The sequence below is a fragment of the Scomber scombrus genome, chromosome 16 (genome assembly GCF_963691925.1).
Source record: "Scomber scombrus chromosome 16, fScoSco1.1, whole genome shotgun sequence".
Taxonomy (NCBI): Eukaryota; Metazoa; Chordata; class Actinopteri; order Scombriformes; family Scombridae; genus Scomber; species Scomber scombrus.
Genome location: NC_084985.1, coordinates 5,048,581 through 5,174,766, shown reverse-complemented (window position 1 = coordinate 5,174,766; position 126,186 = coordinate 5,048,581). Strand labels below are relative to the sequence as shown.

The 126,186-nt window shown below is 37.2% G+C and overlaps 8 protein-coding genes and 1 pseudogene across 8 annotated transcripts in view; 2 read left to right on the top strand and 7 right to left on the bottom strand.

The window, feature by feature from the left end:
* Window positions 1-8,729: 8,729 nt before the first annotated feature.
* Window positions 8,730-10,684, bottom strand: tmem238a (transmembrane protein 238a). Its single transcript, XM_062436416.1, has 3 exons — window positions 10,588-10,684; window positions 9,004-9,161; window positions 8,730-8,893 (listed from the first exon to the last, which is right to left on the bottom strand). Exons 2-3 carry the CDS (start codon window positions 9,152-9,154, stop codon window positions 8,730-8,732), a joined length of 315 nt encoding a protein of 104 aa, XP_062292400.1. The 5' UTR covers window positions 9,155-9,161; window positions 10,588-10,684.
* A 460-nt stretch (window positions 10,685-11,144) lies between these two features.
* LOC133996898 (coiled-coil domain-containing protein 106-like) lies at window positions 11,145-19,639 on the top strand. Its single transcript, XM_062436414.1, has 7 exons — window positions 11,145-11,184; window positions 12,462-12,593; window positions 16,236-16,450; window positions 17,088-17,196; window positions 17,355-17,555; window positions 18,373-18,533; window positions 19,484-19,639. Exons 1-7 carry the CDS (start codon window positions 11,145-11,147, stop codon window positions 19,637-19,639), a joined length of 1,014 nt encoding a protein of 337 aa, XP_062292398.1.
* A 1,039-nt stretch (window positions 19,640-20,678) lies between these two features.
* Window positions 20,679-91,537, bottom strand: LOC133996487 (major histocompatibility complex class I-related gene protein-like). The gene is made up of 8 exons (XM_062436073.1): window positions 91,471-91,537; window positions 47,343-47,603; window positions 29,352-29,630; window positions 27,798-28,109; window positions 26,450-26,545; window positions 26,175-26,192; window positions 23,326-23,397; window positions 20,679-21,536 (listed from the first exon to the last, which is right to left on the bottom strand). The coding sequence occupies exons 1-8, from the start codon at window positions 91,520-91,522 to the stop codon at window positions 21,472-21,474; spliced, it is 1,155 nt and encodes a 384-aa protein (XP_062292057.1). The 5' UTR covers window positions 91,523-91,537; the 3' UTR covers window positions 20,679-21,471.
* On the top strand, window positions 59,038-64,386 carry LOC133996506 (major histocompatibility complex class I-related gene protein-like). Its single transcript, XM_062436095.1, has 3 exons — window positions 59,038-59,118; window positions 63,199-63,465; window positions 64,029-64,386. Exons 1-3 carry the CDS (start codon window positions 59,067-59,069, stop codon window positions 64,358-64,360), a joined length of 651 nt encoding a protein of 216 aa, XP_062292079.1. The 5' UTR covers window positions 59,038-59,066; the 3' UTR covers window positions 64,361-64,386.
* On the bottom strand, window positions 73,407-75,914 carry LOC133996499 (major histocompatibility complex class I-related gene protein-like; annotated as a pseudogene).
* On the bottom strand, window positions 81,899-84,045 carry LOC133996510 (class I histocompatibility antigen, F10 alpha chain-like). Its single transcript, XM_062436099.1, has 3 exons — window positions 83,994-84,045; window positions 82,269-82,535; window positions 81,899-82,191 (listed from the first exon to the last, which is right to left on the bottom strand). Exons 1-3 carry the CDS (start codon window positions 84,043-84,045, stop codon window positions 81,899-81,901), a joined length of 612 nt encoding a protein of 203 aa, XP_062292083.1.
* A 3,568-nt stretch (window positions 91,538-95,105) lies between the features above and the next one.
* On the bottom strand, window positions 95,106-99,165 carry LOC133996897 (major histocompatibility complex class I-related gene protein-like). Its single transcript, XM_062436413.1, has 7 exons — window positions 99,114-99,165; window positions 97,049-97,315; window positions 96,692-96,970; window positions 96,108-96,419; window positions 95,583-95,678; window positions 95,232-95,249; window positions 95,106-95,122 (listed from the first exon to the last, which is right to left on the bottom strand). Exons 1-7 carry the CDS (start codon window positions 99,163-99,165, stop codon window positions 95,106-95,108), a joined length of 1,041 nt encoding a protein of 346 aa, XP_062292397.1.
* Window positions 99,166-104,403: 5,238 nt separating this feature from the next.
* On the bottom strand, window positions 104,404-109,228 carry LOC133996896 (major histocompatibility complex class I-related gene protein-like). The gene is made up of 7 exons (XM_062436412.1): window positions 109,180-109,228; window positions 107,018-107,284; window positions 106,654-106,932; window positions 105,700-106,029; window positions 104,951-105,055; window positions 104,692-104,709; window positions 104,404-104,465 (listed from the first exon to the last, which is right to left on the bottom strand). The coding sequence occupies exons 1-7, from the start codon at window positions 109,226-109,228 to the stop codon at window positions 104,404-104,406; spliced, it is 1,110 nt and encodes a 369-aa protein (XP_062292396.1).
* Window positions 109,229-122,200: 12,972 nt separating this feature from the next.
* The window catches only part of LOC133996895 (major histocompatibility complex class I-related gene protein-like), a 4,236-nt gene continuing 250 nt past the window's right edge, over window positions 122,201-126,186 (bottom strand). Inside the window, exons 2-7 of the mRNA XM_062436411.1 lie at window positions 124,688-124,954; window positions 124,324-124,602; window positions 123,184-123,486; window positions 122,572-122,670; window positions 122,358-122,375; window positions 122,201-122,253 (exon numbers count right to left, since the gene is read on the bottom strand). Of these exons, the coding sequence (XP_062292395.1) occupies window positions 122,201-122,253; window positions 122,358-122,375; window positions 122,572-122,670; window positions 123,184-123,486; window positions 124,324-124,602; window positions 124,688-124,954 (1,019 nt within the window). The remainder of the gene's footprint in view (window positions 122,254-122,357; window positions 122,376-122,571; window positions 122,671-123,183; window positions 123,487-124,323; window positions 124,603-124,687; window positions 124,955-126,186) is intronic.

The following is a 126,186-nucleotide window of genomic DNA, read 5'->3' as shown; positions in this document are numbered from 1 at the left end:
AAAAGGAAAAAGTAATTTTACAGCTGCATGGTACAATGATTTATCAATAAGAGAAAGAAAAAATGTGCCATTAATTGATGTTACTTGACAGTTTGAAAAATGCATAACATCAAACATGTAAAGACTTTTGTGACCACTGATTTCCATTGCATTGTGTCAGTCAGTTGGCACTCAAAATGCTGGTTTTCCAGACTAATTCATTTCTTTCTATAATGTGTTTTTCCTCTTTTTAACATTGAAAGTAATGCAATTAAAAATGAAAACTGAATGAGCCAGGAGGGTCTATATTTTTGAGGGCCAACCAAGACTTTTTCTTTGCCATCACAGTGAGCCTGATAACCCTGATATCAAAGTACCAACCAGTTGGCGCTTTGATTCTCTCCACAAATCTTTAAAACACAATAAACTCAAATCACATTTGGTTTGTCCATGAAGCTTTAATGGCAGGGGAAATAGTGAATGGGAGCCACATTCAGACCTTTAACCTTGACGGTTATGCGAGGTGGCCCAAATGCTGAAGAGGACTCACCTCAATTATAAGGTTATAAGATCTGATTACTACTATAATGTAGCTTAAGTGTCTACCAGTATTCACATATCTCAGGGTGTATTTCAAATCAGCCCCTTGCTTAGTAAAGTATCCCAGGTCCAAAATCTCTTCACTGCATTGGAAGTTAAGCTCCCCAAACAATTCCCACAATTGTAAAATTTTGCCTTTGACTTGTTCAATGTATTAGTAACCTAACCAATGCCCAAAACCAAATTCACTGCATACATACTAAATGATGGACTGAGACATGACCTCAGTATCACTTAAGAGCATTCATCAATGACAACCAGGGAAGAATAATCAAATCTACAGATGAGAAAGTAAAGCACTACAATGACTATAAATAGAAAGCAAGCTGATTAAAATCTGTCTTAACTGTAAATAAGTATTGATGAAATCCATCATGACAGATTTACTTATGTGGAACAGTAGACAACAGGTGAGTTAGATTATCCAGTCTGTTTGGTCTTTTCTTCAGCATGGCATCATGTGAGAACAGTTCATAAAAAGTTCCACATAGTGCAAATCTGTAGATTGAAGGTGACTGTCACATAACAACAAAACAATCTAATATAAAAAATATTACATTTCATCCCTTAAAACAATTTCTTTGCACTTCTACCTACATAAAATACACGACTGCCAAGTAAGCGATTCCCAATTTAAATCAAAAAGTACCAATGTCACCAATAGTCCAGCAGCAACAGTACACCAAAATGTCTTTCCATTTTTTAATACATGTAAGTCTCAAACCTTTAAGATCATGATATTTAATGCTGTCACTGTCTCACAGTTCTATGTATGTTTCCTACCTGTGTGGGCAGTATGTTTCCTACCTGTGTGAGCAGCTGCCGAGTCCAGAACAAAGAGTGTGTCAGCAGAGGAAAACTGTGTCCAATTTAAGGAGATCACCCAGAGGCGGAGCCACAGCCTGTGACACCACCATGAGTTTCCTGGTCTGATGGTGCTACTGCTTCCTATTCTTGTTGTTGTTCTTCCTCTTCACCTTTGTTTTACTTGTGAAGTTGGTCAAGTCACATTTACTGAGTTTTTTTTTTCACAACCATGATTGAGGGAAGTGGTTTTCAGAGCACAAAGTAAAAGGTAACGATAAGAGGTACATCACAACTTCAGCTCAGGAGAAACGAATTAAACAAAAATCAATATCATTTTGTTGTTTTTGTTCTGGTCATGTGGAGGTTGGAGATTGCGTGTGTGTGTGTGTGTGTGTGTGTGTGTGTGTGTGTGTGTGTGTGTGTGTGTGTGTGTGTGTGTGTGTGTGTGTGTGTGTGTGTGTGTGTGTGTGTGTGTGTGTGTGTGTGTGTGTCTATCAAAAAAAGTATGAAATTGCACACCTTTAATCTGATGCAAAATTGAATAACTTTCTTTAAGATTTGGTGCCTTTATATTATCTTGGAGTCATTTCTATTTGTTTGGTATTATTTTCATCTTAAATGGTAGTGAAAAAAATAATCCAAATTTAACTTTGATAGTTGAGGAGGCCCAGTGGCTGAAGAGACTCCCTCATAATTACAAGATCATAGGGCTCTCTTTGATGAAAAAGGCTCTAACTGCTCTTCATATATTAGAAGTGATATCACTTTGTACAAAGCAGGCCAGACACCTTCATTTTAGTTTAGGTTTAAACTTATTAAAATAAAATACATGTGTTCTAGTTTAATAATACACAATATTTTCAAATACAACAGTCCTGGAATATATCACACTGTCACAGAGGTGATGATTCAGCTCCTTGGTTGGCTGTAGTTTGTGATGTAGTTGTATTGGACCATATTATTGTATTATTAGGTGTTTTAGGATATATTTTTTCTACTCTGCCATTTACACATCTACATGAAGTGGATAAAATGTTACAGACACTGCTTAATATAATGCAGTCGACTACTACTTTAAATGTGATCAGAGTTAAAATTGTTGCAAAGGTAATATTTCTTATGGTTTTTGATTACATTGTCAGAGCTCTTATTTTTCTGATTGAATTATTTAACCAAAGACTGACTTTAGCCAGTTTGTGAAAAATTCACTGGAGACTTTTAGTGTCCCATGATGATTTAAGTGCTGTTTCTTTGAACTTTTTAATCTTTACGTGAATGAACTGGAGGAAAACAATATGATTATCTGTTTATTCCAATTGCTGAATTGATAGATTGAAAGATATTTGCAAAAATATTGTCAGGTTTCAGCTTGAAGGACGGGTTTGCATTTTTTAAAGTTTAGCTACCAAATGAACATTGATAAATTTTTTTCTGTAGTCATTCCTCCTCATAATGCACTTTTAATGTAAGTAATGGAGGACAAAATCTACAGCCATGCAAAAAAAAGTCTGTAAAAGTTTATTTGAAGTTAATATGAGGGTTCAACTGTCCAAATTAGTCAAATCAGGTCAATTTTTTGGTATTTTGAGTGTCAACGTCTCTTTTTGTTATGATCATTCCACTGTAGCTGAAAAGAAAAAAACACTGTCAAGAAACAAAGCCTGAAGCTTCATATTATCAGATTCATTTTCATTTGTATTTTCCTCTTAAAGCGCTCATCAAACCCAATGATTATTTCCATTATTATGAAATAGTATACAATAGAGTGGCAGGGGTGAAAAGTTCAGACTAAACTCTGTGGACAACAAGGATGTCCTGCAGCTTGTCTTCCACTCAGCATTCAATTGAGCTTGATGCCCATTATGGACTGAGCTGGGTCAATCTGGGACAGAAACACAGCCTAATTATGAGCACGCTGAAGGTTTTATCTGCTTTAAAAATACACCTGATCAAGTTAAGGCACAAAGCATCGCGAGAGGTTTCCAAAACTATCTTGGCCCTTCCAGCAGGCAGAGTTTAGCACTTTAAATCCAACGCGTAGTGGTGAGTGGCCCTGGAGCATTTAGGGGGGGGAGTTCAATGCGCTTAATTAAGTGTTGAACGCTGATCAACACCATCTGCTCCACTGTAAACATGTCAACACAAAAAAACACAGTAAAGAAACCACCTTCTTCCACAGTACACAATACACATCAATTCATGGGTAAATCTCCAGTTTGAAGTATTTTCTGTACTGCTCTGGGCTCAGAGATCATGGCCTCGGTGTCAAAGAGGAGTAACCCTAATCCTAACCCTAACCCTACCCCTAACTACTCTGACCCACATCTGCCCTCCCTTACCTCCACCCCAGCTTACTGTAGTGTATTTAATGTTCTTAAAAGCTAGTTTACAGCTACCCAACAGTGAAAAAAATCTCAGTTTTCTCCATCAGGCCTTTTTAGGCGTTGACGGGTATGTTTTTTATTGGGTCACTGTTTTGCCTTTTGTATAAATCACCTGATCAGAGTTGTGGATTTACAGTGTATAACCGTGTCTCTATGGTGCATGTGAAAAGTAAGATAGTAAAATTGCTTTTATCCATAAAGGACTTGCACAATCCTTTTTTTTGTTCTCAAACATAAATGACAAAATAAGATGCTCGTCAGCGCCTTCCAAAATTGTTACATAGACAGTTACAAACATCTTCATATGACTGTTTTCTGATCAGCTTATGTTAAAGTTTGGTTAAAGCAGCTAGAATCAATGTTTTTACAACAACAATGTATTAATTGACATGGTGTAATGTGTTGGTCGTGGCTGGTAGTGATGAACCTACAGAGAATTATAAATAACTCTGCAGCTCCCCTCGACTGTATGGGGCTTTACAACGAATTTCTTGAGATTTATTTTGCTTTATTTAGAAAGTACTATGGCATAGAGGCTGTCAGGAAGCAGGGAGAGAGAAAGAGAGAGAGAGGAATGACATGCAGCAAAGCGATCCCTTGCCGGAGTTGAACCATGGACGCTGAGATTATGTGGCCTGTGTGGCGACCACTCAGCCACCAAAGCACTCCACAAGTTTCAGCTCATTGTTTAGCTGCCCGGCTGCAACTTTACTGTTGTGGTTCGCTCTCAGCTCTCTCATAGCGCCTTTTGGGGTTTTAACTGGCAGCTGTAGACTAGCTGCTGAACATAGTGGAGCATTTAGCCCCTAAAGAGCCAAATATCTCAGGAGCTAAAAGAGAGTGAATATTGGACTTATATTCAGCAAGTGGACCGAAACTCGACTCCTAATGAATGATAATGTTGGAAATAAGTAACTGTTTGCTGATAAGTTCAACTTATCAACTTAAAAGCTGATGATGTGTCAGTGTTGTGTTCAAAACAGATTTTTGCTGAAAACAAGTGGCCAAAAATCAGTTTGGATAATTACAGTTACTTGTTAAAGCCAGCTAAATATGACTGCTGATAAGACCTCCCACTCATTATCAAACTCTCATGTTCCAGTTATTGTAATATTTTCCACAGTGTGTTAAAAAACAGCACAGTAACAACAACAGCCTCTGAGCATGTCCACTGTCTGGGATTTCCTTCTGATTAGAATGACATAACTATCTGCAGACATCCTCCCGACCCACTGCCTTCATTTCAAACATCGCTGAGCATAGAGCAGCACGTAAACTCTGATGGCAACCTGCTAATTGTTCAGTTCATGTAACTTCTATATTTAATAAAACAGCTTAATTCCTCCACTGATTGGCTGATGTCTAGCTTTAGCACCTGAACTCTGTGCCAGCCGTCTTGGCACCGTCAGCCAAAGCTTTTCAGGTGATTTAGATTTTGCCATCTGGCTGCAGACAGACTTAGGGGAGCCATGCCAGAAGAACAGGATGGTATCTCTTTTTTTAGTCTATAGCCTTTTTAAAAAAGTCTTTTTTTTGTCTTTCATGCAGCCAGCTTCTATTTGGTTATTTGGGGGTGCAGGATACTATGCACTGCTCCTCCAGCAGACTTTCTGGATAAAGGCTTCAATAATTTGTCATAGAAAAACATCGGTGTTATTTGAAAGGATTTGGGTAAAAGTTCTCTTTATCTCTTTTGTTCTATTTGTTCTTTGTTCTTGTTTTAAATGAGACGTATCATGCATATTTAGATATATTTATTCCATCTAACTTTAATTTTGATCATGGTTTTGGAGCTGAAGCTGCTTCAAAAATGTAAGAAGCACCCTGTGTGATCTCTCTCTCTCTCTCTCTCTCTCTCTCTCTCTCTCTCTCTCTCTCTCTCTCTCTCTCTCTCTCTCTCTAAAACGAGAGAGAGAGAGAGAGCTTGAGGAGCCGTTGAAGTGATGCTCAACTTCAACGTCATCCTCTGTCTGCCATCCAGGTCTGTCTTATTTTAGAAGGGGATTTTCCCTCCAGGCTGGAGACTGGATTTATTGGATTAGCAGTTTTCTTCCCTGCACTCTGGAGACAAATGTTTCTCTCTTACAATCCCACCTTCGACCTAAAACCTGGTTTAATGTAAGTTCCTGGAAAGGGAATCCTTTGATTGAACGGAGGGGGGGGGGTTAATATGGAGAAACAGAAGGAGAGAGAGAGAGAGAGAGAGAGAGAGAGAGAGAGAGAGAGAGAAGCAGGGAAGACGGTGGTGGTAGGCAGTGTAAATAGGATTTGGCAATACAGGGAATGGAAAATCAGTGGCTACCAGAAAGTGGCTGCTAAGTACTATCAAATCTCTTTGATCTGAGCTTGAGGAGCCTGTTCCCAGAAATGGAAAGTTTAATCTAGGCACACTAATGATATCATGTTAGTATAGATACTTGTGGAGGGAGTAGAGGGAGATCAGATCAGCAGTGGTTCACAGGGAAAATTCATGTTTTGAAGCAACATCACCTGTTGTTTGCATTGGAGTGAGTTCGAAAGCTACTAAACTCCTCACTTAAAATCTTATGATGGAGAAATAATTTTTAAAAATGACCACCAGCACACTTATTAGAGGGCCTAAATTTAGCAATTGAGACCATGATGACTCATTAGAAATAAAGATTGACTTAGTATTTCTGGAGAGAAGTTGATGCCTTTTGAATTGGAGTCTGTCCAGCAGCCATCGGTGGCGCTTTAAGGTGTTTCTACTTTGGTTTCAGACTTGAACTGTCGTAGTTGCTGCTTGGTAATTACTATGGCCGGGAATAGCAGGTCAATACTGTCTGATCAGTCGGGCTTTTCTTCATATTGAAAATGTGTGCTTTAAGATTTCATGATGACGTGTAGATGAGGTGAAACAAAAGGCTGACACCTTCAGTCATTTGTCCAAACTAGCAAATATATTTTAGGGCTGACTTCATCAACAAGACGACACAACAGGCCACTTGCCTTCTGTCACATACACTTAGAAATACCTATAATACTGTTTAACAACAACAACAACAACAACAAGAGCAGGGGAAAATAATTGTACTCATAATCTGATTACTGGTTGTGCAGACACAGTCTTCACGTTAAGTTAAGATGAGTTCACTGAGTGGCTGGGAGGGGAGGGGGTTATAACCTGAACGCAACCCCTGAGTACAGACCACACATACAGGTAGTGGCACTTAACTGTTTGCTTTAAGCCAGGTCTAATCCATTTTTTAATCCTTTGTTTTCCCACATGGCAGGGGCTTAACATATCAGGGTATCTCAGGTACAGTACACTCTGGTGAACTGTCAGACCCAAAAAAACTAATCTACTTTCAAACATCCTCCTGTGATGAACCTTTAAGGTGTTATGTCATTTTTGTGCCTATTTTAACTGCAGTCGCAATTAATGGCACCGAATCAAGAGGAAGATATCCACTCACTCAAGTGTGTGCAACAAGTCATTCCTGATGTCAGCTCTCACTCAGTCGTCAGTCTCACATAAATGCTGAATAAATTTAGATTAGATAGATTATAGCTACCATGAGGCATATTAAATTAATGATGAAATACCATTAGAAATATTTGTAATAAATCTCATACAAAAAGTAAGATTAACAAACTGTCCCAGCGTCCGAACAAACAACAGTTTAAAAAGATTTTTTCTTAATCACCATTTTTCTGACTGTTGTTTTACAGTTCCTATACTTGATCTAATGATTTGTTTGGGGATTAAGTGGTTAATTACTGTAATTACTGTAACAATGAGTTATCGTTACTGTGTAACCTCCAGACATGGGCGTCTTCAGCATCAAAGTGAGAAGTGAGTCAGTGTAGACGAGTCGTGTGAGAGAAGGGAAGGTGAGGTGGAAATTTCCTCCTGGTGGAAGGAAAGATTTCCGCTGCTATGTCAGTTTTTCTTTTAACGTTCTGCTTTTTTACTGATGTCTTCATCATCATGAGTTCAAGAGGAGTTCAGATGTCATTGAGCATTTTTGTTGCAACATACATAAAACAGTATACTGCAAGGTTAGCCTGTATATACACTCTTTACTTTATATTTAATGTCTGCTCTATCTTTGTTTAAAAGGACAGAGATGCATGGATGGTCTAAAGATGTTGTCGTAATGCCTGCTGGACACCAGCAGAGGTCAGTACAGGTTTAACATTACATTATGCCTCTTCATGAAGATAAAATAGGATCAAGACTTAATTAAAGAATATATGTTTATAAAATGTGTGTCTAATCTAGAATCTACATGAATGGTTTCATAAACATTTCAAATTAAAATGTAAATGCACCGGAATTAGCTAGAATAGCTAGTTTTCATCCGTTGTCCCTTGGCAGGTCAACAAATTATAGGATAAAATAATACTGTAGCAGTCTATATTTCTAGTAGTAAGGTAATACGTACTTTATTAGTCTTGAAGGGAAATTTACATGTGATTACAATAACAAAGGCCATGTACGGTGATATGTTCTATGTGTTTTTATCTCTATAATGTTATCCTGTTACTTTGAACATGTGCATTAACATCTATTGTATCACTGGTGATTATTGAATTAATACCAGCAAATAAAACTGTCACTCATTTACTGTTGTTTGACCAATTGAGTGAAACTGTTTTTAACATTTAGTAAGTATGAAGGTGAATTTTTAGACAAGGACATTACGCCTGGTTGTGATTATAGAGCTTAAGTTTTATATAAGATATGATATAAAATTAGATAAATATAAAAATGCTTTTATTGAACTCTAACATGAGACCACAGCTTCACTGAATGATACAGACATCGAAAACACAATAAAACAAATGATGATAAGAACAGCATTATGACAGGATGTAACAGAGCAGCAGGTTTAAATCTACAATCAAATGTTTCTGAGTTGCTTGTAACACTGAGTGTTTTATGTCTAACATTAATACTGACAAACACACATCACCAGACTACTTTTAGGATTCTTAGTGGTGGCCTCGGTAGGTGCGGATCTTGCGGCTGAGGTTGAGAGCCAGCCGGTCGACGGCGCTGCTGATGTGTCCCAGCTCCTTCCTGGACTTCAGGCCATCGATGTTTCCGCTGTACCACAGCACCCATCCGCCCAGCGACATCAGCACGAACAGGGCCCCTGCACAGAGATCACATCAGTCATTTATTATTAAACATTCATATCATCCCCATGTCTAGTTATGATCACACGCTGAGGTAGTGAGAGTTTCTTTGGCTCGACGAACATACCTGTATAGACCAGCAAGTCTCCAAAGTCTTGACCTTTCATCTCCATAGGGGCGAAGACTCCCACCAGCAGGGCGGTTCCACCCACTAAATCCATAAACACAGCAAAGGCCAGAGCCAGTTTACAGTGGGACAGTCTACTACACAGGCCCATGATGAAACTGGTAGGTAGGGAAGAGAAGAAAGAAGGTCATTATCTGTTCATCAAGGAACACATGGCAAGGCAAGGCAAGGCAAGGCAGTTTTATTTATATAGCGCATTTCATACACAGTGGCAACTCAATGTGCTTTGAAACCTGCAGCTGCTTAATAGTCTGATTTATAAAAGGATTTACATTATGATTCCATCAACTACTTCTATAAAATGCATTATCTTGTTTTATAGAGCCCCTAATACATGCTTTAATGTCCATCATATTTAAGTATAAAACTACAAGGGACACCTACAGTTTTGAGCCTTTCTGGTGAATATTTTAGTGTAAAATGCTTTAGTAGGACAACTTGTGAAATACTGTTAAGAATATTTTTATAACTAGGCCTACTTGTATATTACATTTATTTTACACATACTGTAAAAACTTGAGTATAAATATGCAGTACACTATTTGTATGTGTATATCCTTGTGCCTGTATAGTTTGTCGTTTTTAATATTTTGAAATATTATTGATATCTTTGGGAAAAACATTGTCTATGTGTGGAGTATGGTGGAGGCTACAACTGACAATTAAAACAATCCTTGAAAAACTGATCATGTTATATGGGTTAAATAGATCAGACGGATAGTTGTAATAAATGAAAAAATATCCAAATGTACCCAAATATCAGCTGCAAAAATCATATAATGTTAATAAAAGGTTTTTATTTATATAGCACTCATCAAAAAGAAGGAAAAGCAAGAAAAAAAGGCAATAACAAATGACATGCATATGCCAGATTAAAAATATAATTATAGGAAGTCAGTTTTCAACAGCAACTATAAAGAAAATACTGATTTTTGCAAGCTGATTACTTCCATTAATATTCCAATAATCAGTGCAGCAAATGGCAGCTTCAACCTAAAATCTGCTCATCTTTCAGTTGAACTATTCCTTTGAAAACAAATCAATTTAGTAAGCACATATTAAGGAATGAAGACAGGATTTGTGGATAAAAAAACACTTGGCAACTGGACGAAATAGAGGATGGATTGGTATGACTCTTACATACTTATTTATAACCAATAATTATGCATGATTCTGTGAAAAAGTACAGTTTACTTATTGTATTTAATGTATGTAGTAATTGCAGAACATTTGTGAGTACATCTGCCCATGCACAAAGTACTTTGTACTTAGATTTTTGGGTAAATATGGTTAAATATGGACTCTATAATCATACATTTCAATGCAGATTTAGATTTAGTTTGGATTTCATTGATCAGTGTCTCAACAAAGCCTGGATGTAAAAGTTAGATCTTGTTTAGCTTCATGCAGACAAAAGCAGACTTCAGATCCAGACAAAGTAAAGACTGATTTCGACAAAACATCTGCAACAAACTTCAAAATAAAACTTAACTTCACATCAATAAAACATCTACGTTCACTTACTTGTTATTGTGATTCAGTTCTGCGGCATGAAAATCTTTATTTCACGTGATTTTCAAAGTTAAAAGTTGATCCTCTCCTTCCGCGTTCACCTTCTAGGTATCGTGCCGCCACCTACCTTTACCTGTGCGCCGCCCACAGGTGACACACATCCGGTTGCAGGTTGGGACGCATTCCAACACTTTCTCCTCACCAGCTTTCACATGTCAAATGAGTAGAAACGCTCATATCCCTGCAGGGAATCACATAAGAATCGCTGCAGAGTTAGAAAAACAAGCTATTTGAGGTGTTGAAGCATGCGAATGGATCCTATAAGTATTTTGGGACAGGTGAGGTGCGCAGAGCTCTTGTGCGCATGTGTGAACTGACCCCACCTGTTGAAGCTACTTATAATCAGGTAATTGCTGGCGGGCAGTGAGCTCGGTGGCTGCTGCAGATGCTTTCAGGTCGTATTACAGAAGTATAACTGAACACAGAGAGACTGCAGACAAATAATAACGAGTTTCTGACCACATATTTAATTATTATTCATCAGTTTATGTGACAAGAGAGTTTCAGCCATGAATCCTCCAACAAGCAGAGATGAAACAAACCCGCCAGGTAACAGCAAATGGCGTATCCACTGTGCAACTAACGTGTAATGTTTTCTTGCTTTTATTCTCTTATGAAGCATTTTGTAGCCCACGTTGTGAAAAGCACGTTGTGCTATGTAAATAAAACATTACTTACTTACTTATAAAATAATTAAATACTTTTTTTTTTTTTAAATAAATAAGCAGCTGGAGGGTTTAATTGAAGTTTTAGTCACCAAAAAGCTTTTGGACTTGTAATTTAATTAGTTTTAATAATTAAAATAAGTTAACTAGTTTCTTTCTTGCTTTTAATCTTTTATTCTCTTATGAAGCACGTTGTTACTAAGGTTGTAAAATATGCTATATTAATACAATTTGACTTACTTACTTACCAAATAATTAAATGAATAATTAATTTAAAAACAAGTAAGCAGCTGCAAGCATTGATTGAAGTTTTAGTCACCAATAAAATAGCTCTTGGACTGGATAATAATGTTTTTTTGTTTTAAAAATGGCTGCAAATAATTAGAAACAGACATTTCTGGAAGTGTCCTCTTTTAAATAACTTTTTAAACAGATGTTTCTACTTGAACTGACACCTAAATATGTCTCATTTGGTTTTATACTGTGTTTAATGATAGCTTTTCTGAAAGTGTTATTCTTGTAACTTAATCATTGTTTCTTTCTTGCTTTTAATCTTTTATTCTCTTTTGAAGCACTTTGTAACCTAGGTTGTGAAATGTGCTATATAAATACAATTTAACTTACTTACCACTTTCTTTTATTAAATAAGCAGCTGTAGGGTGAGTATCCTCTTTTAAATAGCTTTTTTTAAACAGATGTTTCTAATTGAACTGACCCCTAAATATGTCTCATTTGGTTTAATACTGTGTTCAATGATAGATTTTCTGTTATAAGTGTTATTCTTGTAACTTAGTTATTGACTGTTTTTAAATGTGTTGCATGAATATTAAAGCTGCTTATCAATTATTCAATTAACGGAAAATTAATGGGCAATGATTTTGATAATTATTTAAGCCAAAGAGGCTCAACAGTAGCTCAAATGTGAGGATTTGCGTTTTTTTCTGTTTCATTTAGTTCCAAATTGAGTATATCTGGGTTTTAGACTGTTGGTTGAACACATTTACAACTTGATGTCACTTCATAAGCTCTTGTAAAGAGCATTTAAAAAAATATTTTAAAACATGTTACAGGCTAAAAGAATCATTGATTTATTGAGAACAGAACTAAAATAAGACTTGTTTTGCATAATATTATGTTTCTATTGTCTTCTTTATGTGTTAGAGCACTACATGCCCCACTCTGCAGCAGGAGGAGGAGGGGTAGGGTATCTGGATGCCTATGAGGTCTCTTTTGCCCCAGAAGAGAGTATTGACAGACCGCCTGCCTATCACATGAACCAGCAGATGATGGATGGTATGCCACATCTACTACTCATGTTCACTTTTATAATGTAGCAGTAACACACTCTGCTGTGGTGGTTTCAGTGTGATTTGTTTTGCTTGCTGTCATTATTCCTCCAGTTCACTCTGGACATTAAAAGATCCCATTCAAATGTGCCTTTAATGTCACTTAAAAGTAGATGTGAAGCTTCCATTGAGTTTCATCAGTCTGAGTCATATCAAGTGATATCTGACACAAACGTCTTTTTAGTATGAAATTCCCTCTTTGTGTTTCCCTGAAGAGCTGTGGTGGAAGTATAGTAACAAAAAGAGGGACTTTGATACTAAAAACACTGTAAAGTTGAAAGTTATCTACTTGATTTGACTCATTTGGACGGCTGAAGCTTCATACAGTATTAGCTTCAAATCAACTTTTAAATACATTTTTACACAGAATGAGGACTGTGGATTTTGTCCTCCATCAGTTACATTGTTAGTGCATTATGAAGGGATCTTCTAATAGTCGGTATGAACAGGATGAATGATTACAGCAAGAAAAACATCTTTCACTGTTCATATGGACAATTGTGAAGCTGTTTTTAACACTTTATTCACGACTGAGATCCAAAGTGTTATCGGCAGCTTCAAGTCACTTTTACTGTTGTTTTTCTCAGTAATTGTAATGATCATGACGGTGTTTGATAATATCGGATCAAATCTAACATTTACGAGTTTTTAATGAGTAGAAAAACTCACTTCCAGTTTTAAGTGGAGGAAAATGTGCTCTGGCTCATTTTTTCTTACAGATGTGCACACTTATCTCAAATTTAAAAAATCATATTTATTCCTTTTTATTTCCATTTCTCATGTGTTGTTTGTGCCATTTTCACGGTTTCATTTATTATACACCCAATTATTATTATTTTTATTTTTTTATATATATATATATATATATACATATATATACAATCACAATTTAGTGGTTAAATTATATAATTTAACCTCTAAATTTTGATTGTAAAGTTATATTTTTTCTTGCTCAGAATGGAAAGGATATACATATTTACGGATAAAATAAATATATTAATACACAGTAAACGGACTCAGCGGCCCTGCAGGTAAACGAGGGTCTTTGTCTCCATCGTGTGGACAAACTGAGAACTATAACAAAAGCCATCATGGCAGCCACAAGACTTATTATTATTATTAGTAGTAGTAGTAGTAGTAGTAGTAGTATGTAAATATATATAGTAGTATCATAATAAACATTATTATTATTATTTTAATATTTAGTAATCATTAAAATGAGGAGTATATAAATATTTATAAATATATTAATAAACAGTAAACGGACTCAGCGCCCCTGCAGGTAAACGCTGTCTTTGGCGCAATCGCGTGGACAAACTGAGAACTACAATGAAAGCCATCAAAGCAGCCACAAGACTTATTATTATTAGTAGTAGTAGTAGTACTAGTAGTAGTAGTAGTATCATAATAAACATTATTATTATTTTAATATTTAGTAATAATTAAAATGAGGAGTATATAAATATTTATAAATATATTAATATACAGTAAACGGACTCAGCGCCCCTGCAGGTAAACGCTGTCTTTGGCGCCATCGCGTGGACAAACTGAGAACTACAACAAAAGCCATCATGGCAGCCACAAGACTTATTAGTAGTAGTAGTAGTAGTACTACTACTAGTAGTAGCAGTAGTAGTATCATAATAAACATTATTATTATTATTTTAATATTTAGTAATAATTAAAATGAGGAGTATATAAATATTTATAAATATATTAATATACAGTACACGGACTCAGCGCCCCTGCAGGTAAACACTGTCTTTGGCGCAATCGCGTGGACAAACTGAGAACTACAATGAAAGCCATCAAAGCAGCCACAAGACTTATTATTATTAGTAGTAGTAGTAGTACTAGTAGTAGTAGTAGTATCATAATAAACATTATTATTATTTTAATATTTAGTAATAATTAAAATGAGGAGTATATAAATATTTATAAATATATTAATATACAGTAAACGGACTCAGCGCCCCTGCAGGTAAACGCTGTCTTTGGCGCCATCGCGTGGACAAACTGAGAACTACAACAAAAGCCATCATGGCAGCCACAAGACTTATTAGTAGTAGTAGTAGTAGTACTACTACTAGTAGTAGCAGTAGTAGTATCATAATAAACATTATTATTATTATTTTAATATTTAGTAATAATTAAAATGAGGAGTATATAAATATTTATAAATATATTAATATACAGTACACGGACTCAGCGCCCCTGCAGGTAAACACTGTCTTTGGCGCCATCGCGTGGACAAACTGAGAATTACAACAAAAATAAAAACTGATGGCGGCCACCAGACTTATCATTATTAAAATAAAAATAGTAATTAACTCATATTACGAAATAATAATAATACAAATAATTAAAATATATATATATATATATATATATATATATATATATATATATATATATATATATATATATATATATATATATATATATATATATATATATATATATATATATTTAAAATGTACATATATGTATACATATATATTTACATACATAGTTTCAGCCTATTTCTTTTTATTCTTGTTTTAAGTAGATTTATTATTAAGGATCATTATTTTTATTATTACCAATATTATTAATAATAATAATAATAATGATAATTTTGTAATGATAACATGTTTTCATTTGTTATACACAATAAACAGCTTTCTGTATTCTTTTTAAATTAATTACACTTTTATAATAATTATTATCCATCAGCCATTAGTTTTTATTTTTGTTATAGTTCTCAGTTTGTCCACACGATGGCGCCAAAGACCTGTGTTTACCTGCAGGGCCGCTGAGTCCGTTTTTTTATTTATTATTAAAAAAAAAAGTATTATATTTATAAATATTTATATACTGCTCATTTTATTCATTACTAAATAATAATTTGTATTATTATGATGCTACTACTACCACTAATAATAATAATAATAATAATGATAATAATATGATAAGTCTTGTGGCTGCCATGACGTTTGTTCTCAGTTTGTCCACACGATGGCGCCAAAGACCAGTGTTTACCTGCATTGTCGCTGAGTGTGTTTACTGTATATTAATATATTTATTATACTAATAAATACTGACTTTACAAAAATATATATATAAATATAAATATATATATTCTGGCAGATTTAGTTTAATTCTGGTTTATATTTATTATTATTAGTAGTAGTAGTAGTAGTAGCAGCAGTAGTAGAATAATAAATGTGAATAAAAATAAGATATAAAGTCCACAATACACCTGAACTCAGTTGGTAACTAATTAAAAGATTATAAGATGTATATTGTATTGTTATGTAAAAGCCTACATAGCCTACATACCCCAAACTATTTTTTAAATATCATTAGGAGGAATGATTAAAGCAAGAAAAATAGGTTGAAGTGTTCATTTAGGATCCTGATACACACATGTCATTTAAATATAATTAACTTTGAGTGTATTTACAGGCTATATTGAAGCTCAAGATGGAAGTGTTTTCTATTAAGTCTACTGTATTATCTTTCACAAATTGATATTCTTGATAAGTTTCCTTCACCTTTCTTTTCTCCTCCATGTTTATTAACTTCCCTCTCTTCTCCTCCCCTGCAGTGCCCGTGGTGCAGGAGTCTCCTCACTCTCAGTACAGTCCTTTCATCCTGGTCTCTAACCTGCGAGCTCACCTGTACGTCGCTCTGGAGAAGAACACCTGGCTGCAGAAGCACATTGAGGAGCTGGAGGAGGAGCGCAACTTCCTGCGCTGTCAGTTGGATCGCCTCATCATGGGCGTGAGGACTCAGGAGGGTGAGACATCAGGAAACACATCTGCCTTCCATTTTATGTTACACCCTTAAAGGACTTTGCTGGTTTTCTATGAGCCACACTGTTGCACTGAGTGACATGTTCCTTTACCATGAAGATTACAGTCTTTGTATTACACTCTAAATTTCTCAAAGAACCTCAGTACAAAGTCAAGAAGTTGTGATATTTACAATTTCGTATTTGTTTACAATAAGAAAAAAGATAAATAAATTAGTAGCTATAGACAAAAATCCAAATTAAGAGACAGAAATGAAAAATGTTTTTCTTTTTTTTTATCCGATTTGTCTCTTTGCTACTCATCTAGTATTTAGAGTTTATCATTTTTACTTTCTTATCTTGTCTTACTTTGTTATGGAGTCCTGGGGGGCCCAGAAAAAAATGTGTCCTCTTAATAATTTGTGTGCATGGATTACCCAATTATTGTTCTTGATTTATTTTGCCCGTGCAATTCTTGTAGAGGACACCAAACACATTCAGTCAGCCAGAAGCTTGAAGAAAGCAATGTAGAAGGAATTTACCCTGAAACATTAGTTACCTTTATTTAAATGCTTGATTTACAAATAAATTTCATTATTATTATTATTGTTATGATGTACAGTGACGGAGTGGTGTGGAGACCCCCAGCATGGTGTGAATGTCCAGCCGGTCATCACTCCCTCCCCTCCCTCACCTATGACCACCAGGTCAGGAATGACCCTCAAACGCCTGCAGGGACCAGGACCTCGGACCCGCCGCAGCACCGCCATCCCTGGTGAGGAAGCTCCTGACACACAAATTACCATCTTTAATATGTCACATTTATTTAAATAATTCTGTCGCTGCAGGTTTCAAATAGTGTAAAATAAAATGGAGACACATGAAACATGACAGATTTAGGGTTTACTTGTACTCAACTTTTCACATCTGCAGTCAAGCAGGAGTATCACCTCGAGGAGGATAAGTACTACACCGAGGACGAGTATGTGGAGGAAGAGGAGGAGGAAGACGAAGAGGAGGACTCGGCAGTGGAGGCAGGGTCAAAGAAGAAGGGGCGAGGACGAGCCAAAGGAGAGCCGAGGATGAAGATGAGGAGGATCTTCAGGATCACCCATGGGAGGGAGAGGCAGAGAGGTGAGAGTCATGTGACACACCTCCTCCTATATACAGCGTTTGTTTCTCCTTTACAGACAACATATATGCACACAGAGTTAACGGAAAGATGTGAATCTTTGCAAACTAAAAGTGGTTAAATTCAGACTAATTTAGTAGAGCTGCAACATACGATTATTTTCAATATCTATTAATCAGACAATCTGTTTCTCATTTAGTCATTTTGTCTTTAAAACGGCAGAAAATGGTAAAAAAAAAAAAAAATTCACAAATCTTAAAATGCAACTTAAAATATCTTCACAATTCAAAGATATTCAGTTTACTGTCATAGTAGACTTAAGAAACCAGAAACCAGAGACTGCAGATGGAAATATACTAATGGTTAAATCTGACTTAGATCATCATTTTCTCATTGTGAGATTAATGTCTTTGAGCATGGTCCTTGTTTAATAAAGACTAAAGACTAAAATATTCACATTTAAGAAGCTGGAACCAGACAATAATAGCTCTTAATAAATAGCTGGCGATGACTTTTCTGTAGATCAGTTAATTGATACGTCGACTAATTGTTGCAGCTCTAAAATAAACTGTTCAATCTGAATAAATATTTATGTTACACTCAAGAAAAAATGAAGCTGTCCTTTGAAGGAAAAAAAGGTTGAGAGGCTTTTTTAATTACATAAGATACCTGTTTAATTATTTGACTTACATCTGAAAAATCTAGAAAACAACTGATTATTTAGCAACAACCACAACTGTGTTAATTTGTCTGTAAGCCTCTCTCTCTCTGTCTCATCTCCCATATCTTTCTCCTGTTTTGTCATCTCTCCCTTCTCAGTCAAAGACCCAGACGGTGTTCTGATTCGTTACAAGAAGATCCTGACTACCTACCAGCGAGTGAGGAGCATGTCCCGAGCCTTCCAGATCCACGGAGTCGACCGAAACACGATGGCCTCCACGTCCCCGATCGCTGAGCTGCTTCTGGTGGCGCCAGAGAAGGTCTGAAATCAAGTCTGTTCATGATAGTTCATGTGTATCTGGTAGCAGTGATGTGCGGTACATGAAAATAAAATTTAAGATGAATGTTTTTAGACATTATAGATCAGCAGCCAATAACACTTAAAGGAAATGCACTGTTTGTACATTCCCATGTGTGTTAGATCTGCTGATAAAAGGCAGCTCTATTGTTATTTAATTTTAACTCCATGGCTATAACTAATGCTCATGATTTTTTAGTATCAGTTGATCCGCTGATTATTTTCTCGATTAATTATGTAGTCATTGAAATGTTAAAGAAATAGTGAAAAAATGGTGTTCATATTTCCCTGGAAGTCTTTAGTTTGCTTGTTTTGTCTGATTAATAGTTCAAAACCTGAAGATATAAAATTAACTGTCAAATATGACAAAGAAATACAGGAAATCATCACACATGAGAAGCCAGAAACAGGAAATGTTTGGTATTTTTTCTTTAAAAATGACTTAAACAGTTACTACAATAGTTTTCTGTTAATCAACAAATCGATTAACCAATTAATCGTTGCATTTAGAGAAGACTTGAAATGTGTTAATTATTCTCTGGTGGATACTAAATGAAAAGAGGATTGCATCAAATGTAGCCAGAAGCTAATTTCCATGTGTAAGAATTGTAAAGCATTATTCACTTTAAACTGATTCAGAGTGACTCATGGTTGATGCAGCAGATAAATAAGGGTTGCAGTTTGTTGAGGCTCTGGAGAAAGTGAAGTTTGCTGTTTTCAAACAGTTTTAACAGTTAACAGTATATAACAGTTTTAAAATGCAGCAATAATGGTCTTCAGATAAAAATCAAAAAGGTCAAGTCCAGAAGAAAACTATTGAAAATTACATACTTTTTAAATCACTTCTTAAGGTTTCTCTCTTCTGCTTTTCCCCAAATTATTTTCCACATTGATGCCCTGATGTTTCTGCAGGTGGCGGAGGTCGGGGAGTTCGAGGCGTCTAAGGAGAAGCTCTTAGATTACGCCAGGCGCTGCTACAAGACGATGGACGAGCCGACGCACGGTAAAGTCCAGACCATGAAGAAGACTCACAAGCTGCTGCCGATCTCCTACAGATTCAGGAACTGAAGAGGAGAATAAAGGTTATGTTTGTTGGGTGGTTCTCACACCTAACATATCGTGTTGAGGCTTTGGTTGTTATCCAAAGATGATATTTTTTCATTGTTTGGATATAAGAAGAAAATATTAGAAAACCAAAGATTATATAGTTTGAATATATTTGTTATTGTTTTTTCGGCTCTAGTAAAGTTCAGACAGCGTTTTTTATACTGTAGGTTGAAGTTACTTGTGGTCACTTCCTGCTTTACCTCAGGAAGAAAACTGATTTATTTTCTGTGCTTGAAACAAAAGTTTATCAGGTATTCAAATAGTGAATGAAGGACAGTCTTTCATTTATAGAGGTATACTTTTGGTTTTAGTTTGTGACAGATCCCAGGTGATTGTTTAGTGAAACAAGTGGCCTTGATTAGTTTCACCTTTTGTTTTCTATGTGATAACAGAAAAATATTTATTTTCTTTATTTATTTTGACAGTATTTTACAGTTGTTTACACAGTATTAACATTTGATTTGTATTATTGAAACAGCATGTGTGTGTGTGTTTAAATATCTAATACCTAAGCTACATATTTTATTCATGTTGGTCACATGAATGTATTTATTTTGAATGATATGATAACAGAAAGTTTGAAATGTCACTAAATGCAAGAAAGTAAATAACTTCAAATGAAAAATCATTTTTTGGAGTTTTTTGTACAGTAAGAAAACTATTGATGAGAACTGGAGAAATATCCTGAGAGATGAAGTGTCATCAGTTGCCAGGCAGAACTCAGTGCAACATATTTGTCTTTAAGGGGAAAACTGAAACACCACCCTGGACCAGATGTGTGCAGTGTGAAAAATTGATCTGAGATCTGCCTTAAGTCTTATAATATTGATCAAATACAAACTATACACACATTTTTACAACAGATGAACATTTTTTTACTAAGCCTATACACCTGCAAGAATATACAGGTTTGTGATAATACTGAATAATCAGGTAATATTCATTTTACTGTAACTAGTAACATATGAGAAAGAGACAGACTTTTGGAATTTTAGAGACTTTATTAAAAACCACACAGAAAATACAAAAGGACTCAAACAGTAGTGCAACAGAAAATTATATTAGCTTTTTTTCTGATTACTTAGGCACTATCTTTGAAACTATAGGCTGTTTTTGCAAAACTCTATACTCTATCAAGACCAAACCTTACACCAAACCAGCAAAACATTATACATCTCTTGCAAAAACAAATTATTATTCTATACTTATTTGTTTGAGAGAGAAAAAAGTGTTTTCACATGTGTCGATGTGGAAAGGCAACTGGCAAGTTTGGCACGTGGTAAATGCACTGGCTACAAGATAGTGCCTCAAGAATTGGTTAATGTTTAAGCATTCCGGGAAAAAATGTAATTTATGTATTCCAGCATAGGAATTGATTTAGAGCATTGCTACTGAATGTCTACATGTTTACAGAAAGTTAACAAACTTAATTTAAAACATTACAATATTTAAAATATATATATATTTTATAATGTAAGCAACACTAGTTTTTATCAAGTTTATCATAAGTTAGTGTTGTGGAAACTATATCTATACCATGTCCTGCCCATGCCAAAGATTTCAATTCACAGGCTTTATTTATATAGCGCATTCTTTACATAAAACAAACATTTAACAGTAACAATTAGACACAAAAAACATACAATTAAAAAAAATATATATAAAAACAAAGTACAGAAAAATAGAAAGAGAAAATACTAGAATAGAGCATTAAATATTGATTTTCTTTAAAATCATTAAAAGGGACATACAGTGCAAATAAAAAAATTAAATTTAAAGTGCTTTGAAAGAGCTCACTCATAAGCACAGGAGAAGAGAAATGTTTTTAACCTGGGTTTAAAAATGTTCACAGTTGGGGCTGAAAAGGAAGAGGAAATGAAAGGAAACGGAGTTCTGTGCAGAAAAAGAGAGACTGACCAGCACACACCCAGGTGAACATTATATACAAAGATAAGCAGAGCTACAGAAGTCAAAACACACACCCGTGTCTCCTGTTATTTTCCACAACCCCAGCTTGCTCGTCACCTCATTCTCCGCTCCCAAACTGTCCCTGTTCTCCTGCATTCTTACACCACATACCCTGCTTTTTAGCTGAATCTCTGCACTCTGCCTCCAACTCTTTCCCAGAAAAAGATCTTTGCAATATATATAATACCATAAAAGGAAAATATCTAAGTGTATGTGAGTAAATGAGTTGGGCAATAAGATAAAAAACAAAACAAAAAAAACCCCTGCAAATTCAGTTGATTAACAATTAAAGGGACACCCAACAAGCCCTTATGGGTTTAACTCAACACAACTCCTGTTGTGTGTGTGTGCATTATTTTACCAGGTAAAACCCACCACCAGAAGTATTCAACTATGGATATTGTGGATTTGTTTCACATAAACCTCGAAATGTTGTTTGTAACTTTTGTAACTTCTCTCCAGACTGGTGCAGAGCTGTGTATGTTAAGCACACCTGATTGTCTCTGTGCCCAACCACACTATGATTTCTGTCTATGCTACTGTCTCCACATAAGAAAATATAAATATGTCGAATGTCAAATGCACCAGTTTTTAAATTGGTTTTCAGTAATCCAATAATAATAATCACCTCCTAGTAGATTTACCAGATTTAAACTCTCCTACTGTTATTCTGAATTTATGACATTAATTATTAATAATTGTTTTATTCACAGTTCTCAGATGGACAGGAGAGTGTGGCATCTGTCTTCAGTGCTGCTTATTACTACTGGAGCGGAGGTCATCATCTTGTTCCACTTTTCACTTGTTTCAGTCTGGACAAATAAATAATCATTCAAATAAAGAGACAGAGCAAAACGTGTATTAAAAAAAGGGGAAATTAATCATTAATTCAGTCTACAGACAGCAATGTGCTACCTCAATGACACATGATGCTGCTTGTTTGAATCTGACATCATGTCATGGAGATAATGCAGTTCAAGCTGAGGCACAGTTATCAGAAAGTCTCTGTTGTGATGTGAGAGAGAGTTTTACCTAAACTTCCTGTAACAGTTTTGGGCTGTGAGTCCACAGTCAGAACTGCCCCAAACTGGCCCCAAAATATTTTTCCTCCCAAAAACATTCACTTCATAGGAAACAAACACTCTGAACTTTTTCATCACAGTTTGAGTGCATATACATTTGTGATTCCCTTCTTTGTTGCGGGCTCTGAGCCAGTTCGTTACAACAGATTAATCAATAATGAAAATAATCGTTAGTTGCATCCAGGCTCAAATGACCTCTACATGTTCCTATGTCAGTATCTTTCACAATTTCACTAAACTGAATCTTCAAATTTAATTATTTGTCTCACTTCAGAATTTACTGACAGTAGTTGCTGTAAACTTTGGTTCACTGAGAATCTGTGGTTGTGACTTTAAATGCAGGTGAATTAGGAATTAAAGCTAGTTCAACTTTTGCTCTCAATGTAAAACACTCTGGATAAGAGCTACAGTTTAAACATGTAAATACAATAAAAACATGTCCAAATTACCATGTGGAGGAAATTTAGTTGAAATTTTAAAAAAGCATTCATAGATAAACACTGCAAAAAAAAACAATGAAAAAACACTTGTAATTTCTAATAATGTGCATAAATCAGGTTTGATTTAAAGACTCACACTGACAGAGACATCAGTTACCTGTGATGAATGGAGTGTCACTGTTAGCACTTCCTGAAGAATTACCAGAACCAATTGATGTACTGTCCAAATCTAAAGAGAGAAAAATATAAATAATTATAACAACAATCCAATAAAGGACAAAATGGATATGACAGACAGATTGTTATAAATTGATCCCGGATCATCTAGCTATGCCTCCCCCATAGAGGACATGTTGGCCAGGTTTAGGAGTTCCTCAAAGTGTTCCTTCCACCGCCTGATAATATTCTCATATTCTTAGTTCTTCAACTCAGCAGAACACAGCATGGGAAAAAACCCTGCTTCCCCCTCCTGAGATGCCTGACGGTTTGCCATAACTTCTTCGAGGCCGTCCGATAGTCCTTCTCCATGATCTCACTGGTACCTATCTGGTAGCTATATGCTGCTTCTGGAGAACCCCGGGCCAGCCAGGACCTAAAGGCCACCAATGGGTTCTCCAGTTGCCACCCGACAGGCACCAATGACCTTCTGGCCACAACTCTGAGCAGCTGCCTCCACAACTGAGGTCTTGAACATGGTCCACTCGGACTTCATGTCCTCACCCTCCTCGGGAATTCAGGAGAAGTTCCTCCGGAGGTGGGAGTTGTAGACCTCACGGACGGGGGCCTCCGCCAGATGTTCCCAGTTCACCCTCACTACTCGTTTAGGCTTCCCAGGTCTGTTCGTCAGCCTTCCCTCTCCACCTGATCCAACTCACCACCAGGCAGTGATCAGTTGACAGCTCCGCTCCGCTCTTCACCAGAGTGTCCAAAACATAGCCTTCTTCGGGCTGTGTCTGACCGGGGCCGGCCACCAGGCGCTCACTGTCGAGCTCCCCTCCCAGGCCTGGCTCCAGGAGGGTGCCCCGGTTTCCCTTTTCCGGGCAAGGTTCCTGTAGCCCTGTGTTGCTGCTTCATCTGAGGTTATTTAAATCGTTCTTAGTCTGGCCCCTCACCTGGGACCAATTTGCCTTGGGCTAATGCCCCCAACAACACAGCTCCCAGGGTCACTGGGACACCTCCACCACGATAAGGTGACGAATCACGTCTCATTATGTTGGTATGGTGGTTGCTAAGGACTCAACGTGGTATCGTTATGGCCGATAACATTCAAGTCCTGTTTTGGCTGTAATATCTGGAATAAAGCAACATCTTTACTTTTTCTTAACACAGATCATCTAGATGCAATGCAATTATTAATTCAGCTGTAGTAGATATTTGATATATTCAACAAATATATCAGTTTACGACCCTATTTTACAACACAACTTCGCAACTGGGAAGAACTACCGTCCCCAAAACACTGTTTCTAGAATACTACGTAAGATAGCAGAAATAAAGAAACATTTTAGTTACTAGTTCAGCTGTACCAGATATTTGATATATTCAGTAGAAATATCATTTAATAACCATATTTTACAACCCTACTTTAAGCTTTCTATAAGCACCAAGTTTAAGGTTTAAATGTCAAAATAGAGCATGAGCCATGTAGAGTCTTCATACTGACATATGTTTCTCTCCAGGCTGAGACCTTTCCAATGGTGTATTTGTTTTAGCTCTATGACAAAGTTTTAATTTTCACATTTCATGGACCCAAACCATCCCAGGCTTAGTTTCCAAGAGCACTTTGAAGGAACAATTGATAAAATGAAGCTTTTTGTTTATTTGTTTGTTTGTTTTTTTATTTTTGAGTGGAACTAGGGACCAAAATGAGTCACCTTAGGAAATTATATTACTGATGACAATCTAGGGCAGTACTATAGGCTTTGAAGGAGGCCTGAAGTGCTCGATTTAGGGTTAGGGTTAGACCCATTCTCATTCATACATAAGCTATTTATACAACCCTGGATATATTTTGTATTGTTATGATAATGCAACAGTAGGAGTTGAATGTAATGTCAAATGTAAAGTCCAGTTTGATTTAATATATGAAAGTGACGATTTAGAGGTTTAACACACACACCCTGGAGTGCGTGGCTCAATATTATTGAGGAAGACTTAAAGAAAGATGATTTCATATTAAATATCACCAGCCACATCGTCTTTGAAATATAAAATTAAATTAGCGACTTCACACAGAGATAGATGTGTTTGGAGTCAGGTTCCGACTAAAGGTGGTCATTTGAAATGTAATGAAGCCGACTAAACACTAGTCGAACACGCCCCTAACACTGCTCTTCCTTCGACTTCCGCCATCAAAACCTGACAAAAACCTTTATAAATTAATAGAATTAATAGTAATACTATAATTAATAGTAACATTAACCAATCATATTTTTGTTCTATCAAGGACATGTTCATGTTTCTATGTTGTTAAATGTTAAATATATCATTCAAAGAAAACCTCACACAGAAGAAATTTGAAAAAAATATCATATAGTTTGAATATTTGTTTCAGAAAGGATAAAAATGAAAAAAATAAAGTCAGCATTTTTCTGATGCCCCAAATCACTGAATCTGCCCCTGATTACAAGTTCATGTCTGAACTGTGTTTTCATCTTTAAAATACAACAATTTGAGAGATTGTTAGTGGTATCATATATATTTAGTTCAGTGAGCTAAGTTGACGTAATAAAGTACTTTTGATCAGGAGCTGGAACTTGAGGTGATAATGAAAGAATCTGAATGTCTGAAAGAAAAACTTATTTGATGAAGAGTTTTTTCATGTGAGACAAAACTGGACATGAGTAATGAATTACTAACAACTGACTTTCTGTCAAATTGTTCATATTGATATTTTAATATCTATGTATCTATTAAATATCTTAATTTAATGTTGTCTAGTAACATCCAAATATTACAAGACAAAGCAGATAAAACTATCAAATATTTAATATTTAAAATACTTACTGTTAGCAGATTGAAACCCTGAAATACAGTAAAACATCACAAAATTATTATTTTTATTCAGAATTTCTGAAAAAAACACAAAGAGAAAAAAGCACTATCTGTGTCATTATTAAAGGATATATCAACTAAATGTGTGTAATATTTACACTTTATGGACTTTGTATCACCAGAAGTAAAATATATGATGTTATAACAACATTAACACCAAAACAATAGCACACACATTATTAAATACATCTGTGAAGTTAAAAAAAAAAACATAATTTGTCTCTCACCATTATTTTTCTTCTTCCAGTGGAAGTATCCAATGATGCCGACTACCAGGAGCAGCAGTACAACAACAACTCCGATAACAACAGCAAGAGGGAAACCTGAAGAACCAAAACAGAACATTTAACTTAGTTTATCTCACTTTTCATCACTTAATGGATCAGATTTTATAAATTAACACAATTTTACTCATTTAAGTTTTAAAAAGGAAGTCACAAGAAGAAGACAAACATGTTGATGCTGAGTGTGTTTTAGTGAACAATCAGTGTTGGGAGTTAAAACCACAAAGTTTTACAGTAATCTCATTAGTTTGAACAGAAACACAGACATGTAAAACATTACTGTTTGTATTTTAGTATTTATATTACAATACTGACCTGATGAAAACTGTGTTACAGTGTTGATCATAATTATGCTTTGACAGGCTAAATTTAAATTAATTAAAATTAAAATTAAGAAACTGTGCAATATACATATAATATGCATATATTTTCTTCATTTTATCTGTGCAATAACAAAATCATCCCTGGTATATTACCACTCAGTACCAATATTACTGTTGTGCTGTAAATAATGTAAATAATGTCACAATTATTTTTTCATTTTTTATTATATATTTCTGCTATTATTGTTATTGTTTTTCGTAATATTATTGTTCTTTATTCTTTCGTATTGATGCTCTTCTATTTTTACTGTCCACTTGCTGCTGTAATACTGCAAATGTCCCCACTGAGGGACTATTAAATAAATATCTTATCTTATCTTAGATGTTAGAGGAGGCTTGATGCTCTGACATGTGGAAATATCCTTCATGTCACACACACCACGTAAAGATGAGAATAAAAGCAGAACATCTAAGTTGAGTCCAGGTCAGAATCACCTGTCGGTGGCAGAAAACTCAACGAGCTAAATGTCAAAGTACTTGATCAGAAAAAACGCTCACATCAACCTCATCTCATTACAGATAATAGTGAAAAGATCAGCTGAGGATCAAGAATGAAGAGTGGAGCAAATGCTGCTCATGTCTGTAAATTATGGACAAGTAAATAAGAAAGTAATGTGATTAGTAATAAATCCTGCAGTTCTGGTTTCTTTACTGTTCCTGATATTTTCATAGAGATAAAAACTGTCTGGTTGCATTAATGTCTGAACCAGTTAGAGTCTGACCAAATTAACAACTAGAGAAGAAATAAACTGAATAGGTAAAAAATACATATTTCAAATAAAGTTTAACTTGATCTGATCATTTGGAAAAAATAAAACAGATTAAAAACTTCTCATGAATTCTTTTGGCGTCTAAAGAGACAAATGAAATCTAGATGGAGATGAAAGTAAACTAAATGTGTTTCTCACCAGTCTTGCCCCAGTTCGTCTGAATCGCTGTTTTATCCAGTTTGGTGATGATGTCGTCCTTCACACCAGAGAGCTGAAACACACATTCGTACCTACTCCAGTCTTCAGGTGTGACTAATGAAAGGTTCAGGTCAACACTCATCTGGAAGGATCCATCATGGTTGGGGAGGATCTCTCCAAGTTCCACGTCCTCATGAAGCTCCTCTCCATCTTTCCTCCAGAACATCATGACTCTGTCAGGGTAGAAACCTGTAGCGTGGCATCTGACTGGAGAGGAGGGAGTCTTCTGGAGGAGAGACACTGAGGGAAGGTCTGGAGAGTAAAGACAAAGACAGTTTATAGTTTCTTTATTGTTATTTACAGTATGATATTATCATTATTATTCCTGTCTGATGTTATTTAAATGCATTAGTAACACTTATATATACAGTATATACAGTATCAGTCAAAAGTTCGGACACAACTTCCCAGTCCATTGAATGAGAAAGTGTGTCAAAACTTTTGACTGGTACTGTATATATATACAGTCAAGCCCGAAATTATTCATACCCCTGGAAAATTTTGACTTAAAGTTACTTTTATTCAACCAGCAAGTTGTTTTTTGACCGGAAATGACACAGGCGCCTCCCAGAAGATAATAAGACAATGTACAAGAGGCATCATTGTGGAAAAAATTATTTCTCAGCTTTTATTTACATTTGAACAAAACGTGGCATGTCCAAAAGGAGGGATGGATAAAGTACAAGAAAGACAGATGAGAAGTTGGAAGTGAAGTGAAGCCTCAGTAGACTGGTTTGGTTCATAAAAAATATTCTGGTCAGATAATCTTTAGGAGGAGGGTATGTTTATTTCCACAAGGTTGGACATACAGCTGTTGCAGCAGTATATCTGTGTATGGTCTGAAATAAAGCCATAACGTATATTAAAATAAATCCAAATGTAACAGATGTGGATTATTTATATTTACTAACGTTACACTGTGTATTGACAAATGATCATAACAGGAAATAATAGATGTTTCAATTATACACTGGTAAACAGCACTGATAAAGCAAAACAAATTACTATTTACACACTATTTTTTGTGCCCTCTGGTTAACAGTAATACACAGTTAACAGCATGACTACATCCTCCTACACAACGTACATCAACATGAACTATATGATAACACGGCAACTCCATTTACACAGTAATAAAACTGTCCATCAATTAAGCTAAACGATCTGTTGGAAAATATGCTAAATGAACAATATAAAAGAATGAGGTAGTATAGATGAATAAGATCAATTCAGAAAGCAATATTAACAACTTAAGTATTAAAATGACATGTATGTCCTTCACACACACATAAAAGGCTAATGACCCAATTATTGATCCTCAGTAGTTTGCTGCAAAAGGGAAACTCCACTCCGCTCATTAAGTGTGTAAACTGAGACTCAGCAGGTCTCTGTGTGTTGGTTCATATTTATTGTAATGTTACTGTAAGTTAGAAACAGGGGAGGCATATTAACATTGTTGTGTTCATGAAACTACATCAGGTCATGTGATTCTACCTGTTCTCATCAGAGAGCTCCTCCCATAGTTCACATACTTCTTCAGCCACTCAACGCAAGTCTGGGTGAGGTAGTTCTTTGTCTGTGCAATAGAAGCTATGTTATGGTCCCACTTGATTTTGGTGATGAAAGCCTGTTGTTTTGGAGCGATCCATGTCTCTGTCTTCAGGTCAAATGCTATGAAGTCTTCTCCATCATAACCATACTGATTATAACCATTAACCTCTCCAGTCTCATCGTCCCATTCACAGCCGTACATCCACTGGAGAACATGGACACCTGAGAGAGAGACAGAGACACAGACTGCAGTAAACCAGAGTGAGATCTCAGCACAGTCAGCTGTCATCAGCTGATATCACATCTTCACCACAGAGACACACTGATACACACACACCAAAACACAACATCTACACCTTCTGCTGTTATTGGCTGGATGGAAACCAGCCAACCAGTGTGTGTGTGTGTGTGTGTGTGTGTGTGTGTGTGTGTGTGTGTGTGTGTGTGTGTGTGTGTGTGTGTGTGTGTGTGTGTGTGTGTGTGTATGTGTGTGTGTGTGTGTCAGTTCACATTTGTTTACAACTATACAAATACAGGATGAAAGCACAAACAACATTTCATCAGTAATCAGTGAAACATTAACAAACCTCCAGTTTGGTTGAAACGATGCTTTGCAATTTCAATGTTGGCTTTGAAGTTCTGCTGGTTACCCCTAAGAATCTCAGTGTTCCTCTCCCAGTACTTTGGATCAACCTTGTTCATCCAGTCCTGTTTGGGTTCTACTCTCCTGGTGTTGCTGTCATAGTGATCAATCTGAACATCATCAACCATCCCAAAAGCCACAAACTCTGGGAAGTTTGGGACTTGAGAGGACCCAGTGTAGAAAAACTTCAGAGAGTGAATCACTGTAAGAAAAAAATCATGTCATGATTTCAGTTTTCTGAATTACAGTTTTATACATTAATAAAATTATGCAGAAATGTTGCTCCATAAATTAAATTAAAAAAATAAAAATTATTTTATTCTGAAATAAAATATTAAAGCAGTCACTTATTGACACATCAGATCAGTCACAGGTCTGACTTTCATTGATAGATGTATTTTTGCTATTTTTCTCCTGCTGGATTTATTTTCAGTGTGAATTAAACTCCAGTTTAGTTTCCAGTTAGTGGAGACGTTTATTCTTCAGGATGCATCATTAGTAGCGTCTGCTGCTCATTATTGTTTTAGTTTGAAATGTGATACCACAAACCTGTGACTAACTATACATCAGTCCCTCCGTTATTTCACTCAGTTAGTTTGTCATTATTTTGCAGTAGCTGTGAAACAATTGGTGATGTTTTATTTGTTCTTTTTTAGGTAAAATCCCACACTGTTATCAATCACCAGGTTCTTTCAGTAAAAAGGGGAATTTGGGTAAAATTGCATGTAAAGGAAAATAATGAAGATTCGTATTTAATCACTTCCTGTGAACTGCGAATATGACATGCAACAATTGGTCCAAATAACATTAGTTGATTTCATGGATGTATGATAATTATCTCTTAATCTTCTCATATTGGTTTTGGCCATTTCATGCAGAAAAAGCTGTTTCTGAAAGCTGTTAAGCTCTTGCAAATAAAGCAGCTTTTCTTGAATTTGTTTTAATTATTATGATCACAAAACCACATTTTCCTGCAGGGACTGATATACGGTGCAGTTTAGAAGTGAGTTGTGGAGGTTTTGTAGATTGTTTAATGTTTGAATTAGAGTATTAAAAAAACTAAAAGGTATTCAGTCAACTGCTATAGAATTGTAAGTAAAACAATACATTTTTACATTTGTAATTCAAAAAATCACTTTAACAACTATTTGGTCACCAAATTACAGATTAAGACATAATACTGTAACATCACAAAACTTACAAAACATATAAATAAAAAAATATTGTGCCATCAGAGCAGGACGTTGTTTGTCTTCAGCATCAATATCTATGGAAACAGCGCCATCTGCTGACTCATGTTGGTTAATAATAAAAACCTTCAGCAGTCTGTAGATGTTAATTATACACACTTCAGATGAAATGTAGTGACGTCTTTCAGACTGAAGTGTTTGTTAACACATTTACATCATTTCTACAATAATAAGTAATGACTAATATCACTAATTAATAGTTACACTGACTGAGGATGTGACTTTTATCATTGTTTAGATTATGACTTTGATCTGCCATTTTGTCAGAACGCGCTCGGACCGAGTCGATCTCAAAGGTCCTGATAAAATATTATGAAATGAAAAGAATGGCCTTGATTAAAGACAGTGAGAGATGAATACACGTTCTTCTCTTTTCAGAAACACAGCAGAAAATAGACCTCAATCATCGCATTGCACAGACTGGATTTAAAGTGAACTTTAACATAATGAGTTTATGACTTTTTAAATATTTCTATAATCTGCAAGGAAATCAGGGAACTTCACATCTAATACTATGAAACAAACCTTACATTTGTATCAAGATGTCTACAGATATAAAACCTTTTATTAAACCATCAACCGACTTAAGAACACTATATTCACTCACCTGCCGTTGCACTGTGTAGACCCAGGAGGACCAGAAAAAAAATCTTCATTGCAACCTGCAGTATCTACATCTTGACTTTCCAGAAATGTATTTTTTAATCCGGAGACAGATGGACTGCGCTTCTCTTTCGACGGTAACACAAGCAGGAATGTTCATTTCCGCCTCCAGAGACCCACTTAATGACCAAATGAGGCTATTAACGGAAGTGGAAATAACATTTGTTTGTGTCTAAGGTGGATAGTGGGTCAGATAGTGGAGCCCAGAGTTCAAACTAAACATGGTGAAGCAGCTTTTACACAACTGGAACAAACTACCAGCAGAACTGAAATCAGCCCCAACTGTGAACATTTTAAAATCCAGGTTAAAAACACTTCTTCCTCTCTTCTTCTGTGCTTACGATTAAGCTCTTTTAAAGCACTTTAAATTGTAATCTTTCATTTGCACTGTAGGCCTATGTCCTTTTAATGATTGTTATGCAAATCATTACTTTATGCTGCACTCTCATATTTTATGCTCTACTTTAGTCTAGCTTTTTATTTTCTTTCTTTCTTTCTTTCTATTTTTATGTACTTTGTTTTAATTGGGTTATTTTTTATTGTATGTTTTAATGTTTCCAATTTTTACTATAATGAATGGTTTTATTCATTTATCTTTTTAATTTATATGTTTTATATGTTTCCATTTGTTTGCTGTCAAATGTTTGTTTTTATGTAAAGCACATTGAGTTGCCCCTGGGTATGAAATGCACTAGACTATATAAATAAAGCTGCCTTGCCTATCTAGATGATCTGTGTTAAGAAAATGTATAGTAGTTGCTTTATTTCTGCTTTTTACACTAATATCCTAGAAATGGCGTTTTTAGGACTGTAGTTGGGTCGTAAATTGGGGTTGTAAAATAAAAACAATGATGCTTTATTTCTGCTTTCCTATCAGTGGCGTGCACAGATAGACCCTAGGTGGTGCTATAGCACCTGCCCGTTGCCCTCTGGACCAAGCACGTGCCCTTTTGAAAGTTTGTTGTTTTTTTAACAGTGTACTGTATGTGGCCCATGTTGACATGATAATCTATAAATGCTCGACGATTAAAAGCGTGTGATAATAATAATTTTCAGTCAGCATTGTGTATACCCACTTCTAAATCCCCCCTGATGCGCACCATTCAGTAGTATCTGCGAGCCAAATTGCCCATTTTCTTCCTAGGATGGCGAAGCCATGACCCACGCTACTCTGCCTCTAATTGGCTAGTACACGCTGTCAATCTAATCAGTAAACTGATAAGCCAATCGGAGGCAGGGAAGGGCGGGCCATGCCGAGGTTAATATTGCTAACCGACGAATTTACTTTTGCAAGTTAACTTTAAATGATTTGCCTTTAGGTTATGCAATGAACCGGTAAGTTTAGGTAGATTGCTAGTTTGGGTAACGACTGAAACATTGGACACAGAGAACAGTGCAACACAAATAATACAACATGTTGCCAGTGAGATGCAGAGCAAAATCATCAGTAGCATTAGTGCATTATCCTTAAATTAGCTGTCCTTATTGACAAGGCATCTTCTTTAAGTCACAAAGCTGTCATGACAGTTTCTATTAAAGCATTAATTCAAGAAGAAAGCACTTTTGAGTTTATCTGATTGATTTTGATGTGTGGAAGAGAATGATATGTGTTTTTAATCTAAGGTGAAATATGAACAAGGATGCATTGTCAAATTCAGATCTGAAGTATTTTATTTAAATAAATATTCAAAAAATAACTGAAACACCATGTTTGCCTCATTTATATTTTACATTCATGCAGGCTGCCTGTGTGACCATTAATACCTACAAACTGCTCCTGATCCAGTCATGTTAGTTTTATAATAGTGGCACATCTGGCCCACATTATCTGTTGCTAATCAGCTGTTCAAAGAAACAGTTTACAAAGGAAACTACTGACTTGCCAAGTGAGAGAATAGGTGTCATTCCTTATTCCTTAGTCCATCCACAGTGTAGATGGACTAATAGTTCACTCAAAATGCATAGTTGTCTCTCACTAGTCTGTGGGCCAGTATTGGTTTAGTAATTTCATAATCCTTCCTCCCTGAGACTAAGCAGCAGAAATTATGTGACAATGAGCAAACACTACTGACAGATTTTTGGGTAAACTAAATAGAGTAGTCTTACATGTCACTGTTTCTAAAACAGTGCGTTTTTCTGGTCTGCGTTAAAAAAGGGCAAAATTGAGAGTATACCCACTTCTCCAGGGACCACTACACCACTGATTGTAGCTGCCTAACTTGCTAAAAACCTCATGTGCATATATTCCAGAGAAATAAGACAACAGTGATTGACTGATCGGTGCTATAGTCCAATTGAAAGGTCAAGTAATTTTATGAACATATTGACATAAATAAATATGCAATTACATTCAACATGTAACTGTAATGTTTTTTTGTTTAAAAAAAAAAAAATCTCACACTGCTATAATAAGGCAGCCGGCAGTTCCACCTGCCGCACAAACTGCCCTTATTTTTCACTGAGCACCTGCCCCCCAGAATGTCTGTGCACGCCACTGTTTCTTATATTGTAGAAATGGCGTTTTGGGGACGGTAGTTCTTCTCAGTTGCAAAGTTGAGTTGTAAAATAGGGTCGTAAAATGATATATTTGTTGTATATATCAAATATCTACTACAGCCGAATTAAGCATTGCATCTAGATGATCTGTTAAGAAGAAGTAAAGATGCTGCTTTTTTCATTATTTGGACATTAGAAACCTGAGGGCAAGAATATTAGATTGAATATAGTGAAGCACTTCTTCTGACAACATGCTGCTTGTTTTTTATTGAATTGGTTGAGCAGCTGTTAAAAATATTAGAAACAGTGATACCATTTGACTATGAATATACCCTATTTCATGTAGCTGCAGCTGCAACTCCCTCCAGTGAAAGAAAGGAATTTTATTGATATACATATATACCAAAATATTGAAATAACAAAGACAATATCAAGGGCATATGGCATATATTAAACAGCATTATAAGAAATGGTTCAACACTCATGAAATCAACATATTATAGATGTATAAAACAACATCATGCACATCTCCCAATATATTTGGTGTCTTTGAGTAATCCTTGTCTGAAAGTTTCTTCACATTTAAAACATATTTTCTACCACTTGGGGGTGCTCGAGCTCTATCATTGATATCTTTTGCCAAGAATTAAAAACAGGAAATCACAATGCCCCATAGAAGCAATTGTTGCTCTCATTTAATACTCTTCATCACAACTACTGTATGATCTCTTATATAAATTGTAGAATTGTATCAATAATTATTATACTTTATAGTTTAAAATATTATGTTTTTTTTTTTTTTTTTTTTTTTTTTTTACAATACTTTACTGTTATTTGTCTTCCACACATTTAATATGACATATCATAATGGTCATGATGTCTTCTGGTAGTGTTCAGTACTCAGCATCAGTGGAGCTGCAGGAGAATCAACTTACAGCTCTGTCATGATACTCATTGTTTTATTTAAGTGTATTAATTAACTAATTAATTAACTACAAGTATAACATGTTTACAGACTCCATGCAGTAAGTGATATGACATTAAAATTTAAAAATGTCATTCAATTAAAAACAATTTTATGGCAACCTAATTTAAGAAATACATGAGAACATTTGACTTTGTTGAGTAAATAAAACAAGAAACTAATACTTATCGTCATTATTACTTAATGGAGTCAAATAACTGGAGAAATATCCTGAGACCTGTAGTGTCATCAGTTGCCGGGCAGAACTCATTGCAACAGGTTTGTCTTTAAGGGGAAAACACCAACGCGAACCCGGAAGTGTGAAGAACTGATCTGATCTGCAAAAGTCTAATAAAATACAAACTACACACAACATTTTTACAACAGATGAAAAATCATATTTTTTTTACTAAGCCTATACCCCTGTAACAATATGTAAGTTAAAGCCATGTTCATTTAATTTGTGATAATACTGAGTAATCAGGAAACATTCATGTTACTGTAATAAGTCACATATGAGAAAGAGACAGACTTTTGGAATTTTGGGAACTTTATTTAATATTTGAATTAAAAATGAAACACAAAATACACAAGAAATCAAACAGTAGTGCAACATAAATGTATATTATCTGATGTATTCCAACACAGGAAGTTATTTTAAGCATTGCTACTGAATGTCTACATGTTTACAAAAAGAAGACCCATGACCCTGAATATATGTAGATATTCCAACACCAACATTTTCAAGAACATTTTATTATGATTTTTATAATGAAAAACGTTATAAAAATAAATGTTCCACACTTAACCAAAATAATAATTAAAGCATCAAATAATTCAAAAGACAGAGTAAGATAATGATACAACTTGATTAATTAAGAAAAACTACATTTTATCAGTTTTAAAGATAAAAGGAGGCAACAAATATTTACACAACTGGAAAATACATCTTGTTCTATGTGTATGGGACTAAATGGGTTGGGCAATATGATGAAAAACACTTCTATCACTGCAAATTCAGTTAATTAACAATTAAAAATATAGGATGGCCACCCAACAAGCCCTTATGGGTTTTACTGGCTCCTCCTGCACATTTCTCTGTTCTTATTGTTTTCTTTTCTGAATCTCAAAACATTTCAGCATGTATTACTTTACTTGTACTATGTATTTTTTCTTTATGCGCACTTAATGTACTTATTCAAACTAGTGTATATATGTGTGTGTGTGTGTGTGTGTGTGTGTGTGTGTGTGTGTGTGTGTGTGTGTGTGTGTGCGTACGTTTTTCTAACCTGGTGGGGACCGATTTTTCTCCCGTGGAAAAAATGTTTGGGAAAAAAAAAGGTACCCATATTAGCTTTGTATTGGCATATTAGCTTAGCAACTAGCCCCCTTGCAGTGCTAATGGTTAGGATTAGGGTTAGGGTTTCAATGATGAATGAATTGTGCTGTGGCTAACAGTGATGGCAATTGTATGCTAATAGACGTTAGCATTACGGGTCCCGAAGAAGGGAGCAAAATTCAGGTTTTAAATGTATGTGTGAAAAAAAATTATGATGAATTTAGCAGTTAAAATTCTCTCTAGACCCTTTAGAAAGGGTGGAACCCACAGGGCTTCACCCAGTCAGGGGTCCCCACAGGGTAATAAAAACGGGTATGTGCGTGTGTGTGTGTGTGTGTCCATCCTGTTCTACAGTGTTGACTACAACAGGTCAGAATAAAGAAGACAGAAGCAGGATCAGTATGGAGACTGGGGGGGGGTTATCTTTTGAATACTTCTTTTGATTCATCAATTAAACATTTAATTTACAAAATATCAGAAAATAAAGAAAAGTGTCTAAAGTGATTGTTTTGTCTGACCACTCACGATCATTTTGTGTCCAAGTGTGTGCATGTGAGAGGGGGGCATTGGCCTCAGCATCTGTGCATTGTTACATGAAAACTGAATGGAACAAACAAAACAGCAGTTAAATGTTCCTTAAAACATCTCTTATAACTTTTTCAAGTGGGAAAAGCTATTCCACAAATAAGTTCCCCTTGGTAATTGACCTGTGCTTGACCTCTGATTTGGTTGTTTGTAACTTCTCTCTGCCTACATGGCTATCTCCAGATAAGAAAATAACAATAATAATAATAATAATAATAATAATAATAATAATGTATTTTATGTACAGGCGCAAAAGTAATAGCAAAAATGTCAATATGTAAAATTTCAATTCAAATGCCCCAGTTTTTTTATTGTTTTTTTTAGTAATCCAATTTATAATAATCACCTCCTACTAGATTTACCAGATTTAAACTCTCCAGCTGTAATTCTGAATTTTGACATGAATTATTAATAATTGTATTATTCACAGTTCTCAGATGGACAGGAGAGTGTGTCTTCAGTGCTGCTTCTTCCTGCTGGAGCGGAGTGAATCATCTTCTTTTATTTTTTCACTTGTTTCAGTCTGGAAAAATCAATGATCATTCATAAAGAAACAGAGCAAACAGGGTATTAAGAAAAAGGAAACACATCATTAATTCAGTCTACAGACAGCCATGTGCTACCTCAATGACACATGATGCTGCTTGTTTGAATCTGACCTCATATCATGGAGATAATGCAGTTCAAGCTGATTTCCTGAACTTCCTGCATCAGTTTTAGGCTGTGAGGTAATTTTAGCCCAAAACTGGCCCCAAAATACTTTTCCTCCCAAACTCATTCACTCTCATAGGAAACAAACACTCTGAACTTTTTCATCACAGTTTGAGTGCATATACATTTGTGATTCCCTTCTTTGTTGCGGGCTCTGAGCCAGTTCGTTACAACAGATGAATCAATAATGAAAATAATTGTTAGTTGCATCCAGGCTCAAATGACCTCTACATGTTCATATGTCAGCATCTTTCACAATTTCACTAAACCGAATCTTCAAATTTAATTATTTGTCTCACTTCAGAATTTACTGACAGTAGTTGCTGTAAACTTTGGTTCACTGAGAATCTGTGGTTGTGACTTTAAATGCAGGTGAATTAGGAATTAAAGCTAGTTCAACTTTTGCTCTCAATGTAAAACACTCTGGATAAGAGCTACAGTTTAAACATGTAAATACAATAAAAACATTTCCAAATTACCATGTAGAGGAAATTTAGTTGAAATTTAAAAAAGCATTCATAGATAAACACTTCAAAAAAAAACCAATGAAAAAACACTACAATTTCTAAAAATTTGCATAATAAGGTTTGATTTAAAGACTAATAAAACACAAAAATGGCTACATGCAGTGCATACAGATGATGTGTCACACTGACAGAGACATTAGTTACCTGTCATCAATGGAGCGCCACTGTTAGCACTTTCTGAAGAATTACCAGAACTAATTGGTATAATCACCGCATCTAAAGAGAGCAAAACATAAATAATTATAACGACAATCCAATAAAGGACAACATGGATATAATAGACAGATTAGTGTACAGACAGATTGTTATAAATTGATGTTCTCCTCAAAATTCCTGTAAGAAAAGTCTGCTGTTAAGAAAATATTTCTTCTTCACTAAATATCAGTTAAAAAGAACATTTTCATAATTATGAGGGTTTTAGTCAATGTCATGAGCCCCGTTAAACAGCTAGTGTGGTAAGAAAAAATATTGATTAGTGTATATATACAGGGCTGTGACTACAAAACTACTGAAAGGTGCGGACAATGATAATGAAATGATAACAATAGTAAATACCAACTTTGTAGGTAAAATGACACATCTGAACCAGGGTGCCTCTATAATTCATTCAATTATGCTGTAAATCATGTTAACATATTAAAAAGGAGGTACAGCATAAGACATAAATGTTACTCTACAATCTAAAAAACAATCTGGGGTTCATATAAGCATAAACCCAGAATACTTTCACTGGTACTTAATATTGTAAGTAGCATCAGTTTTCTAGTTTTTTTATCTGAACTCATATTCAAAAGAACAAATAAAGGATTTAAAATCAATATTGAGATCTAGATGTGCAAAAAATCTGCAGCTGAGAAATGTAGGAGCAACATTTAATTTTGTAACTGTTAATTTGACGTGTGTGTCGTTTTAAGTGTGAACCAGGATTATAGTTTAGTGTAATTTTCTAGTTCTAATCTAAGATGCTCATGGTATCACACACATACACATTGTTACTGTGCACAACCTTTGCTTCTAAAACATGTGCTGCATCTGCTGTTTTGAAATGTTAGTGTTACGTGTGTGTGTTTTGTTTTGTTAGTTTTCTTCCTTTCTCTGCCACGCTATGTATTGCCCCTCCCCCCATACTCCTTTTGAGATAGTGCTGTTTAGTACTGAACATTCTCGGGGTCGTAACAGTTTGACACAGAAAACACTGTCACTGCAAATTCACTGTCAATCTTTAAATCCTAAACACTATGTGTTGACTTTCTGGGAGGTCAGAGGTCACTGTCAGCTACAGATCAGCCCTCTGGAGCTTGTGGGGCTGCAGTAATGTGTTAATATCTTTGGGTTTGTGGACTGTTGGTCAGGACAAAACAAGACATTTTAGTTTTCATTTGAACTTTGAGAAATAATCTGACTTTTTATATGGTAATGAAAATAATTGCAGCCAGACTCAAAAGACCGCTATTAGTTTCTATTTGAACATCATTCACAATTTCACTAAACTGAATCTTCAAATTAAATTATTTGACTCGTCTCACTTCGGAATTTACTGATAGTAGTTGTTGTAAACTTTTTTTTTAAATAATCATGAACTGCGCAAAAAAATTGGAAAAATGTAAATTCGTAAAATCACTCCGATGAAAAAGTAAACATAGTTAAATAAAAATTTGCATAATAAGGTTTGATTTAAAGACTCATAAAACACAAATGGCTACATGCAGTGCATACAGATGATGTGTCACACTGACAGAGACATTAGTTACCTGGGATCACTGGAGCGCCACTGTTAGCACTTTCTGAAGAATTACCAGAACCAATTGGTATAATCACCGCATCTAAAGAGAGAAAAATATAAATAATTATAACGACAATCCAATAAAGGACAACATGGATATAATAGACAGATTAGTGTACAGACAGATTGTTATAAATTGATGTTCTCCTCAAAATTCCTGTAGGAAAAGTGTTTCTTATTCACCAGATATCAGTTAAAGAGAACATTTTCATAATTATGAGGATTTTGGTCAATGACCAAAGCTGAGGCACAGCTATCAGAAAGTCTCTGTGGTGATGTGAGAGAGTTTTACCTAAACTTCCTGTATCAGTTTTAGGCTGTGAGGCAATTTTAGCCCAAAACTGGCCCTAAAATACTTTTCCTCCCAAACACATTCGCTTCATAGTGAACACAATTTGAGTGCATATAAATGTGTGATTCCCTTCTTTGTTGCGGGCTCTGAGCCAGTTCGTTACAACAGATTAATCAATAATGAAAATAATCGTTAGTTGCATCCAGGCTCAAATGACCTCTACATGTTCCTATGTCAGTATCTTTCACAATTTCACTAAACTGAATCTTCAAATTAAATTATTTGACTCGTCTCACTTCAGAATTTACTGATAGTAGTTGTTGTAAACTTTTTTTTTAAATAATCATGAACTGTGCAAAAAAATTGGAAAAATGTAAATTTGTAAAACCACTCCGATGAAAAAGTAAACATAGTTAAATAAAAATGTGCATAATTAAGGTTTGATTTAAAGACTCATAAAACACAAAAATGGCTACATGCAGTGCATACAGATGATGTGTCACACTGACAGAGACATTAGTTACCTGGGATCAATGGAGCGTCACTGTTAGCACTTTCTGAAGAATTACCAGAACCAATTGATTTAATCACTGAATCTAAAGAGAGCAAAACATAAATAATTATAACGACAATCCAATAAAGGACAACATGGATATAATAGACAGATTAGTGTACAGACACAGATTGTTATAAACTTGATGTTCTCCTCAAAATTCCTGTAGGAAAAGTGTTTCTTATTCACCAGATATCAGTTAAAAAGAACATTTTCATAATTATGAGGATTTTGGTCAATGTCATGAGCCCCAATACAGCTAGTGTGGTAAGAAAAATAAGTATTAATAATACTACTTATAATGATAGTAAATGCCAACATTTTAGGTAAATGACATATGAACCACTGCAGGGCTAAAATGAAAACTTCTTTGTTCAGAAACAACATGTTTAAGCTAATTGTCTTTAAAGAATAAGCTTTTTCACTACTCAGGGTTTCTGAAAGCAAATTGTTTTATTGGTATATAAAACTGCCCCCCCCCCTCTCTGATTTCATGAGTTGGGGGACACTGATATAGTTCAGTTTGAATATGAGCTGCTGTAACAAATTAAATTATTCTGTAAATGATGTTTTAAAATCTTGTTCCTGTCTTCTTTTTAAGAACATGTCATAACTTGAACATAAGAAAGTAGAGATAAGTAATCAACTAGTGTAAAATGACATGAAGCTGGTTTGGTTTTATTCAGTCTGGTCCAGAGATACTGAAGCATCAGTGTTAGAGCAGCATGTTACTGTTGTAGCTGCTGGAGGTGGAGCTAGTTTACACTACTTTATATACAGTTAGCTAGTTTAGTCCAGTGGTTCCCAACCTAGGGGTGGGGCCCCTCCAAAGGGTCAGCAGATAAATGTGAGGGGCCATGTGATGATTAATGGGAGAGGAAAGAAGAAAAAACAAAGTTCTGATATACAAATGTGTTTTCAGTTTTGTTTTGTTTTTAGGTTTTTGGAGACAAAACACAATCGTTGAAGTAAAAACAGAGTGAATGTGGAAACCCCAATTCTCTATTCAAATGTCATTTATAAAACATAGCCATAGCAAGAAAACATATAAATGCAGAATAAACTTTGTGAAGTATTGTAAGGTGGAGGAAAGTATGTAAAGCACATTTCATGCACTGAGGTAACACAATGTATTTAAATGATGCATTCAAATCTTAAAAATAAGGTACAACATAAAACATAATACTGTATAAAGCCTTATGAAAGAGCACCATGTGCCCTGTTTGCCCTCAGCGTCAACATAAAAGCTCCCAGTAGAGCTAGACCTCTGGCTGATGGGTCATCCGGCAGTGTTGTGGCTGTTGTTGTGTCTTAACACTCCTCTTAAGATAGTGCTGTTTAACAATAGTCTAAATTGTTAATAAATTATTGGTTTTGTATTTTTACTTCAGTTGTCCTCTTCTTCCCCAGTTTGTCCCAGTTGTTGCTCCCTTCCTCCCCTAAACATTCTCGGGGTCATAACACGATAACACAGAAACCTCCGTCACTGTAAATACACTCTCTATATTTAAATCCTATACACACTACCCTTATTTACCCAATGGGATTTTAAAGTATTGATGATAGCTTATGTGATGTGTCTTAATAAGACCTTGATGTGGGATTTTTTGTAGGCTAATGTAATATAAAGTGTAGAGATGTGTTGACTTGGGAGGTCAGAGGTCACTGTCAGCTACAGATCAGCACTCTGGAGCTTGTGGGGCTGCAGTAATGTGTTATTATTCTTCTGTTGTTCTGTGTTGATGTCTAAATAAAGTTTCATTAATGTCACAGTAAATAAATGTGGTGATATATTCACACCTCCAGTTTATCTACACCTGGGATGCAGCAGTACAGATTCTCAGTATGTATTTTTATAGACTTTTAGACTTTATACAGGATTATTTGTATTTTTGGCACATAATAAGTAAAATATCAGGACAAATAAATATAATAAACAATATTTTACTTTGTTCAAACTTTTACTGAAATGAAACCAAAACAGAAGTAGAGTCAGAAAACTTCTTAAACCCAAACATCAGATCAGCTGAGCTCCGTCATGCACGCTGAATGCTGCTGAGTCTGAACTGATGTGGAGCTTCATACGCTGAAAACTGCTTGACTGAGAGAAATGTAAAACCACACAGCTGCTGTTTGGACACCTGAGGCTCAAATTATATCAGAAAACCTGACAAACCAAAAAAGAAAGTCTAAACACAGCAGCATTAGCAACAGCATTTTCAAAACCACACAGCAAGATAAATGGTGAGCCAAATAATTAACATTACAATGTTTAATGATCCAGTCCACTAATAATCTGGCAACAATATAAATTTTTTTATGTTGCCCTCATGAAACAGAGTTGTTGTCCTGCAGATGTTAAAACTGTGAAATGGTTTGCTTTCTGATCAATTAGTGCATGTGTTCATGTAGCTGTGTTTTAAAAATGCTCAAACTCTGAGCTCTGAGTGATTCATCTTAGACTATAAAACTGTTTATAAATGAGAAACTGAAAATACTTCATAAAAAATGAATATAGCACTAGTTTGATTTGTATTTTGTGTTTTTAGAAGTATTTGTTCCTGTTGACTTACTCAGATATTGTGACGTATCACAGATGATTTATTATTAAGTAAAATATATGATGTTATAAAAACATTAACACTAAAACAATAGCACAGACATGTATATTAAATACATCTGTGTAGTAAAACAAGATGAGTAAAAACATCTTTTGTCTCTCACCTTCCTTTCCCTTCTTGTTCTTCTTCCAGAGGAAGAATCCAACGATACCGACTACCAGGAGCAGCAGTACAACAACAACTCCGATAACAGCACCAAGAGGGAACCCTGAAGAACCAAAACAGAACATTTAGCTTAGTTTATCTCACTCTTTCATCACTTAATGGATCACATTTTATTTATTAACACAACTTTATGTTGGGAGTTAAAACCACAAAGTTTTACAGTAATCTCATTAGTTTGAACAGAAACACAGACGTGGAAAACATTACTGTTTGAATTTTAGTATTTATATTACAATACTGACCTGATGAAAACTGTGTTACAGTGTTAAACATAAGGCAAAGGCTATTTTCACCCCTGGTGCAAATATCAATGAATGCTATTTGTACCCCAGTACAATTAGGAGTACATGCTGCAGGACTGAGTGTCGGAGGGGAGCGTCTGGAGATACGGAAGACTCCCGTATCCCACTGGGACAGCGGGATAAATATACGTCGCTGTTCTCTTCTGTATATCATATAATAATTTCTGTCCGGTGAGATCTATCACTTCTCGGCGTGAGAAATGTCAGGTGTGGCGTGTGAGCGTGAGAGCAGCTTGAAATGCGTGTCTCACGGCCTGAGACTTCAGAGGTCTGAAATGTATTTGGTATCCACGGCAACCATAGACTTATCTGTCAAGATTTGATTTCCATCATATAACAACCTGAAGGTTGTAAATTCAGATATTTTCGGGTTTTTCCGCTGAAAACATTATTAATAAAGATTGACGGACACGTTGCCCATTACGCCACCGTTTCGGTTCTACGTAGTGACGTGACAGCCCAATATGATATGATATATATTGGCGACAAATAATTTCTGACTGATAAACTGACGCTTGTATGCATTCACTGAGGAAAGATTATGAAAATATAATACAACTTTCCCGCCAGAAATGTCTTTAGAACAAACATTAGAGATGAATCCTTTCTAAATTCACCCTTTTCTGTTGGCGTGGAAAATGAATGTCCGCCATGTTTTCACGTTGTAATACGTCTAGGGTGCGAATAGTTCCGCTGTGTGGCCGAGGCTATTTGTACCAGGGGTGCAAATAGACACTCCGTAAACATAATTATGCTTTGATACACAACATTTAAACTTGTGTAAATATCTAATAAATAATGATGCCTTCAACTGTTGTAAGAGCACTTGTGTGAGGGGAAAACAGAAATAAAGAAGTAGATGTTAGAGGAGGCAGAAAATCTAAGTTGAGTCCAGGTCAGAGTCACCTGTCAGTGGCAGAAAACTCAACAAGCTAAATGTCAAAGTACTTGATCAGAAAACACGCTCACATCAACCTCATCTCATTACAGATAATAGTGAAAAGATCAGCTGAGGATCAAGAATGAAGAGTGGAGGAAACGCTGCTGATGTCTGTAAATTATGGACAAGTAAATAAGAAAGTAATGTGATTACTTTACTTATTGAGTAATACATTCCTATTATACTTTAGGAGAATATTTAGCAATAAGCAGTGAAACTGTTTTTGTGATTAACTTCCAGAACATTCTGGTTTCTTTACTGTTCCTGATATTTTTATAGATTATTAAATTAACGACCAGAGAAGAAAAATACATTTTGTGATCAGGTAACATTTTACAGCATGTAGAAATTGTACTGCTCTGATCAGTTGGGAAAATAAAACCGATTAAAAACTAAATAAAATCAAGATGACTGAAATCATTAAAATTAGACAAAAATTTAAATCTGATGAAACTAAACTAAATGTGTTTCTCACCTCCATCTCTTCCATCACCAGTCTTGCCCCAGTTTGTCTGAATCACAGTTTTGTCCAGTTTGATGATGTCGTCCTTCACACCAGAGAGCTGAAACACACATTCGTACCTCCTCCAGTCTTCAGGTGTGACTGATGAAAGGTTCAGGTCAACACTCATCTGGAAGGATCCATCATGGTTGGGGAGGATCTCTCCAAGTTCCACATTCTGATGAAGCTCCTCTCCATCTTTCCTCCAGAATATCTCGGCTCTGTCAGGGTAGAAACCTGTAGCGAAGCAGCTGACTGGAGAGGAGGGAGTCTTCTGGAGGAGATACACTGAGGGAAGCTCTGGAGAGTAAAGACAAAGACTGTTTATAGTTTCTTTATTATTTACTGTCTATTATTATTATCATTCCTGTTTGATGTTATGTATTTAAATGTATTAGAAACACATTTATATACAGTATGACATCACCTCATTGAAGCATGGTTGAGAAAAGGAGGGAGGGAAAGAAAAGAAGAAAGACAGGTAAAGAGTGAGAGACTAGATGAGAAAAGATAGGAGGATAGTGAGAGAGATAAAGTGTAAGATAGAAATGTGAGAAAAAAACAGAAATTGGAGAAAAACAGAGGTGATAAATGTGAGAGTGAAAGAGAAAAGAGGGATAAAGGAGGAGAGAGACAGAGAGGTGAAGAGAGGTGAAGAGAGAAAATGAAAGAGAAATGTGTGTAAACTGAGACTCAGCAGGTCTCTGTGTGTTGGTTCATATTTATTGTAATGTTACTGTAAGTTAGAAACAGAGGAGGCATATTAACATTGTTGTGTTCATGAAACTACATCAGGTCATGTGATTCTACCTGTTCTCATCAGAGAGCTCCTCCCGTACTTCAGATACATCTTCAGGTCGTCAATGCAAGTCTGGGTGAGGTAGTTCTTTGTCTGTGCGTTAAAAGCTTTGTCATCGTCCCACTTCTGTTTGGTGAAGAAAGCTTGTTGTTTTGGAGCGATCCATGTCATTGTCTTCAGGTCAAATGATATGTAGTCTTCTCCATCATATCCATCCTGAAAAAATCCATTAACCTCTCCAGTCTCATTGTCCCATTCACAGCCGTACATCTCCTGGAGAATATGGACACCTGATAGAGAGACAGAGACACAGACTGCAGTAAACCAGAGTGAGATCTCAGCTCAGCTGTCATCAGTGTTGCAGTCATTACTCAAAAACTGTAATGTATTACACATTACTCATTATTTAAAAAAATACTTGACTTAATTACTCGCAGTCGAAAGTAATCAATTATATAATTAGTTACATTACTTTTAAGTTACTCCTTAGCAACATCTGAGATATTGTGTAAAAATAATTGGCCATCATAACATCATGATGTACAAATAATAACTGCCTCAAAATAATATATAAATAAGAGACTGGCCTTCCTAACACCATTAGATTGTATATGAACTGAATTTTCTTATCACTGAAGCAGACTTTTAGTGTGTGTGTGTGTGTGTGTGTGTGTGTGTGTGTGTGTGTGTGTGTTTGTGTGTGTGTGTGTATGTGTGTGTTAATATTTGTTTACAACTATACAAAAAACAGGATGAAAGCATGAACATTTTATCAGTAAACAGTGAAACATGAACAAACCTCCAGTTTGGTTGAAGCGCTGCTTTGCAATTTCAATGTTGTCTTTGAAGACCTGCTGGACACCCCTGATGTTCTCAGTGTCCCAGTAGTGTGGATCATCTTCTGTGACTCTGTTCATCCAGTCCTGTTTGGGTTCTAGTCTCCTGGTGTTGCTGTCATAATGCTCAATCTGAACATCATCAACCATCCCGACCATCACAAACTCTGGGAAGTTTGGGACTTGAGAGGACACAGTGTAGAATGTCTTCAGAGAGTGAGTCACTGTAAGAAAAAGTTCATGTCATGATTTCAGTTTTCTGAATCACAGTTTTATAAATAACTTTTACTTAGTTCTTTTATCAGAAAAATTGCAGAAATTGGGAAAACATTAAAAGTAAAGTAAAGTGATTTTTATAAAAGCAGAATTTTTAAAACAACATTTTTAAATGTTTTTTTGTCGAAACAAAAGTAAAACCAAAACAGTTTTTGTTGTAGAACTGTAAGTCAAACAATACATTTTAAAGTGTTTGTTTAAACAAAATCACTTTAACAACTATGTGATCACCAAATTACAGATTAAGAAATAATATTGTAACATCACAAAACTTCATTTAGTTTACAAACATTAGTGAATGATATTAAATATTGTGCCATCAGAGCAGGAAGTTGTTTGTCTTCAGCATCAATATCTATGAAAACAGCGCCATCTGCTGACTCATGTTGGTTACTAATAAAAACCTTCAGCAGTCTGTAGATGTTAATTATACACACTTCAGATGAAATGTAGTGACGTCTTTAAGACTGAAAAGTGTTTGTTAACACATTTACATCATTTCTACAATAATAAGTAATGACTAATATCACTAATTAATAGTTACACTGACTGAAGATGTGATTTTCATCATTGTTGTTTGTTTGGAACAAATATGAATATTTAATAGAAAAATGACGTCATGAACAATAAAATAAAGTACAACTATGGTCAAGTGTAGTTTAACATGTTTTTGTTGTATTTGAGTTATATTTTAACTGTTTTCTTTATTTATCTGAGTGTGTGTTGGACTATTTTGTGCTGCCATTTTGTCCAGAACGCGCTCGGACCGAGTCGATCTACAACGTCCTCTTGATGAAATAGTATGACGCCAACGTCAATCACGAGGATGTGATTTTAATTATTGTTGTTTGTTTGGAACAAATGTGAAAATTTATTAGAAAACATGACGTCATGGACAGTGTAACTGTTAATAAAAGAAAGTAGTTAAACCTATGTTAAAGTGAAATGTGTTTTGTTGTATTTTAGTAATATTTACACTCTTTCCTTTATTTATCTGAGTGTGTGTTGGATTATTTTGCGCTGCCATTTTGTCAGAATGCGCTCGGACCGAGTCGATCTACAAGTTCCTCATAAAATATAAATGTAGTGAAATCAAATAATAATTAAAGACAGTGAAAGAAAATGAAATAGTTTTAATAGTCATTTAAGTTATAAATCCATCTTGTCAAAAGTTAATAAAACTAAGTAGGGATTAATTGACCTAAGGAAATCCGGGAACTACACATCTAATACTGTGAAACAAAGCTTAAATTCTTATGCAGACTCACCTGCTGCTGCGCTGTGTAGACCCAGGAGGGCCAGAAAAACCGATATCTTCATCCTGAACTTCACAGTCAACTGAGATGTTTCTTAATCCAGAGACACACGGACTGCTGCTATCGAGAGTCACACTGTTTAACTGAGGGTTGGACAGGTAAATACGCTCACCTGAGCCAATGAGAATTTAGTATTAGACCAACGTCACTTAAATCTGGGTTAAACTGATCTGAACAGGTTATGAACAAAAGTGAAAATAACATTTGCTTGTTTTTACCCAAATTATAGAGAGTAGAGAGGCATGCCAGGGTTTATTTTGTGTTTCTTCGCTTATAACACATCTAATAATACCTGTAATATAAAATGTATAATGTTTTGTAGGCTACAGATCAGCACTCTGGAGCTTGTGGGCAGCAGTAATGTGTTCTTCTTTTGTTCTGTGTGGATGTTACAAGACATTAAAAAAAAATTACTAATAATAATTAATGTCTGATGTGTTTTTTCCACTTCATGTGTCAAACTCTGCACATTCATCCAGTGTCACAACATAAATATCAACCCTTGACATTAACCCCTTTTAATATATCCATTATCATGTCTGCACAGATACCTGATTCACTAAATAATCTCACACATCTGTGGTGATTAGAAGTGTTTCTCAACATTCAGTAATTACTGTGTGAAGCTTTCACTGTGAGGTTTTAAAGAGCTTTATATTTCTGTCACAAGCTTCATTCTGGAAATAAGACAAAGGTGGTGAGTCAGACTGTTTTAGTTCACTATGCTGTGAGTGTCCATCATATCAAAAAGACTTTCTCATAAATTCCTGTGCTGTGAAGTTTTGTATTTACAGCACAACATAATATATTACATCAAGCAGCGCTGCAGACTGCCAGTACTGGGAGAGACTCCTGTCCAAAGAATGCAGTTCTGTTTGTACTTCATGTGTGTTGTTCTGTTTCTATTTCTATTTCTCTGTGAAATAGAGAAATAGAAAAAGCATTTGTCTTTCTGTTTGTTATTCTGGATGTTGGTTTAACCTTCTTTCCCTCTTTCTGTTCGTCTATCCAAACCGTCCTTCAGTTTTCTAGCTTCCTGTACATGTCTGTCTGCCCTTCTGTCACTGCTGTCTATTTTCCTTTATGTCCATCTGCTTGTCTGAACACTTAAAAAAGGCTGCAGGATATGATGCAAATATTTGTCTCTCTTTATGTCAGTGTAGCAGTTTGCCTGCATAAACTACAGAAGTTTTACTTGTAATGGAGTATTTTTACATAGTTTTTAATTCAGGCTGAAAGCTGCAGCACCGGTTATGTGCTATCAAACCGAAAAAGAACCATGTGTACTTTTACTGTAATACTTTAACTACATCAGGATCATCATACTTATGTACTTTTACTAAAGTAGGATTTTTCATACACTTGTAAATTAGTACATCACTGAATTTCTACTTTCAATTAAGGATCAGAATATTTCTTCCACCATTGGCGCTCATATAATAAAGTGGTGTTCTGTTTCTTTCTCTTATTTTTAATTCAGGCTGAAAGCTGCAGAACCGGTTATGTTTCCCTCAAACCGCAAAACATCCAAGTGATTATTCCTGCAGTCATTTGCCTATTATTTAAATCTGCTTAATTTACACTGTAGCTTCTTTGTGTGAATTATAACATTGTGTCTCCTGCTTGTAGAGTGTAAGGAATTATTGTGTGTTTGCACGCTTTGTCTGCAAATTAAATGTTTCTCACAATAGAATAAATAATTAAAACTTATGAACTCTGATTGTTTTGTCTTCAAAATTCATAAAAAATCAGAGTCGATTCTTTTGCACAGAAACATACAGCACAGCTCTGAGACACAGTTGTAACAACCAGAAGTAGATTTCCTTTTTTTAAATTAGATAGCCTCTCTAAAACACGAGAGAGGACTCACATACAATTTGGACCAGCGTCTCAGAAGTCTAAATTCGCTCAGGAGAAATGGGTATCGAAAAGCAACTGGACACCAAACACAAACTGTTATGATTAAAATTAGTAATTACACAATTTATTTAATTTCATTAATCAGTTCTTTTTTATCTTTCTCTTTTCTCAAAATAACATTTACCACATGTATAAAAATAAATAAATACAAAAATAAATAGACTTTTCACTCTTTTCTTTACATACAACCTCGAATCCACCTGTCGGGTGAGTATCTAATTATTGTTAATTATTAATTTAATTTGGTATTAAGTGCTAAATTTAAATGATTAAAATGTCTTTGTTTAGTCTTTTTACTAATTAAGCTATAATTAAACTATTTATTTCTATTTTGGTCTCTACCCAACAGGTGGTTCGTTCAACCCTATGTTTCCCTCTCTAATTCAACAAAATAAAATGCTAACAAAATAATGACAACAATAACAATATCAAAAAAACTTAAGTATCAATAAAAGAAACAAAACAAAACAAACGTTCTACTGGTTCAGGGTTGGCTCGCCACTTCAGCCCTACTGTAAAGTCCCTTCTGGAACCAGCCAAGCTGAAGAATTTGTAGTGCAGATGATGATCACGAAGAGGCAGGGGATGACAAGGATGATGAGGAGGGTGATGAGGAGGATGAGGATGAGGATGAGGATGAGGACCTGGCCTTGTACCCAAAAAGCCAAAAAATTATAATAATCACTACACAGCTCAAATACTTTTTTTTCTTTTCTTTTTTTTTCCAAAATCACTCTTGTTCTATATTTACAAATTATCATTTGATTGAAATTTTAATAAACTAAACAAAATAAAACTTGCTTTCTTCCTTATCTTATCATGTTTTCTCTTTTCTCTTTTCTTTTCAATCATTAAGACATTAAAAATCGATAACAGAATTACAAACAGGTTATATCAATTTAGCTTAAGATATATACAATGATGATTACAGTACAACTAATAAAACTTTAACATTGACTTATATACAAATTGATTTCAATAGACACACAACTCAAAATAGCTACTAATCGGTTATTAATTACCAATTCCTAACGTTAGCGTTGTTAGCACCAACGGCTATAAACGGCTACAAATGCTAGCAGTTGCTAACTTCCACTAACGCTAGGACCGCTAGCTATCAACAGCCACCAACTGTTATCAACATCAGTGGTGGCTAACTGCTGCTAACCGTTGCTAATGCTAGCGCGGCTAGCGCTAACGTTTTTTCCTTTTTGTTTCTTTTTCTTTTTAGTGAATATTGATATAATTACAACGAATGGGTTTTATATTCAAACTCACAGTTGGAGGTCACGGTCTGATGAAGCCAACAGGACCACATCATCTGCAAAAAGCAGTGACCCAATCCTGAGGTCACCAAACCGGACCCCCTCAACGCCCTGGCTGCGCCTAGAAATCCTCACCATAAAAATTATGAACAGGATCGGTGACAAAGGGCAGCCCTGGCGGAGTCCAACCCCCACCGGAAACGAGTCCGACTTACTACCAGCTATGCGGACCAAGCTCTGCCAACGGTCGTACAGGGAACGGACGGCCCGTATCAGGGGGTCCGATACCCCGTACTCCCGGAGAACCCCCCACAGGACCCCCCGAGGGACACGGTCGAATGCCTTTTCCAAGTTCACAAAGCACATGTGGACTGGTTGGGCAAACTCCCATGCACCCTCAAGGATCCCGCAGAGGGTGTAGAGCTGGTCCACAGTTCCACGACCCGGACGAAAACCACATTGCTCCTCCTGAATCCGAGGTTCGACTATCCGACGGACCCTCCTCTCCAATACCCCCGAATAGACCTTACCAGGGAGGCTGAGGAGTGTGATCCCCCTATAGTTGGAACACACCCTCCGGTCCCCCTTCTTAAAAAGAGGGACCACCACCCCAGTCTGCCAATCCAGAGGCACTGCCACCGATGTCCACGCGATGTTGCAGAGTCGTGTCAACCATGACAGCCCCACAACATCCAGGGCCTTGAGGAACTCCGGGCGGATCTCGTCCACCCCCGGGGCCCTGCCACCAAGGAGCTTTTTGACTACCTCGGCGACCTCGGCCCCAGAGATAGGAGAGCTCTCGCCCGGGTCCCCAGGCCCTGCCTCTTTACCGGAAGGCGTGTCGGTGGGATTGATGAGGTCTTCGAAGTATTCCCTCCACCGATCCACAACGTCCCGAGTCGAGGTCAGCAGCACACCGTCTCCACCATACACAGTGTTGACGGTGCACTGCTTCCCCCTCCTGAGACGCCGGATGGTGGTCCAGAACCTCTTCGAAGCCGTCCGGAAGTCGTTCTCCATGGCCTCACCGAACTCCTCCCATGTCCGGGTTTTTGCCTCAATGACCGCCGCAGCCGCCCCCCGCTTGGCCTGCCGGTACCTGCCTGCTGCCTCCGGAGTCCCACAGGCCAAAAAGGCCCAATAGGACTCCTTCTTCAGCTTGACGGCATCCCTCACCGCCGGTGTCCACCAGCGGGTTCGGATATTGCCGCCACGACAGGCACCGATCACCTTGCGGCCACAAGACTGGTCGGCCGCCTTGACAATGGAGGCACGGAACATGGCCCACTTGGACTCAATGTCCCCTGCCTCCCCCGGCACATGATCAAAGTTCTCCCGGAGGTGGGAGTTGAAGCTCTCTCTGACAGGAGACTCTGCCAGACGTTCCCAGCAGACCCTCACAATGCGTTTGGGCCTGCCAGGTCTGACCGGCATCCTCCCCCACCATCGGAGCCAACTCACCACCAGGTGGTGATCAGTTGACAGCTCCGCCCCTCTCTTCGCCCGAGTGTCCAAGACATGCGACCGCAAGTCCGACGACACGACTACAAAATCAATCATCGAACTGCGGCCTAGGGTGTCCTGGTGCCAAGTGCACATATGGACACCCTTATGTTTGAACATGGTGTTCGTTATGGACAATCCATGACGAGCACAGAAGTCCAATAACAGAACACCGCTCGGGTTCAGGTCGGGGGGGCCGTTCCTCCCAATCACACCCTTCCAGGTCTCACTGTCGCTGCCGACGTGGGCGTTGAAGTCCCCCAGCAGAATGATGGAATCCCCAGAGGGAGCACCCTCCAGCACCCCCTCCAAGGAGTCCAGAAAGGGTGGATACTCTGAACTGCCGTTTGGGCCATAGGCACAAACAACAGTCAGGATCCGTCCCCCCACCCGAAGGCGGAGGGAGGCTACCCTTTCATCCACTGGGGTAAACTCCAACATACAGGCGCCAAACCGAGGGGCAATAAGTATCGCCACCCCTGCCCGGCGCCTTTCACCAGCGGCAACTCCAGAGTGGACGAGAGTCCAACCCCTCTCGAGAAGACTGGTTCCAGAGCCCTTGCTATGCGTCGAGGTGAGGCCGACTATATCTAGCCGGAACTTCTCCACCTCGCGCACCAGCTCAGGCTCCTTCCCCACCAGAGAGGTGACATTCCACGTCCCTAGAGCTAGCTTCTGCAGCCGCGGATCGGACCGCCAAGGTCCCCGCCTTCGGCCGCTGCCCAGCTCACTTTGCACCCGACCCCTTTGGCCCCTCCTGCGGGTGGTGGGTTCACTTGAAGGGGGTCCCATGCTTTCTCTTCGGGCTGTGCCCGGCCGGGCCCCATGGGTGCAGGCCCGGCCACCAGGCGCTCGCCCTCGAGCCCCACCCCCAGGCCTGGCTCCAGGGGGGAAAACAGAGGACCATATATTTTACTCGTCATAAGGGGTCTTGTGAGCTACGCTTTGTCTGGTCCCTCTCCCCGGACCTGTTTGCCTTGGGTGACCCTACCAGGGGCATAAAGCCCCCGACAACTGAGCTCCTGGGGTCTTGGGACACGCAAACCCCTCCACCACGATAAGGTAGTAGCTCAGGGAGGGGCTTAATACATTTAAAAAAAAAAAAATTAATTCTTTTTTTTTTTCTTAATACATTTAAAAATGAATTAAATATTTTTTTTAATAAATTAATATTATTATTAAAATCAAACCCACATAAATACACTTTTCTTCAATACATTTTCTAAATTATCCAATTACTTTGTTTAACTGTTTTGGTAACCGAGGGTTACACAGTGCTGTGTGAAGATCCTAAACTTAGATTCACAGATTCAGATTCTACCTCCAGCAAATGCATGCTAGCCTACGTCACTGTGCCACACCTGTCTTTGTTGTTTTGAAATGGCACACACCTCTCTCCCCCCCCCCTCTCTCTCTCTCTCTCTCTCTCTCTCTCTCTCTCTCTCTCTCTCTCTCTCTCTCTGTCTCTCACTCTCTCTCTCTCTCTCTCATCTCTCTCTCTCTCTCTCTCTCTCTCTCTCTCTCTCTCTCTCTCTCTCTCTCTCAATCAATCAATCAATCAATCTTTATTTGTATAGCGCCAAATCACAACAAAGTTATCTCAAGGCACTTTACACATAGAGCAGGTTCTAAACCGTACTCTTCAAGTTTTAATTTTAAAGAGACCCAACATTCCCACATGAGCAAGCATTTAGCGACAATGGCAAGAAAAAACTCCCTTTTAACAGGAAGAAACCTCAGGCAGAACCAGGCTCAAAGTGGGCGGCCATCTGCCTCGACCGGTTGGGGTAGAGGGGAGAGAGAGGAAGAATAGGAGAGAGAGAGAGTAGCACATTGAAAATAAACATTGAAGCTAGAAGGTCCGGGACTGGAATATGTCATCCGGACGTCTACAGGCCCAGATTGCCTGTGAGATGAGAAAGCACAGACAACTCCGGGGAAGAAGTGTAGGTTACTGAATGCATTAATAGTACATGAATGTTATTGGATATAGATGGATGGATAGAGAGAGAGAGGAGGAGAGAGGAGCTCAGTGCATCATGGAGGTAGGAGTCCCCCGGCAGTCTAAGCCTATAGCAGCATAAACTAGGAGCTTGCTAACTTTAAGCTCTATCAAAAAGGAAAGTTTTAAGCCTACTCTTAAAAGTAGAGAGGCTGTCTGCCCTCCGGACCGAATCTGGGAGATGGTTCCACAGGAGAGGAGCCTGATAACTGAAGGCTCGGCCTCCCATTCTACTTTTAGAGATACTAGGTACCACAAGTAGGCCTGCGTTCTGGGAGCGCAGTGTTCTGGTAGGTACATAAGGTACTATGAGCTCTTTAAGGTATGATGGAGCCTGACCAGTAAGAGCTTTAAAAAGTGAGGAGAAGGATTTTAAATTCTATTCTTGATTCTCTCTCTCTCTCTCTCTCTCTCTCTCTCTCTCTCTCTCTCTCTTTGTCCCTCTGGGCATATTGTCAACTGTCAGTTTTCTCACAAACATTATTTTATACACTGGGAATTAGACGATATCCAATGTTATATGGTGCAAGCATGTTTTGATTTGGGGCTATTTTGTGTTTTTTAGCACAAAAATTAAACTTTACAAAAGACAACACACTTATTTACTTGGAGCAGGCAGAAACAGTCACTTGATTAACTATTTTCTTGTCTATCTCTTCAGCCCTGCTACTCCTGCTCTTGGTGCAGGATCAACACATTTAACCTGTTAAAACAACCTTATATTAACTGCAGCCGTATAACCAGAAAACCACCACATTAGTACAGGAGATGGTTGCCTTTTCCAGAGCAAGAATAGTGTTCGAGCTCCCCCACTTGGCAGAAACAGTACATTCATCTGTGCTGTTTCTCGGGAAATCACCAGACCAGTCAGTTAGGTTTCGTTTGTGTGTGACACACAGATCTGGCACCCATCTTGGCACCCACATCCGGAAGAAGAAAGAGGAAGTCATGGTTGTGATCTCATCTGTCCCCGCCAGGCCAGCAGAGCTTTTTGTAATCCTTTTGTTTTTGAACAAGATGAACATCAGCAAGACTCGAGTGATGCCAATCTGAAAAGTCATTAATCATGTGTGTGCAAATGGTTTTAATCTATAAGAAGCTGCAGCATATAAAAGGGAAAAAGGGTGAATGGAAATATTAGAGGTTTCATATCATAAAAACGATTTGCATTTTTAAAAGCATACTACTATAGGTATTGCTCTCTGAATATGAGGATCATGCATGATTGGAGTGTCTGCTGGGTAATTCATCCTGCTATTATAGGCAGTCATTTTATGGGTGAGATTACAATCTTTTGTTCAAGACATTGTTTCTGTTTCTCTTGTCCTCATCTGACCTCTCTTGGCACAGACTGGATTCCACTCCTGAAAGCTTGCAGCCTCACATGTCAATTTGCATCTCAATAATTTCCATTTTCTGGATCAAAGGAGTCATGATGCACACATAAAAAAAAGTCTTGAACACACCCTGCACACATAAAAAAAAGTCTTGAACACACCCTAACTAACCCTAGTCATGATCTCTGTGACTGTTACAGATTACAGGTACATAAAGACCAAGTAGGCAAAGAAGGAAAAATAAAGGCAGAGACGAGTCCCCTCCAGAAGTTTAGTCCTGGTGGATTATTGCTTGTCGGAGGGCTCCCTCTACCTGTGGAGCTGAAAAACTACATCAGGCAGCATGCTGTCAAATTCTTTTAAATGTTGTGTCTGAGTTTTCAGTTATATATTTTTTTTAGTCGTTTCCTATATTTCCCATTTTAAATATGTATTGTAATGTTTCATGCAGTTTTTCATTTTTTATGCATAATGCAAAGCAAAAGTACATTAAATTGCCCTTATGTATAACATGTTTCATAGAAATAAACTTGCCTTTTTTGGTCGTTAAATGTTGTTATGCACCTCAAAAACACTCAAACAAATCCCGTAATCTGATTATCTGTTTGGCAATAACTCAGATTCTGATTGATACACCGTCGAGATAAATGCTGCTTTTTTCTCTCTGATACCCGCAGAGAGAAACACCTGAAAGCTGTCTCTCTGGTTGTTGCTTCGTCCAAGGTAAATTAGGATATTTCTTTCGGTATTTTCCCCCCAGCTGCGCTGCCAAACTACACGAAATAGACGAGTTCTTCACACAAAAGTATATCTAATGTTATAGCCCAAAGCCAGGAACGATGTTGTGGCTTTTTTCCGTGTAATGAAACAATTAACCCAGACCAAGGACGAAATTTTCATTTCAGAAGTGGGGGGGACACAAGTATTTTTTTAATAAAACTAACTCTTTCAGTTCACTGTTTTCTAGTAGTTCTTCTAGTTTTCTATTGCTACTTGGATGTTTACAGTTCCCTTTTTTGGTTTTACTGGTTGTAAAGCATGTAGCAAAACATTGTCACCCAATTCTGTGTTTCATCTTGTTAGTCACTCCAACTCAGTATCACCAATTTCACACTTTTTTGAATATATGGTAAACAGACCTCATAGAACCACCACAGTGGTGGGCTGGTCAAACTGGCAGGAATATCACTGACATTGAATAAAATGTGCATAATTCAGTGTAAGTAGTCAAGTAATCAATTTTATTCGAACGTAACGAAGAACCATTTTTAGGCAGTTATATGGAAGAACATTTTGATGTAAATGAAAAGCAAATGAAAAATGAACACAGAAGGATCTACTTATTTACATATTCTTATACTCATAGTATATTATTTATTGTATGTAAAATTATTATTATTACTACTACATACTGTGATATACTGCTATTATACTGGCCTTAGTATTATTATTATTATTATTATGATGATGTTATACTATATATCTGGGTCCCAGACTCTGCTAGATAATGGTCATAGTGTTAAATTGTATATCATCAATTGCAGCCTATTTGGAGAGTATTAAACTAAACCCTTTGCAAGTACATAGGAGTCTTGCATCATTTCGGCCTAAAGCAAAATGTGATTATTTCATTTGCACATTTCGTATAAGACCAAGGAAAATATATGAATTAATGTTTTGTCGATATATACATTGACCTTTTGACGTTGAGTAACCCAAATTAGCTCCATAATTAAAAGGAGATTGGTGTGAAACGTTCAGCGGATGTATGTTATAATATGATTTCCATGCACTGCCAAAGCTAACAAACCCAAAATAAAGCCTGGTATGCCTCTCTCCAAGCTCTACAACGTGTAAAAACACGCAAATGTTATTTTCCCTTTCCTTCATAACCTGTTTAGTTCAGTTTAAGTGACGTTGGTCTCACACTGAAGTCTCATTGGCAAAGAAAGACGCGGAAGTGAGCGCTCCTGTCTGTCTTACCTTCGCAAAAAAGCATAGTATGTTTGTTTCTGGATTTTTTTAAAAACAAATCATTTGACAGTAGAGATGTAGACTTCAGTTCAGAATGAAGATCTTGGTTTTTCTGGTCCTCCTGGGTCTACACAGCACAGCAGCAGGTCAGTCTTTTTTATTTTTCGGTCGGTTGATGGTTTAAGAAAAGCCTTTATATCTGTAGACATGGTGATACGAATTTAAGGTTTGTTTCGTAGTATTTGTTCAAGAGACTCTGAGGTGCGGACTTGAGATCATGCAGCGATCATGAGCATATCAGCCCCTCCCCTCCCCTTCTTCTCAGCTGCTCGTTTAGTGGCAGCAGCCAATCAGAGCTGACTAGTCCTGCAGCAGAAAAAACAGTGTAAAGGCCCAGGAGGAGAAGAAAAGCGTTTTGGAGCAGATAAGAGTTTAGTTAATAGTACCAGTTATGAATCAGTTTATTTTCCGTGGACTTTCTGTGTGCGTGAATGTAAAAAAGTAAGTGCAAGTTTACCTGCATTTGGTGTTTAATTTGTAATTATTTCACTACGTGTAGAGGCAGCTTGTTAAATTGTTGCAGCCTGTGTTTAGCTAAATTTCACAGCTAATCCATATTACCAAGAAATGCTTAGGATGGATGTTTATGGCATTTCCTTTATTTCTTTAAGCTATATTTCTGGCATAATTATTCTGTAACTTTATGTGTGTAAGCAGGACAGAGTAATAATAATACTTTGGTGTTAATTGAGTGCAGATAATTGATGCATAATGTGTAGTGTTATTTTGGTGACAGTTCATGCATCCAGTTTAGTGCTATTGTGTGATTAATGCATAATTTGAATGTCAAGCTTTAGAGAGTGCCACCTGGAGTGTATGAGACCATAAAGGCATGTTTTTCAGTTAAATATGTGACGTACCAAATGAAGGAGACTGAAGGCCAGTTTATTCATTATTTTATAAATATTGTTTCTTTTGGTCCTTGTTTTAATAGAGTATATGCAGACCATTACTTACCTTGAATTTGCAGTGTTATTTTCATGGTCAGTTACAGTATGTAATGTTAGGATTACATTTAAGGTGTAACCTAATTGCCTCTGGATTTTGCATATGTTTGTTTCCTGTAGACCACACACATTCGCCTAATAAATGGTAAAGGAAGTTCTGCCTCCTCTGTGTCTGATCAACACCCCTTGGCGACGGCTACCACACCTGAACCACTTAGTCTCAGCTACAGTATTAGATGTTTAGTTCCCTGACTTCATTGCAGATTATAGAAATGTTTAAAAAGTCACAAACTCATAATATTGTTCACTTTAAATCCAGTCTGTGCAACGTGTTGATTAATGTCTGTTTTTTTGGTAACCTATCTTTTTTTGGGCTAAATTTCCTATTTGTGAAAATAGGAAATTAAAACGCATTTTTTCTTTCATCATTTTTAATCAGGTCCATTATTTGACGTTATACTATTTCATCAAGAGGACGTTTTAGATCGACTCGGTCCGAGCGCGTTCTGGACAAAATGGCAGCACAAAATAGTCCAACACACACTCAGATAAATAAAGAAAACAGTTAAAATATAACTCAAATACAACAAAAACATGTTAAACTACACTTGACCATAGTTGTACTTTATTTTATTGTTCATGACGTCATTTTTCTATTAAATATTCATATTTGTTCCAAACAAACAACAATGATGAAAATCACATCTTCAGTCAGTGTAACTATTAATTAGTGATATTATTCATTACTTATTATTGTAGAAATGATATAAATGTGTTAACAAACACTTTTCAGTCTTAAAGACGTCACTACATTTAATCTGAAGTGTGTATAATTAACATCTACAGACTGCTGAAGGTTTTTATTAGTAACCAACATGAGTCAGCAGATGGCGCTGTTTCCATAGATATTGATGCTGAAGACAAACAACTTGTTGCTCTGATGGCACAATATTTAATATCATTCACTAATGTTTGTAAACTAAATGACTGACAACCTTCATTATTTTTGTTCAATAACTCAAATATAAATTTGCCAAGTAACAGAAATCATCATCTCAGATCTCATGTTCATAATGACTTAATACTGAGTGTGTAAGTTTTATGATGTTACAATATTATGTCTTTATCTGTAATTACGGCAGATAACTTAATGCCTTTTATTTTTTTACTTGTTTGACACTGTAACTCTTATACTTTACAACCCATTAAACTGTATCAGGAGATGTGCAGAAAACTTCAGGAAGAAGAAAAGTAAGTTGTCATCATTCACAGTTTACAGTATCAGCTAAAGACCATATTTAGGGTTGAGTAACTTTCACAGTTGAAACGATACTGGTACCGTTCAGTATCTGTACTCATATCAATGGTACTTCATCTCGGTGCTTTACTCTAAATCTGTAATGCAAAAGAATAAAGATGCAAATCTAAATGTAAAGGGTGCAATTATTAGAAAAAAATGTAAATTATATACAGTGTAAATACGAGATGTATACACACAAAGTAAATATATAAAAACATATATATTCATGTTTTTATGTTGTAAGCACTGTTTTCCCACAATGCATCTGTGTAGTTTTAGCTATTATAGAGTTACACATGCTGACACCATGACTGTGTTTAGTAGGTATAGTGATTTTTATGAGATTTCTTGTCACTGTTAGCCAGTGGCAGAAGTGCATCCATGAGCAAAAGGTATAAAACTACCAGAAAGAGACAATCACATGTGTCCAGCTCATGTGTTCTGCACCAGAATGATACCTCTGAATTTACCAAAATGTATGACCATTTGGTTTGACGTGAATCAAAAATCAGTAGTAACGACATAATGAGGTCAGTACCCAACCTTAACCATAATAGACGTTATATAATCAAATCAAATACAATATGTTTTAGAATATAGAAAATAAAATTTAATCACGTACAGCATGTATCGTCCTGACATTTCTCTTGAAGGAACTGTGGCAGCTCAGGTCAACACTCATCTATCTTTATGAACAATTTCAGTCTGGTTTCTGTCCCCTCCACAATACTGAGATAGCCCTGGTGAAAACTACCAATGACCTCCTGATGACATCTGACTCTGAACTACTCTGCATACTGGTCCTCCTTGACCTGAGCGCAGCCTTCGACACTGTCTCTCATGACGACGTCCTCCTGGACAGGTTAGCCTCCATTGGAATCACTGGCATCCCTCTGGCTTGGTTCAGATCATATCTCTCTGGTCACACACAGTTTGTTCAACTCAACGCAGACCACACCCAGCTCTATCTTTCCACTAAGACTACCTCCACTCTGCCACCCACAGCTCTATCCGACTGCTTACTGGAAATTAAGTCATGGTTCTCACTCAACTTTCTTAAACTCAACAGTGACAAAACTGAGGTCCTCCTCATCGGTACCAGATCCATCTTAGCAACACATAACACTTTCTCCATGACCATCATCAATTCCACTGTTCCTCCATCCCCTCAGGTTAAGAGCCTGGGTGTCATCCTGGACAGCACATTATCCTTTGAAACCCACATCCATAACGTTACTTGGTCTTCATTCTTCCATCTACGCAATCGTCTGCGTCCCTCACTTTCACCAACCTGCACCGCTATACTTGTAAACACCCTGATTACATCCCGTCTGGACTATTGTAACTTTGTCCTCTTTGGTCTTCTTTTGAAATCTCTTCATAAACTCCAATTGGTTCAGAATACAGTCGCTCGTATCATCACCAGAACTCCCTCTATTGAACACATCACTCCTGCCCTGCAGCAACTTCATTGGCTCCCTATCAAATCCTGCATTGATTTTAGGATTCTGCTCCTCACTTTCAAGATCCTTCACAACCTGGCACCATCATATCTCTCTGAACGTACTCACATCTTCATACCTTCCCACACTCTCCGATCCTCTTCTGCCATCTAGATCTTTGCCCCATCTCCCTACTTACCACCACAGGGTCAAGAGCTTTCAGCCAATCTGCCCCCCGCCTTTGGAACTCTCTCCCACCAGACATTCACACTTCTGACTCTGTCTCTGTGCACTTATTCCGAGTGGCATACTCTGTCTCACACTGACTGTATACACATCCATATTTATTTATCTTTGTATCTTTCATGTCATCGCTGCACAACAGAAATTATCAGGAGAATGCACTGTAGCTTCTTTTGATTCCTATAAAACTTTAATTCAGAAAACTGAAATGATTACATGAACATTTTCTTACAGTAATTCACACTCTGAAGAAATTCTTCACTGCGTCCTCTCAAGTCCCAAACTTCCCGGAGTTTGTGGTTGTCGGGATGGTCAATGATGTTCAGATACATCACTATGACAGCAACACCATGAGAAAAGAACCCAAACAGGACTGGATGAACGGAATCACAGAAGATGATCCACATTACTGGGAGAGGGAGACTCAGATCTTCATGGGTCTCCAGCAGGAGTTCAAAGGCAACATTAACATTTTGAAGAAGCGCTTCAACCAAACTGGAGGTTTGTTTATGTTTCATCCAGTTAATCGTTTAGTACCTTAAGTAAAAAATAATTTTGATAATCATTAAAGTCTTTTATTGAGTAAAACATGAGAAACATTTGCTGGTTTCATTTTCTCAAATATGAAAATGTTATGCTTTTTACATCTTTATATCATCAAAAATTAAACTGTTCAGTGTTGATCATACAAAACAATCCATCAGTATTGCCTACCATCTTCCTTGACATTTGAGGTAGACTACTTTCCAGGCACTGTTCACTCTTTTCTGACATGTTGTAAAGTAAATGTTTAATAGATTAACCAAAAAGAAATCAATAGCTGAACTGATAGAAAATAATCATTAGTTGCAGCTCTAAATATTTAGCAGAAGTACAGATTAGATTAGTGGTTTAGTGGAGTGGTTTCTATCCAGCCAATAACAGCAGAAGGTGTAGATGTTGTGTTTTGGTGTGTGTGGATCAGTGTGTCTCTGTGGTGAAGATGTGATATCAGCTGATGACAGCTGACTGTGCTGAGATCTCACTCTGGTTTACTGCAGTCTGTGTCTCTGTCTCTCTCTCAGGTGTCCATGTTTTTCAGTGGATGGTTTGCTGTGAATGGGACGATGAGACTGGAGAGGTTGATGGTTTCAGACAGATTGGTTACGATGGAGAAGACGTCCTATCGTGGGATGTGAAGACAAATACATGGATCGCTCCAAAACAACAGGCTGTTATCACCAAAAACAGTTGGAACAATGACAAAGAAAGGTTGGCATATTATAAGAACGTCCTCACCCAGGAGTGCCCTGACTGGCTGAAGAAGTTTATGAAGTATGGGAGGAGCTCTCTGATGAGAACAGGTAGAATCACATCACACAACAATGTTAATATGTTAATATTCCAATTAATATGAACCAACATACAGAGACCTGCTGAGTCTCAGTTTACACACATTTATCACCATCTTTTTCCTCAATTTTCTGTCTCTTTCTATCTCATATTTCTGTGTGTCTCTCTCTCACTGTCCTCCTTCTCTCTTCCTAATCTAGTCTCTCACTCAGACCATGCCTTGCCTCCCACTCTGCCTTCTTCTCTGACATGTTCTGACTGTTTTTTGCAGATACAGGTAGATCTGGGAGGGTTGTCTGCTTGTACCTGTCTCTCTTGGCTGGGCTTCCAGAGGGTATTAAAGGACCACCTTTCTGGGAGTGTCTCTCTCTCTCTCTCTCTCTCTCTCTCTCTCTCTCTCTCTCTCTCTCTCTCTCTCTCTCTCTCTCTCTCTCTCTCTCTCTCTCTCTCTCTCTCTCTCTCTCTCTCTCTCTCTCTCTCTCTCTCTCTCTCTCTCTCTCTCTCTCTCTCTCTCTCTCTCTCCCCTGGGCCTGCAGCCCCTTTTTCCTTTCTTTGGTTTGTTGTGTCTGACAACACACATTACACCATATTTTCACTCATCTACATGCTGCTAACAACACTGCTGCTTTTCCTATTTCATCCACCCCGCTAGTTAGTTAATGTTTATTTGTTTGGGTTCAATAAATTACTTGGTGGTAATATCTGTGTGTGGCCTCCGTTCTTGTTGCCATCCTTGAGGCAGGTGGTATCACTTTTCTTCATCTGTCTTTCTTCTCCAATGTCCCTCCCTCCTTTCCTCAGTCAAACTTCAATTATGTGTCATTCATACTGTATATGTAAGTGTTACTGACACATTTAAATAAATTATATCAAACATGAATGATAATAATAATATTGTAGGAGCAATGTGTTGGATTTGGGTTAAATCTAATGCTCATCTCCAACACTAGGGGGTGCATGGTAATGGCCTGGCTAGGTCTATATTTGTTTTTGTTTTATTGTTTAGTTTATGTGAAAGGTTTATGAAAAGTGCAGACAATGTGTAACATGGACATTTTGGTAAGACAATAAATGCATGATGTGAATCTACTGGAAAGACAGAATAGCCTATCATTAATATTGTGATTACACGTCTAAACAATCACAGTCATTAGCAACCAGTAACAGCTAAAGTGTGGAGCTGAGTCACTACAAATATACTGTAAATAATCATAAACTATAACTGAAACTATAAACTGTCTTTGTCTTTACTCTCCAGAGCTTCCCTCAGTGTCTCTCCTCCAGAAGACTCCCTCCTCTCCAGTCAGCTGCTTCGCTACAGGTTTCTACCCTGACAGAGTCATGATGTTCTGGAGGAAAGATGGAGAGGAGCTTCATGAGAACGTGGAACTTGGAGAGATCCTCCCCAACCATGATGGATCATTCCAGATGAGTGTTGACCTGGACCTTTCATCAGTCACACCTGAAAACTGGAGGAGATACGAATGTGTGTTTCATCTCTCTGGTGTGAAGGACGACATCATCACCAAACTGGATAAAACAGCGATTCAGACGAACCGGGACAAGAGTTATGGAGGTGAGAAACACATTTAGTTTAATTTCATCTGATTTATATTTTGTGAATTTGTGATGGATGGTGTTGTTTGTTTCCTACAGTTGTTTCTTTTTCATTTGTCTGTTTTTAAATCATCCAGATTTTATTTGTCTCTTTGGACACCAAAAGAATTCATGATACGTTTCTCTTCTTCTTGTGACTTTCTTTTAGAAACTTAAATGACTAAAGTTGTGTTAATAGATACAATCTGATCCATTAAGTGATGAAAGAGTGAGATAAACGAAGTTAAATGTTCTGTTTTGGTTCTTCAGATTTCCCTCTTGGTGCTGTTATTGGACCTGTTGTTGTACTGCTGCTCCTGGTAGTCAGCATCGCTGGATACTTCCTCTGGAAGAAGAACAATAATGGTGAGAGACAAAAGATGTTTTTACTCATTTTTTTTTTACTTCCCAGATGTATTTAATATACATGTCTGTACTATTGTTTTGGTGTTAAAGTGTGTAGAATTTTGTGGCATATAATCAAATGGACTTTGTAGAAATGCAATATAGTTTTCATAAGTATGTTTTAATCAGTGGATAATCACAAGGAACTAAGAATCTCTTTTCATCGCCTTAGAATGAGTTCGTTATAGCTACATCGAGTTTCATAGTGACCATACGTCCTCTTATATACTTTGAAGGGGGAGAGGTTTTTAAGTGTTCAACCTCACCACTAGATGGCAGTAAATCACAAACACTGCATCATATATTTTACTTCCATAAAGTTTAAATATTTGCCAAACAATTAGTAAGCATATCTTGTGATAGTGATACAGACAGTCAATAATCAACAATGAATCTGAGTGAATTTATACCAGTTGTGATTAAGAGTGAAACTTCTGAAGACATTGCAGATCTTGTCAACTCCTAGATCCGCCCCTGCAGATGGTGCTGTTTTCTCTTTGGGTTCTTTCATAAATTCTGAATAAATAATAACTTTGTGAAACTGTTTTCTGTATTTCAGGGTTTCAATCTGCCAACAGTAAGTATTTTAAATATTAAATATGTTATATCTGCTTTACTTACTTGACAACATTAAATAAATATATTTTAAAAATAATGAGTGATATTAAAATGTAAATATGAGCAACTTTACAGAAAGTCAGACGTTAGTCATTGGTCACTCATGTCCAGTTTTGTCTCTCATGATAAAACTCTTCTTTTCAAATCAAATCATTTTTCTTTTTGCAGCTTCAGACACTTCATGATCATCATCAGATGGAGTTCAAGATACTAGATGATGACAGTAAGTGCTTCATTGTATCATCTTAGTTTACTAAACTAAACATTTATAATAGCCCCAAACTGTTGTATTTTAAAGGTGAAAACACAGTTTAGACTTAGTGATTTTGGGACCTCAGACAAACACTATTATTTTTATTCTTTCTCAAACTCATGTTGGTATTGGCAGTGGAAGAAGAAGTATTAAACACTTTTATCAGAAGTAAAACTATTAACTACTAATAGTACACATATTCATATTACACAGTAAAATACTGTAAAAGTTTAGGTGCTGCAGACAAAATTTCACAAATCTTCTTTAATTGAAGACTGAGATTGAAATAATTGAACCTGTTGTTTCATCTTTAATCATAATTTATTGTGTTTACCTGCATTCCTGCTTCATTCCTGCTTCATTCCTGTGCTGCGACTGCTGTTAAATACAGATTGTCTTCTGTTAAACGTGTGACACCATCATCAAAACACTAAATGAGGGAATATCATTTGGAAGAATGGTGTTCATCCCTCCAGTAGAGTTCAGTGACTAATATAATCAATACTAAGGAGCATTAAAGCTGTTCAGGCAGCACTAAGAAACTTAATGTTGGTGTTTCCTTTAGATTTGTCACCTGTCTGTATAAGGAAAACACTGCAAAAATCCTAAAAATATAATGTTTATAGGTGTTTCCTAACTTTCTTTTTAACAAATTAGTATAGTGTTAGTTTAGTCAGTAACACTGGTAAAGAACTACATGTTTTCATTGTTTCATATACTACTGTACATTTAACAATATTAGTGTTTGCCTTGGGGAGTGAAACAAGTCTTTTGTTGCCTGTCTGGTGACATATGTGTGACTCTAAACTGTGTTTCAATTGACTGTACTGATTTCATCTTTCAGTGTAAAGAGAAGAGAGAACTGGAGTGATATGATCCACCTTCTTGGTCTCGGTGAGGACTCGATCAGCAGCGCTCTGAATCAGCTGCAGCTGTCTGACCAACTTTTTAAAAAGACCAGTAAACACACAGTTAGAGCAGTCAAGTCTTCTATGGTAGCAATGTTATTATTATTATTATTATTATTATTATTATTATTATTATTATTATTCCATTATTGTAATATTTACCTGGTTATTTATTCATATTTATATTTTGTTTTGTTGTTTTTTTTTTAAATAACTTATCGGCCTCTTTTGCTTTCTGTCACTGTTCCTGCATTCATACTAATCTCCTTCACAATAGCAAAAAAAAGTAATACTGCTCCACTGGAAGGACAGCAAGACAACATTGAAATTTGGCTTCCATGTATTAACTTCATGAAGTAGAGCTGAAACCACCACAACTACTACTTAAAGCAGGACGCACATTGCAGTGAATTCAGTTTATCTGTTACACACAGACTGTAGCTGTATAGATATATGTCATTTATGATGATGATGATAATGGTGGTAATAAGTTCTGTGTTTTATTTATTTGTTTTGTTTTTTTGTTTGTTGTTGGGTTTTTTTTGTTGATTTGTTTGCATCTTTCATACCTTCTGTTTGCCCACTGTCTGCTCATCAGTCTAAACTTTGTGTTTATGCTTCATGCCCCCCTTGTTTTGTCAAATGTGTTATGTTGCTTGGTAATACCTCTTTTTTTTCTTTGGTTGGTTTGCACTTGTTCTCTGCACAATAAAAAAAAAAAAGGTTAGGAGATCATTTACTGTGTTTACCTGCATTCCTGCTTCATTCCTGTGCTGCAAGTGCTGTTAAATGCAAGTTGTTTTTTGTTACATGTGTGACAGTCGTAGCTAGAAGCATCACTTTCTTTCACTGTGTGAGTTAAACTCATCTGGAGAAAAGTGATGCAGCTGTCCGGCTGTTTCTGCAGAGCTCAGAGTCACATCATGTTTGTTTCTTAATGTCCATAAACAGGATCTGGTGTTTGAATGAGAGTGTAACATCTCATTTTGTGTACAACTTTAATAGATAAGGGTTTTTATAACTGAATAAAAAAGCCTCTGGAAACTCAGTGAAGACTTGTCTGATTATTTGAGCTTCATAGTTTAGGGGATTTGTCAGGAATTCAGTCTTGTTAAAGGTTAAGTTTTGTTTCAGGAAGCAGTGAGGCTGTTCAGAAACACTAAACACATTTTCAGTTAATGTCATTTAACTTAATTTCTCCTAATTTAATGAATACAGCACAGTCACACTTCTGACTCCTCTGTAAAACTCAGTATTAAACTCAAGTGTCCATCATCAGTGAACTGGAAGAGCTTTAACCAGAATACATTAAGTTCCTCCTGAAGAAATTAATTATATTAATGTATATAAATGGTACTTTTGTATTTATGATTGTATACTTTATAGTCTAAAATGTTAGATGAGTATTTTGACAATACTTAACTGTATTTTTTTCCACACATTTAATATGACATCATAATGGTCATGATGTCTTCTGGTAGTGTGCTCAGCCTTAGTGGAGCTACAGGTGAATCAACTTGATCCTTACAGGTTTATCACGATACTCATTGTTTTATTTAAGTGTGTTAATCAGACTCCAGTAAGCAGTAAGTGATACAAGATTAAAAAATGGATGTGTGCAGTGTGAACATCTGCAAAGTCTAAAATACAAACTACACAAAATATTTTTTACAACAGATGAAAAACGTATTATTTTACTAAGCCTATACATCTGTAACAATATGCAGGTTGGAACCATGTTCATTTAGTTTGTGATAATACTGTAACTAGTCACATATGAGTAAACATATATTATGTGTGGATTTTACAGACAGATGTGAAAAAATAACTCTGTTAATGAATAAAAACAAACACATAAATTATTACTGATTAGTCTAAAACTTTTAACAGAATAATTTTAAAGAAATAAACAAGTGAAAGTATTTACACAACTGGAAAACAATGTTGATTGTGTGTATTTAAGTGCTTGGGGTGAGCAATATGAAAAACCCTCTATCACTGTATATTTAATGTTATATCACTGTAGAGATTTACATATAGAGATACAGTAAATTGTTCTCCAAATTCAATCAATCAACAGATTATAGATCAGGGGTGACAAACATACGGCCCGTGGGCCAGTACCGGCCTGGGAAAGGGTCCACTCCGGCCCACTGAATAACTTTGAAAAGTAAGAAAATTGCAGAATACTTGAGTCCAAAGAAGAAAGTAAAACTGCATCGGTTCACTCACACATCATGATCCAGTAAATATGTAATACGAATACCATTAATAAAACTAATAATGTTAATAATGTTATTGTTAGTATTATTATTAATAATAATAATAATAATAATAATAATAATAATAATAATAACAATAATTGTATTTAAAATAGATTCAAATATATAAATCCTTTCATTTTTAACCCAAAATGTGTGTCTCTCAACCCAGGTAAGTATTTTAGTGATTTATATCTGAAAAGTTTAAATTATGTACTCTGTGTTCAAACATATGCTGACATTTTTTTCATGGTCTGAGACTCTTAGGAAAAAAGGAAATCTTAATGCTTCAGCATACAGTCACATTTTACACAATACTGTTCTTTATGGTCACAGTTTGAGTTCTTCCAGTTTCCAGATGACAACGACACCATGTAAAAAGCTCGGTCCATAAAAAACAAACCGTTTTCTCAGTTTCTTGTGAACAAAAATGGAGACCAGATCAGTGGCCAACTTCTGTAATTATGTTGTGGGAGCAAATCCTTGCAGTCAGGTTCAAAAATCTTTTAGAAAACCCTCCCAGAAGAGGTGAGGCAGTTATTGCAGCAGTTTAGTGCCAAAGATGTTTTAATGACATGTTAAACAATCCTGCATGGGTGTAAAGTTCAGATGTTCACATACTTTTGTTTTATAGTGTAAACAGACTTGCAGTACAGACTTGTACAAAAAAGTGAAATATTAATCAGAGTGTAGTGTAGTAATAATCAAACTGGACATTATTAAATCAACTCTGGTTTATTTTCACAATGAAATTTCATGGACATTTTCAGGTCAAAAGAAACAGGAAGGATTAAAGTGTTAAAACATTACTCAACAAGATAAAACCAATAACACAAATGTAATTAATGAAATTGTGTTAATAGCTTTATAGCAGGATAGACTTCTATAATTTGCTTTAAAGGACTCTGACTAAAGGTTGTACTTTAGTGTATTAGGCTTCATTAGAAAACAATTCTTCTATTAAATAGAGCAATAAAAAACATGTTCTGTCTTCTTAAAGTGCATCTGAGTTACAATAAGACATAATCAAACCTACTGTCATAATGTGAACAACCTTTTATTACAAAGATGTAATTATATGAAATATATTCTCATGAATAAATCCTCTAGTGTATAAATGGTAATTTCCCAAATATAACATGTCAGTCGATCAAGAAATATAATAACAAACGAGCCACAACTGAGTCAACAGCAAATAATGACTGTAGTTTCAATGGCCAGGACAAGTCACACATGTCAACAGACAGGCAACAGAAGACTTGTTTCACTCCTCAAAGTAAACACTAATATTGTTAAATGTATAGTAGTACATGTAGCATTGAATACATGTTACTGAAAAAAGCTCAAGGTTATTAGTTGACTTTGTTTTTCACACATCAGAGTTATAAAAACACATGTCAACATTTTTCTGTAGTTATACTGGATCTCACACTGAAAAATGCTTCATAACACTGACTTTTTGAATCTAAAACATTTGGTACTTGGTGGACTTTACCATCAGGCAAGTTAGGCAACTGTCTGGGGCCCCCAACTAAAAGGACCCAAACAGCTTTAGATTTATTATGATGTTTTAGATATGAAAAATATTGAATCATGTTACTATTCTAGCTCAGTGAACCCTGAAATAACAAACAAAAGAACCCAAAGATTTAAAACAGACAAACAAACATGTGACTGTAGACCTCTACTTCAGGGGAAATCATTGCACAACTGAATTTACCTAGAACATGAAATGCACTTATACTACAGTACTGTATACACTTTACTGTATAATATTATTCATTTACTATTAGTAGTTGATATTTTTTCTTCAGATAAAAGTTTTGAGTATTTCTTGCACTGCCAATACCAACATGAGTTTAAGAAAGGATACAAAATAAAGCAAGTCAGCATTTGTTTGAGGCTCCAGAATCACTAATTTCACCCCTGATCACAAGTTCATGTCTAAACTGTGTTTTCACCTTTAAAATACAACAGTTTGGGAGAGTTTTAGTATTATAAATGTTTAGTTTACTGAGCTTAGATGACTCAATGACGTTCTCTTTGTCATCATGTAGTATTTTGAACTCCAACTGATGATGATGATGATGGTGATGATGATGAAGCATCTGAAGCTGAAAAAATAAATATTTAATGAGTGACGAATTACTAATATCTGACTTTCTGTCAAATTGTTCATATTTACATTTTAATATCTCATTATCTTAAAATATTTGTACTTAATGTTGTCAAGTAACATCCAAACATAACAAAAAAAGCAGATACAACTATCAAACATTTAATATTTAAAATACTTACTGTTAGCAGGTTGAAACCCTGAAAGAACACAAAGAGAAAACATCACTATCTGTGTCATTATTACAATATGTCAACTAATTGTTTGTCAAATATTTACACTTTATGGACTTTTTATCACCAGAAGTAAAATATATGATGTTATAAAAACATTAACACCAAATCAATAGCAGAGACATGTATATTAAATACATCTGTGAAGTAAAAACATCATTTGTCTCTCACCATCCTTTCCCTTCTTCTTATTTTTCCAGAGGAAGAATCCAGTGATACCGACTACCAGGAGCAGCAGTACAACAACAACTCCGATAACAGCACCAAGAGGGAAACCTGAAGAACCAAAACAGAACATTTAACTTAGTTTATCTCACTCTTTCATCACTTAATGGATCACCTTTTATTTATTAACACAATTTTACTCATTTAAGTTTCCAAAAGGAAGTCACAAGAAGAAAAACATGTTGATGCTGAGTGTGTTTTAGTGAACAATCAGTGTTGGGAGTTAAAACCACAAAGTTTTACAGTAATTTGCCTTAAACTGCTGTAAGAGCACTTGTGTGAGGGGAAAACAGAAATAAAGAAGTAGATGTTAGAGGAGGCTTGATGCTGTGACATGTGGAAATATCCTTCATTTGGAAAAAATAAAACAGATTAAAAACTCTTCTGACGTCCAAAGAAACGAATAAAATCTAGATGACTAAGAAAACAGAGACAAACAAATAAAGAAAACACTGAAGGAGAAAAACAAACCGATCAATCACAGGACAATTCAAATCAGATGAAACTAAACTAAATGTGTTTCTCACCTCCATCACTTCCATCACCAGTCTTGCCCCAGTTCGTCTGAATTGCTGTTTTATCCAGTTTGGTGATGATGTCGTCCTTCACACCAGAGAGATGAAACACACATTCGTACCTCCTCCAGTCTTCAGGTGTGACTGATGAAAGGTTCAGGTCAACATTCATCTGGAAGGATCCATCATGGTTGGGGAGGATCTCTCCAAGTTCCACGTTCTCATGAAGCTCCTCTCCATTTTTCATCCAGAATATCATGGCTCTGTCAGGGTAGAAACCTGTAGCGAAGCAGCTGACTGGAGAGGAGGGAGTCTTCTGGAGGAGAGACACTGAGGGAAGCTCTGGAGAGTAAAGACAAAGACAGTTTATAGTTTCTTTATTATTATTTACAGTATATTATTATTGTTGTTGTTTGGTGTAATGTATTTAAATGCATTAGTAACACTATGACATGCAAATAAACTTCTTTGAAGTGTGGTTTAGAAACAGAGGGAGGGACAGAGGAGAAGAAAAAGACAGTTGAGGAGAGGTGAGGTGTTGAGAGATTGAGATTGAGAGACAATCTATTAGTGTTCATATAATGAAGTTTATTTCATTTAATTCAGTATGAGATATTTCTGGGTAAATGAATTTTGGTTATTGGTTGAATTTGTTTTTCAGACATCAGAGTTATAATAAAAACACAACATCTCAATATTGTTGTGTAGTTATACTGGATCTCAGTTAGACAACCTGGGGCCCCCAACTAAAAGGGCCCCAAACAGCGTTAGATTAATAATTATGTTAAGATATGAAAAATATTGAATCATGTTACTATTGTAACTCATTGAACTGACAGAATTGTGAGAAAGACAGAAAATGGAAAAAAAAGAAAGGTGAAAAATATGTGAAAGAATAACAGAAAATGTGGTAAAGGAGGAGGGAGGCAGAGAGATGAATAGAGGTGAGAGAGAAAATGAAAGTGAAATGTGTGTAAACTGAGACTCAACAGGTCTCTGTGTGTTGGTTCATATTTATTGTAATGTTACTGTATGTTAGAAATAGAGGAGGCATATTAAAATTGTTGTGTTCATGAAACTACATCAGGTCATGTGATTCTACCTGTTCTCATCAGAGAGCTCCTCCCATACTTCACAAACTTCTTCAGCAAGTCAGGGAACCTCTGTGTGAGGACGTTCTTATGATATGCCAACCGTTCATTGTCATTGTTCCAACTGTTTTTGGTGATAACAGCCTGTTGTTTTGGAGCGATCCATGTATTTGTCTTCACATCCCACAATAAGAAGTCTTTGCCATCGTAACCAATCTGTCTGAATCCATTAACATCTCCAGTCTCATCGTCCCATTCACAGCCAAGCACCCACTGGAAAATGTGGACACCTGAGAGAGAGACAGAGACACAAACTGCAGTAAACCAGAGTGAGATCTCAGCATTTTATCAGTAAACAATGAAACATGAACAAACCTCCAGTGTGGTTGAAGCGATGCTTTAAAGTTTCAATGAAGCCTTTGAAGGTATGATGGTAACCCAAAAGATTGGCAGTGTGCCCTTCCCAGAACTGTGGATAATCTTCTGTAACTCTGTTCATCCAGTCCTGTTTGGGTACTAGTCTCCTGGTGTTGCTGTCATAGTGCTGTATCTGAACATCATTGAGCATCCCAACAGCCACAAACTCTGGGAAGTTTGGGACTTGAGAGGACACAGTGTAGATATTCTTCAGAGTGTGAATCACTGTAAGAAAAAGTTCATGTCATGAACATGTGTAGGGGGTTTGTTTGTGTGTGCTCAGGTCTTTAAGAAATTATTTAAAGGACACACTAGTAAGACTAAGTGCAATGAAAGCGTGACACTTCATATCCAATAAAGGAAATTTAAATAAAGTGATATTAGTATAGTATTACGTTATCAGCTCCAGTTATTACATTTGGAAAGGATTTTTTTTTTACCAGGCCAATAACATAATAACTCATTACGTTATTGGCAAAAAGTAATTGCTTTATAGGTTTAGGACTTTTATTAAGTGTTGGCTTATTACATTAAAAAACGACGTTATCGGCCGTTATTACGTTATTGACTGCCAAAAATGTATTTTGTTGTATTTTAGTTATATGTTCACTGTTTTCTTTATTTATAGTGTGTTGGACTATTTTGTCTTTTTGTGCTCGAACCGAGTCGATCAAAGGTCCTGATACGTTTAGATAAGATTGATGAACGCGTTGCACAGACTGGATTTAAAGTGAACTTTAACATAATGAGTTTGTGACTTTTTAAACATTTCTACAATCTACAAGGAAGTCAGGGAACTTGACGTCAAATACTATGAAAGAAATCTTAAGTTCGTATCACCGTGTGTAAACAAAGCTTTTTTCTTAAACCATCAACCGACTCAAAAAGACTGATGAACTCACCTGCAGCTGCGCTGTGTAGACCCAGGAGGACCAGAAAAACTAAGATCTTCATTCTGAACTACAGAAACTACAACATTACAGAGATGTTTTTTATCTAGAGACACACATGCTGCTCCTATTGTGAGTCCCACTGATTAACTGAGGGTTGGACCTGAGCCTCCATCTGAGCCAATGACAATTTAGTGTGAGACGAGCGTCATTTAAATCGGGGATAAATTGATCTAAACAGATTATAAAACGAAAGTGAAAATAACATTTGCCCTGGAAAACTATTTCTTCGTTTTTTCTCTCCTTGTATCTTCAGTGGGAGAAACATGGATGTAATTAAGTGAACTAAGATTCACAGCTCAATGATGATGGATACTTAAGTTTAATGCTGAGTTTACCTTTACAGTGGAGTCAGCCGGCTCTGTTTAACAGCAGGCTGCAGCTCCCTCCAGTGGAAGAAAGTAAAACTGCACAGGTTCACGACAGACAGTGTACTGCAGGAGACATACAGTATGATGATCCAGAAAATATTTACTACTACTACTACTACTACTACTACTACTACTTCTACTAATAATAATAATAATAATAATAATAATAATAGTTTTTAAAATAGATTCAAATATAGAAATCCTTTCATTTTCAAACCAAAGATATGTGATACGAATGAAGATGAATATGTAATGTTAAGTTTAGTACTGTAACGTGTGATGTTTATTGACTGGGAAGTCATACAAGAAGTCGTGCTAAAAGTAATTTGAGAGCTAATGTAAAGTGTGCGTTGCTTAGCAACGATGTGTATCAGCCTACTGTTAACGTAAACGGCTCATTTGTGCTGTGTAGTTCTTTAGCTATTCTTTAAATAGCATTACTGTTTATTGGTGACACGCTGTAAAGGAAACTAAGGTTTTGTATTATCTTTTATTTGCAGTTTCACTCGTGGTATTTCACCATAAAAGAAGGAAACAAAGGGAGCAAGACGCTCTGATCCTGGCTCAAGTGTTGTACCTGAGTTTGGCTGACCGTTTAACTGTGATAACGTACACGAAGTACATAACGCGCAGGTATGCTGGTATTTTTTCATGGTTAGAGACTCTTAGGACAAAGGGAAATCTTAATGCTGCAGCATACAGTCACATTTTAGACAATACTGTTCTTTAGGGCCACAGTTTGCAGATGAGTTCTTCGAGTTTCAAGATGACAATAACACCATGCACAGAGCTCGGTCCATAAACAGTTCTCTCAGTTTCTTGTGAACAAAAAATATTCTCTATTGATTCTGTGGCGTAGCCAATGTGAACAAATTCTTGCAGACAGGTTCAAAAATCTTTTAGAAAGCCCTCCCAGAAGAGGTGAGGCAGTTATAGCAGCATTTTAGTACCAAAGATTTTTGAATGACATGTTAAACAATCCTGTACGGGTGTAAACCAGTAAACTATGAAGTGGTTAGTCTAATTAATTATAATCAGTGTTACTCCATGTGTGGAAAGAACAGAAGAAACACCATTGTGTTACTGACAAAGTGTATCTGCCAAAGACTGTATGTAAGAAATGGAGGTAACATCCGTGACGTCACCCATTGGTTTGTGGAGTGCTGCTCGGAAGCCAATAGTATCGGATCAGAGCAGCGCCATCTTGAACATTTCCGGTGCATGCCAGGAAAAATAAAAACACGGATTCTACTTATATGGGCATCAGGAGGAGCAAGAAGCGCCCTCTTGAACCTTTGAACCAATCAACCTGTCAATCACGACGTAGCCACGCCCTAATGCATACCATGCTTTATCGTCAAATATAAAATCAGGGAGGTCAAAATTTCACAAATGAACATCATACTGCATTGAAGAAGGCTTTAAACTAGCGATTGAGACCATAAACACATTTTGAAAACGTTTACTGAGGTTAGAAATCAAGTGAGAAGTTGGTGAATTCTCCATTGACTTGTATAGAGACGGAAGTTCTTTTGACACCAAAACGGTCGCCCCCTGGTGGCCTTTTTATAGAATGCAGTTTAAGTTACTTCCGCGTTGGCATCATTTCAGAGGACCGGAACTCCCCGCCTGGTCTCTGCAGACATCAGGACCCGAGGTCAAAGGTTATTCAATGTCTCATTTATTCATTTATTACATATGTAGTAATAATCACACTGGACAGTATTAAAGGAACTCTGGTTTATTTTCACAATGAAACTTCACGCTGAGGTCAAAAGAAACAGGAATGATTAAAGTATTAAAACATTACTCAACAAGATAAAACCACTGACACAAATGTAATTAATGAAATGGTGTTAATAGCTTTCAAGCAGGATAGACTTCTATTATTTTATTGAAGTGAAACATTTTGACACTAATTCTTTTTAAAGGACTGTGACTAAAGGTTGTACTTTAGTGTATTAGGCTAATAAAGAATTTTTAAATAAGACAACATACTTTAAAGATGTAATTATACAAAAAAAATACTCTTTTGGATGAATACTGTAGTGTATCAACGTTTGTTCCCCAAATATAACATGTCAGTTGATCAAAAATATAATAACAAAGGAGCCGCAAGTGATGAGTGTAGTTTCAATGGCCAGGATAAGTTTTGTTCAGTCGTCTGTCTGTTTCTGTTTTCTCTTTCAAAAATATATCAATGTATCAATAGGATTTGGAAACACTTGTCCATGCATTTATCTTCAGTAAACTCAACTGCTGTAACAGCTGCAGCTGATCGAGTCCTCACCAAGACCAAGAAGGTGGATCATATCACTCCAGTTCTCTCTTCTCTTTACACTGAAAGATGAAATCATCACAGTCAATTGAAACACAGTTTAGAGTCACACACACATCACCAGACTGACCGATTTTCACTCCCCAAGGCAAACACTAATATTGTTAAATGTACAGTAGTATATGAAACAATGAAAACATGTAGGTCTTTACCAGTGTTACTGACTAAATTAACACAGAAATCAATAGTTAAGAAGCATGTAAGGAAACACCAATGAACATCATATTTGCAGGATTTTTTGCATTGTCTTATTCATGCAGACAGGTTACAAATTAGAGGAAAACCCAACATTAAGTGTCTTAATAAGGTGTTGGGCCAGCACCTGCTGCTAGAACAGCTTTAATGCTCCTTAGTATTGATTCTATTAGTCAGTGAACTCTACTGGAGGGATGAACACCATTCTTCCAAAAGATATTGCCTCATTTAGTGTTTTGATGATGGTGTCACACGTTTAACAGAAGACAATCTGCATTTAACAGCAGTCGCGGCACAGGAATGAAGCAGGAATGAAGCAGGAATGCAGGTAAACACAGTAAATTATGATTAAAGATGAAACAACAGGTTCAATTATTTCAATCTCAGTCTTCAATTAAAGAAGATTTGTGAAATGTTGCCCTTTGTTCTAAACCAGAAGCAGAAATTCTGTTAAAAATACTTTTTGAGGTCACAGTCATTTATTTAAGTTCATCTTCCTCTTCTCACCTTCACTGGTTTCCTGTCAAGATGACAGGAAACCAGTCTGTTGGTGTTCATATAATGAAGTTTGTTTCATGTCATTCAGTGTGAGATATTTATGGGTTAATTTTGGTAAATGGTTGAATTTGTTTGTCAGACATCAGAGTTATAATTTAAAAAAACAACATGTCAGCAATTTTCTGTAGTTATACTGGATCTCACACTGAGAAATACTTAATTAGACTGACTTCTTAAATCTAAAACATTTGGTACCTGGTGGACTTTATCATCAGGCAAGTAAGGCAACTGTCTGGGGCCCCCAACTAAAAGGGCCTCAAACAGCTTTAGATGTATTATGATGTTTGGATATGAAAAATATTGACTCATTTTACTATTCTAACTTGTTGAACCCCGAAAAATAACCTGACACATAAAATGTTGCTGGTTACGTTACACATTCAGATTTTACTCACAAAATACAACTATTAAAATATGATGCATTATTATTGATTAAACTAACGAGAATTATATACAACTGTTCAAATTAGGGTTAGTTTAAGTACACTGTAGTAATAATACTTTTCTCTCTTTCACTCTTTACTTTTACAATTTGAATTCAGGACTGAAAACTTGTACAGTACCTTCCTGTGTAGTATGAAGGAATATACTCTTAATAGTTATTAGTTTTATTTCAGAGTTTGAGTATTTCTTCTTCCACTGCCAATACCAACATGACTTTGAGAAAAGATCAAAAGTAAATAAAGTCAGCGTTTGTCTGGGGCGTCAAATCACTGATTTCACCCCTGATCACAAGTTTATGTTTAAACTGTGTTTTCACCTTTAAAATGTTTAGTTCATTAAACTAAAATGACATGATGATGTACTCACGGTCATAATCCAGTATTTTGAACTTCAACTGATGATGACAATGATGATGATGAAACATCTTTAGCTGCAAAAAGAAAAACATTTTGATTTGATATGAAGAGTTTCATCATGAGAGACAAAACTGAACATGAGTGAAGAATTACTAACACCTGACTTTCTGTCAAGTTGTTCATATTTACATTTTAATATCTTTCATTATTTTAAAATATATTCATATAATGTCAAATAACATCCAAATATTACAAGAAAAAGCTGAAAAAACTATCAAACATTTAATATTTAAAATACTTACTGTTAGCAGGTTGAAACCCTGAAATACAGAAAAATCATCACAAAGTTATTTATTGAGAATTTATGAAAGAACACAAAGAGAGAACTATCTGTGTCATTATTACAATATGTCAACTAATCTTTAATCACATATTTACACTTTATGGACTTTTTATCACCAGAAGTAAAATATATGATGTTATAATAACATTAACACCAAAACAATAACACACACATGTATATTAAATACATCTGTGAAGTAAACATCATTTCTCTCTCACCTTCCTTTTCCTTCTTGTTCTTCTTCCAGAGGAAGAATCCAACGATGCCGATTACCAGGAGCAGCAGTACAACAACACCTCCGATAGCAGCACCAAGAGGGAACCCTGAAGAACCAAAACAGAACATTTAACTTAGTTTATCTCACTCTTTCATCATTTAATGGATCAAACTTGTGTAAATATCTAATAAATAAAGATGCCTTCAACTGCTGTAAGAGCACTTGTGTGAAGAGAAAACAGAAATAAAGAAGTAGATGTTAGAGGAGGCTTGATGCTCTGACATGTGGAAATATCCTTCATTTGGAAAAATAAAACAGATTAAAAACTCCTCATGAATTCTTCTGACGTCCAAAGAGACAAATAAAATCTAAATGACTAAGAAAACAGAGACAAACAACTATAGGAAACACTGAAGGAGACAAATAACCCGATCAATCACAAGACAATTCAAATCAGATGAAACTAAACTAAATGTGTTTCTCACCTCCATCACTTCTGATTCCAGTCTTACCTTCATTAGATCTGATCACAGCTTTGTCCAGTTTGGTGATGATGTCGTCCTTCACACCAGAGAGATGAAACACACATTCGTACCTCCTCCAGTCTTCAGGTGTGACTGATGAAAGGTTCAGGTCAACATTCATCTGGAAGGATCCATCATGGTTGGGGAGGATCTCTCCAAGTTCCACATTCTCATGAAGCTCCTCTCCATCTTTCCTCCAGAATATCTCGGCTCTGTCAGGGTAGAAACCTGTAGCGAAGCAGCTGACTGGAGAGGAGGGAGTCTTCTGGAGGAGAGACACTGAGGGAAGCTCTGGAGAGTAAAGACAAATACAGTGTATAGTTCCTTTATTAGTATTGTTTATTATTATTATCATTACTGAAATGTGATTAATAAAAGGAGGGAGGAACAGAGGAGAAGAAAGACAGATAAAGACAGGTGAGGAGTGAGAGACTAGATTAGAAAGAGGAGAGAAAATGGAGTAAAAAGATGGTGAAAAATGTGGGAGTTACAGAGAAAATGTGGTAAAGGAGGAGGGAAGAGAGGTGAGAAAGAAAATGAAAGAGAAATGTGTGTAAACTGAGACTCAGCAGGTCTCTGTGTGTTGGTTCATATTTATTGTAATGTTACTGTAAGTTAGAAACAGAGGAGGCATATTAACATTGTTGTGTTCATGAAACTACATCAGGTCATGTGATTCTACCTGTTCTCATCAGAGAGCTCCTCCCATAGTTCACAAACTTCTTCAGCAAGTCAGGGAACTCCCGGGTGATGGAGTACTTATACAATGCCAACCGTTCTTTGTCATTGTTCCAACTGTTTTTGGTGATAACAGCCTGTTGTTTTGGAGCGATCCATGTATTTGTCTTCACATCCCACGATATGAAGTCTTCTCCATCGTAACCAACCTGTCTGAATCCACTAACCTCTCCAGTGTCATCGTCCCATTCACAGCCAAGCACCCACTGGAAAATATGGACACCTGAGAGAGAGACAGAGACTCAGACTGCAGTAAACCAGAGTGAGATCTCAGCATTTTATCAGTGAACATAAACAAACCTCCAGTTTGGTTGAAGCGATGCTTTAAAGTTTCAATGTAGCCTTTGAAGATTTGATGGGTATCCAAACCTCTGGCAGTTTGCCACTCCCAGAACTGTGGATTATCTTCTGTGACCCTGTTCATCCAGTCCTGTTTGGGTTGTAGTCTCCTGGTGTTGCTGTCATAGTGATGTATCTGAACATCATCAACCATCCCAACCAGCACAAACTCTGGGAAGTTTGGGACTTGAGAGGACATAGTCAAGATATACTTCAGAGAGTGAATCACTGTAAGAAAAAGTTAATGTCATCATTTCAGTTTTCTGAATTAAAGTTTTATAAATAACTTTTTAGATCAAATAAAATAATGTTCTGTGCACAGAATCAGAAGAAACTACAGTACATCCATCAATTGATGTAAAATGTTGCTCCAGATATATATATTAATGATGATTCCGTCTTGAACAACACATATAGTTTGATATTAAATATTAAACCCGTATATTATTGCACATTCGTGCATTTTTACTTAAACAACTCAATTTAACAACTATTTGATCACCAAATTACAGATAAAGCCATGAAAATGGGCACTATGAAAGCATTCTCTCTCTCTCTCTCTCTCTCTCTCTCTCTCTCTCTCTCTCTCTCTCTCTCTCTCTCTCTCTCTCGCTCAATTTGTCCATTCATTTTCACAAAATTAGCCAGAAGTCATCCACTACCCCAATATTATCAAAATGTCATAGTTAACAACAAAATGAACTGTGTTCATTAAAGAAAATAAGATCACTGATTAGCTTTCAACATGTGTGCTAGAAAGTAAGGACGTTTAAACAAGAGAAGAAAGTCTAATATCAGTCACATGACTGGCTAATTTGTCAATCCATTGCCATCCAGTGGTCAATTATGGGTTCTATGAAAGAAAACAATCTTTAAGATTTAAGGGGACAAAAATGGATATCTTTAAGAGTGAGATACAGAGATTTCACATCATACAGTTGTCTGTGTTTGCAAACGTGTGCTACCACTTCATTTGTAGCTTGAAAGGCTAAGGAGCAGAAGGAAGGACTGGAGATCATTCTAACCATCAAGTTAAACAAACAAATAAATACAGAGAAAGAGAGAGTGTAAGGGGTTTGTTTGTGTGTGCTCAGGTCTTTAAGACAATATTTAAAGGACACACTACTACTAAGTGCAATGAAAGCGTGACACTTCATATCCAATAGATGAAACTTAAATAAAGTGATATTAGTATATTATAACGTTATCAGCTCCAGTTATTACATTTGTAAATGCCAATAACATAATAACCAACCAATAACGTAATAACTCATTATGTTATTGGCAAAAAGTTATTACGTTATTGGTTCAGTACTTTTATTACGTGATTGGCTTATTACATTAACATCGGCCGTTATTAGGTTATTTGCTGCTAAAAGTGTGTTTAGTTGTATTTTAGTTCTATGTTCACTGTTTTCTTTATTTATAGTGTGTTGGATTATTTTCGACCGAGTCGATCTGAAAGACCTGATTAATTTAGATAAGATTAATGAACGCGTTGCTCAGACTGGATTTAAAGTGAACTTTAACATAATGAGTTTGTGACTTTTTAAATACTAATACAATCTGCAAGGAAGTCAGAATTTCACATCAAATACTATGAAAGAAATCTTAAGTTCGTATCACGATGCATAAACATAAAGCCTTTTATTAAACCATTAACCGACTCAAAATATATTAACTCACCTGCTGCTGCGCTGTGTAGACCCAGGAGGATCAGAAAAAACAAGATCTTCATTCTGAACTGCAGAATCTACAACTTTACTGTTGTAATGTTTTTTATCAAGAGACACACGGACTGCTCCTCTTGTGAGTCACACTGCTTAACTGAGGGTTGGACAGGTAAATACACTCACCTGAGCCAATGAGAATTTAGTATTAGACCAGCGTCACTTAAATCTGGGTTAAATTGACTTGAACAGATTTTTAATGAAAATGAGAGACATTTGCTCGTTTTTACCCAAATTATAGAGAGTGGAGAGGCATGCATGCTTTATTTTGGGTTTGTTAGTTCATGGAAGTCCTGTTACAACACATATAATAATACTTGTAATATAACATACAATGTTTTGTAGGTTAATGTCATATAATGTGCAGAGATGTGTTCACTTTCTGGGAGGTCAGAGGTCACTGTCAGCTCCAGATCAGCACTCTGGAGGTTGTGGGGCTGCAGTAATGTGTTATTCTTCTTTTATTGTTCTGTGTGGATGTTCTGGGGTTGAAAACAGTCCTGATCAAAAATATCAACATCAAACAATGTGGTTTTATTGGTGTTACAGTGACTAAATGAGGTGAATGTTTCCCTCTAGAGGTTCAACACTCCAGTTAATGTGCAGCAGTAGTTTCTGTAATTCATTAAAAAGAGATTTATTTAAAACAGATCAGTGTGTGCAGCGATACCATGTTGTTATATAATTAGATGTATGAAAGCAGTTTAAACAGCCTGTCCTCTGAGCTGTTGATGGGAAACCACCTGAGGACATCTGACTCTATAAAATAAAATAATAAAAACATTATAATCATGAATTACTCTGGTCATATTTATTCATTAAATTAGGAGAAATTAAGTAAAATGAAATCCATTGAAAATGTGTTCAGTGTTACTGAACAGTGTCACTGCCTCTTGAAACAAAATAAAACCTTTAACAAACCGGAACTCTTGAAAATACCTTAAACTGTGGAGCTCAAATAAACAGACACGTCTTCACTGGGTTTCCAGAGGCTTTTTATTCATTTATAAAACACTTATCTGTACAATTTACATTTACACCAATATCCTCAATAATAATAATGACAGAATAGGTACCAAGGAAAAATGACAAATAAATAAAACAGATTAGAGAGACATGATAATAAAAAGTTTTCAGCTTCAATAATTTACTATCTACACATAATATTTGGTGTAAAAGTGAAGAACAAAATCCAGCTCACTGTGTAAAACTGTACAATAAAAACAAAAAGAAGCTGACTGTAAAGTTAACACCACTGTAAACATCTGTACAGATTCAACATCATTTACACACCATCAGAGAGAGATTTGACCTGCTGCACAATGACATGACACATTGGCCTCCAACAAGAACAGTGTTCAACCAAAGTCTGCTTCAGTTTAGCCAAATATTCATAGCTGAGTATAAATTCAAACACCAGATTCTGTTTATGGACATTAAGAATCAAACATGATGTGACTCTGAGCTCTTTCTTGTTTCTCTGCTCATGTTTTTGGTCTCTGGAAGCTGCTGCAGTGACAAAATAAATCACTTACAAAACATCTGCAGAAACAGCTGGACAGCTGCATCACTTCTCTCCAGATGAGTTTAACTCACACAGTGAAGGAAAGTGATGCTTCTAGCTACGACTGTCACACATGTAACAGAAAACAACCTTCATTTAACAGCAGTCACAGCAGGAATGAAGCAGGAATGGGGAAAAAAAGAAATAATTACTGGAGTTCATCTTCCTCTTCTGATCTTGTCTGGTTTCCTGTTAAGATGATAAACAGACAAACAACGTGTTATATATATATATATTTATCTATTTTACTCACAAAACAAAACAATTAAAATATGATGCATTATTATTCATAAAACTATCCAGAATTAAACACTTAAAATTAAAGTAAGTTTACTTGTGTTAATATTACCTCTCTCTCTTTAACTCTTCACTTATACACGTTGAATGAAAAACTTTTACAGTACTTTTATTGTGTAATATAAATAAATGTCTAATAGTTTTACTTCAGATAAAAGTTTGGAGTACTTCTTCCACTGCCACTACCAACATGAGTTTGAGAAACGATAAAAAACTAAAGTCAGCGTTTGTGTGAGGCCCCAAAATCACTGAATCCACCCTGATCACAAGTTCATGTCTAAACTGTGTTTTCACCTTTAAAAAACAGTTTGAGAGAGTTTTAGTTGTATCATATATATATTTGGTTCAATCAGCTAATTTGACATAATGAAGTACTTACCATCAGGAACTGGAACTTCAGTGGATGACGATGATGATGATGATGATGATGATGATGATGATGATGATGATGATGATGATGCATCTGAAGCTGCAAAAATAAAACATTATTTGATTTGATTTGAAGAGTTTTATCATGGGAGTTTAACATCTCTCAGTATTTTTCAAATATCTTTATTCAATGTTTGTCATGTCTTGTCTTCCTTTTCAGGTCACTTCACTTCCTGTCCAGCTCTAATGTGGAGCACCTGTGTCTCATTGTCTCCCCTGTCTGCATGTATAAAACCCTGCGTCTCCCCGTTCTCCTTTTCCAGAATGTCTTGTCTACCTTTAATGAGCGCACGCTGCCTGATTCTTACTGAGTTGTGCATTTGAGTCCTCTGGTTTTTGTCTCATAATGTTGTAAAGTAATAATAAAAAATGTCACATTTATTTATTCAGAATTTATGAAAATTCTATTACCAGATATGTCAACTAATTATATGTCAAATATTTATACTTTATGGACTTTGTATCACCAGATGTAAAATATATGATGTTATAAAAACATTATTGCCAAAACAATAGCACATACATGTGTGTGTGTGTGTGTATATATATACACATACATATATATATATATATATACATGTATGTATGTACATCTGTGAAGTAAAAAAAAAAATAGAAGTAAAAACATATTTTCTCTCTCACCTTCCTTTCCCTTCTTCTTATTTTTTCCAGTGGAAGTATCCAGTGATGCCGACTACCAGGAGCAGCAGTACAACAACACCTCCGATAACAGCACCAAGAGGGAAACCTGAAGAACCAAAACAGAAAATTCATCTTAGTCATTTAAGTTTCCAAAAGGAAGTCAAAAGAAGAAGAGAAACCTGCTGATGCTGAGTGTGTTTTAGTGAACAATCAGTGTTGGGAGTTAAAACCACAAAGTTTTACAGTAATCTCATTAGTTTGAACAGAAACACAGACGTGTAAAACATTACTGTTTGTATTTTAGTATTTATATTACAATACTGACCTGATGAAAACTGTGTTACAGGGTTTAACATAATTATGCTTTGACAGGCTAAATCTAAACTTGTGTTAATATTTAATAAATAAAGGTGCCTTCAACCGCTGTAAGAGCACTTGTGTGAGGGGAAAACAGAAATAAAGAAGTAGATGTTAGAGGAGGCTTGGTTGACATGTGGAAATATCCTTCATTTGGAAAAATAAAACAGATTAAAAACTTCTCATGAATTCTTCTGACGTCCAAAGAGACAAATAAAATCTAGATGACTAAGAAAACAGAGACAAACAACTAAAGAAAACACTGAAGGAGACAAACAACCCGATCAATCACAAGACAATTCAAATCAGATGAAACCAAACTAAATGTGTTTCTCACCTCCATCTCTTCCATCACCAGTCTTGCCCCAGTTTGTCTGAATCGATGTTTTATCCAGTTTGGTGATGATGTCGTACTTCACACCAGAGAGATGAAACACACATTCGTACCTCCTCCAGTCTTCAGGTCTGACTGATGAAAGGTCCAGGTCAACACTCATCTGGAAGGATCCATCATGGTTGGGGAGGATCTCTCCAAGTTCCACATTCTCATGAAGCTCCTCTCCATCTTTCCTCCAGAATATCTCGGCTCTGTCAGGGTAGAAACCTGTAGCGAAGCAGCTGACTGGAGAGGAGGGAGTCTTCTGGAGGAGAGATACTGAGGGAAGGTCTGGAGAGACAAGACAAAGACAGTTTAATAATAATAATAATAATAATGTATTTTATTTAAAGGCGCCTTTCAAAGCACTCAAGGACACCTTACAAGGCACATAAAACACAACAACAGTACATCAAACAATATAAATCAGGTAACATTTAGTGCAAAGATAAAGAATAAATATGAATGTGACTACAAAGTGCATCAGTACAATAAATAAACAAGAACGTGATTGCATAGTTAGTGTGAGACAGAGTATGCCACTCTGAATAGGCGCGTTTTCAGGCGGGATTTAAAGGTGGAGACATAGTTAGAAGTGCAAATGTCTGGTGGGAGAGAGTTCGAAAGGCGGGGGGCAGATCAGCTGAAGACTCTTGACCCCATGGTAGTTAAGTTGGCAGATGGGGCAAAGAGCTGGTTGGCAGAGGAGGATCGGAGAGTTCGGGAAGGTGTGTAGATGTGAATCAGTTCCGACAGATATGATGGTGCCAGGTTGTGAAGGATCTTGTAAGTGAGGAGTAGAATCTTAAAGTCAATGCGGGATTTGATAGGGAGCCAATGAAGTTGCTGCAGGGCAGGAGTGATGTGTTCAATAGAGGGGGTTCTGGTTATGATACGAGCGGCTGCGTTCTGTACGAGCAAAGAGTAGAGAGTTACAGTAGTCCAGACAGGATGTGATCAGGGTGTTTACCAGGGTAGCGGTGCAGGTTGGTGAGACGATTGATGTTACGTAGATGGAAGTATGCAGTCCGAGTAACGTTATTGATGTGGGCTTCGAAAGATAATGTGCTGTTTATAGTTTATTTATTATTATTTCTACTGTCTATTATTATTGTTGTTGTTTGGAATTTGAATTATGGTTATTGGTTGAATTTGTTTTTCACACATCAGAGTTATAATAAAAACACAAAATCTCAACATTGTTCTGTAGTTATACTGGATCTCACACTGAGGAATACTTCACAAGACTGACTTCTTAAAATCTAAAACATTTGGTACCTGGTGGACAATGGAGGAAAAGATGTGATAAATATGTGAAAGAATGACAGAGAGAAAATGTGATAAAGGAGGATGGAGTTAGAGAGATGAAGAGAGGTGAGAAAGAAAATGAAAGAGAAATGTGTGTAAACTGAGACTCAGCAGGTCTCTGTGTGTTGGTTCATATTTTTTGTAATGTTACTGTAAGTTAGAAACAGAGGAGGCATATTAACATTGTTGTGTTTATGAAACTACATCAGGTCATGTGATTCTACCTGTTCTCATCAGAGAGCTCCTCCCATAGTTCATTAACATCTTCAGCCAGTAAGGTAACTCCTGGTTGATGGTGTGCTTATAATATGCCAACTGTGCTTTGTCATTGTTCCAATTGTTTTTGGTGATGACAGCCTGTTGTTTTGGAGCGATCCATGTATTTGTCTTCACATCCCATGATAGCAAGTCTTCCCCATTGTAACCAACCTGTCTGAATCCACTAACCTCTCCAGTCTCATTGTCCCATTCACAGCCAACCATCCACTGGAAAATATGGACACCTGAGAGAGAGACAGATACACAGACTGCAGTAAACCAGAGTGAGATCTCAGCATTTTATCAGTAACAATGAAAACATAAACAAACCTCCAGTTTGGTTGAAACGATGCTTTAAAGTTTCAATGTAGCCTTTGAAGAGCTGATGGTAACCCAAACATCCAGCAGTTTGCCTCTCCCAGAACTGTGGATCATCTTCTGTGACTCTGTGTGCCCAGTCCTGTTTGGGTTCTAGTCTCTTGGTGATGCTGTCATAGTGCTGTATCTGAACATCATCAACCATCCCAACAACCACAAACTCTGGGAAGTTTGGGACTTGAGAGGACACAGTGAAGATATACTTCAGAGAGTGAATCACTGTGAGAAAAAGTTCATGTCATCATTTCAGTTTTCTGAATTACAGTTTTATAAATAACTTTTACATCAAGTAAAATAATTTTCTGTGCACAGAATCAAAATAAGCTACAGTACATCCTCCTGATAATCCCTGTTGTGTCAATCATTAATAAATTAAATTGATGCAAAAAATGTTGCTCCAGATATATATATCAATGATGATTCTGTCTTGAACAACACAATTTAACAACTATTCGAACACCAAATTACAGATTATCTCTCTCTCTCTCTCTCTCTCTCTCTCTCTCTCTCTCTCAGTGTCTGTCTGTCTGTCTCCCTCTCTCCCTGAGAATTAAGACTATTTGTTTGTTTAACTTGATGATCAGAATTATCTCCGCCCTGCCTTCTGCTCTGTAGCCATTCAAATTCCAAAACGTTTACAGCGCTCCAATGCAGTGACTGAAAGGCACTTTTAATCTGCTGAAGGTTTATTGCATATATTCCATTCAATTTGTCCAAAAATTAGCCAGAAGTCATCCACTACCCCAATATTATCAAACTGTCATAGTTAACAACAAAATGAACTGTGTTCATGAAAGAAAATTAGATCACTGATTAGCTTTCAACATGTGTGCTAGAAAGTAAGGACGTTTAAACAAGTGAAGAAAGTCTAATATCAGTCACATGACTGGCTAATTTGTCAATCCATTGCCATCCAGTGGTCAATTATGGGTTCTATGAAAGAAAACAATCTTTAAGATTTAGAGGGGAAAAGAATATCTTTAAGAATGAGATACAGAGATTTCACATCATACAGTTGTCTGTGTTTGCAAACGTGTGCTACCACTTCAGTTGTAGCTTGAAAGGCTAAGGAGCAGAAGGAAGGACTGGAGATCATTCTAACCATCAAGTTAAACAAACTAATAAATAGAGAGAAAGAGAGAGTGTAGGAGGTTTGTTTGTGTGTGCTCAGGTCTTTAAGAAAATATTTAAAGGACACACTAGTAAGACTAAGTGCAATGAAAGCGTGACACTTCATATCCAATAAATGAAACTTAAATACAGTGATATTAGTATTACGTTATCAGCTCCAGTTATTACATTTTACATTTTTTTAACAGGCCAATAACATAATTACCAACCAATAACGTAATAACTCATTAACGTAACGTAATAACCCATTACGTTATTGTCAAAAAGTTATTACGTTATTGGTTCAGGAATTTTATTACGTTATTAGCTTATTACCTACATTAAAAACGGCCGTTATTACGTTATTGGCTGCTAAAAGTGTGTTTTGTTGTATTTTAGTTATATGTTCACTGTTTTCTTTATGTGTTGGACTATTTTGCTGCGTCATTTTGTCCAGAACGCGCTCGGACCGATTCGATCTAAAAGTCCTGATAAACTTAGATAAGATTAATGAACGCGTTGCTCAGTCTGGATTTAAAGTGAACTTTAACATAATGAGTTTGTGACTTTTTAAACATTTCTACAATCTGCAAGAAAGTCAGATAACTAGGCATCAAATACTATGAAAGAAATCTTAAGTTCGTATCATCATGTGTAAACATATAAAGCCTTTTATTAAACCATTAACCGACCCAAATAAATATATTAACTCACCTGCTGCTGCGCTGTGTAGACCCAGGAGGACCAGAAAAACCAAGATCTTCATTCTGAGCTGCTGAATCTACAACTTTACTGTCAACGGAGATGTTTTTATCCAGAGACACACGGACTGCTCCTCTTGTGAGTCACACTGCTTAACTGAGGGTTGGACCTGAGCCTCCATCTGAGCCAATGAGAATTTAGTGTGAGACCAGCGTCACTAACATCTGGGTTAAACTGATCTAAACAGGTTATTAAACGAAAGTGAAAATAACATTTGCTCGTTTATACCAGGCGGGGAATTCCGGTCCTCTGAAATGAGGCCAACGCGGAAGTAACTTAAAACTGCATTCTATCAAAAGGCCACCAGGGGGCGACCGCTTCGATGTCAAAAGGACATCCGTCTCTATACAAGTCAATGGAGAATTCACCAACTTCTCACTTGATTTCTAACCTCAGTAAACGTTTTCAAAATGTGTTTATGGTCTCAATCGCTAGTTTAAAGCCTTTTTCAATGCAGTATGATGTTCATTTGTGAAATTTTGGCCTCCCTGATTTTATATTTGATGATAAAGCAGGGTATGCATTGAGGCGTGGCTACGTCGTGATTGACAGGTTGATTGGTTCACAGGTTCAGGAGCGCGGACAGATAGACTGCAGGAAATAGCCGTGAACTTGTTTTTATACTGACAGTTTTCTCCGGAGTTTTGTGGTTATAGTTAGTCGTAACAGCTACTTGGTTAGCATCACCAGGTTGCTGGTGTAGACTGTGGTAGATCCAGTCCTCGCAACCTCCCCTGCTCCGTCATCTTGCTCCTCCTGATGCCTATATAAGTAGAAGTTTCTTCATCATTAACATCAGCTCAGCTGTGTCTTACAAGCCAGAAGCTTCTGAACTAATGTGAAACTGTGTACGCTGAAAACTGCTCCACCAAAGAGAAACTGAACACCTCTGTTGATGTTTGGACACCTGATGCATTCATTTTGCTGTTGGCAGATTTATCCTCTGTTTCTATCCTCACTTTTACTTTTTGAAGCATAAAACGTTATAGAATATACTTTTATTTTGAAAAACTCACTTCTTCACCTTTGTTTCATGTCAACACAAACAAAGCAAGAAGCTAAATATTAGATATTTTATATAATTAATGTAATCGGCTGTTTATTAGTGTTTGTGACTCACTGCTGATTGACACCTGAGTTTATCTGTACAGAGATGTCAGAGGTGTGACAGCGCCCCCCTCTGGACACATGTATATATAAATATATATCTTCCTTTGAGCTGCTGATGGGAAACCACCTGATGTCGCCTGACTTTCTGTGAGGTTATCAAATTGTTGTTATAATACAGGACTCTGGTCACATGTGGAGAAATTAAAGATCTCCTACACACATGTTTCAAGACATAAAAAACACTACAAATAATAATTATTGTCAGATGTTTTTTTTCCACTTCATGTGTCAAACTCTGCACATTCATCCAGTGTCACAACATAAATATCAATCCTGTACTTATGGAGGCTGTTAGGCCCTTTTCCCCTTTTAATACACCCATCATCATGTCTGCACAGATACCTGACTCACTAAATAATCTCACACATCTGTGGTGATTAGAAGTGTTTCTCAACATTCAGTAATTACTGTGTGAAGCTTTCACTGTGAGGTTTTAAAGAGCGTTATATTTCTGTCACAAGCTTTATTCTGGAAATAAGACAAAGGTGGTGAGTCAGACTGTTTTAGTTCACTCTGCTGCAGGACTGGACTAAACCATGTGTCCCTTTAAACAGGAGGTGACCCCTCACAGGCTCTAAAATTGTTTTAGATACAAGAAATAATCTGTTAAACTAATTATTCAGTCAATAATAGTTTACTCATAATGCTGATGCTAAATGTCTAAATTGCAGATAAAGAAGAAACTTTTTGAGAGTCTTCCTCATGTTAAGGTACTTAGTTGAACTATTCCCCTCACTATTAGGCCCCAACATTCACCATTACTACTGTAAGTGTAGTAATAAGGACTCATTTTTGAGTGAGGGGAGACTTAAAGTAAAATAACACCCATTTAAAATATATTCTGTCTCAATGAACAGATTCACTGCTCAATAAAACCAACAAAAATATGTTAAAGCTGAACTTCTGAAAAATCTTCAAACTTAAAATGAACAGATGAGTCTTAACTGGGTTTCCAGAAACATTTTATTAATTAAAAAATCCGTACAAGTTGTGAAAAAACTAACAAACACATTGTTCAGTGTTGTCTGACCAACACTGAACAATATTTTTTCATTCTCGGCTCTATATAACTTTATATTTACACATAATACTTAAATCTAGTTCTCCACATAAACTAGTTTTGCTCAGGAACCATCAACATGTTCCACCATGTCCATCATATCAAAAAGACTTCCTCATAAATTACTGTGCTGTAACGTTTTGTATTTACAGTACAGCCTAACATAACATAACATGTGCCATCATGTTGACATGGAGTCAGCGCTGCAGACTGCCAGTATTGGGAGAGACTCGTGTCCAATGAATGCAGGTCAGTTTGTACTTCATATGTGTTGTTCTATTTCTCTGTGAATGCATTTGTCTTTCTGTTTGTCATTCTGGATGTTGGTTCTTCTCATTTTCCAATCTTTCTGTCTGTCAATCCAAACCTCCAGTTTAGCCTCTGTTGTAAATCAGATGCAGAAAATCTCTGAGAAAGAATATTTTTTGAGTCCAATCACAAGAAAAGTTGTCTTGAGGCACCTTTTGCATGGAGCAAGACTAGACTGTATTCACTGATTAATTTAGAAAGAGACCCAACATTCCCCCATGAGCAAGCACTTGGCGACAGCGGCAAGGAAAAACTCCCCTTTTTGGGAAGAAAGCTCAGGCAGAACCGGGTTCTAGGTGGGCGGCCATCTGCCTTGACCGGTTGGGGTTGAGGGGAGAGAGAGAGGGAAAGGGAGAGAAGGAGACAGAACACAGAGACAAACAATGTAAATCTGACTCTGCTGAGACTGATCGGGCTGATGAGGTTGAAGTGATGCATTGATGAATCTGAGGACTGGGTGGTGATGGGGAAGTGGTGGGTCGCTCAAAACAGCAACAAGAGAGAACCTGAGCAGAGAAGGAGAACATTTAAATGGACAGCTGCAATATGATAGGCTGGCAATGAAGGTGTGTTACCGTGCTATTGGTTAGACTTGACCAGGTGATGTGAACAGCTGATGTCAATTGATGCTCCAGAAATAACAGCAAGGACATTATGAGCTTTGACAGAGATCAGTATGAGTTGTGAGAAGGATCAGAATGACTAAAGAATGAGACATAAAACTATGACGGGAGCGTACAAAGATGGTCTTCCTGTCTGAACTTTCGCTAAGTTCATTTGTAGTATGAATAAATGGACTATTAGTAGTTAATAGTTTTACTTGAGATAAATCTTCCACTGCCAATACCAACATGAGTTTGAGAAAGGATAAAAATAAAGTAGGACAGTGTTTTTCTGAGGCTCCTAAATCAGTAAGTCTAAACTGTGTTTTTACCTTTAAAATACAACAGTGTTAGTATTATAAATGTTTGGTTTAGTGAGCTAAGATGACATAATGAAGTACTCACTGTCATCATCTAGTATTTTGTCCTCCATCTGTTGATGATGATTACAAAGTGTCTGAGGCTGTAAAAAAAGAAAGAAAAAACTGGACATGAGTGATGAATTACTGACATCTGACATTCTGTAAAGTTGTTCTAAAAACTATCAAACATTTAATATTTAAACTACTTACTGTTGGCAGGTTGAAATCCTGAAATACAGAAAAACATTATAACAAAGTTATTTTTTATTAAGAATTTATGAAAATTAAAAAAAAAAAAAAAAAAAGCAGAAAACCTGATGGAGAACCTCTGTACTGTTATCCTGTATAACCCTTGAGTCCATCAATAAAGATATTTAAAAAAAAAAAAAAAGAATTTATGAAAGAACACAAATAGAAAACAGAACTATCTGTATCACTATTACAGTATATGTCCTTTAATTGTCTAATATTTAAACTTTATGGATATGTATCACCAGAAGTAAAATATACGAGGTTATAACAATATTAACACCAAAACAATAGCGACAATATATCTCTCACCATTATTGTTCTTTTTCCAGAGGAAGTATCCAGTGATGCCGACTACCAGGAGCAGCAGTACAACAACAGGTCCAACGACAGCACCAAGAGGGAACCCTGAAGAACCAAAACAGAACATTTAACTTTATCTCACTCTTTCATCACTTAATGGATCAGATTATATTTATTAACACAACTTTAGTCATTTAGGTTTTCAAAAGGAAGTCACAAGAAGAAGACAAACATGTTTATGCTGAGTGTTTTTTAGTGAACAATCAGTGTTGGGAGTTAAAATCAAGTATATATATATATCAATACTGACCTGATGAAGACTGTGTTAAAGTGTCCTTCATTTGAAAAAGTAAAACAGATTAAAAACTCCTCATGAATTCTTCTGACGTCTAAAGAAACAAATACAATCTAGATGACTAAGAAAACAGAGACAAACAACTAAAGAAAACACTGAAGGAGACAAATAACCCGATCAATCACAAGACAATTCAAATCTAAACTAAATGTGTTTCTCACCTCCCTCTCTTCCATCACCAGTCTTGCTCCAGTTTGTCTGAATCGCTGTTTTGTCCAGTTTGGTGATGATGTCGTCATTCACACAAGAGAGCTGAAACACACATTCGTACCTCCTCCAGTCTTCAGGTGTGACTAATGAAAGGTTCAGGTCAACATTCATCTGAAAGGATCCATCATGGTTGGGGAGGATCTCTCCAAGTTCCACGTCCTCATGAAGCTCCTCTCCATCTTTCCTCCAGAATATCTCGGCTCTGTCAGGGTAGAAACCTGTAGCGAAGCAGCTGACTGGAGAGGAGGGAGTCTTCTGGAGGAGAGACACTGAGGGAAGCTCTGGAGAGTAAAGACAAAGACAGTTTATAGTTTCTTTATTATTATTTACAGTATATTATTATTGTTGTTGTTTGGTGTAATGTATTTAAATGCATTAGTAACACTATGACATGCAAATAAACCTCATTGAAGTGTGGTTTAGAAACAGAGGGAAGGACAGAGGAGAAGAAAAAGAGGTGAGGTGTTGAGGAGGGAGAGACAATCTATTAGTGTTCATATAATGAAGTTTGTTTCATTTCATTCAATATGAGATATTTCTGGGTCGGTTCTACCTGTTCTCATCAGAGAGCTCTTCCCGTACTTCAATAACTTCTTCAGCAAGTCAGGGAACTCCTGGGTGATGGAGTACTTATATAATGCCAACCGTTCTTTGTCATTGTTCCAATTGTTTTTGGTGATAACAGCCTGTTGTTTTCGAGCGATCCATGTATTTGTCTTCACATCCCACGATAGGAAGTCTTCTCCATCGTAACCAACCTGTCTGAATCCGTTAAACTCTCCAGTCTCATCGTTCCAGTCACAGCCAACCACCCACTGGAGAATGTGTACACCTGAGAGAGAGACAGAGACTGCAGTAAACCAGAGTGAGATCTCAGCATTTTATCAGTAACAGTGAAACATGAACAAACCTCCAGTTTGGTTGAAACAATGCTTGAAAGTTTCAATGTAACCTTTGAAGAGCTGATGGTAACCCAAACATATGGCAGTGTGCCCTTCCCAGTAGTGTGGATCATCTTCTGTGACTCTGTTCATCCAGTCCTGTTTGGGTTCTGCTTTCTTGGTGATGCTGTCATAGTGACTAATCTGAACATCATCAACCATTGCAACAGCCACAAACTCTGGGAAGTTTGGGACTTGAGAGGACACAGTGAAGATATACTTCAGAGAGTGAATCACTGTAAGAAAAAGTTCATGTCATCATTTCAGTTTTCTGAATTACAGTTTTATAAATAACTTTTACATCAAGTAAAATAATTTCTTGTGCAGATAATCAGAAGAAGCTACAGTACATCCTCCTGATAATCTCTGTTGTATCAATCATTAATTAATTCAATTGATGTAAAATGTTGCTCCAGATATATATATTAATTATGATTCTGTCTTGAACAACACATATAGTCTGAAATAAAATATTAAATCAGTCAAATATTATTGCACATTAGTGCATTTTTACTGAAACAACTCAATTTAATAACTATTTGATCACCAAATTACAGATTAAGACATGAAAATGGTCACTATGAAAGCATTCTCTCTATGTAGCCTTCAAAATAAAATTCCAGATCGCTGTACAACTATAATTCTATACTCTCTCTCTCTCTCTCTCTCTCTCTCTCTCTCTCTCTCTCTCTCTCTCTCTCTCTCTCTCTCTCTCTCTCTCTCTCTCTCTCTCTCTCTCTCTCTCTTCTCCTCTCTCTCACTCTCTCTCTGGGAATAAATTACTATTTGTTTGTTTAACTTGATGGTCAGAATTATCTCCAGCCCTGCCTTCTGCTCTGTAGCCATTCAAGTTCAACACATTTGTGCAGCGCTCCAAGGCAGTGACAGAAAGGCACTTTTAATCTGCTGAAGGTTTATTGCATATTTTCCATTCAATGTGTCCATTCATTTTCACAAAATTAGCCAGAAGTCATCTACTACCCCAATATTATCAAACTGTCATAGTTTAACAACAAAATGAACTGTGTTCATTAAAGAAAATTAGATCACTGATTAGCTTTCAACATGTGTGCTAGAAAGTAAGGACATTTAAACAAGTGAAGAAAGTCTAATATCAGTCACATGACTGGCTAACTTGTCAATCCATTGCCATCCAGTGGTCAATTATGGGTTCTATGAAAGAAAACAATCTTTAAGATTTAAAGGGAAAAGAATATCTTTAAGAGTGAGATACAGAGATTTCACATCATACAGTTGTCTGTGTTTGCAAACGTGTGCTACCACTTCATTTGTAGCTTGAAAGGCTAAGGAGCAGAAGGAAGGATTGGAGATCATTCTAACCATCAAGTTAAACAAACTAATAAATAGAGAGAAAGAGAGAGTGTAGGGGGTTTGTTTGTGTGTGCTCAGGTCTTTAAGAAAATATTTAAAGGACACACTAGTAAGACTAAGTGCAATGAAAGCGTGACAATTCATATCCAATAAATGAAACTTAAATAAAGTGATATTAGTATATTATTACGTTATCAGCTCCAGTTATTACATTTGTAAATGCCAATAACATAACAACCAACCAATAACGTAATAACTCATTATGTTATTGGCAAAAGGGTATTACGTTATTGGTTCAGTACTTTTATTACGTGATTGGCTTATTACATTAAAAAAGGCCGTTATTACGTTATTTGCTGCTAAAAGTGTATTTTAGTTATAAGTATAGTTGTATTTTAATTATATGTTCACTGTTTTCTTTATTTATAGTGTGTTGGATTATTTTGTCCAGAACGCGCTCGGACCGAGTCGATCTGAAAGTCCTGATTAATTTAGATAAGATTAATGAACGCGTTGCTCAGACTGGATTTAAAGTGAACTTTAACATAATGAGTTTGTGACTTTTTAAACACTAATACAATCTGCAAGGAAGTCAGAACTTCACATCAAATAATATGAAAGAAATCTTAAGTTCGTATCACCAATGTGTAAACATAAAGCCTTTTATTAAACCATCAACCGACTCAAAATATATTAACTCACCTGCTGCTGCGCTGTGTAGACCCAGGAGGACCAGAAAATCCAAGATCTTCATTCTAAACTGCAGAATCTACAACTTTACTGTCACACTGCTTAACTGAGGGTTGAACAGGTAAATGCACTCACCTGAGCCAATGAGAATTTAGTATTAGACCAGCGTCACTTAAACTGACCCAAACAGGTTATTAAGGAATGTGAAATTAATATTTGTTTGTTTAGCCCATGTTACAAAGGGTAGAGAGGCGTGTGAGGCTTTATTTGGGTTTCTTAGCTTTGTCAGTGTTTGTAAGATACATATGACGTAACATATGATAACATATATGATAATACTTGTAATATAACATGTACAAGCTAGAAGCTTCTGAACTAATGTGAAACTGTGTACGCTGAAAACTGCTCCACCAAAGAGAAACTGAACACCTCTGTTGATGTTTGGACACCTGGTGCTGTTTTTCATTTTGCTGTTGGCAGATTTATCCTCTGTTTCTATCCTCACTTTTACTTTTTGAAGCATAAAACGTTATAGAATATACTTTTGAAAATCTCACATCTTCACCTTTGTTTCATGTTAACAAAAACCAAGCAAGAGGTTAAATATAAGATCTTTTATATAATTAATGTAGTTGGATTTTGATAAGTGTTTGTGACTCACTGCTGATTGACACCTGAGTTTATCTGTACAGAGATGTCAGAGGTGTGACAGCGCCCCCCTCTGGAAAACAATATTTCCTCGTTTTTTCTCTCCTTGTATCTTCAGTGGGAGGAACTAAGACACCAGTGAGAGAAACATGGATGCAGTTAAGGGAACTAAGATTCACCCACTGAGTCTTGAACTCTCTTTAAAGCTCTTTCAGCTCAATGATGATGGATACTTAAGTTTAATGCTGAGTTTATCTTTACAGAGGAGTCAGCCGGCTCTGTTTAACAGCAGGCTGCAGCTCCCTCCAGTGGAAGAAAGTAAAACTGCACCAGTTCACGATAGACAGCAAGAGACATACAGTATGATGATCCAGAAAATATTTACTACTACTACTACTACTACTACTACTACTACTACTACTACTACTAATAATAATAATAATAATGATGATAATAATAATAATAATAATAATAATAATAATAATAATAATAATAATAATAATAATAGTATTTAAAATAGATTCAAATATAAAAATCATTTCATTTTCAAACCAAAGTGTGTTTCTGTGTCCTTATTAAAAACCCAGGAAAGTGTTTTAGTGATGTACAGTAGAAGTCAAAAGTTTGGACACACTTTGCCATTCACATCAATAAGAAAGTCCGTCCAAACTTTTGACTGGTACTGTATATTTGAAAAGTTTAAATCATGTACACTGTGGTCAAACATATTGTTCTGCTCTCAGAATAATTTTCATGATTTAAGGTATTTGAAATGATTTAATGAATTTATGAGATTACATTTATGGTAAGAAATTCTCCATAAGAACACACACACACACACACACACACACACACACACACACACACACACACACACACACACACACACACACACACACACACACACACACACACACACACACACACACCATTTTATTTTGAAGGCTACATAACTGCTACATAACTGCTAATACTTGGTAGCGTAGCAACCAGCAGTAAGAAAGACGGCCGGTCACTCAGTGAATCTTCTCTTCTCATGCTCACCAAAGCAATGGCTGTAAGTTTGATAACTTGATATTTGATACGAATGAAGATGAATATGTAATGTTAAGTTTAGTACTGTAACGTGTGATGTTTATTGACTGGGAAGTCATACAAGAAGTCGTGCTAAAAGTAATTTGAGAGCTAATGTAAAGTGTGCGTTGCTTAGCAACGATGTATCAGCCTACTGTTAATGTAAACGGCTCATTTTCGTGTGTAGTTCTTTAGCTATTCTTTAAATAGCATTACTGTTTATTAGCGACACGCTGTAAAGGAAACTACGGTTTTGTATTGTCTTTTATTTGCAGTTTCACTCGTGGTATTTCACCATAAAAGAAGGAAACAAAGGGAGCAAGACGCTCTGATCCTGGCTAAAGTGTTGTACCTGAGTTTGGCTGACCCTTTAACTGTGATAACCTACACGAAGTACATAACGCGCAGGTATGCTGGTATTTGTTCATGGTTAGAGACTCTTAGGACAAAGGGAAATCTTAATGCTGCAGCATACAGTCACATTTTAGACAATACTGTTCTTTAGGGCCACAGTTTGCAGATGAGTTCTTCCAGTTTCAAGATGACAATAACACCATGCACAGAGCTCGGTCCATAAACAGTTCTCTCAGTTTCTTGTGAACAAAAATTATTCTCTATTGATTCTGTGGCGTAGTAAATGTGAACAAATTCTTGCAGACAGGTTCAAAAACCCTCCCAGAAGAGGTGAGGCAGTTATAGCAGAATTTTAGTACCAAAGATTTTTGAATGACATGTTAAACAATTCAATTCAACACATTGTGTTACTGACAAAGTGTCTCTGCTATAGACTGTATGTAAGAAATGGACGTAACATCCGTGACGTCACCCATTGGTTTGTGGACTGCTGCTCGGAAGCCAATAGTATTGGATCTGAGCAGCGCCATCTAGAAAATTTCCGGTGCATGCCGGGAAAAATAAAAACACGGATTCTACTTATATGGGCTTCAGGAGGAGCAGGAGGCGCCCTCTTGAACCTGTGAACCAATCAACCTGTCAATCACGACGTAGCCACGCCCAAATGCATACCCTGCTTTATCGTCAAATATAAAATCAGGGAGGCCAAAATTTCACAAATGAATATGAAATCATACTGCATTTAAGAAGGCTTTAAACTAACGATTGAGACCATAAACAGATTTTGAAAACGTTTACTGAGGTTAGAAATCAAGTGAGAAGTTGGTGAATTCTATATTGACTTGTATAGAGACGGAAGTCCTTTTGACACCAAAACAGTCGCCCCCTGGTGGCCTTTTGATAGAATGCAGTTTAAGTTACTTTCGCGTTGGCATCATTTCAGAGGATCGGAACTCCCTGCCTGGTCTCTGCAGACATCAGGACCCGAGGTCAAAGGTTATTCAATGTCTCATTTATTCATTTATTACATGTGTAGTAATAATCACACTGGACAGTATTAAAGGAACTCTGGTTTATTTTCACAATGAAATTTCACGCTGAGGTCAAAAGAAACAGGAATGATTAAAGTATTAAAACATTACTCAACAAGATAAAAGCACTGACACAAAGTTAATTAATGAAATGGTGTTAATAGCTTTCAAGCAGGATAGACTTCTATTATTTTATTGAAGTGAGACATTTTGACACTAATTCTCTTTAAAGGACTGTGACCAAAGGTTGTACTTTTGTGTAATAGGCTAATAAAGAATTTTCAAATAAGACAACATACTTTAAAGATGTAATTATACAAAAACAAATGCTCTTATGGATGAATACTGTAGTGTATAAACGTTTGTTCCCCAAATATAACATGTCAGTTGATCAAAAATATAATAACAAGGAGCTACAACTGAGGCAGAAGCAAGTGATGAGTGTAGTTTTAATGTTTTGTTCAGTCGTCTGTTTCTGTTTTCTCTTTCAAGAATATATCAATGTCTCAAAAGGATTTGGAAACACTTGTCCATGCATTTCTTCAGTAAACTCAACTGCTGTAACAGCTGCAGCTGCTCGAGTCCTCACCAAGACCAAGAAGGTGGATCATATCACTCCAGTTCTCTCTTCTCTTTACACTGAAAGATGAAATCAGTACAGTCAATTGAAAAACAGTTTAGAGTCACACACACATCACCAGACTGACCGATTTTCACTCCCCAAGGCAAACACTAATATTGTTAAATGTACAGTAGTATATGAAACAATGAAAACATGTAGGTCTTTACCAGTGTTACTGACTAATTAACACAAAAATCAATAGTTAAGAAGCATGTAAGGAAACACCAATGAACATCATATTTGCAGGATTTTTTGCATTGTCTTATTCATATAGACAGGTTACAAATTAGAGGAAAACCCAACATTAAGTGTCTTACTAAGGTGTTGGGCCAGCACCTGCTGCTAGAACAGCTTTAATGCTCCTTAGTATTGATTCTATAAGTCTCTGAACTCTACTGGAGGGATGAACACCATTCTTCCAAAAGATATTGCCTCATTTAGTGTTTTGATGATGGTGTCACATGTTTAACAGAAGACAATCTGCATTTAACAGCAGTCGCGGCACAGGAATGAAGCAGGAATGAAGCAGGAATGCAGGTAAACATAGTCAATGATGAGAAAAGATGAAACAACAGGTTCAGTTATTTCAATCTCAGTCTTCAATTAAATAAGATTTGTGAAATGTTTCCCTTTGTTTTAAACCAGAAGCAGAAATTCTGTTAAAAATACTTTTTGAGGTCACAGTCATTTATTTAAGTTCATCTTCCTCTTCTCACCTTCACTGGTTTCCTGTCAAGATGACAGGTGTTCATATAATGAAGTCTGTTTCATGTCATTCAGTATGAGATATTTCTGGGTTAATTAATTTTGGTTATTGGTTGAATTTGTTTGTCAGACATCAGAGGTATAATAAAATAACTAACTAATCCATTTTTCTGTAGTTATACTGGATCTCACACTGAGAAATACTTCATAACACTGACTTCTTAAATCTAAAACATTTGGTACCTGGTGGACTTCATCATCAAGCAAGTTAGGCAACTGTCTGGGGCCCCCAACTAAAAGGGCCCCAAACAGCTTTAGATTCATTATGATGTTTTGATATGAAAACTATTGACTCATTTTACTATTCTAACTTGTTGAACCCCGAAAAATATCCTGACACATAAAATGTTGCTGGTTATGTTACACATTCAGATTTTACTCACAAAATACAACTATTAAAATATGATGCATTATTATAGATTAAACTAACGAGAATTATATACAACTGTTCAAATTAGGGTTAGGGTTAGTTTAAGTACACTGTAGTAATAATACTTCTCTCTCTTTCACTCTTTACTTTTACAATTTGAATTCAGGATTTAAATCTTTTACAGTACCTTCCTGTGTAGTATGAAGGAATATACTCTTAATAGTTATTAGTTTTATTTCAGATAAAAGTTTTGAGTATTTCTTCCACTGCCAATACCATCATGACTTTGAGAAAAGATCAAAACAAATAAATTCAGCGTTTGTCTGAGGCCTCAAATCACTGATTTCACCCCTGATCACAAGTTCATGTCCAAACTGTGTTTTCACCTTTAAAATGTTTAGTTCATTAAACTAAAATGACACAATGACATACTCACGGTCATAATCCAGTATTTTGAACTTCAACTGATGATGACAATGATGACGATGAAGCATCTGTAGCTGCAAAAAGAAAAGCATTTTGATTTGATATGAAGAGTTTCATCATGAGAGACAAAACTGAACATGAGTGACGAATTACTAACACCTGACTTTCTGTCAAGTTGTTCATATTTACATTTTAATATCTTTCATTATTTTAAAATATATTCATATAATGTCAAATAACATCCATATATTACAATAAAAAGCAGATAAAACTCAAACATTTAATATTTAAAATACTTACTGTTAGCAGGTTGAACCCCTGAAATACAGAAAAAACATCACAAAGTTATTTATTGAGAATTTATGAAAGAACACAAAGAGAGAACTATCTGTGTCATTATTACAATATGTCAACTAATCTTTAATCAAATATTTACACTTTATGGAATTTTTATCACCAGAAGTAAAATATATGATGTTATAAAAACATTAACACCAAAACAATAACACACACATGTATATTAAATACATCTGTGAAGTAAACATCATTTCTCTCTCACCATCCTTTCCCTTCTTGTTCTTCTTCCAGAGGAAGAATCCAACGATACCGACTACCAGGAGCAGCAGTACAACAACACCTCCGATAACAGCACCAAGAGGGAAACCTGAAGAACCAAAACAGAACATTTAACTTAGTTTATCTCACTCTTTCATCACTTAATGGATTTGATAAATTAACATAACTTTAGTCATTTAAGTTTCCAAAAGGAAGTCACAAGAAGAAGACAAACATGTTGATGCTGAGTGTGTTTTAGTGAACAATCAGTGTTGGGAGTTAAAACCACAAAGTTTTACAGTAATCTCATTAGTTTGAACAGAAACACAGATGTGGAAAACATTACTGTTTGATTTTTAGTATTTATATTACAATACTGACCTGATGAAAACTGTGTTACAGGGTTTAACATAATTATGCTTTGACAGGCTAAATTTAAACTTGTGTAAATATCTAATAAATAACGGTGCCTTCAACTGCTGTAAGAGCACTTGTGTGAAGAGAAAACAGAAATAAAGAAGTAGATGTTAGAGGAGGCTTGATGCTCTGACATGTGGAAATATCCTTCATTTGAAAAAATAAAACAGATTAAAAACTCCTCATGAATTCTTCTGACGTCCAAACAGCCAAATAAAATTTAGATGACTAAGAAAACAGAAACAAACAACTAAAGAAAACACTGAAGGAGACAAACAACCCGATCAATCACAAGACAATTCAAATCATATGAAACTAATTAAATGTTTTTCTCACCTCCATCTCTTCCATCACCAGTCTTGCCCCAGTTTGTCTGAATCGCTGTTTTGTCCAGTTTGGTGATGATGTCATCCTTCACACCAGAGAGATGAAACACACATTCGTACCTCCTCCAGTCTTCAGGTGTGACTGATGAAAGGTTCAGGTCAACATTCATCTGGAAGGATCCATCATGGTTGGGGAGGATCTCTCCAAGTTCCACGTCCTGATGAAGCTCCTCTCCATCTTTCCTCCAGAATATCATGGCTCTGTCAGGGTAGAAACCTGTAGCAAAGCAGCTGACTGGAGAGGAGGGAGTCTTCTGGAGGAGAGACACTGAGGGAAGCTCTGGAGAGTAAAGACAAAGACAGTTTATAGTTTCTTTATTATTATTTACAGTATATTATTATTGTTGTTGGTTGGTGTAATTTATTTAAATGCATTAGTAACACTATGACATGCAAATAAACCTCATTGAAGAGTGGTTTAGAAACAGAGGGAGGGACAGAGGAGAAGAAAAAGACAGTTGAGGAGAGGTGAGGTGTTGAGGAAGGAGAGACAATCTATTAGTGTTCATATAATGAAGTTTGTTTTATTTCATTCAATATGAGATATTTCTGGGTAAATTAATTTTGGTAATTGGTTGAATTTGTTTTTCAGACATAATACAAACACAACATGTCAACATAGTTGTGTAGCTATACTGGATCTCAGCTTTAGATTAATTATGATGTGAGATTGTGAGAAAGACAGACAATGGAGGAAAAGAGTGTGAAAGAGTGACAGAACGTGGTAAAGGAGGTGGGAGACAGAGAGGTGAGAGAAAATGAAAGAGAAATGTTTGTAAACTGAGACTCAGCAGGTCTCTGTGTGTTGGTTCATATTTATTGTAATGTTACTGTAAGTTAGAAACAGAGGAGGCCTATTAACATTGTTGTGTTCATGAAACTACATCAGGTCATGTGATTCTACCTGTTCTCATCAGAGAGCTCCTCCCATAGTTCACAAGCTTCTTCAGCCAGTCAGGGCAATCCTGGGAGAGGAGGTACTTATAATGTGCCATAAGTGCTTTGTCATTGTTCCAACTGTTTTTGGTGATAACAGCCTGTTGTTTTGGAGCGATCCATGTATTTGTCTTCACATCCCACGATAGGAAGTCTTCTCCATCGTAACCAACCTGTCTGAATCCACTAACCTCTCCAGTCTCATCGTCCCATTCACAGCCACCCACCCACTGAAAAATATGGACACCTGAGAGAGAGACAGAGACACAGACTGCAGTAAACCAGAATGAGATCTCAGCATTTTATCAGGAAACAGTGAAACATGAACAAACCTCCAGTTTGGTTGAAGCGATGCTTTAAAGTTTCAATGTAGCCTTTGAAGATCTGCTGGAGACCCAAACATCTGGCAGTGTATCTCTCCCAGTGCTGTGGATTATCTTCTGTGACTCTGTTTGCCCAGTCCTGTTTGGGTACTAGTCTCGTGGTGTTGCTGTCATAGTGCTGTATCTGAACATCATCAACCATCCCAACAATCACAAACTCTGGAAAGTTTGGGACTTGAGAGGACGCAGTGACGATATTCTTCAGAGAATGAGTCACTGTAAAAAAAAGTTCATGTCATCATTTCAGTTTTTCTGAATTACAGTTTTATAAAAATTTTTTATATCAAATAAAATTATTTTCTGTGCACAGAATCAAACTAAGCTGCATAACATCCTCCTGATAATCTCTGAACAACACATTTATTCTGAAATAAATATTAAAAGATCATCAGATGATCACAGGTCTGACTTTCATTGATAGATGTATTCTTGTTTTCTTTTTCTCCTGCTGGATTTATTTTCAGTGTGAATTAAACTCCAGTTTAGTTTCCAGTTAGTGGAGACGTTTATTCTTCAGGATGCATCATTAGTAGCGTCTGCTGCTCATTATTGTTTTAGTTTGAACTGTGAAACCACAAACCTGTGACTAACTATACATCAGTCCATCATTTCACTGTTAGTTTGTGATTATTATTTTGCAGCAGCTTTTTCAAAATTGTGATTTTTTATTTGCTCTTTTTACAGTGAAATTGCAGTAATTGGGAAAAATTGCAAGAAAGGGAAATATGATGACACAAAATATGACAGTTGTTTATAATCTTTTAATAATCTTGTTGATTTTGGTCATTTCATGCAGAAAAGTTTAATTTTGCAAAACTGCAAACTCTTGACATTGTGTTCATTATTACGCTAACACATTTCCCTGTAGGGAAAATATAATATATATATATATAAATCATAATTTATTTTCTTCAGTTAATTAAAACATGTTGTATTGGATTATATTACATCTATTATGGTTTTTAGCTGTTACTGTAAACTGTGAATGACGACAATTTATGTTTCTTCTCCTGACATTTTCAGCACTTCTGATACAGTTGAAGTGAGTTGCTTTTTTCTGAGCTGCTTCTTTTTTTTGCTTTTGTCATTTTTCATGATCAATAATAATTAAATCCATTTTTCTGATGTTGGACAATTGTTGTATTTTTTTTTCTTTTATTTCTTTAGTTATACACATTTTAAAAACTGTACAAATTAAACAAGTAACTAAACTGATCATTTGCAATGTAAAAATCTGCAATAAAGTAATTAAAGAAAAACAATTAAGTCAGACCCTGTCTCACTATCTCATTTATCTTGATTTATGTTAACTGAAGAATGTTTAAGTTTCATTTCCAAAATCAGGATGTCAGTAGTTTAGTTTAAAATCATTAGTGAATGATATTAAATATTGTGCCATCAGAGCAGGAAGTTGTTTGTCTTCAGCATCAATATCTATTAAAACAGCGCCATCTGCTGACTCATGTTGGTTACTAATAAAAAAGCCTGAATTTCATCAGTAGTCTGTAGATGTAGGCTAGACATTTCTAATATACGTAATGACTATCACTAAATTAACGGTTAAACACTAACTGGGGATGTTAAGAAAAGAAGGTAGCTACAACTGCGTTAAAGTGTACTTCAAAAGGGGGTTTGTTGTATTTTAGTTACATTTTCACTGTTTTCTTTATTTATCTGAGTGTGTGTGTTGGACTATGCGCTGCCATATTGTCCAGAACGCGCTCGGACCTGGTCAATCTAAAAGATCTTGATAAAATATTATAAAATTATTATACAATCAAATAATGGTATTGATTTTTTTTTAAACAGTGAAAGAAAAAAAAACAAAAACGTTTTAATAGCCCCCTTTCAGAAATATAGCAGGACATTTGGCCAAAAAACCGATGACCCCAAAAAATAAACAATCAACGCGTTGCACATGTGCATACTAATCAAGTATTTATACTTGATTTAAAGTGAACTTTAACATAATGAGTTTGTGACTTTTTAAACATTTCTACAATCTGAAAGGAAGTCAGGGAATTTGACATCTTAAGTTCGTATCATCATGTGTAAACATATAAAGCCTTTTATTAAACCATTAACCGACCCAAATAAATATATTAACTCACCTGCTGCTGCGCTGTGTAGACCCAGGAGGACCAGAAAAACGATCTTCATTCTGAACTACAGAATCTACAACTTTACTGTCAACGGAGATGTTTTTTATCCAGAGACACACGGACTGCTCCTCTTGAGAGTCACACTGTATAACTGAGGGTTGGACAGTTAAATGTGCTCACTTGAGCCAATGAGAATTAAGTATGAGACCAACTTCACTTAAACGTCTGGGTTAAACTGATCTAAACAGGTTATGAACCAAAGTGAAAGTAATATTTGCTTTTAACCCATGTTATAGAGTTAAGATGCATGTGAGGCTTTATTTGGGTTTCTTGGCTTTGTCAGTACATGGAGGAGGTCACTGTCAGCTACAGATCAGCACTCTGGAGCTTGTGGGGCTGCAGTAATGTGTTATTCTTCTTCCTTTGTTATTTGTGGATGTTCTGGGGTTGAAAACTCCAGGCCACTGTTAGCTGACTGATGGATTTGTTCATTGATTTTCCAGAAAAACAAGATTTAAACAAACCATGAATAAAACAAACTGCGGCTTGTGAGTAAATTATAAGGTCATCATGTGTGAGTGTTTGTCCTGTACTGAATGTGAATTTGAATAATTCAACAGCAACATCTCTTCCTAGTAACAGCGTGTCTGTGACTGTGGATAAAGAGACCTCACTGTCCTGTCAGCAGTTTTCTCAGATACTGTTTCTTCAGCAGAAAGTATTTCCAAAGAAATCTCTTTCCACTGAGATCTTCTTTAATACTGAAAGTACCACATATAAAATTACAATAACCTACATTATACTGGGGTGAAGGCAGAAATCTCACAAACAAATATATCAAAACCTGAGTGGATAAAACCAAAACTGTCTGCATGTCTAGACAACGTGATCATAAGGAACTATGCCTTGTCATTTTGATGAGCTGTCTCTTTAAGGCTGTGCTAATCAGATATCCTGTTAGAAAACACTGAGCTCTTAATAAAAGCAACTGTTCAACACTTTACTCCATCCTGTAATGATTAAATCCACAACAGTGAGGCAGTACGTCACTGAAAATTAACATTCAGATTATTTCTCTAAACAAAAGTATCAATAAAATGTGAATATATTCCACACAAAAACAAAGTTCTGCACTCGAAGCACAAAGTAATATTAGAAAAAGCTCAAATGGGCAATTTTAGAATGCTACTATATACAGTATATATTATGGTATTATTTGACTATTGTATCACAAAATCTTCATCTGCAATCAGTGACTGTAGCTGTCAAATAAATGAAGTGGAGTCCACATCGACCTGAACCCAGATGTGTGCAGTGTGAAGAACTGACCTGAGATCTGCCAAGTCTTATAATAGATAAAATGCAAACTACACACAAAATTTTACAACAAAAGAAAAACCTTATTTTTATCTAAGCCCATACACCTGTAACAATACAAAACAAAACAGGTTGGAGCCATGTTGATTTAGTTTGTGATAAAGTAATCATACACTATGTGGTTTTACAGAAGGAGACAGACATTTGGAATTTGGGGACTTTATTGAAAATCAAACACAAAACTCAAAAGGACTCAAAGGGGTTTAAATTAATGTATGTAACTCAACACATGAAGTGGTTGAATGTCTATAATGTTCAAAGAACTGAAAACACTTTTATATGATTACATAAAACTGCTGCTGATAATCATTTATCAAACCATTGTGGTTTCTGTGTCAGGGCTTTTTCTTCAACACAGTAGATTCATTTCTGTTTTATTGCTCTAGATAGCTGTCAAGACCAATGATTACGTCTTTAGCTGGGACTTTTGAAATCCCTTCACTTTTGCCAATGTGCCAGTTTGATTCATTCCAAGAAATCACGACTGATTGTAAAAACTAGAACAATGCGCAAACACACTTGGGCCTTGGCAACACCCCCAACGCACATAGATAAATTGAAGCATAGAAATGTATGTGACTACATATAAGGTAAAGAGTAAAAAAGAAACCAGAAGGAGAACCTGCCATACAAAGGTTTAGGGATTGTTGACAGAAGATATCTACATTTTTATATAGAATTTATATAATACATGCAATTATATGTCTCCCAAGGGAACATAACAGCAGTGCAGGAAATGCAGACTAAATCCATGTGAGGTGTATCAAATGGAACTGCATGTGTGACTTGGTGTGGAGCTGTCCATGCTCTTCTGAAGTTTTGGTTCCTCTTTCTGGTTTTGTCTGGTGTTTTCCACTGCTGAGCTGCCATTCATTGTTGACCTCAAAAGTCAGACTGTTGTCTGAAATTAGATATACATAACCAGGAGCCACATGTTGGTAACGGGCAAATGTCTGAAAGGGTTAATTGGAAAGTATGAGTACCTGTAGCTGCAGGGGTCTCCAATGATTTCTTCAGTCTCAATTGCTGCTCACTGTCCTCACAGCGCTCAGCTGAAAAATAAATATTTTAAATGCGTTTTTTATGCAGTTGACTAAATTATAAACCATGAGTGTAGTTGAGTCAGTTAGTTGTTTAAAATTAGATCTACATAAGAAAGGCCATGTTAAGCCATGTGTGAATAAGATTGTGTATGTAAATTATCATCGTTAATATTGTTACTGTGTGATAATTCTGCTGGGGCAATCAGAAAGTATGAGTACCTGTAACCAGAGCTGGGGACTCGGACTCGCGACTCGGACTCGAGTTGCACTTAAGTCTCACTAAACTGTGACTTCAGACTCGACTTGGACTCGACCTCAAAAGACTTCAGACTTGACTTCGACTCGAGGCTCGAGACTCGCGAACAACCTTTATTTCATGTTATTATTATTATTCTCATTATTTATCTGTCATTCATCTTTTTGTATGATCTCTGGCTCTGAGCTAGATGTAAACACCAACGTCATGCCACGCGCATGCGCCATGTGTGAAGCGCGCATCTTCAGTATCAGACATTGACAATGGCGAGTGCGATAAGTTCAGCAGGAGTGCCTCAGATCATTACGTTTGGATACAATGCCTTCACACTCCCGTTTTTCCCTGGTTCTCCCATATTTCGAAACCATCTCCCGCCGCCCTCCCGTCATTTCTCCCGTAATTGACAAGCCCCAAATTTGTTTGTTAATAATAATAAGAAGCGCACAATAGCAAAGGTTTTATTTTGAAAGCTCAGACAGGAAACCACTGCAACTCTTATTATGCTTAGTGCCACTAACTTAGTGGCTCCGCTACTAATTATTTAAAAACACAACGTTGCGTTAACTATGGTCATTTTATAAAAAAATCAATAGTAGGTATATATATATATATATATATATATATATATATATATATATATAAAAATATATATATATATATATATATATAAAAATATTTTTTTGTTGAAGAAAATACAGTTATGGAATTGAAATAATTCTTAGTGTATGTTTCTTCACATCACATTGCAGTAGATTCTCTATAGTGAACCTACCATTGATACATTTTCATACTGTCCTATATCAAGGGTTAGGTCAAGGTAATAGCCGAAGGTAAATTTGGTAACAGTTTCAGGAGAGGACATCTCAACATACAAACAGATACTTACATACAAACTTCAGTGACAGCACACCACAAAAACAGACATGGGCAGGTGCTCGCAAGGCTAACTGATCAGGATGAAAGATTGTACAGCTCTAAGGTCAGAATTTGAATTTGAATTAGTGTTGGCGAGAGACTTGAGACTTGACTCGGACTCTTGACCAGAGACTTGAGACTTGACTTGGACTTGACCCTCAAAGACTTGAGACTTGACTTGGACTCTAGCTCAAAGACTTGAGACTTGACTTGGACTTGTAAAAAATGACTTGTGAACAGCTCTGCCTGTAACCTGAGGTGGCTCCATTGACTTCTTCAGTCTCTTTCGCTGGCGACCATTCTCACGGCGCTCAGCTACAGAGTAAATATTTCAAATGCATTTTTTTATGCAGTTGCGTAAATGATAATCTACGAGTCTAGTTAAATCAGATAGTTGTTTGAAATTAGATCCACTTAACAAAGGACATGTTAGGCCATGTGTGAATGAGATGGTGTATGTAAAGCAGAAAGTATGAGTACCTGTAATCTGAGGTGGCTCCAATGTCTTCTTCAGTCTCTTTCGCTGGCGATCGTTCTCACTGAGCTCAGCTGAAAAGTAAATATTTCAAATGCGTTTTTTATGTTGTAGAGTAAATTATAATCCATGAGTGTAGTTGCGTCAGATAGTTGTTTGAAATTAGATCCACATAACCAATGACATGTGTGAATGAGATGGTGTATGTAAATGAGAATTGTTATTGAGTTGCTGTGGGATGAATTATTTAGATAGGTAGGTATTTTATTAGCAAGGTAATGCTAGCAGGTAGGTAAGAAAGTGAAGCAGCAATATGTTTATGTCGATTTGTACATTAATTGAAATATATGCATATACAGGCATAAAAGGGTTAATCAGAAGGTATGAGCACCTGTAGCCTCAGGCGGCTCCGATGACCTCTGCTGTCTCATTCTGTGGCAATTGTCCTCACAGCGCAAGAAAAGTCAAGACAGTTTTTTCAAATGAGATAATGCAAGATGACACACCACTGGTTAACAAAGTCGATATATATTGATAATGAGATTACTGAAAAAAGTGTATATAGGCTATGACACACAGACTGAATGTAATATAGTGGACCCAATGCATGAAAAGGTTAGGCTTTACATGCATAATCACATTGTGAAGTATGATCTAGTTGCTAATGAAAACAGTCATATGTTAAAAACAAACATCTAAGTAATAATTTCTAAATCTTGGTAAGGATGGGTAATGATAGAGGAAAATGTGAATACTCATTACCTCAGAAAAATTGAATATTTTTTATTAAGTATTGTCTGAAAAAATATATTTTCCCTTTAACCAAAATCTGTGACCGTCAGAAATGGTGACCTGTGTTGCTGGCTCTCTGCTGAAGAAGTCCCTTAACCTCGGTGGTAACTTCACGTCCCACCCTAACCTAATGGACAGTTGAAAAGGAAATGTGTTGATTGTCGATTTACTTTATAGATATAGTGATTGTTTACTTTGCAGCTTGGCTGTTTAGTGGTAACCAACATGAATGCAGCCTCGTAAAAAATGAAAATCAACAATAATTTTACTTCCAGCATTATCGAACCATAAAACATTTTTTTTCAGGTGTCATCCTCTCACATTTATCTGCACAAAGGCATTTTGGTGTAAAACAGGCAACTGCTGTCTGTATGTGTGAGTGAGTGTGTGTGTGTATTCGTGGTAACCACTATCTCGTTATAACGTGATACTGATGCTGCACCGCCTTGAAGTCTTTTTTTGCTGACAGCTGGATCAGTTTCTGTCTTTGAAACTTAGCTTGTAAATATGAATGTCAGAAAAGCTACTACGAGGTAAAAGTGAAGAGGTAAGTTTGTAGCTTTCTTCAAAAAAATATTTAGCGAGCCATAGAAAGAAATTAGACCTTGTGTGGTTTTTAAAAATAGTAGAAACAGTGATACCATTTGACTATGAATATACCGTATATCATGTATTTAACTGCAGGCGGCAGCTCCCTCCAGTGGAAGAAAGTAAAACTGCATCGGTTCACTCACACATCATGATCCAGTAAATATGTAATACGAATACCATTAATAAAACTAATAATGTTATTGTAAGTATTAATAATAATAATAATAATAATACTAACAACAACAATAATAATAATAATAATAGTATTTAAAATAGATTCAAATATATAAATCCTTTCATTTTTAACCCAAAATGTGTCTTTCAACCCAGGAAAGTGTTTTAGTGATTTATATCTGAAAAGTTTAAATTATGTACTCTGTGGTCAACACGTTTTTTTCATGGTTTGAGACTCTTAGGAAAAAGGGAAATCTTAATGCTTCAGCATACAGTCACATTTTAGACAATACTGTTCTTTATGGCCACAGTTTGAGTTCTTCCAGTTTCCAGATGACAATGACACCATGTAAAAAGCTCAGTCCATAAACCAACCGTTTTCTCAGTTTCTTGTGAACAAAAATGGAGACCAGATCAGTGGCCAACTTCTGTAATTATTTTGTGGGAGCAAATCCTTGCAGCCAGGTTCAAAAATCTTTTAGATAACCATCCCAGAAGAGGTGAGGCAGTTATAGCAGCAGTTTAGTGCCAAAGATTTTTTAATGACATGTTAAACAATCCTGTACGGGTGTAAAGTTCAGATGTTCAGATACTTTTGTTTTATAGTGTAAACAGACTTGCAGTACAGGCTAGTGCAAAAAATTAAATATTAATCAGAGTGTAGTGTAGTAATAATCAAACTGGGCAGTATTAAATCAACTCTGGTTTATTTTCACAATGAAATTTCATGGACATTTTCAGGTCAAAAGAAACAGGAATGATTAAAGTATTAAAACATTACTCAACAAGATAAAATCAAGAACACAAATGTAATTAATGAAATGGTGTTAATAGCTTTCAAGCAGGATAGACTTCTATAATTTGCTTTAAAGGACTGTGACTAAAGGTTGTATATTAGATAACAATTCTTCTATTAAATAGAGCGATAGAAAACATTTTCTGTCTTCTTAAAGTGCATCTGAGTTACAATAAGACATAATCAAACCTACTGTCATAATGTGAACAAACTTTTATTACAAAGATGTAATTATATTAAATATATTCTGATGAATAAATCTTGTAGTGCATAAGCGGTAATTTCCCAAATATAACATGTCAGTTGATCAAGAAATATAATAACAGACGAGCCACAACTGAGTCAACAGAAGACTTTTTCACTCCTCAAAGTAAACACTAATATTGTTAAATGTATAGTAGTATATGTAGCAATGAAAACATGTTACTGAAAAAAGCTCAAGGTTATTGGTTGACTTTGTTTTTCACACATCAGAGTTATAATAACACATGTCAACATTGTTCAGTAGTTAAACTGGATCTCACACTGAGAAATACTTCATTAGACTGACTTCTTAAATCTAAAACATTTGGTACTTGGTGGACTTTACCATCAGGCAAGTTAGGCAACTGTCTGGGGCCCCCAACTAAAAGGGCCCTAAACAGCTTTAGATTTATTATGATGTTTTAGATATGAAAAATATTGAATCATGTTACTATTCTAGCTCAGTGAACCCTGAAATAACAAACAAAAGACCCCAAAGCTTTAAAAACAGACAAACAAACATGTGACTGTAGACCTCTACTTCAGGGGAAATCATTGCACAACTGAATTTACCTAGAACATGAAATGCACGTATACTACAGTACTGTATACACTTTACTGTATAATATTATTCATTTACTATTAGTAGTTGATAGTTTTTCTTCAGATAAAAGTTTTGAGTATTTCTTCGACTGCCAATACCAACATGAGTTTAAGAAATGATACAAAATAAAGCAAGTCAGCATTTCTTTGAGGCTCCAAAATCACTGATTTCACCCCTGATCACAAGTTCATATTAAAATAAATTTTCACCTTTAAAATACAACAGTTTGGGAGAGTTTTATTATTATAAATGTTTAGTTTACTGAGCTTAGATGACTCAATGACGTACTCTTTGTCATCATGTAGTATTTTGAACTCCAACTGATGATGATGATGGTGATGATGATGAAGCATCTGAAGCTGAAAAAATAAATATTTAATGAGTGACGAATTACTAATATCTGACTTTCTGTCAAATTGTTCATATTTACATTTTAATATCTCATTATTGTCACAGCCCCAGCTGTGACCTGAGTTTCCTTGTCTGTCTTGTCCCCTCTCCTTTGTGTTTTGTCTCTGTGTGTGTGTGTGTGGCCTCCTGGTTCCTCCCCTGCCTGTGCTTCTCCACACCTGGCCTCAATCTCTTCATCATTGATCTCCACACCTGACCTCAATCACCTCAACAAGCTGCTGCAGTATTTAGGACAGGTTCTTCTTCCCATTCATCGCCAGATAGTTCCGCTATGCATGTGGTAACGCTGGGCCGTACTTCTTGTGGTTTTTTGCCTAGTGAAGAGTATTTGTTGTAACCCCTCTCTCCTGTCCCCTCCACAGTTTTGGCCTTCCCCACCTGCTGGTACCCTGCCTCTGTCCCCTGGATCCCTCTACTCGTGTACTGCCTTCCTCTCCTGGACATTCCCTCTCCAACCTTCCCTGGAACCCTACTTCAGACCTAGCCACTGCTCCCTCACTACCCCCACTCTGCCTACTATTAAAACCCTTTTTTGTTACCTACAGTTCGTTTCTCTTGTCTCTGGTCTGCTCTGGGGTCCTGTTGTTTCTGGACGTGACAGAACTATCAGGCCATATGGACCCCGCTTACCCGGAATCGGTACGCCAGGCGCTGGTGGCTCAGGGGGCGCTTATCCACCAGCACTCCCAGACGCTCCAGGACATTATGGGGGCTTTGAAGTCTCTGAGCTCCAGCGTCACGTCCCTCGGCCACCAGCTGGATCAGGTATCCGTTCATGTCTCCCAGGCCCCTGTTGTTTCTTCCCCGCCACCTCCTGCCGCAGTCCCAGTTGCCCCTCTCCAACCCAGGGAGCCCCATCTCCCGACACCTGAACGCTACTCTGGGGAGCTGGGATCCTGCAGCCGTTTTTTGCTCCAGTGCTCCCTGGTGTTCGAACTGCAGCCCCTCACGTATGCCTCCGACCGTGCCCAGGTGGCGTTTATCATCAGCCTCCTCACCGGTCGAGCCGCACAGTGGGCAGCTGCCATGTGGGAACACAACCCCCAGATCTGCTCCTCCCTCCCGACCTTCACTGCGGTGGAATTCCTCACGCTTGTTACTGAGAGCAGGTGGGATCAGCCGGCCCTGCAGGGGGTGTTTCTGCGGTCCCTTAACTAATCCCTTAAGGATGAGTTGGCGGTCCGGGACGAGACGACATCCCTCGCCGAACTCGTCTCCCTTGCCACCCGCTTGGATAATCGCATGCGGGAGAGGCGCTGTGAGCGAGGCAGCAGATCCCTCCCTCTCATTCCGGCGCCTGCTCTGACCGCTTGTCCCTCCAGCTACACCACCGTGGCCCCGTCCGGGGATTTTCATTCTCCCGTACAGGCTCCCGATGAGCCTATGCAGCTAGGACGCACCCGCCTGACACCTGCAGAACGTCTGAGGAGGATGAAGGAGAGGCTGTTGCTTTACTGCGGGCTGCCAGGCCATGTCCGCCTAGACTGCCCCAGTCTCCCAAAAGCCTAGGCCCGCCTGAGCTAGGGGTGACTCAGGTGGGCCATAACCAGTCCTCCAGCTCTCCGTCCCCCCCGAGAACGAAGTTGGAGGCAGTCCTCTTATGGAACCAGGTTTCTATTCCGGTGAGACCTTTGGTAGACTCCGGTGCAGATGAAAGCTTCATTGCATCTCATCTGGTGGACCAGAACGCCATCTCTGTCCTCCCGCTACCTGAACCCCGGAGAGTTAACGCATTGGATGGCAGGCAGTTAGCTCTCGTAACTCACCAAACAGTCCCTATCTCCCTTGTCACTTCTGGTAACCATCGGGAGCTAATTCAACTACTGGTCATCTATTCCCCTCACACTCCTCTCATTCTTGGACTCCTATGGCTCAAGCTCCACAACCCTCACATCGACTGGGTCAAAGGTACTATTACTAGCTGGAGTGTATCCTGCCATTCCCATTGGGAATGTCTGCTCTCTCTCCCCAAGGGGTTCCTGCGGTCTCTCCTCCTGCTCCTCCCGATCTCTCTGGGGTCCCAGAGGATTACCACGACCTAGCTGAGGTATTCAGTAAACAGCGGGCCATTTCCCTACCACCTTACCGTCCATATGACTGCGCCATAGACCTCCTGCCTGGGGCACCTATTCCGTCCAGCCGTCTCTACAACCTTTCCCGGCCGGAGAGAGAGGCCATGGAGAGATACATCCAGGAGTCGCTGGCTGCCGGACTCATCCGGCCCTCGTCCTCTCCGGTGGGTGCAGGTTTTTTTTTTTTGTCAATAAAAAGGACAAGACCTTGAGGCCCTGTATCGACTACAGAGGATTAAACACCATAACGGTAAAGAACAAATATCCCCTGCCATTGCTTGACTCAGCGTTTCACTCCCTGCACCAGGCTACGGTGTTCACTAAGCTTGACCTCCGGAATGCTTACCACCTGGTTCGCATCCGGGAGGGGGACGAATGGAAGACGGCATTCAACACTCCGTTGGGGCATTTTGAATACTTAGTGATGCCTTTTGGTTTGACTAACGCTCCAGCTGTGTTTCAGGCGCTGGTCAACGACGTGCTGCGGGACATGCTCAACAGGTTCATCTTTGTGTACCTGGATGATATCCTGGTTTTCTCCCGGGACCTGGAGGAGCACCGAAGCCACGTCAGGTTAGTTCTCCAGAGGCTCCTTGAGAACAGCCTTTTCGTGAAGGCTGAGAAGTGTGACTTCCACATCCAATCTGTGTGTTTTTTGGGTTTCATTATTGAGAGGGGACAGATCCGCTCTGATCCTGCTAAGGTCTAGGCAGTGGTGGAGTGGCCGGTCCCAGAAAACCGCAAGCAGCTCCAGCGGTTCCTGGGATTCGCAAACTTCTACAGACACTTCATTCGGGACTTCAGCAAGGTAGTAACCCCTCTCACCCAACTCACATCAATCTCCCGGCCATTTTCCTGGTCCCCGGAAGCCAATGAGGCTTTTTCCAAATTGAAGACCTTGTTTTCCTCTGCTCCTGTCCTCGTTCACACCCACCCCTCCAAACTGTTCGTGGTGGAGGTTGATGCCTCCGACACGGGGGTTGGCGCTGTCCTCTCACAGTTTTCTAATAATAAGTTGCATCCCTGTGTTTTTTTTTCTTACCGTCTGTCACCTGCAGAACGAAACTATGATGTTGGAAACCGTGAGCTGCTCGCAGTGGTGCTGGCCTTGGAGGAGTGGAGACATTGGCTGGAGGGGGCAGAAATCCCATTTACTGTCTGGACTGACCACAAGAACCTGGCTTACCTGCAAACTGCTAAGTGGCTCAATTCACGGCAGGCCAGGTGGGCCCTCTTTCTGGGGCGCTTTAATTTCACCTTGTCTTACAGACCCGGCTCCCGCAATATTAAGCCTGATGCTCTCTCCCGTCAAATGGAGCCCCAGCCGTCCAGCACCCTGCCGGAGACCATCCTGCCTCCCGCCTGCTTCGTCAGAGCTGCCCAGTGGGAGATTGAGCAGCTGGTTAAGGAGGCGATCCGGGATGATCCTGGCCCAGATAACGGACCCGCTAACCGTCTCTTTGTTCCAGAACCCCTGAGGTCGCAGGTGCTGCAGTGGGGGCATGCCTCCAGTCTGGCGTGTCACCCCGGAGCCGCTCGGACCCTGGAGCTCCTCCGCCAGCGTTTCTGGTGGCCCTCCATCTCTCGTGACACACGCCAGTTCGTGGCTGCCTGCGCCGTCTGTGCCCGCAGTAAGGCTTCACACCAACCACCTGCTGGGTTGCTCAACCCACTACCCGTTCCCCGATGACCATGGTCCCACATCGCAATGGATTTTGTTACAGGCCTCCCCCCTTCCGAAGGTAACACGGTTATTCTGACCATAGTAGACCGGTTCTCCAAGGCTGTGCATTTTGTTCCCCTGCCCAAACTCCCTTCAGCACTGGAGACCGCTGACCTGCTTGTCCTGCACGTCTTCCGCCTCCATGGTATCCCGGTGGACATCGTTTCCGATCCGGGTTCCCCAGTTCTCTTCCCACGTGTGGAGGGCGTCTTGTAGGGCACTGGGGGCGTCTGCTAGCCTCTCGTCCGGGTACCATCCTCAGTCCAACGGCCAGACGGAGCGGGCGAACCAAGACCTGGAGGCTGCTTTGCGTTGCGTGTGTGCCCGTCATCCTGCCTCCTGGAGTCTTCAGCTGCCCTGGGTTGAATATGCCCATAACTCCCTCTCCGCCCGTTCGGCAACTGGTATGTCTCCCTTTATGGTGATGCTGGGGTTCCAGCCGCCCCTGTTTCCTTCCCAGGAGGAGGTTGCCGTGCCCTCCGCGCAGGGCCATCTGCGACGGGTGCGCGAAGTGTGGAGGGAGGCCCGGGCCGCATTGCTGAGGTCCGCTGCCAGGAACCAACGGTTGGCTGATCGTCATCGGGTCCCAGCTCCGGTCTACGAACCGGGTCAGAGGGTGTGGCTGTCTACCAAGGACCTGCCCTTGCAGGTGGAGTCCCGGAAGCTGGCTCCACGGTTCATTGGTCCTTTCCCGGTGGAAAGAGTTATCAACCCCTCTGCTGTGCGTCTCAGGTTGCCTGACTCTCAAGATCCACCCTACTTTCCATGTCTCCCTGCTCAAGCCGGTCTCCTCCTGTCCCCTGAACCCTCCGGCCGACCCCCCACCACCCCCCCGGCTCGTGGATGGTCACCCTGCCTTCTCTGTCAGCCGGATTCTGGACGTCCGACGCCGTGGCCGGGGTTTCCAGTTCCTGGTTGACTGGGAGGGCTATGGGCCTGAGGAGCGGTCCTGGCTCTATCGCAGCTTGATCCTGGACCCCACCCTCATCGTGGACTTCTACCGGGATCACCCGGGCAAGCCGGGTGGGCCGCCCGGAGGCGGCCGTCGGAGGGGGGGTACTGTCACAGCCCCAGCTGTGACCTGAGTTTCCTTGTCTGTCTTGTCCCCTCTCCTTTGTGTTTTGTCTCTGTGTGTGTGTGTGTGGCCTCCTGGTTCCTCCCCTGCCTGTGCTTCTCCACACCTGGCCTCAATCTCTTCATCATTGATCTCCACACCTGACCTCAATCACCTCAACAAGCTGCTGCAGTATTTAGGACAGGTTCTTCTTCCCATTCATCGCCAGATAGTTCCGCTATGCATGTGGTAACGCTGGGCCGTACCTCTTGTGGTTTTTTGCCTAGTGAAGAGTATTTGTTGTAACCCCTCTCTCCTGTCCCCTCCACAGTTTTGGCCTTCCCCACCTGCTGGTACCCTGCCTCTGTCCCCTGGATCCCTCTACTCGTGTACTGCCTTCCTCTCCTGGACATTCCCTCTCCAACCTTCCCTGGAACCCTACCTCAGACCTAGCCACTGCTCCCTCACTACCCCCACTCTGCCTACTATTAAAACCCTTTTTTGTTACCTACAGTTCGTTTCTCTTGTCTCTGGTCTGCTCTGGGGTCCAGTTGTTTCTGGACGTGACAATTATCTTAAAATATTTGTACTTAATGTTGTCAAGTAACATCCAAATATAACAAAAAAGCAGATACAACTATCAAATATTTAAAATACTTACTGTTGGCAGGTTGAAACCCTGAAAGAACACAAAGAGAAAACATCACTATCTGTGTCATTATTACAATGTCAACTAATTTTTTTGTCAAATATTTACACTTTATGGACTTTTTATCACCAGAAGTAAAATATGTTATAAAAACATTAACACCAAATCAATAGCACAGACATATATTAAATATATCTGTGACGTAAAAACTTATTTTCTCTCTCACCATCCTTTCCCTTATTTTTCCAGAGGAAGAATCCAGTGATGCCGACTACCAGGAGCAGCAGTACAACAACAACTCCGATAACAGCACCAAGAGGGAAACCTGAAGAACCAAAACAGAACATTTAACTTAGTTTATCTCACTCTTTCATCACTTAATGGATCACCTTTTATTTATTAACACAATTTTACTCATTTAAGTTTCCAAAAGGAAGTCACAAGAAGAAAAACATGTTGATGCTGAGTGTGTTTTAGTGAACAATCAGTGTTGGGAGTTAAAACCACAAAGTTTTACAGTAATTTGCCTTAAACTGCTGTAAGAGTACTTGTGTGAGGGGAAAACAGAAATAAAGAAGTAGATGTTAGAGGAGGCTTGATGCTCTGACATGTGGAAATATCCTTCATTTGGAAAAATAAAACAGATTAAAAACTACTCATGAATTCTTCTGACGTCCAAAGAGACAAATAAAATCAAGATGACTAAGAAAACAGAGACAAACAAATAAAGAAAACACTGAAGGAGAAAAACAAACCGATCAATCACAGGACAATTCAAATCAGATGAAACTAAACTAAATGTGTTTCTCACCTCCATCTCTTCCATCACCTGTCTTGCCCCAGTTCGTCTGAATCGCTGTTTTATCCAGTTTGGTGATGATGTCGTCCTTCACAGCAGAGAGATGAAACACACATTCGTACCTCCTCCAGTCTTCAGGTGTGACTGGTGAAAGGTTCAGGTCAACATTCATCTGGAAGGATCCATCATGGTTGGGGAGGATCTCTCCAAGTTCCACGTTCTCATGAAGCTCCTCTCCATCTTTCCTCCAGAATATCTCGGCTCTGTCAGGGTAGAAACCTGTAGCGAAGCAGCTGACTGGAGAGGAGGGAGTCTTCTGGAGGAGAGACACTGAGGGAAGCTCTGGAGGGTAAAGACAAAGACAGTTTATAGTTTCTTTATTATTATTTACAGTATATTATTATTGTTGTTGTTTGGTGAAATTTATTTAAATGTATTAGTAACACTGACATGCAAATAAACCTCATTGAAGTGTGGTTTAGAAACAGAGGGAAGGACAGAGGAGAAGAAAAAGACAGTTGAAGAGAGGTGAGGTGTTGACATCTATAAATGCTCATATAATGGAGTTTGTTTTATTTCATTCAGTATGATATATTTCTGGGTAAATGAATTTTGGTTATTGGCTGAATTTGTTTGGCAGACGTCAAACTTATAATAAAAACACAACATGTCAACATTTTTCTGTAGTTATACTGGATCTCACACTGAAAAATGCTTCATAAGACTGACTTCTTAAATCTAAAACATTTGGTACCTGGTGGACTTTATCATCAGGCAAGTTAGGCAACTGTCTGGGGCCCCCAACTAAAAGGACCCCCAACTAAAAGGGCCCCAAACAGCTTTAGATTTATTATGATGTTTAGATATGAAAAATATTGAATCATGTTACTATTGTAACTCACTGAACCGACAGAATTGTGAGAAAGTCAGAAAATGGAGAAAAAGAGATGTGATAAATATGTGAAAGAATGACAGAGAGAAAAGGTGGTAAAGGAGGAGGGAGACAGAGAGATGAAGAGAGGTGAGAGAGAAAATGAAAGAGAAATGTGTGTAAACTGAGACTCAGCAGGTCTCTGTGTGTTGGTTCATATTTATTGTAATGTTACTGTAAATTAGAAACAGAGGAGCCATATTAACATTGTTGTGTTCATGAAAGTACATCAGGTCATGTGATTCTACCTGTTCTCATCAGAGAGCTCCTCCCGTAGTTCACAAACTTCTTCAGCCGGTCAGGGAACTCCTGGGTGATGTCGTTCTTATAATATGCCATAAGTGCTTTGTCATTGTTCCAATTGTTTTTGATGATAACAGCCTGTTGTTTTGGAGCGATCCATGTATTTGTCTTCACATCCCACGATAGGAAATCTTCTCCATCGTAACCAACCTGTCTGAATCCATTAACCTCTCCAGTCTCATCGTCCCATTCACAACCAACCATCCACTGGAAAATATGGACACCTGAGAGAGAGACAGTGACACAGAATGCAGTAAACCAGAGTGAGATCTCAGCATTTTATCAGTAAATAGTGAAACATGAACAAACCTCCAGTTTGGTTGAAGCGATGCTTTAAAGTTTTAATGTAGCCTTTAAAGAGATGCTGGGTATCCAAACATCTGGCAGTCTTCCTCTCCCAGAACTGTGGATCATCTTCTGTGACTCTGTTTGCCCAGTCCTGTTTGGGTTCTAGTCTCCTGGTGTTGCTGTCATAGTGATATATCTGAACATCATCAACCATCCCAACAATCACAAACTCTGGGGAGTTTGGGACTTGAGAGGACATAGTCAAGATATTCTTCAGAGAGTGAATCCCTGTAAGAAATAGTTCATGTCGTTATTACAGTTTTCTGAATTACAGTTTTATAAATAACTTTTTACATAAATTAATTAATTTTCTGTGCACATAATCAAAAGAAGTTACAGTACATCCTCCTAATAATCTCTGTTGTATCAACAATTAATAAATTCAATTGATGCAAAAATGTTGCTCCAGATATATATATTAATGATGATTCTGTCTGGAACAACACAATTTAACAACTATTCCATCACCAAATTACAGATTAAGACATGAAAATGGGCACTATGAAAATATTTCCTCTCTCTCTCTGGGAATACATGACCATTTGTTTAACTTGATGGTCAGAATTAACTCCAGTCCTGCCTTCTGTTCTGTAGCTATTCAAGTTCCAACACATGTTTGCAGCGCTCCAAGGCAGTGACAGAAAGGCACTTTTAATCTGCTGAAGGTTTATTGCATATTTTCTATTCAATGTGTCCATTCATTTTCACAAAATTAGCCAGAAGTCATCTACTACCCCAATATTATCAAACTGTCCTAGTTAACAACAAAATTAACTGTGTTCATGAAAGAAAAAAGTCTAATAAGAGTGAGATACAGAGATTTCATATCATACAGTTGTCTGGGTTTGCAAACGTGTGCTACCACTTCATTTGTAGCTTGAAAGGCTAAGGAGCAGAAGGAAGGACTGGAGATCATTCTAACCATCAAGTTAAACAAACTAATAAATAGAGAGAAAGAGAGAGTGTAGGAGGTTTGTTTGTGTGTGCTCAGGTCTTTAAGAAAATATTTAAAGGACACACTAGTAAGACTAAGTGCAATGAAAGCGTGACACTTCATATCCAATAAATGAAACTTAAATAAAGTGATATTAGTATATTATTACGTTATCAGCTCCAGTTATTACATTTGTAAATGCCAATAACATAATAACCAACCAATAACGTAATAACTCATTATGTTATTGGCAAAAAGTTATTACGTTATTGGTTCAGTACTTTTATTACGTGATTGGCTTATTACATTAACATCGGCCGTTATTACGTTATTTGCTGCTAAAAGTGTGTTTAGTTGTATTTTAGTTCTATGTTCACTGTTTTCTTTATTTATAGTGTGTTGGACTATTTTGATGCGTCATTTTGTCCAGAACGCGCTCGGACCGAGTCGATCTAAAAGTCCTGATACACTTAGATAAGATGAATGAACGCGTTACACAGACTGGATTTAAAGTGAACTTTAACAT

Bases quoted from the DNA above. Each gene is read 5' to 3' on its own strand.
- tmem238a (XM_062436416.1), bottom strand. From the start codon at position 9,154: ATGGGCCTGTGTAGTAGACTGTCCCACTGTAAACTGGCTCTGGCCTTT. The intron at 8,894-9,003 runs GTATGTTCGTCG...ATCTCTGTGCAG, and splicing joins AGACTTGCTGGTCTATACAG to GGGCCCTGTTCGTGCTGATG.
- LOC133996898 (XM_062436414.1), top strand. From the start codon at position 11,145: ATGAATCCTCCAACAAGCAGAGATGAAACAAACCCGCCAG. The intron at 11,185-12,461 runs GTAACAGCAAAT...TTTATGTGTTAG, and splicing joins AGATGAAACAAACCCGCCAG to AGCACTACATGCCCCACTCT. The intron at 17,197-17,354 runs GTGAGGAAGCTC...TCACATCTGCAG, and splicing joins CCGCAGCACCGCCATCCCTG to TCAAGCAGGAGTATCACCTC.
- LOC133996506 (XM_062436095.1), top strand. From the start codon at position 59,067: ATGAAGATCTTGGTTTTTCTGGTCCTCCTGGGTCTACACAGCACAGCA. The intron at 59,119-63,198 runs GTCAGTCTTTTT...ATTTTCTTACAG, and splicing joins TCTACACAGCACAGCAGCAG to TAATTCACACTCTGAAGAAA. The intron at 63,466-64,028 runs GTTTGTTTATGT...TCTCTCTCTCAG, and splicing joins GCGCTTCAACCAAACTGGAG to GTGTCCATGTTTTTCAGTGG.
- LOC133996510 (XM_062436099.1), bottom strand. From the start codon at position 84,045: ATGAAGATCTTGTTTTTTCTGATCCTCCTGGGTCTACACAGCGCAGCA. The intron at 82,536-83,993 runs GTGAGTTAATAT...TTTTTCTTACAG, and splicing joins TCTACACAGCGCAGCAGCAG to TGATTCACTCTCTGAAGTAT. The intron at 82,192-82,268 runs GTTTGTTTATGT...TCTCTCTCTCAG, and splicing joins TCGCTTCAACCAAACTGGAG to GTGTCCATATTTTCCAGTGG.
- LOC133996487 (XM_062436073.1), bottom strand. From the start codon at position 91,522: ATGAAGATCTTGGTTTTTCTGGTCCTCCTGGGTCTACACAGCGCAGCA. The intron at 28,110-29,351 runs GTAGAATCACAT...TTTACTCTCCAG, and splicing joins GAGCTCTCTGATGAGAACAG to ACCTTCCCTCAGTGTCTCTC. The intron at 26,546-27,797 runs GTGAGAAACACA...TTGGTTCTTCAG, and splicing joins GACGAACTGGGGCAAGACTG to GTTTCCCTCTTGCTGTTGTT.
- LOC133996897 (XM_062436413.1), bottom strand. From the start codon at position 99,165: ATGAAGATCTTGGATTTTCTGGTCCTCCTGGGTCTACACAGCGCAGCA. The intron at 97,316-99,113 runs GTGAGTTAATAT...TTTTTCTTACAG, and splicing joins TCTACACAGCGCAGCAGCAG to TGATTCACTCTCTGAAGTAT. The intron at 96,971-97,048 runs GTTTGTTCATGT...TCTCTCTCTCAG, and splicing joins TTGTTTCAACCAAACTGGAG to GTGTACACATTCTCCAGTGG.
- LOC133996896 (XM_062436412.1), bottom strand. From the start codon at position 109,228: ATGAAGATCGTTTTTCTGGTCCTCCTGGGTCTACACAGCGCAGCAGCA. The intron at 106,030-106,653 runs GTAGAATCACAT...TTTACTCTCCAG, and splicing joins GAGCTCTCTGATGAGAACAG to AGCTTCCCTCAGTGTCTCTC. The intron at 105,056-105,699 runs GTGAGAAAAACA...TTGGTTCTTCAG, and splicing joins TGGTGATGGAAGAGATGGAG to GTTTCCCTCTTGGTGCTGTT.